The sequence below is a fragment of the Pempheris klunzingeri genome, chromosome 14 (assembly GCF_042242105.1).
Source record: "Pempheris klunzingeri isolate RE-2024b chromosome 14, fPemKlu1.hap1, whole genome shotgun sequence".
NCBI classification, from domain to species: Eukaryota; Metazoa; Chordata; class Actinopteri; order Acropomatiformes; family Pempheridae; genus Pempheris; species Pempheris klunzingeri.
The window spans coordinates 19,560,963-19,705,141 of NC_092025.1; the positions used below are offsets into that span (position 1 = coordinate 19,560,963).

The following is a 144,179-nucleotide window of genomic DNA, read 5'->3' on the forward strand; positions in this document are numbered from 1 at the left end:
TCATCTTAATGTAGTGTGTTAGCGTGCCAACGTTTCCTAATTGACTTGAAAGACAAAAGGATTGAAAGCTCCTTAGTTTAAATTTAGCCATAAACCAAAGTCGGTCACAAACTGACATTTGCAAGGCTGACTGCTCTTTATTCATGCCATTTCTTGGCTTTAAGTCATAACTTGAGACCTTTCGTGTCATACCACGAGTGTGACGGTGAGAGAGGACAGAAAAACATTTCATCTTCTCAGAGTGGAGCAGCAAACGATGAAGACAACTGACAACATTTGGACTGACGTCATTGGCTTCGGCAAGCTGCGCAGCATTTTGCTTTAACGGGGTTGAGCATCTCTTTAAAAGAGCATGATGTAATGTAATAAATGTAAGACAGTGAAACACGTAGAAAACTGATCTCATAAACGGCCTTAATTGTTCTGAACAGTTTTTTTTTTTTCAATCCTTGTTGTTGTAGCTGTAGTTTCTCCAGCACTTTTACTGTTCTTCTGTCACAGTTTCTTATTTTCTTCCTCCGTTTGAGCCCCTTTCTGTCTGTCTCCCATAAGAACAAGCATCGTTATTAGCCCTGCTGCTCCCACATGCCATGAATCTGCTGTAATTGAGACCTTGATCGTCCCACACAAGACGATGCATGGATGAAAGACAGAGAGAAAAAGACAAGGTCCAATTAGCGTCTCTGCAGCAGCCTGACTCCCAGGAGTTCCAAGTGGTCCCAGGGATCTAATCTGAAGAGGACTTTGAGAACTCAAAAGTTCTCTCAGTCGTTTTATGGCAGAAGAATGATCTCGCAGAAGAATATTATTCATGCGCTGAGTACCTGCACCTGTCAATCACTGTGGTTATTATAAATCCTGTGCAGTCCCAAATTACCAGAAGAAAACTAGAATTTATTACAGATATTCTCTTTTTTTAACTATTGCATGAATTTTTTCTGGAGTTTCTCTTTTTCTCCTTGTTTAGAAAATGGCGTCTTGTCACTACGAACTCCAACTGTTTGACTGAGGAGTGTGCACACAGCCACATTTTTTTTTTTTATCTAGCTGAGTTGACTCTATATGAATATGCAGGCATCCAAAAGGCCTGCAGGGCCAGAAGATGAACCTCTCCATTTGAGATGACTGTGACCTTTCCTTCAGTGTTGCCAAAAAAACCATTTATCAAAAACAGCAGATCATAAAATTATATCCTGCAAAAAGATGATTATTATATAAACCACTTACACTTATATATATAGTTAATATAAATATAGATAGATATAGTTAATTAAATCCCTCGCAGATTGAAATCAAATGAATCCATTCATACTCTGTCTATTCTTGCACCACAATCAGGCCGTAACTTCGTGTTCAAGCTGTGTTTCCTGCTGCAAGAAGACACTGATAACTGCAGTTGTTGAGCACAATCACGTTCCCAGGGAGACAAACTCTTCTGGTTTTCATGGTCTCATAAAATGCCGACCTAAGTGAAAACATACTTTTGCGATGCCACTCAGATTCCTCAGGGGCCACAATGTCAATGTCCCATATACCACTAAGTATGCAACTAATGAAACAACGATTGCGCCAAAGCTTGTAGGTGTTTGCAAACCCAACACAGAGTAGCACAGTGCAGAAACCCCATTCATTCTTTTAGTGGAAAAATTTGAAAAACTCTCAGTATGATATTTACAGTACATCTCAAAACAATAAATGACAAGACATATAGTTCGTCATGCCTTTCATCAATCAATCAACCAATGTATGTGGTTTTGGCCAGGCCCCCTATCAGCAGGACATCATTTGCGGGTGCTTTAAAATGCCTAAGACAGTTTGCTTCAATAATTCATGTGACAGTTTTCTGATCTGCTGTCAACAGCTGCAGCCGCCATGTCTGTTGGAGAAAAATAACTGTGTTTGTGTTTTTTGATCATTAAACTATCTAAACCTGTTCTGGTAGGACCTCCAAATACCAGCATGAATTCTAAAATGTGCAGAATGTGGTACCTTTTTAAGGTCTGGTTAGGTTTAAAAAACATTCATAAGCCAAATGATCCTGAAAATCAACAAGAAAATGTTAATGACTGCATATTTCCATCCAGTGCCATTATGCAGCCATTCAGCTGCAGTAATAAAAAGCTCAGTATAGCTGTCCTGTTTCACCAAATAAACTACAAAGGATTCACCATTTTCCCATTTGAAATGTGTATGAGTCACTCAGTGCGCTGTTTTGCAGGAAATGCAGGGCAGACTGAAAGATCATTTCACTCTGTAGCTTTGATGTGCAAGTTTAACAAGTGGTGTCTCACTGAAGATCAAAGCCCACAGTCGTGCCTCGCCCTTAAGTTGTGCCCAGATCTCTTCTTTCCTGTTCTTATTATTTCTCCGAATGCATTCTCTGTGACAGCAACTGACATTACTCCCACAGACTTAAAGGTGCCTGAAGTACATTTTATTTTTTCCAGCAGCACAAATGGTTCACCACTATTTTGGTCTCAGGCCTTTATTCACCTTGAGTGAAAAGTTCCAAAGAGAAGGAAACAGCCGCTGCATTTTTATATTTGATTTAACTTTGATTTCTCCCTTGTTCATCATGTGTTGAGTGGGCTCTCTACTAGCTTTTGTCTTCAATCAGATTTCTCCTCCAGTGAATACATGTCTTTCATTAACAACCACTCTTTCCACCTCTCAGCATCCACGACCGTCCTCTCTCCATCTCTGACCAAAGCACTTCTCTGTTGCCACACAGAATGTATGAGCTCTGCTTCCTCTTTCACTGAAAGCGTTTCCCTCGTCCTTTCCTCCTTGTCTGTCCTTTCATTGCATTGGATGAGGATACACAAAAATAGGAGAAACATTGTTCTAGCAATCTCCTATAAACCATAAAGACCCTGACCTACTAAAATAGATCTCTCTGAACCAAGCCTTTAATCTATACTTTATAAAAGGAAATGTAACCTAAGCTAAATCTCTCTCCTCTTTTAGTTCCCCTTTTCTCTGTGGTGAGTTACATGAGAAGCTTCTGGGTCCCCAGTGGGAGACTGGCACTCCTTCAGTCACACACACAACATGCAGAAAAGCTCAGCGCTGCATGATGGGCCTGTAGCCTTCTTCAACATCCTCATCATCATCTTCTGCTGCTGGACATGGTTGACAGGATCAGGGGGGAGCTCCTCTCTGGGTCTCGTCACAGAAAACACAAACTGTGCCGCTGTTCAGTGTTTGCTGGGCCAGTTGTTTGACACAGAAGCCCCTTGTTTCTACGTAGATGATTACACTGATACTCCACCGTTAACTGTGTACTACCTGGTGCTAACAGGAACAGCGTTTATGACCATGATGTAATTTATGTGGGAAATTCTGAAGTACTTTAATGTTGCAAAAGTCACCATATTCCTGTGAGATGTTAGTGATTCATCATCACTTAAAGGATTACTTCGTCGATTAAACAGCCCTGCAGCTGTAGTCACGATTACAACTGATTCCCATGATGATCCAAACTTGCAGCAGGAAATAAGTGTCATAATGTCTATCTTCAATGTCCGTGTGTCCATCTGTTCCAAACACTCATGTTTTTGCTAAAATGTGCCAACATATGAGTAAATACTCGGCCTCTATTTGTTCATAGATGCTTGATGACTTTGTATAAGTCCCCCTCCACAGTTTAAACTATAGTCCTTTTCCCCAAACATAAAGTGTCCTCCCGAAGCAACAAAATCAGATGGCTCCATGGGACAAAACATGATTTCCCTCAGGCTAAGCTAAGGTAGCCCAATCAATTAACTCTATACACAGGTATTCACTTTGTCCCCTATCAATAGCTGAGTTCACCCATGGCTGCTATTGACTATTGGGTGACATGCTGAAACGTTCTTTCTTCTCTCAAATGCTAAGTGTACTCCTGACTCAGGGGAAGCAGTCACAGCGTGTCCCTGCCGACTCGTCTTTCCCGCTGGCACTGCCAGCTGCCAGAACTTAACAAGCAGACTGTGACAAGTTTGGATGTGGTTAGGGAGCATTTACCCTCCTGGTGCTTTACGCAACTAGGTCACTGAGCTAAAGCCTGCTCGAGCTCCTTCAGTGAATACTCTCTGGCCGCTGTACAGGAACAAAGGTCTGACTGAATCCATCCCAATGCATGAAAACAGGTCACACGTCACATGTCATGCCAAAATCCTGATTAAATTCTAAAGGTGGAGCTGCAGCTCTCTTTGCTGCACTGTGTTTGTATTCAGAGATGGAAATTAAACAAGTGACAAAACTTCTTCTTATGGCCACTGTTTAAGATGTCCAAAAGACCAAACCTCTCCCTGGAAATGCAATGTGCATATTTTTCCTCAAGAAGTCATGGCCTCATTTGTTTTGCCTCTCATTTTGAAGCACCATAGTGGTGATTTTGAAAGTCACTGTACCATTAAGAAGATATTAAGACTTGAAAAGTGTTTTGGCTTTTATTCCAGATTGACACGGTCAGTCATGACATTTAGCAAGAAAGAAAAAAAGTGGCTTCCAAAAAATTTAGGTCTAGAATATTCATACAAAAATAATAGAATAACCTAATGTAAATTTCTTAACATGTTATATGTAATAAAATGCATGGAAAGTTGTCAAGGGTTTTAATACTAAAATTTAAGCAAGTTTTGAGATGAAATGATTCCGTTCATTCTGTCTGCAGGAACTTATTACTTTTCAATCAAAATTCAGTTTAATTCAGTCATTTTAGTTTAAAAAGACAATGTCCCATTTCTGCACTCATTGTCCCATTTTTTATTGTTGCATTTTGGGGGAGTGAGAGTGGTGGCGAGTCCTTGAGTAAAACTGTAAACACTTCTCCAGGAGGAGTGGGGAGCCTAATGCATTTTAAACTAAGGACAGCTGAGAAGGCCAACAGTGTTCAGGTGCAACGTGTGTGACACTTCATCTGAAGTGCACATTATGGTTTTAAAAAAGCCTTGAGCAGCAAGTAAACATGCGTGCAAGTTCAAAACATTGATATTTTCAAATTCTGTTTCTAAGACTGTAGCATTTTAATAACACATAATATTTCATGTTAAATTGCTACGATTATAATTACTGCAGTTATTACACTGCATACGAGCACTGCAATCGGTTTCATGTTCATTTCGGGTACAAAAAAGGCTCCTAGCACAACTGGAGACTTTGAATATTACTTGTAAAGAATTAAACAGAAGTAAATGATGCATTAGTTGGGGACTATTTTCAGTGATGGACTAATCTCCATTTGGTGCTGCAGCACTCAGCTCATGTTCATTGTGATGAAGGAACATGTCATTAGTGCAACTATGTGGTTTACCATTAGTGGTTAATGGAGTTAGTAGTTAATTGAGAAGTAAGATCAGTCTTTGAATGGCACACTTTTGCATAGGATCTATTCATTCTTGGTTTTGGTCTTTTCATGAGATTTGCTTGACACCAACCAACAATACAAAAAGAACATCTCCTCTCCAGCTTTATCTTTTAACCAGGAAGCTCAGCGAGATTGCAGGAAAAGTTTGACATTTTGGGAAATCTGCTTTTTTGCTTTCTTGCCAAGAGTTTTGTTTTTGTAAATGTTGACCTTCAGTTTGCGAAAACTATTGAAGTATATGATGATGGTGAACCCAATATTAACTACAAACCAAGTATTAAAATGGAATGTTTAACTTCATGGTTTACTCCATTTTTGTCCCTGAATGAGGCTAATGTGACTGTGTCCCCATTATATGATTAATACAAGCACACTGCCCTGCTACACAATTCAATTTAGGTTCATTACACTTTGTACTTAGGAATAAGGCACCATGAAAATGCCATGTCATGTTACTTCCTGCAGAATTATTTCAGTTTGCAGACACTTACTTTCAGTTACAGAGACTGTTTTCCTCTCTGTCTTTGTATTGCTGTTAGTTTTACAGTGACATTGCAGTAACAGTTATGGAACTGATCATAGCCCAACACTGTGTATCTCATCAAATGAGATGTTTTTTGCTGTGTTGAAGGTTTGAAAGTGCTGATCAAAGCAGCCACACTTTTCACTAAATTAAACAAAGGAAAAACTATTTGTGAGCACCCACAGCAGGAGCTTATTGATTTTCATGGCTCAGGTTTCAGCCTCATTACTCATTGAGGTACAGTAAAACCAGGGCAGGGAATTTCAGAGGAGATGCTACTGCCCACATGAATTTGCCAAAATCATCAGAGGAAAGCACCAAATCCCAAACCTAATTGACCAATTACAAAAGGTTTTCCTTTCTGTGTGGTATTGCTGCTGCTGTGAACGGCACTAATGGCAGGAGAGCTGCCCACTCGTGCCCACTCACAATATGTTATTGTGCCATTTTTACACAGAGTGGTGGGGTGAGAAACAAGCCAGGGAGATAAACTGCCAACAGCAATTGTTGAGGACCACTGCCAAGTTAAATGTTCAACCCACCTTCACACAAGCACAGGTTCTCTCTGCCTCTATTGTTCTCTGGCAGATTCTGGTCATCACAGTTTTGGCCCATTTCAGTTTATTTGGCTAATAAAAGTGAAATGAATGATGTTTTATTGGGCAAAGTGGTGAATATGTGAATGAAGATGGGAAGCAACATCAGCAGAGGTTGCCTGATGGCCGGTGAAGTTAGCCACGTTTTATATAGTGTGACACAGTAAAACCTATCAGTTAGTGCCTTCATGAACCACCTGCTGATGTAGTGAGACCACGCTCTCAAGCATCAGTTGTTCCAGCAATTACGACATATGTGTTTATGTTCTAGTGACAAAGACCTCTGGCAGCTGTAGCCTGAGTGACTCCTCGCTATTGGAAGCAAAGGATTGAAGGAGTGAATGGAAAGTTTAACAAAATGTTGGACTAACATGTTTAATTTGGAGGGTTTGTTGGACTCCTGGTCATCTCTAGGGACCCTCCTACAATTACTAAATATAAACCAAGTCACCAAATTCTTTTCTAAATTGCACATTACACTATGAACAAAAATGTCATGTTTCTCCCTCATCTCAGCAGCTGTTACATCTGTCAGTGAAGATGTGTTCAGCAGGTAGTTGCAAGAAACAAATGAACACTGTCCTGTTCTCTATGTTGCTCAAACGCTTAAGCTGCTGTCAGAAACACTTTAGGTTTCTCACCTGAACCTTCCCTGAACTAAAGAGAGGTCTCTCTGTCAGCACGACAGAGACGATCCTCATCAGGAGTCAAATGTAGTCAAAATCATTCAGTCAGAGGCAGCTCAGTGCCTCTCAGTGCAGCGCAGAGTTTAGTTCTTGAATGAATAATGAGTGTGACAGTGAAATTATTTACAAATGAATGAAAAAATAGTGTTAACATGCAATCTCAAATCCTTTTGAGTGTTCGGAATCTTTCAAGGCAAAAATACAAAGTGGAAAAGTAGGTGATGTGATGAAAAGCTAAGCACACATTTTGGTGACAAATATATTCCATTCAGGTGGGCTGAGCTCCAGGGTCCTGGTATCGTGCGTGCTGACTCTCTTGGACACTTGATGGAACTGAGCCATTGTTAACAAAATCTGTTTCTGTGATTTTCCTGCTGCGACAAGTCAAAATGGTTGCGGTGAAAAGGGTTTAGGCTGAATCCACACGTCCACCCTCTGGACTTATGGACTGATTTCGGTCATTGATACTGTGACGTGTTCACCGCCATCAGGTCGAGTCTGCAAGGGGACGAGACTGTAGGATGATATAAACTGCTGCTAGACAACTGTCCAAGTCTGTTTCAACAAGCAGCAGTCTAGCGACATCTACAATAATGCACACGGGTGACTGCTGCAGCACTTGTTTATGTGATCATTGTAATCCTGACTCGATGCCAGAATGATTCCCTAATCATTCAGGTGGTTAACAGATGAATTAAGCAGCGGTTGTGAAAAGTTACTATGATTACTTGTCTTTCCAAAATGGTTGTTGAGGTCTCACAGATGAGCTATTTCATAATTTATAATCTGTGTGTGTAACCTAACCTTCCCTGTCCATTTTTTTGGTAACCTGGACACCCGCATGAGCATGTTATTGCATGTGAGTCAGTGAATGTGAGTGAGCGAGCCTGTAAACCGAGCCGAGAAACTAGTCAGAACTGGCCAGAAGCTACTGAGCACAGTAGCACAAAAGTAAAGACATGCTGTCAGTCAGCGGTTGGCATACAGAATGGATGAGAGACCCGGAATGGGAGAGGTTTGAAGCAAACACTTGTGGTGGTTTGAAATGCTAAGAAATCAAGTTGACTACCTTTATAATCAGCAGCTCATTTTGGTACTTCTGTGCTCTTGTTGCAGGCAAGGAATCGTCACACCACTGTGAGCACAAACACAGCTGTGTTGAAAATATTTATGGCCAAAAATGAGGATTTTAGTCACCACTCTCAACCTGCACTGAGATCATGGCTGAGGATAAAACTTAAAATTCCTGATTTTTCTTTTTACACTGGCTTGTTCGTATGGTCTCAGCTCAAGTATTTGATGTTTCCGAAATCCATTGTACATTGTGTGCGCATAAAATTGCAGCAGACATCAGATAGAATGAATACAAGGTTATCTTGTTTCTGAATCTCAAAGCCATTCTTGAAGTTGGTCAGGATTTTTCAAGACTGACAGGAAAAAAAAAGTCATAGATGGGGATAACATAAGGATCAAGCCTGCATCGATTATCTTAACTGCCAACAATATTACTCAATTACTTAAATGCAAGCAATACATTATTATAACAATTATAACAGTGCATCAGGACTGTTTTTTAGACATTTTTGTTGCATATCACGGTTCAGTATATGACATGCACACTCTAAAACACAGCCCCACTTATGTTGATGCCTTCTATCTTCCACCTGCTTGTTTCCTTTATGTGACGGATGCTATCCACGTCTTGAAAAACCCGTTACAATCAGCCACTAAGGGTCAGAGCCCAAGAGCGTCTCAACAGACACCGTGCTTGGGCTTGTTCTGTGACTGAGCAGGCCTTCGTAGCCATGAAAACAAGGTGGAGGGCAATCTTGATTTGGAGGTGGAAACAGGAGTTCATCCTTGCTGGTGAATTTCTACGCAATATATGTGTCACAGTAGGAGACACCATGGAGAAGGACATTCTGCCAGAAAACCCTGGTCCTCCAGAAACACAAGAGCAGGTGAACTTCTGGGAAACAAGTGGTTTCTCCATTGGGGAAAGACTGTCTGCTTAGTTTTCAGTAGTAGTAGTAGTTGTTCAGCTGCCAATCATGCTGAGACCATGATTATGTAGAGGTGTAATCTGTGTTATTACTTTTTTCTGCATATTTTATGTCTTTGTTTCACACAAACTTTATTTTCATGCCATGGAATTTTTGAATTTCTTATGCATTTCTGCAGGAGAATTGAGGTTGTCCTTTTTTTTCTTTTATAGAAAACAAATGATGCAAAAATGGTGAAGAACAGTGGTGATCAAAATGAAAATCCGAGAAAACAGAACAACACGGCTTACAATAATACCAAACTATTTTTCTACAATTCTACCAAATGAGGAGATTCATTTGTCTAGTTGCTCTTGTCTTTTCTGTTCTCTCCTCTCTTGCCAGTTCTCCAGCTCCCTTTTCTTTTTCATTTGTTGTTCTGTGTATTCCTGAAGAAAATTCAGTGTTTTATGTGTCTGTTTTTTATGGCTTGGCTGGATGAGGCGTTGCTGCATGAGGCAGCTGCAGATGGTGATACCGCTGGTTATGGTGGAGCTCCTGCAGAATGTTCTGCTGTGGAGGGGTCAGGACTGCAATGTCCTTGAACAGAAGTCTGACTCCTCACAGCCTGAGATGGATCCCCTAACACCAGTTATGAGTTTTTATAGTTGTGTGCCATGTTTATTTCTTATGGCACTGTGCATAGCAGGAAAGAATTTCCAGCATGCAGCTGTTGTTCCTCCGCCCTCTGTTCCCATGCCAGCTTTTGGAAGAATGAGATCCTGTTAAAACAAGGCATTAAGTAAAGGAGGTGAAAACAAATTATGAGCAACCCCTTTGAGAGACTACTAATGAAACTCCTTTTTAACACCAGTGACATTCAGCAACCACCCCAATTGACCTTTACGTGTGAAAGGGCCCGAGTCACCAAGTGCACACTGAACAGGATATCAATTAAAAGCTATCTGTTCCCATTTCTTTTTGGCTCTCTGTCAACACATGACCATTTAGCTTAATTTCATTCTGAATTTTCCTGGAAAATAATCCACACTATTCCACAATAGATCAAGAAGTATAATTCTACAGAAATAGCTCTATAATTTTCTTGTTATATGCATAGTAAAGCATGTGCCACTAAGTCATTTTAGCATAAGTCATTATCACCACACTCACATAAAGCCCTTAGCAGAGGAATGTCTGACATGTGTGAAAAGGAAGACGTATCCCACTTCAAATACAGAAATGCTTATAAATAAGTACCAGACTGTGGCTAAATAAACTGGGTATTACTGGAAACTTTTGTTTTTTGCTTTTTGGCCATTTGTTGCCTACATATTTAACATTACACTGCACAGCTGTTTTATGCTATCATCACTTAAAAACTACAGTGATTATGCTGTTGCTTCTACATATTTCCGTATCATGATGTGAATTGAATATGATTTCTGGCCTACATGATTCAAATGTAATTGTTTTACATATTAAATATAAGTTATTTTTGTCTATTTAGTCAGAAATTGGGAAAAAAGTCACGTCCACATTGAGATGAATTTTGAGTAATTAAGTGAATGAATTATACAATAATGACCTGTTTCCTGGCCTGTACAAAGTATTTAAGGTACACTATGTCAAACCTCACAGCACCAGTCAGGCTACATGTTACCACTGAATTCTTTGCATGATATTTGATCTGATTTGGATCACGAACACCTTGGGATAGAAAAACTAGCAAACATAGAAATGAAAGGAGGTCAATGACAAATTGTCTCTTTCAAGCGGCTCAAATTTCAACCATTTTATACTTGGATGGTTAAAATTTCTTTCCTTACCCAATCTGGCCTTTCATTCAACGGAGAAACAAATATTTGACAGACAAATTAAGACTTTCAGCTTTTCCTTTCTCGTCACTCTGAGGCTATTCAAGGTAAACACTGAACGTTTAATGAATGGCTGAACATGCACACCTTGCTGAGTCACAGACATTCTTGTTATCAGGTTGAGAATAAATCACACCAATAGGAATGCCATTTGAGGTGACGGCAGAAGTAAGACTAAAACTTTGCTTTTAAAAACCTCACACCATCTAATCTGATGCACCAACACTCAGCTGCGGACTCTCACCTTCCCTTCCTCTGAGACACAAAGTGACTGAATAAATGGATGAAACAACAAAGGGGAACAGACAGACCACCTTTGGAAAAAAATGTGTTTTGATATTGGTGAAGCTGCTCCTCTGTACTCATAAGCAGAAAGCTCTACAAAACGAGGACATAACTACAAATGTAATCTGGGAGAAGACGAGACTGCTTTTAAGACCCTACACTGCCTCATTGATGCACCAACACACACTCACAATGAAACAGCATCACTGCAAGAGAGCTACAGCTCCTCAGGGAGTATAGGACAGGAAGTAAACAGCAGTGAGCTGTAGCTGTCTGGGAGCTGAAGGTCAGCTGAACTTTGCTTTTATAAGTCCATCAGCCAAAAATGTGCTTTCACACCAATCCAATGTACCCAAAGTGGATACATGTTCACTCCATTATGTCTGTGACATGCACAAATGTTTCATCATTCGTCTCACTGAAGAAGTCTCATAATGTGATACGCTGTGATTCCTGCAGGAGCATAAAACAAGTATGTAGCTGCTTTAACCCCTTGTTGCCTGTTGTTGCGAATTCGCCTCAAACCTCTTCCGGTCTTGATGCAGCTGAGGTGGCCTCTGTATCCCACTAATGCCGGTTGATGCATATTCTATGTATATATTATATATACATAGATGCATACATACATAAATAAATATATATATTCTATGCGTATATACATAAATATTTTATTATACTATTATTATATTGTACTATTCTATGCTATGCTATATTCAAATTAACAATCTCCACTTAATTTAGCATCTACTTGAATGCAAAAACACAAATAATTAATTTTTTTATATAATTGTAAAGAAATTCAGACAGTAAGGGGTTAGAAGATCCACTAGTATCACGTGATTGCAGAATGTAAATACATAAATTTAACTGGAGAGCCTGCAGGACATGTGCACTTCATTTTATTGTCCCTCCAATGGAAATCAGCATTGTATTGTTCATTTATTGAAAATACAGCCGAAGCCATGCAGCGTCCCACATCATAAAGCCCCTTCTTGACTGTGACTGGCTTTCTGTCAACCTCCTGAGGAGGAAGGCTGAGATTCTGAGATGCGCGGTGGCCAAAACATCTCTGCTTCTACAGCAATGAAAGTTATCCAATGAGTAGCACTGATACACACTGGGCTGTGTAAAGGGCCTCAGTAGGAGCTAAAAGGGATATAGCGCTACGCAAATGTTAGCTCACTGACTAACATGTATTTAGCACATGCTGTCAAATGAAAGCTTCACCAAAGATGGTTACTGACGTGTTTGGATGTCTGACAATGTAGCCTTTCATTTGGGCTTCTGCCTTATCTGACATGATGCTGGAGTGTATCTTTAGTTACAGAGCCAATGTTGCATCTACGAATTACATTTTTAGTGGATGATTGCACACCTCAAGATTCACAGCCAGTGCTTACGTTCAGTGCCAAAACATCTTTTGCCTTTTCTTTGTCTGTAACCATATTATTACCTAACTTCACTCACGTGTTAAGCTGCCTAACCATAACCATTTCTTAACCATAGCCTGCCAAAATTACTATATTTTCTTAACCATACAGCATACCAAAGTGTCATGTCATGATATGATTATGATGCCTATATGAGGGAAAATGCATTGTACCCCCAACGTGTTTCTCTGAAACTACAGAAGCACATGATTATGATTGTGAAATGTGTAAAGCCATTTAAACATTAGTGAATCATTACCTCCAAATATTGAAGATTCTACTTTTGGTGAATAAACTCACTGAGGCCACTGGCTGGTTTAGTAAAATTAGAAGCATCTCATGAAAAATGAAAAACTCAGTCATATGATTTCATATTTCTATCTCTTATTGTATATTTTTTATCATAATGGTGATGCCGTTAAGTCTGACAGCTGATGCGGTTAAAACGACTGATGATTTCATGACAGCACAGCTGAACCACACTTTTTCAAATATAATCCAGATTTCCATTCAACTGCTCCAAACACAGCAGGTGTGAAAGCGCCTTCATTCTCCACTGAAAGGGATTAGAACAGTCAGTCACACAAAGAAAACATGTCTGCTCATTGAAAAGGCCTGCGGATTGTTTGGAATTTATCTGTTCTGCCTCCGATCTCATCTTCCCTTATTGATTCAGAGACTGGTGGTGGTAAGTATTGTTATAAAATAATGTTTTTGGCACAGGAAGGCTATAGCTCTGTTTTTGAAAGTAGGACAGTCCTTTTCACAAAAACACTCAACTAGCAGTGCGACGGATACAAAAAAATAAAGGAATACAATTCTGGTAAATCACAAACACCTGCGATTACATGGTTTTACATCAGCAGAGGATTGGGCCGGTCCCGAATGAAAACAAAAACCTAAAAGCCACCTTTTCTTCCCAGTGTTGCTGCTTTCAGTCAGGATTCAGGTCATTCTGAAAATGCAAAACCCACAAATGCACACACAGCCTACAGTTATTCAAACAATTATTCACAGAAGTAGGGGCACAGCTAACCTGACCTTCACCAGGTTCACAAATACACAGACAGACACAGAAATGAAATTTCCACCTTCAATTAAATTTCTTTAATGATCTGGTTATGTGGAGAGGCAAGTTGCAAGACTTTGCTGCAAAAGCTGCATTGTTGGTCAAGTGCTTAGTAAAAACTAATTGTCATCATATTGGGAGGTACACAAAATTCAAGATGAAAGCAAAATTGTACAGTGAGATCAATGAAATGCCATATTTTCAAGGACCGAGCCCTCCCTCAGCCGCCTGCTGAAGAAGGCCCTGTATGATTGAAAACAGCCATCTGTTTATAATTTTGATGAAAGTTCAACCTCCCTTTCAGGACTGGATTGAAAAATATGAACCGAGGGGTGTTAACAGGAACCAGTGAAGTGCCGTCTCCCCACCAAGTGCCCGAGGTGCTGTGGGCCAGTTTACAGACAGCCTGATGTACTGAGTGTCTCGCTGACTGGCTTTCAACTGGCTCACAGTTCATCAGCAATGTGATTTGCAGGGTGGCTGTCTGGCTGAGTGTGTAGACAGCTTACTGAGCCACAGTCTGTCTGGTTTGATGATGTGAGTGAACAAACTGTAGCACACACACTCTGACTTATATCCAGGCAACATTATTATGATTATTAGAATTATTATTTGAATTTGATTGATCTCTTAATTGTTATTGATTTAATTTGATGTTTAACTAATTGGTTCATCAACTAATTTCTCTACTGATGATCAAGGTGGTGAAAATTTGGTGAGTGCAGGAGCACAAGCAACCAGAGTCAGCGAGGAAGAGAGCGACTAGAAACACATAGCACACAGATAGTTGTTTTTCAAAAAGTTAAGGCTATGTTTTATGAACAGGTTGTTGCAGATTTGTTTCATTGCATTAGTGTTATGATGATTCATTGGACCGTGTGAAAGAGTCCTACTATTAAGTCACAAAGCGCAAGCAAGCAGAAATATATGATGACTTGTTTCTTGTTCAAATTACATTTCTAACAAAGTAAAATGGGTTTATAAATGTTTTGCAGCATGCCTTACTGCAAATATTGCCACATTTAGTGTCTAACCATACCCAAAAGTCATAGTACACCATCCTTCAATCGGCTGCTTGTTTGTAATCATACAGTATGTGTTTATTCTGATAAGTTTCTAAGTGAGGCTGCCCAACAAAACATAAGCAGCATAAAAAAGTTATTATAAAGATGCATAAAACACATATTGTTGAGAAAAGTTAGTAAACCTAAGTTAGCAGCATGCATCTGTCCAGGGTGAGGTTCAGCACCACTGACAGCGACAGTGACCCCCCCCCCTCAAGAGCTCAGCAGCGGAAGGTGAAACCCTGGATGAACTTACAAACAGCTTCAGGGCGCCTATCTGTCAACAGTACATGAAAAGAATAGTCAGATGTCTACAAACTCAAAATGAATTCCTGCTGCTAACACTGTCAGAAATTATATCTTCATAAACTTCTTGAAGTGTTTGGATTTCTTGCAGTCTCGTGGCACATCTGTGGGTAGTGCTTTTGCCCCAGTCCCACCCTCTGCCTTTTATACTATGGGTCTGTAGAAAGAGAAATTCATTCATAAGATCCACTCCAAAATACATTTTTACTCAAGATGGGTATACACTGATGATGTCATGGTCATAGAGGAGAGCTGACTGATTTTCTGGGTTATAAAAGTTCATCAACTATCATTAACTAACTATGGAACAGCATGAAACCTTCCAGATGTAACATTTAACAAGGGAAACAACAGCCCTACTGGGACTACCATTGCAAATCCTTAAGAAACACGCTCTACAAGCTGCAGCCTATTCCGATTCTTGAGACTGTGCAGATCAGCTCGTCATGAAGCTGTGCAGAAGCTTGATAATAACTCCGTTTGTTGGAATAATTCAGATGTGTTGGAGCAGAGAAACTATCTAAAACATGCAGGGCTGTGGGCATCCAGGACCAGCTTTGGGAAACACTGTTATAGATGATGCCGAATTTAGTGTGTACGGACAAGAATGTAGATATTTATCAGCCAAAGCATTGTATACTCAGTCATTACCCCCAAGAATCACATTCTTATTAGATTATTCTGCTCTGATGCGAAAAGCAGAGCCCCTTTAATAAAAGTAAGGGTGTGGAGGTCAGGGTGGTGGATTACTGATTTTCAAGAATACTCTAAAGTGCACAAAAAGATTAGTTACAGTAAGCTACACCCCTGTCAGTGGGATGAACAACAACAAGTTACTGTTCATGGGTAACATTGAGTGAGGGTCTTGCACCTTTTTGTTATGCCTCCTTTTTCAGCTTAAAACTGCACTTTTCATTTGGTCTTGGATCGTATTTTTCAAGCTGCATTTCTGCACAGCATTTCACTGAGCTTTTTCCTTAAGCAGAAACCATGCCTCACACTTACTGTACATCACAACACACAGGCTCTATTAATAACGGTAGTGCACCTCAAGACTTTGTTCTGTGGGGGATTATGCGAGCAGAACAATGCAGCTCACACGTGTCTTTCATTACAGTGCTATTTGAAGGTGCCTCTCATTATTCCCACCTCGGCAAAAGCGTGGAAAAAAACCACACAATGCAATACTACACAATCTCACACAAAGAGGGAAACTGATGTGCACTGAAGAGGACAATTACTTGAATCACTCAGTCTTGTCTGCATACAGGTGGGACTGTATTTAATCAATCAGTGTCACATAACAGTGTGCAGGGATCTGCTAAAGTGTCATTTCTCTTCATCTGCACTTGGCAAACCGTGTTTACCATTAAAAGTTTGTTGCAGCATTGTATGCAAAGTTGCTTCTCTGATCACAGATGTGTTGGCAAACCCCAGACTAATACATTTGCCCACAAGTTAGCACCTGTAACAGATGTTTCCTGGTGAGGGTGAGAGAATGGAATTACTGCAATCCCATTTGTTTCAATTAAATGTGATGGTAGCGCATACAACAACGAGTGATGTGGGAAAGGGGGAAAAAAATTGTAAACTGCTCCTGTTGATTGGAAATGTTTGAAAACTCAGTTTTTGTGTAAAATTACTTTTGGGTCTTTAAGGATGCACTTTTTTAACTTTTTATGTTGTCCTCTCATCCAGAAATGTTCTTACACCTCACTATTATTTTTAAATTTAAGTTGTAACCCTTCAGTGCTTGTTAATTCTGCTACACTCGAGGTTACTGGTGGCAAAAGCAACTTTTTTTTTAATTAGACAAGTCCCAGAATTCATGTCAGCATGGATTTAACTAATGGGGCAGAAATCCAACCGAAGAAGAGCGAGTTGTGCCTGTGCTCCATACACGACAGTATTATTTACCTTGATGACAAACCAGTGAGCGTTTTTTGTCTGCAGCTTCTTCATCTGAGCTCTAATTTTTGCTGTTTGTTCTTGTACATTTCCTCCATGCAGTATTATGCAGGATTTATTTTTTTAACAACAGCGGTGTGAACAAAGAGCTGCTCAGTTCTGGTGACAAATACGTTGCATTCCATTCCATGGTTCGTCGACGGAGGTCTTTGAATGTGAAGCAGCAGCAGGATGTATTATAAGAGGTCTTATGGTATATCCATGACACAACCTAACAAACGTAGGTAATACAGGAAAATGAAGTATTGAAGCAGATATGTCATGAATTTCTCTACATCTCTGAAACACTTCGCTGATATTGACTCATATTTGATTGCTCTTCAGTGTACACAGTTGTTGCCGGCACCTTTTTCTCACTGATTCAGGCTTTTACGCAGCATCTGAGGACGTGTATGCATGTGTTTCTTTCATCTTTCATTCTGAAAGGACCTGTGATTGGCCATAGTCTCCCTGTTAGGTCTCATCACGTTTGTTAAAGTTAGTTCATGCGTTTTACGTATTTCCTGCTTTATTTTGGCGTTCAACTTTTCCCTCTTGTTTGAGGCCCCTTGACTTCCTGCCCTTGTGTGTGTCCCGCTCCTGTGATTGTGATTGTTTCCACCTGTGCTCCCTCCCCTGGTGTATATATTGTCTGCGTCATCCTCTGTCCTGTGCCAGATGGTCTTGTGCCCTTGTGAGCGTTAGTAGTCAGTGTTTGTGTCCTGTCGAGAGTATGAGTCAGGCTAGCATTCGTCAACAAGTATATTTTGGAATGTGTCTGTTTTTGGTGCCTCGTCTTAATGTTCAACAATGAACTGCACCTTTTTACCGTCTGTTTTCCTCGCGTCGAGCATTTGAGTCCGTCTTGTGTGAGCTTCTGGTCGTAACACTTCTGTTATGGGCAAGATTTTCTAAAGCCTGAAAACTGAGCCAAGAGCAAATCTAGTCTAGTTTAATTTTCTTTTCACAATATGCTGAAAGGTCAAAGGTTAAGATATTTTTGCAAAATGACACCAAAAGTAAATCTCCAGCTTTAATTCAATGAAATCACAAATACCATTAAATACCATTTTGACTTTTCTCTTTTTAGGGGAGTTTTATTCTCTTTTTCACTGTTCCTCTAAAGTTACACATATCACACCTGGAGGCCCACTATAATACCACAGTCTGATCTGAAGGTCACTGTGTACCTCAGTTGGGGGTTAAGTGCGTTGCTCAAGGGCACCTCAGCAGATGTGTTACAGGAGAGGCAGGCGCTCGTCTTTCACTTCCCCTCCCAGATTTACTTCTTATCCCTAATCTGCAGGAACCTAATATGATGTTTCTAGTACATAAACACGCTTCGTTATTTCATCATTAGTTGCAAAATAATTTGTTACCAGAGGTAATCCACAAATGCCAACAACTGTTGGCGTGTTTAGTTCTATAATCAAAAAATGATGGTTAGATGGATAATTTAGGAGAAAGGAAGGACAGAGACATCAGTGACAATAACCACTGATAGTGTAGAGTAACAGGAGCTGAATGGGGGATAATGGGCAGTCTGGCTCATCCAGCCGGCTGTGTTCAGGCCAGACCAGCAGCTGTGAGGGACAAAGACCAAAAACCACAACGGAGAACACAGAATTCTTAATAAGGATAGTTGTTGTTCTGGACAGCAGCTTGTGCATCAGTTTGGGAAGCGGCTGGCAGGCCGACCCGAGCCACACAGACAGCTTTGACTGTGCGAGGCTTAAATGATGGCGACGTTACAGCTGCTAGGATTAACTGCTCCATCACCTCTGAGGCCAAGCAAGCTGAAAATATGCATTTTTTTACAGTATGAGACTGCAGGAGCAGTGAAATCAAGGGTAGTACGAAACTATTCTTGAGTTTAGATCTTGTATTTCACAGAAATCCATTAATGCCACTTTATTTTATATATTTAAAGTACTCATTAATGTGTTCTTTCCCTAACCTTAACCAAAGCCTGCCAAAGTTTTACCATACACAGAACACAGGATGAATAAACATCCTTTACAGCGACAGATTGGCAAAACTTATTTGTAGTACAGTTGCACTCAAAATTATTCAATCCCACTGCAAATGAGGTGTATAGGCAAAATGTACAAGTTTCATTCAATGATCAACTCAAACAAGAACAATTGAAATAGCTCAACACAACTAATATTACAGGTCACATTACAGTCTCAAAATTATTCAGCCCCTTCTTGCCAAGCATCTTTAGTACTTAGTAAAGCAGCCTTTTGCTGCAAATGTGATGCATAGCCAGACACCAGGTTCTGACAGTGTTCCTGAGGAATCTTTGCCCAATCCTCATGGGCAATAGCCTCCAGCTCTCTCATATTCTTGGGTCTGCGGGCTGCAACTGCTTTCTTCAAATCCCAGCAGAGATTTTCCACAGGATTGGGATTCCATGGGATGGCATGACGTTTTCTCCAAGGTTTCCTGATACCTGATTAAATCCATCTTGCCCTCCAAACGCCCTACACACTTCCAGGTCCAGAAGATGCAAAGCAGCACCAGAGCATCACCAAGCCACCACCATGCTTCACCGTAGCCAGGGTGCTCTTTTCAGCGTATGCCTCATTTTTCCTCCTCCAGACATACTGCTGATCAATAGACCTGATAAGTTCCAGTTTTGTATCATTGCCCCACAGAACAGAATCCCAAAATGTATGCGGCTTGTTTATATGGTTTTGAGCATATTGGATTCAACTTGTCTTGTGCTTTTGGGTCAGTAGTTGTGGACGTCTTGGAGTTCAGGCATGGAGACCTCCAGCGTTTATTATACTCCTTACTGTTGAAACCAAGACCTCAGTGCCTGCTGCCACCAAGTCTTGCTGCAGGTCTTTTGTAGTCACTCGAGGGTTTTTGGCCACCTCAGAAATCTGGTGGGAGCCGTTGATAATTTCCCCTCTCTGCCACATCCAGGTAGTGTAGCCAGTGTTCCTTTTAGATATGAACTTGCAAACTATGTTTCCAGCAGTATCTCTAGGAACATCCAGTGCCTTTGCTATCTTTTTCTATCCCTTTCCTTATTTGTGCAACAAACAGTTCTCTTGACTTACCCATATTTCTAACATGCAGCCATAGATCACTGTTAACAAACCCCCAGCCAGTCTGGGTATTTAATGTGTTCTAGCTCAAGCACACCTTATACAATAAATGAGGCCCTTGATTAGTTGCTTGAGATCTGATTTGCAAATGAGTGCTCTAATATGGGATTCTATTCAGGGGGGTAATAATTTTGAGACTGCAGTTAAATAAGACCAACACTGACTAACATACAGTACCATGACTGCCAGGCACATCTTTTTTAAATCATTGGCACTGAATGTTGTCCAATGCTCTGTCTGGCCAGTGGGTTGTTCGTAGTTGTGGTCAGTGCTAACTTTTCATTTTCCTTTGGTTGGGGTCTATCCACTGGTTTTTGTGGGCTGTTCTGAGTCATTTTTCAATTCCAGTCTGTCCCTGGGGACAAGAGGAAAAAGTCATCTTGTGTAATGCATTCATTTTGACACAAACTTTTGCTAATTTTATGCAACTGCCCAAAATTTAAAATTTCTTCAGGGGCTAACAGTGATGGTGTGATGTTTTGAAACATCTGTCGTTTTTTCCTATTTTAATCTGAGCTTCTTCTCTCTTAGTATGAGGCGGTGACATTTGGAGGCAAAACCCAATATGATATCATTTTGAGACATCTGTTGGTATTCGTCTTTGATTTTCGCTCTCTCTCAGTCACACACTCACACACACACACACACACACACACATGCAGAGGCTGCCATTGTGTATCCAGAGCACAGCATGGCAATTCGTTAATTACACAGCTCCCAAAGTTCAATATTTCTGAGGCCATAACTACAAAGGAAAGAATGAAATGTATAAATAATGAATTCGGCATTCTCTGTGATTAAAGCTGAATATCAAACCAATCAGACAGTCATAGCAGCAGCTATCTGATTATCATTCTCAGAGTTTTTTTCCGGCTGGAGCAATACTCACTCTCCTAAGCTTTCATGCTTAAAACACCAGGGAAAACAGAAGTGGAGAAAAAAAGAATAAGCACGAAATATTTGTTATTCATGAGTTCATTTTATTCAGATTTCCCTCTGTGTGATAGTTCATATCTCAGCCTAATACGGTTTCATGCAGACGAGTGTCTCGAGTGAGGGTCGCTAGTTGGTTTTGTCTGTAAGAGAGAGAGACAGATAGATGACTTTGAACTGTTTGCACAAAAAGTGTAAGAACACAATACTCTGACTCACAGGGTCACACACACACACACACACACACATATAGAGGGGTGTCAGATGTGGGCCTGCATCACTTGACTTAGACGAATAACAGAAGATCAATTCAAAACACTCTCAGTTTGCACTTTCAGCACCTCCTCGCCTCGGTCCTCCCACAGCACATGCCTTCTCTTTTGTTTTGAACAGAATAATATATTTCAATTTAATCAATACAACTTCAGGCGTTCACTTTACCTAATTCTTTTCTTTATTCTCACCGCCTCTCTCTTTCCTCCTCTTTTTTTGTTTTCTTCTCTAGTTCTCTCCCACCTCATCTATAACAATTCTATCCTTCCATCATCCTCCCTGCTCTTTTTCCTCTACCTCCGTTCCTTCCTCTCTCTCTGTGACTCAAAGTGTCAGGTGCAATTACTCAGACTGATGTTTATGTATTTGGATGACTTGGACGCGTGGAACTCATTAAATACAGATCACAGAGACACATAGACCATTTAATAATTTTGTTGATTAAAAAATATGCTGTCAAACATTTGGCAGCTGTCACAGATGCCTCCTTCATGCTTTAATAAAGTCAGTGGTTGAATGCCAGATCAGACTATCTATGTTACAAACCATAGCCCAGACCACCACACATCTGTAGTCCTCAATGCGTAGGAAACAATTCAGTTCGTCGAAGTACTAAAAACATCGATTTTCTATTAAATAAAAAATTTATCCTGTTTGTTAAGCAAAACTATCTGCTGATCCTTATCTGATAATCAGTGCTGCATTGAGACACAATCTTTTAAAGATTAACTTGGTGCAAGACAATCATGGCAGTACAATATTTACTGACTGCTGAGATTTGGCATGGGGAACATCGTTTTAATGGGAGAGCACTACGGTTCACAGGGGGAACAGACCTTGACACAAGACAGGTTCAGGGGCTGAATCTTTCTAAGGGCACAGAACATGAAGCTAGATCTGAACCTGTGGGGGGGCAAGGGCTTTTACTCTGACAGTAGACTAACAAAAGAATTTGAAATGGTTATCAATTGCTGAGTTATTAGTGCACTAGCCAAGTTTGGTGTCTGGTTCTTAGAATAATTGTATAAATAAAGCTTGGTTTTCCCAGTGGTGGTGTTGGATGCACCAGTACACGTTTCATGCAGCTTTCACTCACTGCTGAGGAAACAATGGGGACAGTAGAACCTTCTAGCTCTGAAATTTACTTGAAATTGAGCTCCACAGCCTCAGTCAGACACCAGCCGCAGCATCTGCCAAACCATTAATGCTGTTATTTGTTTAGAGGCTGATGAAGGTATTAAGGCAGCAGTGGGGAGGAAATAAGTTGGTAAATTAGAGGAAGGCCGCCTGTGATGTGCTCGGTTTGAAGCAAACAACGCTGGGAGAGGATGTGCAAGATTGAATTTGCTGGGAATAGAGTACAAGGGTCTTTATTGTCAACATCCCAGATCTGAGGCATTTTCTTATTTATCTCATACCCGCACTCAGATAATCATGTTAAATATAGACTCACAAACATCCTGACCACATTTCCTCTTCACCCTGTTAACAGCATCATGGTCCCCATGTGTCTGAAGCCATCAGCTGAACTGGCGACACTGATTTCTTTTTTTTCACCACAGGTGTCATATTAGATCTACAACCTCATAGCTACAGTGTGTGATCTGATTACCTCCACTGCATCAAAATGTAATTTGAAATAATCAGCTACAGCATTTTCATAACCATAAACATCTGTCTTGTCATATAAGATAATAATGATATTAGCAGGGATAGAAGTTAGACTCACTCACTTGCTAGCAGTGAGTGTTTTTCGTGTGTTCTTTTCATCCTAAAGATTTGAAAAGACAAACAAATATTTAGGAGGAAATAAAAAGCAATTGAGCTGATTTCACAGTGTGAAATCAGTGCTGATTTACCTCTTTTCCACATCACTAGATGAAATCATCAGCGTGCCAGTGAGAAAGTCGCACTGTGGCCATAACAACACAAAAAGCTGCAGTGACAGACAGTAAGACTGAGAATAAAACACACTAATAACTCATTACTGTCCACAAGTTGCTTTACTTGTTACTCAATGGAGAAAGTTAACACTTTACATAAGAGTTTGATGCTCAATTAACTGTGCAAGTTATTTATCAGGTCCAAGAAAACATGGAATTTGACTATCACCTTGGGCTGTGGGAAATTGTAAACTTTACTTTGACTATTTTGTGGCTTTTTAAAAACTGAACATTTAATTGTTAATCAAAATTAATCTACAAAAACGATTCATCAACAATGAAAATAATACTTTAAGCCCCACATTACTTATTTCTTCAGATCTCACTTTCTAATAACCAAACCTGCCTCTAGCAACTTGTTCATAATGCATTTCACAAATCATCTGCAACAGAGCACAAGACAAGATTCTTCTGCCGTTAGGTCCAAGTCAAAATGGCAATGCAATTGCTGAGAATCAAAACAAAGTGTGCATTTCTAAGTTATTGTGTTACTTTGTGGATCCCCAACACTGACATACGTCCTCAGCAGTGATTCCTGGATTCACCCACTTGGGGCTCTAAGAGAAAAAAAAGAGCTGTGGGCTCCTACTGACATCCTGTACCACCACCATCACTTCTCATACATATATGTACTCTCTTTTGATGCAGTTTAATGATATGTTATATCAAAAGATTTATATAGGAATGTGCACAGTGTCAGCACAACATATATCTAAACAATAAAGGTATTATCACTAGTTTTTGACACTTGATGTGCGATTAGCTAAAAATACAGGCACTCATCAATTTCCATTCACGTGGGCATGTGATTGAGTCTATTTCCAAATGAATTAGCAAGTAATCAGCTTATCCACACCACAAATGAAATTTCATTAAGAAAATTCTAACATCGTAGAATGAGATGAGATATTTCACTGTTGCATGTTCAGAAAATGTACAGTATGATGATCCCATGCCAAAAGATACCAAAAGTCTGTTTCTGTCTAAGCAAAGAAGCTGATTGTTGCTGTTTGCCACTCTGATTTTGGCTCCTGGATTTGGATCTCTGGCTTCCTTTTGGCAAAGGCTTCCTTCCAGTTGACACGAGGATTAATTCTTATTGTGTGGCACAGATAGTGGTGGTGGGAAACCGCTCTTCACTGCATCCCCAGCTTGTGATTTGGGAGGATAAGATGGCTGTAATTCTACATAAACATCCAGCCAGCACAGCTTCCAGCCAGACAGTCCAATAAGCAAAGGGTTGTGAGGTCAACAGCCATCTGACAGTTCTTTCATCAGTGCCATTAGAGAGTGAGCAGCCCCACGCTGTGCCTGCAGTCATCTGACAGGATCCATCCAAAGAGCAATCAGATTCAGAGTGATTTCAGTCACAAGACTCAATGTTCTCACTCAGACTTCCCATCTCTCTTCCTCCCTCTCTGTGATCAGACAAGAATCAAACGGAAACTGTAAGTTGAGGTCGATACTTCAGTGTCTTAGGCCACAGTTTCTCTAATGGCCACAGGATGGTGTCTGTCAGACAAATCTGTTTTTGTTAAGGGCAAAAAACACTGAAGGTGCTGCACAGCACGTGTTCACTGTTTTCTATCTAAAACCACCATGCAGGAATCTGTAATGATGTACAGAAGTATCCTCCTCCACGTGTCAGCGGCTCAGAACAGATGAGATGTTTATCACTTTCTCTCCTCACATTGGCTACATCCTGGCCTCCCTACCTTGGCCGCTTTGTCTATCTGTACACTGGCATTAAATAACAGCACAATCAGTGTGACTCACTGCTTACTGTTGTCCAGTAACACAGAGTTAATTTCCAAACCAGCTAAAGTACCTGATTTAAAGTGATTTTGAAACAAGACTATAGGACCATTCACAGCGAGAAGGGAAACTATATAAATGTATTATCGGTCTAATTCAAGTGGATGTCAACACCACAACTATAATGACGATGACGGTGGGATCAACATCATCGTGCTCACTCAGATCCCAAGGCAACAGAGTGATCTGATGAACGTAGAAACAGTCAAAGCCAATCAAAATCCATTTTCCTAAGCTGCCGACACAGCTGAGGCCAGATGATTTAACTATATGTAGCACAACTACCCTGCATACACACATGAACTGATATTTGTAAAAGGGGAATGTGTGCCGCTCACGCTGACTTCAGACCAGTGTAGAGCTGAGATAGCTGTGAGTGAGATGATGAACTATAATGTCATGTGACCTTTTACAGTACAACTTGTTTAGTTGTACAACAACCAGACGGCCGGTAAAAACCTTTACCCACTATTAGAAAGTGACCTTTTGTTGTATCATAAAGGTCACTTTCTAATAGTAGGTAGTTTGCCAGTTTCTTCAATTGTGTTACAATATTGAAACCTTCACTGCAGTCTGTGAAATGTCACTCAAAGACACATTTATAAACTTTATAATTAATAACTTGAGGCATGAATTTCATCATTCTTTTTTATTAACAGTTAAAAGCACTTAGTAAAGTCAGTTTCAATATGAGCTCTATGAATTAGTCACTGATAATCCTGTGACATATCACAGCGATGATACTTTACAGGTACATGGATTTGTAGTATGGTCGCTATAAATTGCCACAGTAGTGTTTAACAATAGCTGTTCTGGTGCTGTTGGAGAGCCAATGTGTGCTAAAATGTGCTTTTTGGTTCCTCTCACTGACGGGTCTAATGTGTATTAAGCGGGCACAGGTATCAATATTCAACAGATATTCAACAATTACTGAAGGGTGTTTCTACTTTCATTTATGATGGACTGTGGGAGTGGAAATGAGGTTTGTGCATGTGTTTTCCACAAAGATTGAGATTTCAAAAACAGAAGCAGGTGTACGTGCAGCTTTACACATTTGGGGAAAAGAATGCATCTGCATGACACAGTTTTAGTTGTGAGTCCACAGACTTTTATGCACCTGGCCCATGGATGACACAGTGCAAACTGTTTACAGAAAACCATCATTTATTCACTACCATTCGGTGTGGACGGCCCACAAGAGTCTACAGCCATGCTTGCTGCTCTTTAAGGATGTTTATTGGCACAGTGGTGCTTTGAACTGAGCACTAACTTCAGTATGATAATGTGTTCACAATAACATGTTTTCCAATGTTAGCATGCTAACATTAGTAGCACTAAATGTAAAGTGCAGCTGAGGCTGATGGGAAAGTCAGCTTTTCAGTTCATAAACCAAAGGACTAACATTTTGACCTGATGGTGGCGCCGGCTGAAAAGTTAGAACACCAAAGTTATTACAATTCATCCTGAGGAGGATGTCAATATCACGACCAAATGTCATCACAATCCATTGAATAGTTGTTGAGACATTTCATTCAATACCACAAAAGTCAACATCATGGTGAAGCTAAAGCAAATGTTCTTATCACCAACTCGGATTGCTTTATTCTCCTGATTTCATTTTCATCATCCTCAGCTATGGTGGTTGACAATTTCTAAGGTATTCCTTTGACTGCCTACATTTGGATTTCTTCTAAGAACTGACATGACTCAACCTTACATAATTTCTCTGTTAGCGCAGCGCCAGGAATAGCAGCTTACAGTAGCTGAGCCAGCACGAACATGAGAGGCAACACTGGAAAGAAACAGGGAGCCGACTTGATTGGTATTCAAGGAGACGCCCCCGATCCACTCACAAACTGGAGGAAGATACCGGAACTGAAATGTGTTTGAGCACAAGTCGGGAGAAGCGAAGGTACAAAAACGGATGTGACATCTTCTGTTATTGTTGCTCTGCCCACACGTGTCGCTGTCAGTTCATATTGGGGCTGGAAACAGGCTGCGTCCTGATGTAGATGTGTAGAGTCATCCACAGAAATTAGATATGAGCAGTAACTCTGAATTGAGCACGAAAGGCTGCAGCGGGAATGAAGCTGTGTGTCTCTTTATTCTTGGAACATTTCTACCGTCTGCTTGCCTTTATCTATTTCATACTTTATGCACCTGAAATCCTCCCATTTCTCTACTTCTCTGTCTGATCTCCACCTGTTGCCAGTGTCTTTTCATTATTTCTTGCTTTTGGTCTCTGCTTCTTCTTCTTGTCACATTCTCATTGGGTCTCCCTGTCTTTAACTGAAAAAGACAAGAACCAGACAGACTCCCATTATCTACTCTCCACACTGAATTCATCAGCTCTACCAAATAAAGACTGCAGTGTTAATGAAACTTTGGGGGAAATTGCGCTTAATCCAAGTCAAACTGAAAACGCAGAGCCTCGTTTTCTTCCGTTCCTTTCTCGCTCCCTGTCTTTGTCTTTCAGCATGATGCTTTCCAAGCATCTGACTATGGTTGGTTCTAGATCGGATGTATCAAAGGGACAGGGAACGGACGCTCTGCTGTGATCGGTTATTACATATCATCAGTTTCTTCACAGTGAAACAACCAATCATAGCAGCGTAGAGATTACAGTACGGAGGATTTCATCTGTATCCGACTACGCTTGTGCAAATTTGATAACTCCGCTGACTGTTTCATTAAAAGGAATGGAGGGCTTTTTCTGTGAATCGGTACTAAAATGACAAATGATCCCGGCTCTGTCCTTAACTAGATAACACCTGGACAGCAGTGTGGGTGGACTGTGGGGGATTGTCATAGTGCAAACCTCCACCTATTCTTCCCCCCTCTCCTCACTCTCTCCCCCTCTGTCCACATCTAATTTTCTCAGCTGTCCATTGCTGTTTCTCTCTTCTACTTTAAGATTATTATCACCTGTATAATTTGACTCATACAGTCCAGGCACATGATAGAATAATCCTTGAACATCGAGTTCACTGGGTGTCCACAAAAGCACAATTTTAAACTAGAAAATCCATTGCATTAAAAGTTTCACAAATAGATATGGGTCAAAGAAGGTTGAGAAAGTTCAGGTAACGGTAAACTTTTATTTTTTAAGGATTCAGACTTGTTGTATGAAAGCTCAGCGATTAGGCGACTGAACCTGGGCTGTTGGAGCTGAAGCTGCTTTAAGAGTAAAATCTCCATCCTCTTACTTTCCAGGCACTATTCAAATGTCAAACTACTTCCTGTTTCCACTCGTGTCTCCTTGTAATCCTTTCATGCCGCGGAAAAGGATTACTCACTTCTCAGGTCGTTAGCATATGCAGACGTCATGCTCATTTCACAACATTTTCACAAGACTGTGCTCAGAGTACACATCCAGATTCAGACACTACAATGCTTTCACAACGCCTCCTAAGACCTTATCTCCTAAAAAAAAACCTGGACGGTGATGAATGTCATGTCTATACATAGCTGCAGTTCTAGCAAAGGGGAGAATCAATGCAAAATCACTAGAGACTCATTCTTGCTCTTTGTATCCCTGCCACAGCACAGACAAAATGACCACAGCAGGAGAATCACAATGGGCCCCATTCATCAATCAGAACCCACTGAAAAAAAAAAATCTTTTCAATGTCAGTATATCAGAGTGTGTAATGATTCTAAAGATAAATGTTCTGGCATTTATTTAATCAATGCAAGGAGATAAAAGTCACTTTTCTTGTCGTTCTCACATTGGAGCTGCATAGTCCTCAACGCCCACGCTGCAGCGTTAGAGGACGTGTGAGGACACTTCAGCCGCATGCTGAACATTTACATCGGTGTGGAGGTTCATTCAGTCATTCAGCTGGACTGTTTGTATGCATATGATTGTAACGTAGGACCGTGGGATCAGGTATTAGAGCGGTTAATGGCCCTCAGTTTGGGAACGCGCTTTAGCGCAATATCAACAGATAAGCTGTTTAATGGAGGATCCTAATGTTACAATGAAGCGCAGCTAAAATTCAACCAGGAAAACAGTCTAGTCGCTCTCACTCACTCTCTTCCTGCTTATAATTAATCAGCTGATTGTGGGCATTTTCTCTCTTGCACTTAAACCAATCAAATTCCTGCTCAAACCCTCATGAGCCAATCATTGAATCTTTGTCAAAGTTTAAATTTGTCCCTCTAGCTGTTGCTGTCAGATGACATTTCAGGCAAACGATGCAACCCTCCTCCGCCCCATGCACCTCCACTCCTCACTACACTCAGCAGTCTTAGGTCCTCCCACTATGCTCGTCAGAAGTCGGCCCCACATCCATCAGCTCTCAGCATTACTCTTCACCCCTCCATCACCATCACCAGGGTTTTTATGTGCACCTAAACACCTGCAAGGTTTAAAACAAAAACACAGAGGCTCTCTCTCCTCAACCTCACTTCCGCACTTTATTGCCTTGACAAATCAAAGAATACACTCTCACATGCATTTCCTTCAAAATAAAAACCTCCAGATCTTTTAAAAAAACTAAAACTCTAAAATATTATAAAAAGTTAGCCAGTGACCTACTGTGCTGTCTGCTACATTGATGTGTTCACAGCCTGTTGCTCTTTCCAGAAGAAAACAAAACAAATGCTCCTATAGAACCCAACACTGGCGTATTGTTACCTTATAAAGTAATTCTAGCAAAAGTGTTAGCTTCCAGCTTCCATTTTATGCATTCAGCAGACATAGACCAACATTAGCATTCATTTGGAGTCGTGCATCTGGTCACCTGGCAGGTCCAAGTCCAATATTCACACTCCTTTTAGCTCAGTTACTCTCCATCACTGCCTGCGGAGGAGTGCACACAGAGAAAGGCCGGTGTTATGAGGCAATCAAAATTCTTGTGCATATGCAAAATATTAACCATTTTAAAAATGTGTCTATATCAGTAAAAGCGTGTGATGAACAAACTTGATGAAAGTTTTATGAGGATGTGGACACGGATGTCAGCGATTCAGAGGAAAGCAGAGCACAACAGAAGGAACCAAAGGCTGACCGCACTGTGGACTTGCATTCTTACTCAGCACCAATTCTCCATTTGCTTTTAATTGGTGTATGAGCTGCAGAGAAGTGGAGCACAGACATTAACACCTTGGCTGAAGTTAAAAGAAATAAACAGCTTCTCCTCTTCCCCCTGAATTGTGATGTTGTGCATGTGTTCGCTCTCCACGGCTGCTCCCACTAACTAATCGGTACGGACGGTGCTGCTTCGACTCGAGCTTGCTGTTGTTTTTTGTCTTTTTGCCTCTCTGTCTGTCCATCTGTCTGTGGGCTTGTTAGTTTGAAGCAAGGCTTAGTCAAACAAGGGTTGTATTAAGCTGCACTGACCAAGTCTAAGATAGCAGGCTGTGGAGCAGAGGGCTGATAGCTAAGAGAGGTGAACAAGGGAAAGGCCATGGAATGAAACTCAGTAAATATAATTTGGTCCATACTCTTCTTTCTTTTATCTGTGTTTATGCTGTTGTCTCGTGGATTATTATTATTATTTAATCTAACTCTGCTGCCTGCATTTTCTAGTTTTGCTGCAGTGGATACAAACATTTAGCCAGTAAGACATCAGTGCTGTCTGGTGAAAGATTTTTATTTTGCAATGAACACGTAGATTTTTTTTGTGGTTCCATTTAAACCAATCTTGTCTTGTGAAGATCACAGGAGCCGGGAGCTGTGCAGCTCTGCAGGCTGATGTTAAAGGTTACCCGCTGAGATATAATGGCAGTGGGCTCACCATCTCTCTGCCATTAAATCTGCTCTTTGATATCTATGTTACCTTTTATGTTGGCACATAAAATGACCCTCCTGTAGTGTTTCATATAGACAACATGCTGATTGAAAAAAAATGCAAGGACTGCTGCAATGACCACTGCATCAGTTAGTTGGTCAAAAGGCAAAAGCTGGGTGCATGTCTGGAGTTAAAAATCTTTCAGATTTTTTGGAATTTCTCGATTTGCACATTTATGTTTGCATGAATTGACTTAGTACTTGTTTCATCCTGAGGAAATAGTTGTACAGCAGTTACAGCACAATCTTTACTTAGGTACAGCCATGGGCAGTGGTGTACTGGCCCCCTCGCTAACTGGGACAAATCCTGCTGGGCCGCTATGTCAGTTTTTACCAGCCGCCTGTCTGTCTCTAATGCACCCCCCCCAATGACGAGCACATAGAGAGGGCCAGTAGAGAGTGTGCTAATCAATCCTTTGTGCTGCAGCACGAGACCTGAAATGTAATTGATAGGTTATCCACACAGGACAAACAGTGACCTGTTCCATGTATGGTTGGATAAAGGCACTGTTGTCGTTGCCTTTGAAAGTGTTTCAGCATGCCATGTCTATCAGACTGCCACTGTTTAAGATTGTTAGATGTTATAAGGTCATGTTTTTGGGGATTTAAATTTAAAAAAACACATTTGTTGCACCCTCATGTGACTATTAGTCTCACAGAGCTGCTAGCATGGCTGTAGACCAGTTTTAGACAGTTTCTTTGGCACAGTGGTGCATTGAGCTAAAAGCTAACATCAGCATACGAACATTCTCACAATGACAATGCTACAACTGTGATGTTAAGCAGGTATAATGCCTGCTACATTCAATATGTTAGCTTAGCATGTTACCAATTGCTAATAAAGACCATAACGTCATAACTAAAGATTTCACTTTACACTGGAGGCTTTTTGGTGCATTTGCCAGTTGTCTGTTTTTTAATCTAGCCAGCTGCTTACATAGGCTACACCCAGACCTACACTCAGTACTGTGCCTGAACACACCCTGAACACACTGTTAGAGGACTGAAGCTTTGCTGTGCTCATAATCTGCTGCTTTCACTATGTGGCCTGTGTAAACGTGATGGTCTGCATCTCCAGATAACTGGGTTAAGTTGATGATTCACCCCCCTAAAAAATAATTGTTGAGTAAAGTCATATGTGATTGGAATGATGAAGGAAATATAAGAGAAATTTTTAAAAAATCTCACCATTTTGTTCAACTGTCCTGTACATCTTCCTCTTCTCCGCCCTGAACTCTCTGCCTTTTTCGAGATTAATTTTGGCATTCCTGCCTTCATGGGAGAAAACTAAATGGAGAGAGAGATTCAACTGCAGGGCTGTGTGAGGAAGCTTACTTTGTCTCTCTGTCAACCCCCCCCAGCCCTCGGAAAATGTGTGCAACCAAAACTGTGACACGCTGTCATTGAAACATCTTTCCATTTTGCTGCGTAATTGGAGGGAGCTGTGGGCCGAGAGACAGGGAGTGGGGGAGGAGGGGGGGTGTGTTGGGGTATTAGTGAATTATGGGAGACAATTGGATTGCTTTTTTCTTTTTATAATGGTGCTGAGCCCATAAAGAAACTTAATGGATATCTTCAGTGGAACACTGTGCTAATGTAATAGCCTGATCTCTGTCCCAGTTACAGCTCATGAGTCTGAGGGAATGCTGATTATTTGCTAATTAACTGGAAATAAATATGAATGGAGAAACCATTATGCAGAAAAATAACCTCTGCTGATAACATCAGTTTAGTTCGTGCACAGTGAATAATGTAAAACCAGGGTTTCAATAATAATACAATGAAAAAAAACCCCTAAAAAAATACAATTTAATTAGCATTTTACTGCTTAGCTGTTCTTACTTCACTGTGGTTGCGTAAGGATGTTAAAGCTTCAATAACATCTAGGCTATAAAGTTTTCTCACAGTGTCCCAAACCAAAATATTCTGCCTCTTTCAGAGCCACTGTGACGAGCTGTGCATTATGTGATGTCCCAGGAGGCTCTGAGAAATGGGCCAACTTGCGAAAGCAATATCACTCCAGCCACAAATAAATCACTGAAACCTGAAAGCTATCAGAGTTAGTGGGATGCCAGGGGAAATGATTATGGGATTAACGTTTGGGGAAAGTGTGTTTTTGCACCATCAGTCACAGAAGCGATTAAAGTCATACAAAACCTACAACAAGAAGTGACAAGGGCAGGAATTAGAAAGCTCTGGGCAGCAGACGTCCACGCTGCAGTTATTTAGAAGAGACGATGGTGGCTGGAATGAGCAGCCTCTCGGTCCACCTGGTGCTCCGTCATCTCTGCCGTGGAGACACAGATTGTAAAAAAGTTAAGATGAGAAACCCCTCATGCATTCGGTACGTCTGTGGTGGTATCAGCTTTTACATTTTAATTTTCGGCACTTTGCAGCGTCTGTATGCCTGAAACAAACCAGGTGGCACAAAGTAAAAGCCTCATATGTTGTCCCAACACATTTGGTGTGATGTATTGCTGTCCCAAAGTTTTAATCATCATGTGCACATGAAAAGTCCTCCATACGGTAATGTGCGTCCTGTTCAGGTGGAGTCTGACTGTCCCACCATCATTTTTGTGAGTCTACGGCAACCAAAGCAGGCATTTTAGTGCTAACATCATGATGCTAACATGCCCACAAGGACAAGGTTGACATGCTAATGTTCAGCAACTAAAGCGGTAACAGTTTATAGTGATCATGTCCGTCTACTTTATCACCAGAAGAGCATCATTTCTTTTCTTTATTCCTCATTAATTGACATTTGTAGATTATTTACATGGATATAAAGTAATTCACTGGTACCATAGCTGTTCATTTCAGTCATAAAATATGCAAGGTAATAATCAGTCCACTTGGTGAGGACGTTTTCTCTGCGTGCACTCATTTTGTCTCCATCAGGAGCAGCCATGACTGTTTCTTGTTGTTTGACGAGGTCGCCTGAGGAACACGAGTCTGGCTCATGCATCTCGTTGGCTCGTTTTTTTGCAATTTGTGCAGTTTGGAACCGTGAGCACCATGAGTGGTTTCTAATGTATGTTTGCCATGTTAGCTGGTTACTTTCTGGTGTGTTAGGTGCTGTTTTTCTTGTGACTTTTTCACTCTGCAATGGATGCAACTTGAGATCTAGTCAATTCTTGAGATAAAAATTCTGTACTTAAGCACAATTACTGATTTTTACACACACAAAAAACACTTTGTTACAGTATAGAAAGTAAATGTAATTAATTACTTCCAGAAATGAAATCTGAAAACCTTGCTTTTGTACATCTTCAATCAGTTTTAGCTGTAATTGGTGCTGCCATCAAGGAAAACAGGCAGCAATAAAACATGAAAGATGACACTGATAGTTTCATTTTTGGCAGCTGTTTCTTTAACAAGACGAAAATGGCAATCACTGATCATGCTTCTGACATTTTATGTGCAAACACGTGAAAATTTTACTCTCACCGGGATGGGAGTTTTTCCTCAGCACTATTGATTTCTGTTTCTTTTTGATCTTGGCTGTCGGGCAGCAGTGACAAGTGCTTAGACTGAAAAACAAACCTGAACTGTAATTTTATTCCTATGAAAAACAGGAATCCGTCAGGGAAGCACTGTGTTCATGGAGCGTTATCACAACAGGCACAAAGAAAGGTTTTCATCCAAATATAGAAACCTTTTTATTTTACAATTTCAGCAAAAATATCATACAATTCCAGTTTAATTGTACAGTTTGTTAAATATCTAAATACACTTTTACAGTTGGAATGTCAGTAGAAAAAAATATTGGATATTTTTTTAACGAGATACAAAATGTACACCCCCCTACACATCAAAATACACACACACACACACTTGTATACCACGTTGTGTGACAGGCCAACACTGGCCGTGGACATAAAAACCTTTGCTCTTATAAAATGAGATTTCTTTACATTGATCAACAGATTTTAGTCTGACAACAAATTATGGAGTGAAAGCAAAAAAAAAGTATTTTCATATCACAGCAGGAAAAAAAGGGAAAAAAAGCAGCACATTTAGAATGGCCTTACTCCATAAACTGTGGAAAAGCATTGTGAATACAAAGTGAAATGTATTTTGTGTACTTGAACTCCATTTTCACGTCTTTATATAGTTATAAAGGAGAGTTTCATGTGGTGGTTATGAAAGGTTTTAACATTTTTCCACAATGGATAAAATCTGGACTGCACTCTGTTAACTGAAGTTTATGTTTTGCTTATCAAACCTTCCGAAGGGAGCAACTAAAGTTCAAATGAGCCTGTCGATGTCTGCTTGGAGGATGGACTTAGTGTAGAAACCCAGTAATGGCACAGAGACTCATAAACACTTTGACATCATCTAGTTTACTTTTAAATCCCCTGGATTTGTCCCACAGAACAGTTCATTATCAAATGAAGAGAGCTGCAGTGACAGTTTGCCACTTTGCAGCAGAAGATTTCCACCACAAAAACACAGACACAGCCGGACATACACTGCTCACAAAAAGTTAGGGATATTCGACTTTCAGGTGAAATTAATGGAAAATGTAATAAGTGAATGCTACAGTGATATTCTATCATTAAAGTAGGGCATTTAAGTAGAAGTATGCAATGGTGATTTCTTCATCTTAAACAATTTATTGAAAGAAAAGCTAACAACAGTGGTAGGTATACCACAACAAAACATTTTCAGTGTCTCAATAAATTGGGATGTGGCCAAAGGACGTCCACTCCTCTCCTTTCTGTGACTCTTCCAGTCTCTCTGTATCACTGTTACAACCTCCTGATGACACTCTGTGACCCTCTAAGCTCAGTGAACACCTCCGTCTGAGGACTTCCTGTTTGAAGCCTCCAGTGTTGAGGTGCTGCTGATCAACTGTTAGGTGTCGTCTTGGTCTCATGATGTCAGAATGTGAACAGCTCGATAAGGAGGACTGTTTAAATACCAATTCTAACTGAAGCAGGAAATGTATTGGTGGATTCATGGATCAAACCTGTTGTGAATGTTGCTGTTAAGCTTCTTGTTAGAGAACAGCAACTTGTGCAAAAAGTACTGAAACACTGAACAGTTGGACATGTGCATTCAAAGGTTTAGAGAAGGTCACATTAAGTTCACCTGGAAAGGTTAGAATGCATTTTAGCTTCATCCTGAAATTTCACCCGAAAGCCGAATATCCCTAACTTTTTGTGAGAAGTGTATTATCACTTTATAGTTATTGTTGTCTTACCATTGCATCATTATATTACATTTAGGATTGTTCTTTGTGCCTGATATTCCCCCTCTTTTAGCTCTGTTTTGCTCTCCACCAACTCCTACGAAAATATCTGGATTTTCAGCTGCTAAATGCTCCACTGTTTTCACCAGCTAGTCACTGATTCTCCATGTCTGCTCTTTGATGCTGGGCAGGTAGCCCACAGTGGGTCTACAGGAGAAACAGCTGCCTGCTGCTGCTGGAGAGGAGACTGATGGTAACGCTGAGACTGAACTTTACAGTTAATGTGTCATGACACCAAAAACCGTGAGCTAAAAGAGGCTAAAACGCTCTGTAGAGTTCAGTTCCAATTTTCTGTGGGTTCATCACTGTGAGCAACCCCTTTGACATCTCATGTAACCTTTTGGTTTATTAGTATAAAATACATTGATTGGTTAGCATGATGGACATTGACATAACTATAACTCCAGATATGACCAAACACTGTCCAAGTGCCCTGCGTCAGGAAAAAGGACTAACAAACTACGTAGCATGTTTTACTTACATCAACTTGTATAAGCAGGTAAAAAGGAGTGATGATGTAAGAATCCAACCTTGTTTTTGTTAGCTGACAGGAATCAGAAGGTTATTGTTGTATGAAACACTGTGGCTGAGCTGTGAGATGGGCTCAGCTGGTTAAGGGCAAACCAGATGTTATCAATCTGTTCTGCAGGACAGTTGGAAAAGAAAAATGGCTGCTATAGCAACAATATAATTCATTTGTGTCTCATTTCAGCCCCAAATGTTGCTGTGTGTATCAAGCTTTCTGCACAACTTTGTCCACAAGCACAGAGCAGTAATTAAACACTCTTTCACAATACAGTCACATAATTGAACACCCAGATTGCACTACTGATCCAAACAGAATTGTGTTCATTTTTAAAAAAAACTTCCATCATGGAGATATGTGAAAGAAAAGAAGAAATGGCAGAAACTTCACTGGGATCAGGGTGTAAAAGGCCCAGACTGAGCGCCCATCTGACCCCGATTGGTCCCGTAGTGGGAACTTGGCAAAAGCAGTGAGTCAGTGGTATGAAGCAGCAATTCCCTCTTCCCTCTTAATAATCTGACAATGTGCAAGTTGTCCAGGCGTGTAGCTAGAAGGTCAGGGGGAGAAAGACACAGAGAAACCCTGAACTAAATTCAATACTCTATCCTCTTCTACAAGGAGTGCAAAGTCAGGAATTTGTAAGTTTTCACAAACTTGTGAAAGTAAGACGGGCGACCATACTGCATGAAATGGAGACTGCAACACAAATAAATGAGAAGAGAGAGTGCCAGTGGTTGGCCAAATCACAGATCGGAGACACACGTGATGCATGGGAAGTTATGCATATACTGTTGAGCGCCTTTTCTATACGCCCTGTGACTTTGGTTTTAAATTAAAACTTCTGATGAAATATCATGACTCTACTAGTCCAGATCGACCCTTTTGAGGTGCGTTTACAGTACGTACTAACTACCGTATGAACCTACTAATCCAACGAGCAGTGAGTCTTGCTTTAGTACAGGAGGGTTTTCCAAATAATTCCTCCTTTGGGGGAAACCAGCAGTGAGAGAAGCTGATATCACAAAGCATTTAATATTTTCAGCTCTCACTTATGTCCTCAAGCTTAGCTGTGAGGAATGAGAATCTGGAATGAAGTTTCTTTTTGGAGAACTTGTTTTTACCTAACAATGGAAATAATACATATATAAACACTGCTGCTGCTCTATTTTCAACTCTGCTTTCCAGGTACGGAGCCGTATTGACTACAACTCTATTATCTGGAAAGGTTTGAATTTGACGTGACTCTTTGTTTTGGTCCACAAGTGATGAAATGTAACAGAGCACAGTACCAGGAATGGATGATGAAAATGGCGCACACTGTACATTGTTCTGCTTCGCAAAACAACAGAGCAGGTGACAGACCAGAACATCACATCGAGCAGCAATTCAAACTAAATCATCATCAGCTAAACCACGGGATCAAACCAAAAGATGAAAGAGCATTTCGTGACGAGCACGATGGAGTCGAAGAGGAAGTAAACAACAACAAAACCCTTTCCCATAAAAAATACTTTGGATTGAACAGGTGGGAAAAACAACACAACAGCATCATTGCATGATTTAAACAGAACAGAGGTGGAGCTATAGTTTCAAGGCAGGAGGAAAATATGGTGGAGGAAAAAAAAAAAAAAGTCTCTTTAGCTCTATTCACAGCCAGCAGTTACACGTGTGTTCGTTTAAAAGCCACAGAGTCACAGAGCTGGTGGTGCCTTTGATGTCCTGCAGAATGGAAGTCAATTCATGTTTAATTCCAAACGAGGTTCAGCAGAACTCATTGGATGATAAGATTCTCAGTTTTCAGGGAAAGTCGCTTCCTGAATGGAGTGAATTGCCCCCTACACTGATATGGACATTTTGCACCACCCACACACTCTTTCTGTAAATACACACACTTACTTCTAGTCCTTTCCCAACAAGGCACTAAGATTTCATTCAAGTTTATCATTACACAAGTGCTTAATGCATTTTAAACCCCCACATTTGTCTCAATCCAAGAGCTACCTCAGAGAGCATATCCAGAGTAATTCCCCCATTCGTCTCTCCTCCTGCTCGCACTGTACGCTAAAGTGATGTGTCAGCTCGGCAGCCGGCCAATCAGGCAGTCCTGCTGTGAATAAGCTGGCCTGCCAGTCACGTAGCTAGTCATCCAGGCGGACGGGCGGGCGCGTGGGCGTCGGTTTTTGCGCTCCTGCCTGCTGCTTTGCGCCGTGATGTGACCCCGTGATGTGACCCCGTGCTCGGCCGTCTGTGACGAGGTCGTTCTGGCGACTGATTGGCGGGTGGGGTGAGTCCGGTGGGAAGCGCAAAGCAGGGGGGAGGACTCTAAGAGGTGTGACAGCAGCTCCTGCCCCCCGCCAGCTCCACCATAACAACAAACAAGCCCTTAGCCGGCAAGAGTAGGCCCACGCGTACCCTGGCGTTACATAGTGCTCGCCTCTGAGGAATAAAAGAAGAGCGCGGCACAGTGACAAACTGTGACGACTCGATAAGTACAGCGAGGAAAAAGGAGCATGGGGCATGAGAAAGGTTGCAGTCTCTTTCTCTTACACTTTCTTTATCAAATTCCACCTGCTACATTCAGAGCAGCTCTGCCCACACTGGTCACAGTAAGACTGGGGGGGGGGGACACAAGGGAGGGAACAGAGGGTGGATGAGGGTTGTAAAGGAGAATCAATTCACCAGGTGATTTTCAGAGTGGTTCTGCCTGGCTTCACCCAGGTGTCAGGATGACTTTGGCTCAGCAGGAGCCCCCCCCCCCAGGGAGGTTGTCAGAGCTGGGGAGACATAAGGGGATTTGAGAGGGAGAATGAAGAAGGTGGGCAAAGATGCAGTCATGCAGGCAGATAGAGACGGACGTGCAGGCAGAGGCGGACCAGGAGAGACAGGAGGGGGAGAGAGATGGAGACAGAGGATAAAGGTGGATAGACAGAGAGAAAAACACTGTACGAGGGAACAGTGAGGGGAGGAACAGCTGCAGATAAAGGCAGAGAGGATCTGAAGAGGACAAAAGGAATGAGTAAAAAGAGGAGAGGAATGTCAGATAACCAATCAACAGCAAAATCAGGGAGTAAGAAAGACCCACCAACACAGCGACAGAACAAATACATCTCACACACTAAGTCACTCTTAAACACAGACCCATCAATCAGTGCTCGACTCAGTCTTTCCTCTAACTGATGTGTTTAGCCAACTTCCCCCGTCGTATCCCAGCCTGCCTCGAAGAGAAGCAGCTGTCACCCTCAGCGCCAGGTACACTGGGACCCAGTGTAAGTGTAAAACCCAATTTCACAGCATCAGCAGCAGATGATCCACGTCTGCGTGCGTCCGGAGTCAGTTTTCTTTTCTTTTTTTTGTTTTTTTTTTTAACGTGTGGAGGCTGCAGGACCTCAGTTGGTGTCCCGGTTGAAGTGCTCCAGCACGGTGCTGTTGGTTCTCTCAAACAGCCACTGCTGGCTGGGGGAGGAGGGGTCGCACGTGTTCATGAACACTCGCCGCTCGGTCGGGCTGCAGTCGATACAGCTGTTGCTCACGGGGTGATACAGACTCTTATCCTGGAGGACGGAGGGAGGCACAAACAGGAGGGATCGTCAGAAGAACAAAATAAAGTTGGTTTTCGTTTCGCGATGAACATTTCCTAATAACCACGCTGTAACTGTGGCTTTAACACCCTGTGGTGACACTGTTCCCTGCTAGGGACCATTTCAGCACGTTTGGTGGTGCATTCAATGACATTCTGACAGCAAGGATTTAAAATCAGCACTTTGATTATAAGCAGTAAAAGAAATGAAGAAATGTTCATAACACACTAATAACACCGATCTATCTATCTTCTGAGCCACAGCATCTCAATGTAATATAACACAGCTGTAAAAATACAACATAAAAAAAGCCTATTAAACATTTGATAAACATATCAAACAAATAACTATACATTATATAATAAAAATAATAAAGTATCTACCTTTACCATGCAGCAAAAAATGTCACGTAAGGACCCCCACTTGTTATATATATATATATATTTTTTTCTGTATTACTATTGTCTTGTCGTTTTACTTCTGTTTGCTGATGCAAACAAGCTTGTTTGTGTCACTAAATTAAATCCTAGAAATGTTACAAATGTGGTCGTCTGTGTGGCATGTGTTAGTAATAACTGGGTTTACATGCATAACAACAGCAAAATGAGGTCCTATGAATATCCATCAGCTTCAGGGTAGATTCTGATTAAATGTGCAAAATGACTATTTATTTATTTTGAAGAAATCATGTTTGGGGGTTTGTGCTTTTGCACACAAATAGGAAGGGAGGGAAACAACTAAATGTTCAGAAAACAGAGACTGACACAGATACGTGTTCAGAGTTTGGGCTCTGACACTGTTGTACAGACTCCTCTGCCGTACCTTCCTGTAGCGCCACAGCTGGTTGCCCTTCATGCCGTGGCAGTCGTACAGGGTGACGGGGCTGTTGTGGGAGATGGCGTCGAAACAGACTTTTTTAGTGTGCATGGGGTCGCCCACCCGGATGTCCTCTCTCCAGCTGAATGTGAACACCTGCAGGAAACAAACCTCAGTTGCAATGTCACGTTGTTTCTGATTTCATGTTAGAACATTTAAATCCTACAGTGATAATAATTAATGGGGAGCTGATCGGTGACATGGTGCACTGACCCTGCAAGTTTAATCAAAACAGACCAATTGGAGACGCAGCAATTATGGTCTTTCAAAGTTTGGAAATTTGACCTTTTATTACAGTGTATTCATCAAGCTATGAAGCTCCTCATATGTTCTGTATGCTTCAGTTAAAGAGGACATGCTACTTTTTAAATGTCTTTTCACCACAAATGTGTCCCCGTTGTGTCGAGACACAATGAGACTCGGAGCAGGAGAGGTTAGAAAGGATGGTCTTTTCTCAGTCTATCATTGAGTGTGAAAACGTTCTATTTAGATTTAGACCTGCTTGTGACGTCACACGCAGAGGTCTGTTGAACATGCGAGAAAAAAACTGGAGTGTAATTGTAGCATCTGAATGTATCTTTATGTAATGGACATTTAATGTGGTCAGATAAAGTGAATATATTTGCTCGAGTACTGAGTCAGTAAAGGGACATTATGTAATGTTATGTTGCACCTAATAAGAGTGTAAGTTCTATAACATGCTGAAGGTGTGCTTACTAACATCTTCAGAGATCATTAAGGACTGAAGCAGCTCCAAATTTACTGATCATCAATATCGTTTTATCTAAAACCTGCAACCAGGTTGTGATGACAGATAGCCCCCTTTTTATTCAATTGTTTGTCGGTGTCCATATCCGTTGGTCTCAAAGTTGCACTAAAAATGATCAAGATGGTCTCAGTAGTCAGGACTGGTAAGTGTGTCTTCACAGAGCCATGTTCTTTTATGCTTTTATTACTTTTGTCAAGTAACAAGATTCCATTTTTGACGACGATAGAGCTCTATTGTAGTGATTATTAAAAAAGAGATTTTAGAGTTTGATCTCTTATCTGAAAAAAAAATTGGAATATCATCCAAGTGGTCGTTGCTCCTTCAGCTCTTAAAGACTTTCTGAATGACTTCCTCCTCTCCCCTTGTACAAAATCAAAAAGCCCCGACAAGGACAGCTGCCAGAGGGCCTCCTGTGATTTGCAGTGAATCCATTTCTCGCTGGCGCTGAATACAGATCGCAACTGTGACACAGATTAAACTACAATGCATCTTCAGATTAAAGCAATTAAACTGTCAGAGCTCTGAGGCGCAGTATTTCAGCTGTGGAAACAAAAGGGAACATTCAGTCCATTAAGGTTGTATTACGAGCTCCGCTTAAAGATTTTCAGAGTGACGTGTGAGAACAAATACACAGTGCAAAGATAATGAACCAGTGTGATGTTTATGTGCCTGTGCAACTTCATTTGACATCAATTTGAGTTTAGCAGAAGAAATACAATTACTAAAGGGACGATCTGTAAACAATGGAGAAATTTCATGATACCTCGAGGAATGGACTGTTTTCTTACACAGTTGGTGATGTTTGCTTGCCTCAAAAAGCCTATTTTTCTCCTGTAATAGTGACACATCACCTGATCGTGATCGGTCTGCTTGGATTCACTCAGGTATCAGACGCATTCCGGTTTGATCCTGTTTGTGATATTAATGGACAGGGTCTCAAGGCACAGCCGAGGTGAGGAGGGGGTCCGGTTTGGAGACCTCAGAATTGCATCTCTGCTTTTTGCAGACAATGTGGTTCTGTTGGCTTCCTAGACCGTGACCTTCAGCATGCACTGAGGCGGTTTGCAGCTGAGTGTGAAGCGGTCGGGATGAGAGTCAGCACCTCTAAGACCGAGGACACGGTTCTCTGCCGGAAAACAGTTGCTGCCCCAAGTGGGGGAGTTTAAGTATGTTGGGGTCTTGATCAAGAGTGAGGGTAAAATGGAGCGTGAGATGGACAGACTGATAGGTGCGGCGTCGGCAGTAATGCGGGCGCTGTACCAGTACCAGCTGAGTTGGAAGGCGAAGCTCTGGATTTACCAGTTGACCTACGTTCCAACCCTCACCTATGGTCAGGAGCTCTGCGTGATGACCAAAAGTACGAGATCACGGATACAAGCGGCTGAAATTAGTTTCCTCCGTAGGGTGTCTGGGCTCAGCCTTAGTGATGGGGTGACGAGCTCAAACATCTGTGAGGGGCTCGGAGTCCCTGCTTCACCTGTTGCCACCACAGCCCGACCCCAGGTAAGCGGAAAATAATGGATGGATGGAAATTTTGGAGCCATGACCAAATCGAGACTCGGGTCCAGTGTCAGTTACTAGGGACCAAGCAGATCCACGAAACACCTGACGTGCATCCTCAATATTCCTCTGGAAGTCAATTCAAGAAAAACTCATTGTACAACAACTTCACATGAACACACTGTGTATCTGCCTGATACAGTGATTCACTAAATACCAGTGCATTTACGTAATATGAGTATTTTTATTATACTGAATTTATTCTAATAGGGCCTCACTGTAAATTCAAGAGTCATCACCAGAATTTAAAATCACGCCTAAAGAGTTTGATGAAGGCTCACCTGTCCATGACTCCAGCTCACCTCGGCCCGTCCCTTCACACAGCTCTCCAGTCGGATGGGGCTCCCGGACACAAAGTGTTTGCTCTCCATACACATGCCACTGCCCACGTTACGAATCTGCAGCAACACACACACAACAGCAAAGTCAGAAACATGGACACAAAGGACATCCAACTGTACAGCATGAGTGATGAGTGTGTATGCTGACTAAGAGTGTTTTATATCCGTTACAGTGGCTGTAAGTCTTCAACCATAATCATGGCGGACATTACACACTAAATAATTAAATTTATGCTTTAGAAATATACACATATTTTGGTTTATTTCAGGAAGCAATAACACACAAACTAATTGCTACATCACATTAAACATTAACTCTCAGAGTGCAATCGGACCAAATTTCCAGACAGCAAATTTCCAGTCTGGTATGACTGACAGATATGATTATTAGAGCCAACGGGCAAAAATCTTCATGACAGCTACTTGAATTATTTTAGAAGAAGCTGTAATGATGCTAATCTTTCGGTCTGATGCTTATATTGAAATTACTGGATGGATCAAAAATGAACAACATAATTATACCTTACATTGACATTAACACTTAAAACCACAACATATCACTCAGTGTTGGAAGTGATTTTCTGTCTGTTCCCTTACATCTCACTGTTCAAGGACACTTTAGTTTTAGTTTTAGATATCAACATTTGGTTTCAAAGCTTTGACATTGAGTTGCTACCATGACCTAAGCGTCTAAATCACTGAATAAAAATGCTGTTATGTAACAACAACTTCACATAGAATCATTAACAACAAATGAGAATTTTTTACAGTAAAAACATATTCCCAGACTGACTTGGGCAGACCAGGCGAGTTCAAGCTGCTCAGATATCAAACGCGTATCGTCTTGTTGTCATGATGTCATGGTTTCAAAAGACAAACCAATTGTTGAAACGTACTTCTCACTATCTCTCCTTTTCACTCTACATGTGCACTGCCTATGGAAGTCATAAATGAAATAATTTTCCATAAGACAATTGATGTGTTTAAGGTAGGGGAGCTGACTGTACCTCTCCCCAAGCAGCAGCAGGAGGCTCCACCGGTGGGTAGTGTTTGGGCAGATCCCAGGCCACCTCATTCATGAACCACTTGAAGTTCTTGCAGTTGAGGCGGTTCCTCAGCTCCTTCTGGGCCGTCATGTCTCCCGCTGACAGGTGGCGGTACTCAGGCCGACGCTGGTAGATATATTCCGCATATTCGTCCATCCACACCTCCGCCACACGCTTCAGATTCTGAAATCAGAGTGAAACACTTTAATCTGCATTCTACATTTCAGCCAATTAGCTGCCACCAATTTACAGAGAGCAGTAAAGAAAGCTTAAGCTCCCATATCAACAAAACAAAACAACAAATTAACACGAAGAATGCAAACAGAGGCACAATAACAATATCATAATATCATAATATTCATGTGACTTTGCATTGTTGTGTAGTGCTTGGGAAAGAAAATGAAAAGTAAGAGCAGGGACTAAAGGGATTTTTAGTTTGCTCATTATAGTCTGGTGGGCTCACTGGGTTAAGACATAGACCAAAATAACTTTGTACTGGTCAGTCTTTTAAGAGGCAGATGATAATAGTTTCTCCCATTGGAGAAGTTTCTCCTGTGAAGATCAACACTTCCTGAATCTCATTAGTCAACCAAATTTACCAGACTGTACACTAGAACAAAAGTCGGATAGCGTAGAAATTCAGCGAAATCTGCCTGAAATATCGACTATACATGGTCAAGAATCTATTTACTTTTCTTCAGGCCAATTGGGTGCCATGGCAGCTGTAAAGCATACAGAATTATATGGATGAACATGGAGAAACATTAGAAACAATTTGGAGTTGTGTCTTTAGCCACTTGATCAATGTAACTAATATATATCAATTCACTTTTTAACTCTGATTTGGTCTCTACCAATCTCTACTAAATGCTCCACTATGTTCACCAGCTACTTGCTAACTTTGCCTGTCTGCCGTGTGGTGCTGAGCAGGTAGTGTTCAGTGGGTTTATGAAACTTTTTTTCCCCAGAAAACAACTGCCTACTGTTGGAAACTAAGCGAATGGGAGTAGTGAAAGTGAATCAAAGCAGTTGCCAAACCAAACCAAACCAAACCAAACCAAACCAAACCAACGTGCTGAATGGTGCTAAAATGTTCTGTAGAGTTGAGGGGAATGGCAGCGCTGGGTGATAATTCTCTGTGGATTTACAAGCAAGCCCTCTCACATTGTACATAGTCATTATATCCGCTGGCAATACAGAAATATTGATTAGTCCAGCTTTAAGTTGCTGTTCAAAGGGATGAGGGGTTTGAAGCTCAGTGCTACTTCAACATATTTAATGCTCCTTAAACCACCACAGATTTACATCGACAGAGTCAAGTGATTCTCAGTGGATGTTCCCCGGATTAATACCTTGCAGGAAAACAGACATCAAGTGTTTTATGTTTGCTTTGTGATGTTAAGCTTTATCTTTAAGATGCAGCGTCTCACTAAAGAGTAGAGGGATGAGGAGGAAGAATGGGATAAGAGTTTGAAGAACAGCAACAACAGGATGTGGAAAAGGCAAATAATCAGGCAGCAGATTAGAGTTTTTTCTATTTCAATAGTATTTTTGTGATGTAAATGCCACTGATTGTTGATGTTAAATGAAGTGTTTGCCACTGTGTCAGTCAGCTGAAAGCACTTTAACTTCAAGTCAACTGGCTTGTTAGCAGAACTTTGTGTTTCCGGAGATCAAATCTTCATTGAAACACAGACTAAACCATCATCAGTACATCCTGCAGACCTTGAGGTTCTGATTGATCTGACATATCCAAATGATCAAAGCCACTCAGTAAAAAGGCGGCCACATCACCACAAGAGACCTGTCATCATGTACCAGAAGGTGAGAGATGAAAAAAAATAGAAGCAAGTTTTCCCTAATAACAAAAGCAGATACAACAAATAATTCAGTTATGTGCCAGTTTACAGGATGGCTTCATAAAAGACAAAAATGTTTCTTTGTTTCAGTCTCTTTTCTCTATGTTCATTGTGATAGGTGCTGCATATTTTCATGAAACGCTAAGCAGACCGAAATGTTAACTTAATTTTGAACAAGACTATTTGAATTCTGAACTAGACAGAAACATTGTTCAAATCTGGAGCTTTATTTTAAAGTTTGAGAGTTTTAAGCCTCCTGCAGGTCTGATGTTAAGCCTTTGACAAAATAATGTGCAAGGTACTGTGTCAACTGTGCAGAACAGGGGAATAAAAGACCATTTTAACTTTAAGATATAGGTAGCAAACTGGGAAGGAGTTTTCAGACTAAAATATCCTGAAACCAGCCTTCTTTATATTGTATAATTTGCCTGTTAGTGTGGCCTACATACAAGCAAACGGAGAACACTTGTCTTAGATCACAGTTGTCCCAAGATGTTCGCTGGCGTGGGAGCTGATTTTGTGCTGTTTTTAGATTAGAAGTACCTTGAGGATTTGCATTTCAACTGCACTTTTTTGGCTCTTCTTTAATCCTTAAATGCCTTTAATGACTGTGTGTATTGTGTCACAACTGTTTTCACGAGTCTACAATGATAGGAAGTGGCCAAAATGTGTACAAAAGGCTTCACCTGATATTCAGAAAGTACAATTGGTTCTACTGGTTATTGTGATCAGTCAGTAATTTCAGAATGAATCTATCAGAGTGGAATGAAAACATAAGCAGGTGACTGAAACTGTGAGCAACGATGACTCCGGGGCAGACAGCTTCTTCAACAGACTCTTTAAGCTCAGACAATTGCAAACATGAAAGATTTACACCTGAGCAATGGAAAATCCATCCACCTGAAGCCTGTGTGGTGTAAAGGAGTAAAGAACACAAAGCCTGTCCGCCTCTGAGGTGTGGATGCCTGCCTGGGAATACAGATGGTAGCAGCCTTGGAGGTATGAATGGTGAAATGAATGAGAATCCAGGTTCAGCGAGCCTCCCAGGGAAGAATAAATACAAATCTTCCAGCCTTTGGAGGTACAGATGAGGAAAAAAGCCTCCAGCCACACACACACACACACACACACACACACACAGAACTCCCTGTAGCAAAGTGCATTGCCTGCAGCGAAACTCAGGCTCTCCAAGTGAAGTAGAGGTTCAGTGGTTCTATCTCCCCCTTTGTTCACTGGGCTCGGGGTATTTGACCCTGTTAAAGGAACTCTCTTGCTTTTGGGGCATTTCTCTATGGTATTAATTAAGTGCCAGAAAAGTTTCACCATGAAAGTCTCACCATGAAACCATAATCAACAGTATTTTTATATCAGTTTTATATAAAACAGCACAGAGGAAAAGAAATACCTGGGTCTGATTCTCACCTCAGGTGAAGAATTTCTAGACAATGACTGAGCCTTGACTCTGTGAACCATGACCAACACCTTACATTTACCAAACTCTTTAATGAATCTGTTATTTTAACTTAACTCTTTATTTTTTGGTCAAACCTTTCCACAGAGCTGTCCTTCCACAGATCTCAAACTACTTTCAATGAAGCTCTTTGTATTCATGGCATTTTATTTTCTACCTTGAGTCTCAAGTCTGTGGTGTTGCAGCTTTTGAATGCCATTCTTCTAAAACATTAACAGTGTTCAGGCCACATTCTGTGTCAGTAACTACAATTATGTCAGTATGTTGAGTCAACTAAACCAAATCAGTTCAAGGGACAGGCGCGTTTAGGTCGTTGATTCTTTTTGAGCTGAGAAGAACGTGGGACAAAAACAGAATTCACCACTGCCTGAGGTACAGTAATTGTTTCTGTATTCTTAACCCTGGTGCCGGTTTGATATCAGCATTCATCACAGCTTCAGTGAAGGCATAATGGTCAGACAGACAAGGCAAAAACAAAGGCCAAGAGGTTTAATTACATATTCAGTGGAGCCAAACAGAGCGAGGTGTCACACTGGGGCTGAGTCACGCATAATGAACAGTGTTCAGCTCCAAGCCAGATTAACTTTTTTCATACAGTATTAATGTGATAAAGCTCAGATGGAAAAACAAAACTTTACGTCATTATTAACTGTAAGTTGTAGATTGTGGATACAGGTGGATGCGTTGCAACTTAAAAGATATGAGAAGTGCTAAAATGCCGAGTCATTAATACGGCGTTGTACAATGCATTTGAATTATTTTTGACACTGGCTGCAACAACACCTGTAGTTTGATACAGAATCTACATTTTTTTGACATCTTATCCTTTTTGCCATTTGAGAGAGTGCTCAGTAGCAATTTAGCATCTTAAGTCGAGAACATTTCCCAGATATCCTGTTTTGTCTTCCATGCACTGATCACAATGAGACTCAGGCATCTAACAGTTCAGTCTGAGATTCATATGTGCTATTAGCAGCTAATGGAGAGTTTAGCATAGATGAGGGGCAGGTTACAGAGACCTGCTGAGACTACTTCCTACTTTGCACCCCTACATTCATCAGAATGGCTAAAATTCACCAAGTCATAAAATATGCTTATTCATCTTATTTTGGTAAATGACACTTTATTATGTAAATGACACATATTTTAGATGGACGTGTTCTCCATATTTTTTAGCATTTGTTTAATTTTTTCACGGTGCAGTCTACAAAAATCACTGAACCTCCACATATATTTGTCATCATAAAACATCTTGACATGAGATGTTTGCACAGAAAGATAAAAGACAACAAACTAGAAATAGAAGTAAAAAGGCTTTTCCCACAAGTGTTTTAGACCTGCAAAGTCCTTTAACATTAACATGCTATAAACCCATCTGAGACTCACCCTGGCCAGACTGACCCCACCGGGAACTTTGTAAGGGACGTATTTCCTGTAGATGTGTCCTACCCGGGAGCAAGGGATGTCCTCCATCCGGCCACCACACATCCATACCTTCAGAGACAGAGAGAGAGATTCAGCAGTGATAAAGACAATATTGGGGGGGGGCGGCGCTGCGGCGCTGGTGTTTGTGTAACTGAACAGTGTGAAAAGCAGATGAGCTGACAAGGTCAACATATCAGCGAGATAAAACAAACAGTGTGAGGAAGAAGGGAAAGTGTGAGGAGGATATGGTGAGGACAATGGAGAGCAAACCAGGTTAGGGTGGAAGGAAAGGGAAAACTGGAAGGAGTGGGAGGAAGACTGTTAAACAGAGAGACATGAAGCAATGTATGCTGTATGCACAGGGTTAGGAAGGTATGTGGTATGTATCAACAATAGGTTAGATAACAGCACAACGTTTTGCAGATATTAATCATGTTTGATGAATAGTGCACCGTTCAAAACAACTACATAAAATGACCCAAAGTTCATGTATTTCTCGGCTGCAGAGCGACCGGAGAGAGTAAATGACTTCAAAGAGAAAAAGACAAGTCAATCATGCTTAGCTGAAGGACAAAGACTGAAATTGGATTTGTTATGCTACTTTTGGAAGACAGAGCCACCTTTCAAGTCTACAGGGTGTGATTATTGAAAATTGTAAAGATAGGATTTGGGTGATAGCTTTAAAGTTACTCTGAAGCCTGAAGAACAGAGAACAAAAGTGTGTGTGAACTATTTCAGATTAAGAGTTGTTTTTTTTTTTTAAACTATATATTTAGAGTTTCCACTTTCAGTATCTAAAGAAACTAACTTTACTTTGTATTGTAAAAATCTTTGAAAGTGTGACATAGCTTAACTTGGCTCTTAGGCAAGTATAACACTTATATCACTGTTTAACTGTTTCACCCATTTAATACATATATTAAAGTTGCATTATCACACAACAGTAATGTAACAAAATGAATGTTGAGTTGATATGGGTTAAAGATTACATTAAAATTCAATCAGTGAACCATGAAACCAGTGAATGTCTGGCATCCCAACATAATACCAGACCTAAATTATCAATTGATTATCAAAACTGTTATCCATGAACTTTTGGCTGATTGTCGGCTAATTGTTTTGACACTTGCTGATCGATCTTACAATGGCAACCAATGGCTGCCCAGAATCATAAAGAAAAATAAATAAACATTGAAGAGCATGTATAGTTGAAAGTTAAAGTTACAAAACTAGGTATGATTAGTACATGATTAGTACATGTACCACTTGTAAACATGCTAGTATGGTCCTTTGTCAGTTGGCTGTGAAGCATGTCAGTCAAATCGATCACATCCAAAGTTTTCAAACAACAAACTGCTGCAGGAGGCTTCTTGTGTCTCTACGCTGTCAACCATGCTGGGTTATTCATACCTTCCTTGACCTCTCTTGCCACCTCACAGCACACCGGCCTCCACAGCTCCCAGATCTTGCAATCTAGTCCTGCTCGTGCCGTGACTAGAATCACTCAGTTCTAGTCTGCAAAACTACTCTGATTGTTCGACTACTGTGATTTTCCAGGTACTTATTTACTGATCTACTTTTTTACCACAGTAATGCTTCATTTAGAATGAATTGCGAAGCCTCAACAGGTTGGAGTTTGGTGTGTTTCTCATCAACAAATGTCTGATGATGGACATACTGTCCACAAGAGAAGCTCAGTATGTCAGCAATACAAGGGAAAATGATGCTATTTCCCTCACTGATGGACTTTTGTTTCTGACTTTCTTAATTTTTAGTTTGTTGATATTCAGCCCAGCTCCCCTCCCTGATCCCTCAGAGTGGACGTCAGCTGGCTGCTATTTCAATTCAATTACTCCTTGTCAGGTTTGTTGCACCACTCCAGCCTGGACAAACATAACTGGGGATATAACACATTGAATCAACCCTCTCTCCATCTCACTGTAGGGAAGCTTTGACCTGCTGTGCCAATCCCTTCCATCGTCTTCATCCCTGACTGAAACACTTGAGCTTAATAACAAGGGTGCCTTGCTGCAGGAGGGATCAAGAGCTCAAGTTCTGCGGCAGTAACATTAAATTGAAAGTCTTATCGCTCACCTCGAACACACAACCTCTAAAACCGCGAAGGCTAAAAACACACCACCATGGTACTAAACGGCCAAAATGGTGGCGGCATCTATGAAACAAAGCAAAGACACAGACAGCAAGTAGTCAAACATAGATGTAACCGATGCAGATTTCAAATGGCTTATGCTTTGCTATTGTTTCACTATGAAAGGAATGTATATAATATCTTTGTTAGGCCTTAGTGAGACACATTGTCTCATAAAGAAGAATATTAAACTTTTTAAAATAAAGATTCGGGACGGGGGAAGTAGTGTTGGCAACCAAGATGACAGAGAGCAGTGTTGTATCCAAAACATTAACAACAACAAGAAAATATTTCTGTTAAAGAAAATATGGTACGAGCGTTTCAGAGATGACAACCGGCATTTGGCCATAAAATAAATCAAATGTCTTCTCCCTTTGTCATCTGTAAACTGAATGCCAAACTAAAGCTCAACTGCTGCCCAGTTTATAATTATAACAATAACGCTGACATGCAAGCAAAATGGTGCACATTGATGTAAAAACCTTTCATGCATGCCAGATATGTTGAATCACTATTATTTCTGTAACAATTAACAAAAAGGGTAGGCATTAATATGGACAGGCTGTCGAAGGTAAAACAATTTTGACTGTGAATTTGATTTGGACGTGAATCTCAGTCTAAGCAACAGCATTTAGTATCGCACTGCAGCATATGTCCAATCAAATCAAACTACACAGCAGTGGTCTTTGTGCTTAATTGAGTGAGACCACAAAAGTCCTTACTCATTCAAACCAGAATTCAATTATTGTGACTGTGCAGAGCTCACTGACAGAGAGGCAGCAGAGAGGAGGGGGACGAGGTCTTAACATGCTGGCCGAGTCGCACGCAGTTAAAGCTACGTTGTAGAATAATTCATGCTGAGGCAGCAGACAAAAGCATAATCTAATATGGTATTCTGAGTGTGATTAATGTGGAGAGTATTCCATCGTACAAAGCATGTTTGGCTCAAATCATTGAAACAATACTTGAAAGCATAATTGTTTTTTACAGCTTACTCATTCAGCTATTTAGCTAAAGCTGTGGATATACAAATAAAACATTAGTAGAAACATATGGAACACACCCTCTCCTCCTTTAAAAGCAATTAAATGTCAAAATATCGATTTTTTTTTTTTTCAAATGGATCTGAGCAACAATCCAGTAACGGCTCGCTCACTAAAAGGAGCTCTGCATGCTATGTGTGAACACAAGTATGAGAGAAAAGCACTCATGATGTGAGTATGCAAATAATGTGGAGGAAATGATTGTACACACAGCTGATGGTGATCAAAATGAAATCAATTAATCATTGTCTTGTAGTTACTTTGCACATTTTGTACATCACAGTGATGTAGCTTACACTGAAGAAAAATTCAGTGACTTGAAGTATCGCTCACATCTCTAGTAAAATAACAGAATTTGTGTTAAAACAGACACATGGTATGGTATGGTATGGTATGTAGTGCTCACTGTGTTATACATTTTTAATAGTATTCAAAAACAGCATCAAATATTCAGTACAGAATGTACACAGTTGGTACACCGGCTGACTGACTCCACTCCTTGTTGGGATTCCCGTCAACACTCTTCGAAATTGACATAGAGGTCAGAGTGACACTATTGATTATTTTCTACACTACACTGTAGCTCTGTGTGTGGTGGCGGCGTGTTTCATTTTTTTTTTTTACCTTGAAGGAGATCTCGTACTGTTCTCCCCCCCAGATCTCCAGACCCGTGTCATATCCTCCCAGCTCCCAAAACCACTTCCTGTCCACAGCAAACAGTCCACCGGCCATCACTGGTGACCTGGATGATACAAAAGATACACAGACACACATGATAAGGAATGAAACGGTTCCCGTGGTAAATCATGACATGTAGTGTGATGCCTTTTAAAAAAGGACAAGATGACTTGAGGGCATTTGGGAGGTTGCAAAGACATCACTACTTATGTGGGTGTAGTATGCTTCATAACTATTATCCCTGGGTAGTCAGTAATGGAGTATATTTACTTGAGAACGTAATAGATTTGAGTATCAATTTGACTTTTATTGCACTACAATTCCACCGTTATTTTTGACTCAACTACATTTCTATGAACGTTCCCGTTACTTCTTACTTATGATAGCATAGCTTTGAAGTCAGCGGATTCATTTTCTTTTCTATTCTAAAATGCAGTAGGCCATACTCAGAGGAAGAAAAACAGAGCAGACTACCCCTCCTAATATGTCAGTCAAGTTCAAAGTGCTTGCAGCCTTTTTTGCACTGGTGAACATGGTGATGGAAATGATAACCACTGCAAATAAAAATATTTCTGACCACAGACTGAATCAAGAGAAATGAGAGAAAAATCTAGTGCTGTCTAGTATTATATTGCCGTTTGCAGTCTGCAGGATGAGGCAGGGTTTATTCCAGTGAGACACTAGATAGAGCAAAACCAATTAACCCATCTGAACCATTGTGAATTCTGACTGGTATGACAAGTTCTGTGGTGCCAAACAACATAATGGTCCTCAGCTCAGAGTGCAGAGGGAGCTCCTCCCTGTAGTGAAGCTGAATGAAATATATTGAACAGCGTCTCATCAGGAAACCAGTGTCAACTAGTAGAAATCAGGAGGAGAAATACACATTATATTTAGTGAGCACTCATGTTACATAAAACTATGAAATAACAAAAGCGGTTAATCATTGTGCTTGTCGTTACTCTTACCATAAGCACATCAGAAAGGACCATAAGGTACAAAAGGTATTCTCACTTTTACTTCCCTTACTTGCACTAAAGGCATTTAGGCCCGGCTAATTTGTGACCATACAGTAAAAGCAGACTTAGAGCAGCACAATTCAAATCCAAGGTGCTGAGGTACCCAGCCAAAAAACTGAGCCGGGCCAATTTTCAAACGCTGTGATTGCATAAAAAGACACACTGAGGCCATGAAACATCTGTGCATTTTCAAAGGTACACGGCTGTGCGGATCTATGAACAGAGGGGCTCATAAAGGCGCTGACATCTTCTAATTCGCATTGTCAACGCATTGTGTGGACCTGAGGATCAATCAACATGATTGGTTGGTCCAGCTGCTGGAGGGAGGTGGGTTCATAATGGAAAAGAAAAAAAACACGTAAGCATCACTCCAAATATGTACAAATACATGAGAAACAGCCACCAGGTCGTCTATGATGCTCGTCTATGTGCAGATGTACACACACACACACACACACACACACACAGACATACACACACACACACGTTAGTACATGTGGACAGTCGCACAATCTTAGTGCTGTATAGTCGGTGGTGAATAAACATGGACTGTAAGACTGAGCGGAGACACAGGAAGCACAAATGCTGCCCTACAGCTCTTTAAATATGTTTGTCACACCGACTGACTTGATTTGCCTGGCTGGGTGACAGTGTGTCTGACCAGTTCATTGTCTTGTCCATGAATGGTAACTGTTGTATGCTGGAGGAAGACAGCTGAAGAAAAGCCCCCACACACACACTTTGCCTCTCTGGAGTGCCAACTGAATAAAATGAAGTGGACAGACTTTCATCACGACACAAAAGATAAACAACGGACTGCACAAAGTGTGGTGATTGCAAACTGTTGTATGGTCACTGGAGTGTGTGAGCTTAGCAAAGAGAGCATAGACACTGTGTGGGCACTGATTTGTGGGGTGGAGACTGTTAGCTCTTGTTCGCCAGAGGGAGAAAACACAAACACACTTCACCTCCCTGGAGTTGTGTGGAATGAAACACATGGGCTTTAGGATAGACAACACTGGAGAGCACTACTCAGAAGAAGCTGGTGGACATGACGATCATTTAAAAACAACACGTCCATGTTCAATTTACCAGTATAACAGCCAGAGGCAGGTTCAACTGCACTGCTGTTCTTTTGAAAGTGCAGTATGTAGGAATTAGTGGTATCTAGCAGTAATCTGCAGACCGAAAACAACTGAACACCCCTTAGTTCACCCCTCTCTTTCCAGGTGTGTAGGAGAACCTATGATGACGGACTAGGATTCACACTCACTTGCTGTCTTCTTGTGCTACAGAATAAGTGTGATCACCAAACTCAAGCTGCCACTTCAACGTAAAAACACAAAAGGCCATGTCAGTCCTTGGATACTGTAGAAACAAGGTGGTTGGTATAAAAGGATCATTCTAAGCCAATAACAACACAATGTTTCTAGTTTCAGGTGATTATTCACTACTGAAAACATAATAATGAAATCTATATTGTCTTCACAATTTAATAATACCTTTTGAAACAATGTTTCCCGCCAAATATTAGATTTGAGGCTTAAGACAAGTACTTTAAATTGAATTTACATAATTAGAATAATAAAAAAAATAATTACATTTTTCCTCATTAAGGAGTTTATAATCCCGACTATGTGGACATGAATCTCTGTCACACTGGGAGCCGAAATGTGTTTTAGAGGGGAAATCAGTCATTGTTAATCTTGGCCAAGTGAATTCCTTTATTGAATGCCAAATCCCACTGGAATAGTTCAATACGTGATATGACAATAATCAATAGCCTCAACCCAAAATTGATTTTGTTCGGTTGATATATTTATCATTTGGTTACAGTGGACCACAGATGGCTTTGGTAGCTATAGTAAGTGTGGTACAGGAATATATATATGTAAATAGAGAAACATTGACATTTTACAATTGGTAACTTGCAGGAAATATTCAAAAAAGAATATCTGAAAAGCAGTTGCAGTAAAAATGAAGATGTCACTCTACAGGCAATACACTCTTTATTTAAACAAATAACAAGTGTTGACTTTAGGACTGTTGTATATTTACTGATGTGGTATCATTTCATAAAATTTGCTCGAGCATATATTTGAACTTTCATATCTTGTTGAAGCCACATTGGATCACAACAGAAACTGTTATCGTTCTCATGCGCTAAACCAGATGAACACACCTGTAGTTGAACAATCGTTAATCTAAAATGGTAATGTGATGACCCAAAGTCACTAGGTACCACTGCAGCTACGTTGCTTAGCAACTATTTCATTGGGTAAACTCTCTGTCTCTATACTTATGTGTTAATTCACATATTAGCTTTTCAACATGCAAAACTAATCTGATGAACATGGTAGATGGTAAACAGTATTACTGCTAAATATTAGCATGTCACAATTGTCATTGTGTGTGTGTGTGTTAGCATGCCGACATTGGCATTTAGCTTAAAGCAGTGCTATTTCAAAGCACAAGCTAGAGGAGCTGCCAACGCGGCTGTAGGCACTTAGTCTGGTTTTGTTGTCAGTCAGTTTTAAAATTCCATTTCTGTTGTACATAAACACAGACGGACACATACACAGTGATTCTGCCACGGCAGGCTGTCTGGGGCCCCATACAGGTTCCTTTGATTACCCGTTCACACACAGTGTGAGGAACTAGCTTAATATCGACCTGTAGGATGGTGGCAACAAATATGTGCATCTATGTCTTTCAAACATTTCTTCTTGCGGTCTTTCAAAGAAAAGTAGAGGGGGAATGGGGTAGCTCTGAATGGCTGTAATTACCTTCACTGCCATATTCAGGTTACATTTGGTTTTTCAAAGAAGGAAATCACTTTGGAAACACATTGGATTTGCACAATGCAACTGCAGACTTCTACTTTCAGCCAGTGAGCAGCTTCACTAAATTAATATTGACCAGCACTGACTGAACTGACCTCAGCAGTTCCAAAACAACTGGAAATAAACAAGGCCAGAGAAGTAAAACGGTGGGCTGTGAATCAACCTCAGTACTTTTTGATTGCTGACCCAAATGTATGCCTGATCAGATTTCCAAAATGTGGGTTATATATTTTACTTGTTAAGTAAAAACAAGAGTTAAAAACATTTTAGATTTCACACTTCTATGCCAACTGATCGATATTGAAAATAATCCGTGCTGAAAGTGGGATTTCATGTCTGGTTAGATTTGTACTCTTCTTCAGTTTTTCTTTCATTAATTGGCATACATTTTCAACTATTTACTTTGCCAAAGTTGTTGTTCATCTGCCTGTGCTTTGAGAACATTTGCCAGGGGCAGGTATCAGTTCCTTCAGCTAGTCTTCTTTAGTCCATGTTCTTTTTCAAGTGTCAGTCCACTGGCGGAAAAAAAAAGAGATTTGACTCAATGGTCCATGAATATTCCAACTCACAATTTAGATTTAATTAGAAAAGCTCAAGTTGATATTCTCCATTTCAGTCTCCATTTGACCTTGAGGAAAGAGAGAATCAAAGCCTGAACTCATCACTAAATGAAACACTGAAGCCCGAGACAGAGGGACAGAAGGAAGGAAAAGAGAAAGAAAGGGAGGTGATGGCACTGACGAAAGAGACAGTGACAGAGGCATGAGAACAGGGATGAAATCATACTCCCACAGACACACACATGCACACAGACACACACACACACACACCTCCAAGATGGATTTTGCCGTCCCATCGTGCCTCATTCTTTGCTGCGGCAATGTCAATCAGAATGAAAATGAAAATCTTTGCGACTCAAATTGAATTTGCACTGATGAAGGTCATTTCACTGGGCAAGAAGAGCAGACTAATTCATGAAATGAGGATTGATTCGGATTGTTCTGCAGCTCATTTCTTCTTCTTCACTCTCGTATCTTCCTGCACCATGGCCGTCCTGATGATACCTACTGTATTTCCCTGGACATCTGGATTTGGCATCCAAACGTAGAAAAAAAGTTGTCAAACTAATCCCTCAAGGTTCATAAATGGAGTGTCTGGCATCACATGCAGAGTTATATGGCCTTACAAATAGCAATGTGTGTCTCTGGGTATATTTTAGCTGTTTCCTATTTGTGGACACTGTGGTTGAAAAACAATCACAAATTTCCAAGGAAGGAAACAACCAACTAGGGTAAAAATAGTACTAATAGTTTTTATGTTTTTGTTGTCATTCATCATTTAGTCTACAGAAATTCAATTAATAATAATATAACACAGAGAAAAGCAGCAAATCCTCCCATATCAGAGGGTGGATCCGGAAAATTGTTTGGTAATTAAACACACTGAATTTGCAATCAAAATGCAGTTAATATTTCCTGTGGCTTTTAACTCTTCTTCAATGGATGAAGTTTAAATGAATCCAAGAATGTCTTGCATCCAAACTAATGTTTTTAGGTCAATTTGTAAAGCTCATGTTAGAAAAGCTACATTTTGTTGCCAGCTCGTGTGGATCCAATGAGGGAAAAGAAATTAATTTTCTGATGGACCAGCTTACTGTGGAAGTAGTCTAATGATATGTAGACTATTAGCCCCAAACTGCACTCCTACAATGACTGTCCTATAATAAATGATGTGTGTACAAATGTGGACAGTGTGCTGACAGCGAGCATGCACACTCAAGGTTGCAAAGTACTGTGGCACCATGGCACCAACACGCCCTGTTGAAGAGTTTCAGCTCACACTGGGGCCATTTGTGTCACGGATGTATGCACTCATGACACAATAAGATCAGGATAAAATCTTGTAAATGTCAAATGTGTCAAAAGTAACTGCACTCACTCAAAGGGTTCACTGGGGTCGTCCTTCTGCAGCTCTGAAGGGATGGGTATCCGTTTGTAGTACATTTCCCAGTCAAACGCCCCTCGCATGGCGTCCCCTGCCTGTGTCTCGTAGCCAAAGTTGTCGTGGTCGATCACGTCTATCATCGGACACACGATGGTCTTCCTGTTATGTGCTATTCGGTCTGAAAGACACAGAGTGAGGCAGGTTGGCAGACAGTTAAGATAAGGTAGATAATGTAGAGAAGTGATTCTCAAGCTTTTTGCCTGTAGAGCTTCTGTAAAGCAATGTTTGCTTATGACCCTCCTCCCCAGATTGCAGGGAGCTGTGAGCAGTTCAACCAAAACATGCTGTTCCCTCCTCTGACCAAATCAAAGATTTGAGAAAAGTTACAAAAACTACTTATAGGTTTGTGTAGGAGAAATGTTTTTTTTCTTCTCTATCATCTTTTCTACTGCCACGTTCTCCAAGATGTGTGTTACTGTAATGTCTATGTGATGTTTATATGTTATGTTGTATGTAATGTCTGTGAAAAATATGAAAAAAGTAAAGGAAAGGTTTCATGTAACTGACGGAACAGTTGGAAGGTCAAAACAATACACAAGCAACGTGTCCCTCACCCAGCAAGGTATAAAAACCATTATTGTATGTGAGATTTGCTTTCTTGTACGTCTGTGTTTTAGCTTTTAGCAAGAAATTTTAGCAAAAAGATGTCAATGCGGCTGCTTCACATGTCCGAGATTAGACTAGGAGGTAGCGTGTAGGCATGTCATGCTGATGAGTCGTGTCTTTGCTCCTCACCCAGCAGTGGAGGCAGCCAGTTGACGTTGGCCTCACAGTGGGAGTCCAGGAAGGTGATGACTTCTCCTTTAGCAGCTGCGGCTCCCAGTAGGCGAGTCCTGATCAGCCCCTCCCTCTTCTTGGTCCTTAGGATGCGAACCTTCGGCAGCCGCACCATGTACTCCTCTAGTGCCACCCTAAGGTGCTCTGCAGAGATGGGAACAGAGACAGCAGGATTTAGAATGCTGAATACATCAGAATAATTGATGTATTGGAAAGCACAATAGGTTCAAACCCTTTATCACTGTGTGCACACATCAGCTAAATTAGGCCACACGGACATGAAAGCACACCGCTTCAGAAAGTTGTCCGCAAATAGCAAAACCTCACGAACATGCTCTCTAACAAAAAGATCAAAAGACGAAACCATTAACAGACACCATCAAACTAGACATCTGTCTTTGCCACATGCTCCAGACTGAAATGTTTCCCTTTAGGCCTTTCCATCGTAACACACTCTCACCCATACTGAGAAAAAACTTTATATTTTCACTCACTTTTCTTTTTTTTTTTTACATCTTTACTGAAGACATTACACAGAATGTTACCCCTAAGAGAAAGAATTCAACTGTGAGGAATGAAAAAGAAATTAAATCAGCCCCTCCTAACATGTGCAATCATAAAACCTTTGGCAAAAGAAAATGATGCTCAGCTTGCCCTATAAGGGAATTACAGATACTGTGTGCTCTTTTCAGTTTATTGTCAGAGAGAAATCACACAATGGAATAGTTGATGCAGAAAGTCAGAGTTGTTAGAGCATTGCATGACAGTCATACAAGAGTTCTGATCGAAACTTTCAGAGAAGCCTTTCAGAGAGAGAGGAGCTGTCAGCGAAATGGCCAGCCTCTTCTGTTAAACAGCTAAGATACAACATAGTTGGAAGGGGAAAAAAAATAAAGATACCGAAAGCAAAGTCAAACCAAAAACTCGTAGAAAGCATTAATCAAAAGGAGGGCAATACATGCAACCTTTTCTCCAATCTTTCCTTAGAGCTGCCTTCGACAGAAATCAATCCTGCCCTAAATGGAGCCTGTAAATCTTTCTGCCCAAACGTCAAGTCAGTTCTGACAGGTCAATAAAAAAAAACTGAAGCCAGACTGAAGGCCATGTTTCACTGTCTGTCTGTCTGTCTGTCTGCTGTCACAGTGTTTCTAAAGCTAAAACACTGTCAACCATCCAAGAGACACCCCATGAAACCGATCATCGACCCTGGTCCAGCTGTTTTTATATAAACCATAACTGGTATGGGTGCTTCAAACTTTTAGGAGTAAATCATTACTTTGATAAGACCATGATTTTAAGAGCCAATATAAATCATGGTTTGAATAAAAGTCAGCAAAACTCAAATGTTCTCTTCTTTCTATTTCAAATCTGCCTCTTTCTCCTTATCTGCCCATGTATCCATCCATTCAGAATATGTGTAGAGGCATCTATTTAATACCATTCATCATTTCCCTATGTCTGTTTCACTCTTCTAAATGTTGCTGAAATTCAATTTCATTAATGCCACCAAAGTTTACTGTCCATGCTTGTGAAGTTTACAGTCATGTCTGTCCAGTGTGAGATTAGTATCAGCCATTCAGTATCCAAATATGACACCAAATACGGAATATGGTCACAATTTCCCCTTCTGTCTCTGAACTGTGGCGTTGAATACTGGACAGAAAAGTGTTGTTGCAGAAAGTTATGTCTCAATGAAGTTGAACTTAGACTTTTGGATAAAACATGTAATCTCTTCATCATTTTATCCTTTTAGACATTTGTGTAAAATGTCATAATTACCAAATGCATTCTTGAGCTACGCCAAAAATGTGTTTTGTAAGGTCACAGTGACCTTGACCTTTGACCACGTTTTTTGCGTCTCGTTCACTTCTTTGTTGATACCGGCTGGTAGCGCAGTGGATAATTGCGCATGCCATCGCCCTGGGGAACCCGGGTTCGACTCCCTCCCAGTCCCGGCTACCAAAAATGGGTGAGGATTGTGTCAGGAAGGGCAGCCGATGTAAAAAACTAACGCCAAAATCTACAAGAGGATCATCCGCTATGGCGACCCCGGAAGGGAGCAGCCAGAAAAAGGACAACAACAACATTCACTTCTTTGTTGGATAAAATCTCTCCTCTCGTTCATAATAATAAAATAACTCCATCCATACCCTTAAATTCAACGGGTTTACACACTTGCTGCTCATCAAAATCATGTCAGACAATGTGAAACTGGTGGCATTTTCCAATCCTGTGTTCATTCCTGGGCTGTGCTTTTAAATGCTGATGTGAAGGTGTGGAGATGATGTAATGCATTAACCTCTCCCTGTCCAACTTCACCATACACAACGGTGATATTTTGATTCTCTTATTTTGGCGACTCAAGCAGGTATACTGTTCTTCTTGACCAAAATATCTTGATTAAACACGTACGTAAGTTCACTAGCAGCAGCCATATTGTGCAATGCAATGGAGGCCACGCTCCTGTAAGTCATGGCCGTCCATCGGTAGAATGGTTTTCATCTTCCCATGAACTGTACTTTGTTTCCTCATCTTCTCTGCATCTGTCTCCACATTGCAACAAAAGTTTGTAAGGACTGACAAAAAGGGCCATTATTTGCAGAGTACAGAAAGACAGGCCAGGCATTAATAAAATATTACCTCTGTCAGTGTTCCTCGGTTCTTACAAATGGGCCACTGTCACTGAGGAACCCCCCTCCAACACAACCACTAATTGGATTCTGAATATCAGAGGAGGAGATGGAGGAAAGGCAGCACTCTTTTCAAACCTTCACAGGATATACCGCAGCAGCTAAAATGACAGACAGGATGTCTTCATCTTTGCACTCTGCTCTTTCCTTCCTGCTTCATTCTTGCTTTTCTTTTTGTCAGTCCTTTTATTCCCTTTCTACATCTTCACTCCCTCACTCAGCTCGCCCTTCTGTTTTCATGCCGGTTGGCAGCAGCTGCCTCACGGGGAGGCACTCCTGACCCCAACGGATAGCTGAGACGTTCAAGACAGCAGGACCAGCCAAAACCAACAAACCTGGAGCCAGCGGGTCCTCAGATCCGTCTCTCTGCCCTCTCACTCTCTCCCTCCATCCTTATTTCCTTGCTTTCTCGAGTGATTTATTTTATTAATGGGCCTGAGTAAATGACAGCTCATCTCCTCAAGTCACCATCAAAACCCACGATTGCTTCCCCAGACAAGCCAGTCCAAACCAGAGTGTTTAGGAAAGACCAGATCTGACCAGACATTATTAAAGCAGAGCAAACTAAATTAGAACAGAGCGGTGCTCAAGACCCGAGTGAGGAGTGCTGTCTATCAAAGTGTCACACAGGGCTCTGCTGGTTCATCCTGAAAGCCCCATTTGGGATGCAGCCTGCCTGAAGTGGTCTGGCTCAAATGAACCCCTGTTACATGTGTTTAGGTTTGCCAAAATTTGGTGCTGATAATTGAATCGGCTTCATACAGTGCAGTCATGAAGAATAAGGCACAATTGGAATAAAACAATGACATGAGGATAATCTCTATAAATGCTAAATAAGCTTAGTGTTACTGCAATATAATTATGATGCACCACAATACATTTAGTAGAAATTCAGTTGAGAAGGTTTATCTAATTTGCTGGAGTAGCCAAAAGCAGAAATTCTCATCTAGCTATTTTATCCATACACATACATTAGCACTTTGATGAAAAAGCACACAAAAATGTATTTGCAACATTGCCAGTAAGGGTCAAAAACCATAGGTGAGAAGTGATGAGTCACCACAGTAGAAAAGTATAATCCCTGATGGTGGACAAACTCATACCGTTATATATTATACATGATAATTATATCATGTCAGACATCCATAATTAAGTGTCAGATCCTTTGCATTAGTGAGTCTCTGTCTCTGACCCACACGTGTCTGCGGACTCTTGGACTCTTTCCTGGTGATGTTCTGCCAGGACTGTAAACAGCGTCACCATCTCCACCTTGGTCTTCAGCAGTGATGTTTTATGTTCACTGACATAAAACTCACGATTGCTTTATCTGTATGTTTAGAGTTACACTCTTAAAGCACTGTAGTGAAAATGGTGGACATGGATGTGAAAACCCTGAAACACCTTTAAAGATGAAAGATGAAAGTCAACTCTTCAACCTCAGACGGTGCTTTATTTTACATTCAATGTGCTGGAGAACACAGACAAGGTGAAACAAGGTAAGACAGAAGTATTAGGACATACATACTTTATACTTCACTGAACAATAAAATATTCTGTTTGAAGTAGGCCTGCTATACGTGAACTGTTTTATGCTTTGTTTTGTGTACTTTATGTGTGCCTCCTTTACATATTTGTGTTATGTGCTTCTTTATTTGGTTTTAATGATGTATTCTGTTGTCCATTAAATGCTTATTGCTGAAGTGATCGCACTTATTATTCAATTCAATTAATCATTCTTATACGATTGCTTTACAGTACACTTTCTATTATTAATTTCATATGAATGATAATTATTTCATAATCGTATTCTAAACTTACGTTAATAATAAAGTTTATACTATATTACATTGCACTATATTATATATAATACTGTATTATCCAGTTTCAATGTTTTAGCTTCCAGCATCAACCTGCGACTGAAAAATATTGCATATTTGCATCATGATGTCATTTGTTATGCATCACCCCTGATAAATAAAGTCAAGTCAAAATAAGTCACCTATAAACAACTAATTTCTAATTATTCTATGTACTAATCACAGGATTAATATGCATTGTAGGGTTTTGACACTGAAAGAGAGGCGGAGGGGCTCCATAGGGTCGATGCCACCCTTAGAGGAAAGGTCGTGCTTTCACCTTCATAATATGGCAATACATCAGCCCATGAGCTATTAACCGCTGGGAGATTGATTCAGGCTAAGCGTTTGCCCTGCATGGGATAATTCTTACATAACTTTCCTAATGACAGGCAGTGAGATTAAACAATGTACATTTGCATTGCATGTACAGCACATTCAGCAGAGGAGAGGGAAGAGGGAAAGGTTACCCTGTCTAATTATGAATGGTTAATTTGACCTGAGTAAATTGGAATACGGCTGCTCTGGTTTACTGAAAATTGGCGAGGCAATAAATCACACTAACGAGAGCAGGCCGATGTCTGCAAACACATTAGTCATTATTAGAATGTGAAGTCCTGGACACGATGAGGGCTCAGACATCATCGATGCCTGGGTCATTTCCGTAGACCCCATTTACCCAACAGTCTAGCATTCACTGCCCTCCATCTGTTTCTGCTGCTGGAATGCATTGCATCTTCCTCTGAGCCATTAATTAGAATTCAATCACAAACACTAAAACTAAGCAAAGAAGAAGACAGAGCAGTGTGGCCAGCAGAGCTCCATAAGCATTCATCAAGGGAACTACACGCATTTGCGGACAATTCATCATTATCAAACTGTTTACTTTGGTTTGGAAACCAGCTTCACAAGACATCCAGTGCATGCTATATTTCTATATTTCCTGTTATACATACTTAGTCATTCCCTAGTGCAGACTGTGTGTGTGTGTGTGTGTCATTTTTTTTTTGTTTTTGGTGAGGTGGTGGTGGTGGTGTGTGTGGGGGGGGGGTGTTTCAATTCAATTAACCTCAAATTACAGAGGATCCAATATGGCATCCAAATCTTTGTCTTTCCATGGTGCTGGATTACTTCCCAGAAGTCTTGGCACAGCACCAAAGAGCCAAGCTGCTGATTTATTCCTCCAAAATATTCGAATGCTTCTCTGAACTCATCATCACACATCCTCCCTTTTTGCCCAGTGCCAGGCCGGGACCATTTGAAGCTGCTTTTTTTGCGATCGTCATTTAAAAAAAAAAAAGGAGAGTCAGTGAGGAGCGTACTCTCTCCTCCTCCTCCTCCTTTCACACAAAATACACAGCTTAAATAGCTACTGAGGCAATGATAAAAGATGTATTACAGATGTGCACATTGCCTCCACGTTGTGAAATGATGAAAGCATTTTGATAAGCAAGAAGAGACGGCGGACAATTTCATGTCTCTGCCTTCAAGCACTGTCACACATTTGGAGCACCAGCACACATGCTGCTGCTTCGCAATACAACCGCAACACTGACATCTCTATCAGGGCTGCTGGGGTTCTGCTGCATATTTGAGTTTGAGGGTCTTACATTTTTCAAAATATCACTGTATGCACAACAATTATAAATATGAATCTGTGAATCAGCTTTGTCAGAAATTCTCTGCTTCATCTCAACCACTCAGTTTCAAAAGGCTGTAAAAGTTAAATCAGTGCTCTTCAGTCTTCTCTCCTTTCTCACTGTAGTTTGGCCCATGAAGGTATTAAAACATGTACGATAGAGCCGCATTCTAAAGCAAACTAACTTGACGTTATCAAGTGGCATCAGTTCACTATTCCGTGTTATATTCAGGAGGCTGGTTCTTCCATTCAAACCACAAGGAAGATATTGCTTCTGGACAATGTGTCAAATTTCTGTTTAAAATCCTTTGACTGGCCTCAAAATACTGATTCAGAGCTTCTTTCAATTTCATTCATCAAGACTGTCTGGACGAACAGTTGACTCAGTCCTTGGCAAATTGTTCACCACCAACCAAACAAGTCATGAAAAGCGGCAACATGCAGTCTAACATGTCTCTCAGTCAAGTTAGGTCCAGATTCATAACCTTATGATCATCTCATCTGACACAATGGCCGTCTTGGAAGACAAAAATACCAGAAAAGTCAAATTATCTATAGTTATACACAACAGAGAGGTAAAGTACAGAGAGTCAAATGTAAAGTATATCCAAGAATTTGCTCCTTGCCTGCAAACAATAGAGGGTAGCATTACAAAGTATAGCAGAGTAGAAGCAGTTATACTACAGAGGAAAGTAGAGGAAAAGCTGACTTCATAAAGAGAGAGCAGTAAGGGCAACAGAGATGTAGTCACTGTTAGTCACTGTTAACACGGCAGCACTGATGTTGTGTTCACTCTAAATCTCCAAACCTCATCCTGTTGAGCGGCTCTCGTACCGCTGCTGTCGACTGCTGTAAAAATATCCCCGTGGGGATTGTTAGTCCTTGAGAGAGTCATTGTCAGAGTCTGAACGGCGGCCTGCCTGCTCAGACCTGCAAGTTCAAGTTCTCACAGACGCTGTCGTCTAGCTTCTATTACAGGAGGACGAGGAAAAAGAGCTTTTAACAACCTTCCTGACTTGTGATCCCAATTTCTTTCCTTTTAAAATCTGCGTGAATGAATACTATAAACTGAATCTGAACCCTTACAAAGAAGAGTGCTCACGCTGATGTCTGAGTATTATGTTCTTCAGTACTCATGATGACATATTTCAAACCTGTATCATGAAACAAGTGTTAGTTTTAGGAAACCATCCACAACCTTGCCGGCCAATGCTAAGGAACTCGGAAGCAAACAAATATTCATGCAGGTCTGAATTGTGAATCACTTGTTCATTACATGGATTGTTTTTTATATATCCGTGACAGTTTTAATGCTAACAAGTGATCTGAAACTTTAAAACTTTGCTTCAGCTGTACATCAGTGTTTTGAGTCTCAGTAGGAGCCTATCAAACTACCCAATTTTCTGAAAATAAGGAATATAAAATGAATCACTTCTGTGATGTGATGTTTGCATCGACAAGTGTTTCCTTAATTTGATTTTTTTGTTTAAATTAAGTTCGTTGAGAGAGAAAAAGAAAACAGAATCAAATTCCTTGTACGTGTCCTCATGCTTGCTAATAAAGCTGATGCTGATACAAAGTTGCAGCCATCACAGTGGACAATGCTTCACGTAAGGATGTTGCTGCGGAGAAGCTTCACACACACATCGTCAACACAGCAGCACAGAACATCTACACACCCAAGATCACCCATTCAGTATTCAAACAAACGGTCACTCGCTTCTACGCTGTATGAATTATGGCGTAGAATAGCCAGAAAAATGCTTCTGCAGAACATTGTGTCACTGTGAAGATGATCTTTTGGATATGGAATTACTGTGTTTAGCATAAATGTGGCATAAAGAAAGTCAATACAACAACCAAAGACCAGAAAGGCCATAGAGAGGAGGGTTAAGAGGTTTGGTGTGCGGCTCATTTTCATTGTGGCGGTCTTCTTTCTGGAGTTGTGCAGGATCTGCTTCCTGATAAATACACCAGTCACCAGTCCATTTACTTCAAATCTGTACAGTCAGATGATGTACAGATACTTTCTTGTGTTTCCTGATCCACTATTCATCCGTCCTTTAGAGCTGTTTCTTTCAACTTGCTGGACAGCTAAAAATGGCATCTCTGCTCTCGAGGGAAGTCTATTAAAACATAATTACAAGTCTTTTGCTCGAACACCACCCTGTCTCTTGTTGGCCATATCTCTTAACATTGCTCATTTCCTTCCTTTCATTTCTCTGCCTTTTCCAACCCTTCTCTTTTGTGCTTAATGGTTAACTTGCATTTATGATTGTTTTGGTACTAAGATTGGCCCCATTAAGCTGGCAGGATGCCAGTTACTTCAACTATTACAGATGCTAATGATGCTCCTCGGGGAGCAGCTCCACTTCTCAATTTAAACTTCAATGAAACAGAAATAATAATAACCGCTTTATGGAAACAAGACAAAACAAAGAGCATGTCTCGTTCTGTGGAGTCGTGTTTGTCCTTTGTGGAAAAAGAGGGAGAAAATGACTTTAGAGGACTACATTCATTGAAGCACACTGAACTAAAGTTCCGTCTGGGAAGAGGAGGTGGAACATTAAACAACTTTAGACTCTTTAGTCTGTGATATCACATCCAAATATTGTGTGACAAGCATTTATTAAAGACAACTCTCTCAATATGCCTTTCCCTCTCGATCTCTTCCTTTTAGCTAATATGCCTGGACGCTTACAGGTGCTAATGAAGTCAACCTCCCTGGAGAATGGCTCTCATCTCCAAAGTACACTCCAATTAAAAGGGAGGGAAAAAAATAAACACTTGCTAAAACATGATAACGTGCTCCACTGCTTCGCGTTGCCGCTCATGTAAAAACACTGACTTTTACCCCCTGGCCCTAAAAAATACAGCTTTATTAGGAGGAAACTAAATTAACTAAGGAAATTAAACAAGAGCATGGCTAGAGAGGCAGAGAAAGAGTGAAAAGAGAATTGTTCCTGCACCAGTGTTGAAATGTGTCTCTCTGCTGCTTTGAACTCACTCAGTGAGCAGGAAAATAGAAACAGAATGAGTGGGGCAACCTTTTCCAATAGGACATACTGCATGCGTCCATACATAACTATAGCAAGGGCATAAAAAGTCAGTTTCATCACTGAACAAACAACTCTTAAAATGTTATTTATGCTCCGACAACATGCTTGCAAAGAGGGAGAATTTATACAAAAACATATAGAAAGACACAGTTTTAAAAGGATACAATGAACAGAGACACACAACACATCATCTATTGATTATCTTTTGGTTAATTAAGTAATCACATTTCTCCTGAGTCCAGAGTGACATCTTGAAATTCTGACAAACACTGCCTGACCCAAACAGGTTTATATCATTCTGTTACAATTATATAAAACGGAGTGACCCACATTTGAGAAGCTGGGGAAGGTTTTGCATTTATATTTGAAGAATGTGTTCTACAGTTAATCTATTCAGTCCAACAATTAATGAAATAGTAATATCAGCAGTAAAGATGATCAAAAACTGATTACAAGGAGGAAAAAGTTTAAAAGAAGAGCTAATAAAACAAACATGACAGAGAGGTGTCAAGATTAGACAAGCAAGCCACAACCAGTATTTGAGCGTTTACATTTTTAAAGTTGGTGTTGAGGAACACAACAGCCACTTTTTGAATGAATGATCATGTCGTTTACCTGCAGATCAACAACTTAAAAGCAGAGCTGTAAGCTGACATCGTAATGAAGAAGGTTCAACCATTTGTGGCAATCATGCATACCAAAGTAAATGACTGGAACTTGCAACTACAAGACAAACCTTTTGTCTTTGTCAGTGCCACATTAATCCGGTAACAGTTCAAGAAAGGTGAAATCATGTCAAAGATGCCATGAAACAGGAACTTTCCACAAAATAGTGAATCTGTCAGAGAAACCTCATCTTGGAAAAGACATAAATGTATAATCCATCCAATAGAGCCATTACATTAGTAATGAATTTGATCCTCTCTGGGATCAATCTGAATGCATCCTTCATGGCATCCACGCATCACTTTTGAGCAGACGTATGAATCAAATGTGAAAATGAAAACATGAAGCTTTCCTTTCAGAATATTCCATCCATTACATCAAAAACAACCAATAAGATGAATTCAACTCTGGTAAAATCAGGGGTTGGATAAGGTTTCATGATTTTACCAAACATTTATAATTACACATGAGTCAGTGCATTGGGTTCCTGCACAGGTCTGCTGCTGTGATACTTTATGATATTCACCTATAAACTTTTTTGGGAGACAAGGCTGGATGTCCTTCCAAGTCTGTGTGCTCAGCTTTAACACTGCAGGTCCTTTGTTGAGTCGCTGCCACAACGTGTCAGCTGCTATTCAGGACCAGAGGTGGTCTGCTGCAGTGCTGACCAAGATCTCTAATATTCTGCACTACTCTACTTTAGCAGCATCACGTACCTGAGCGCCCACATGTTCAGACATGTAGATGACAGATGGCGAGCTCAAAAATCCGTGGAGAAAGTAGCCCATTAGCTGAGCTAACCTTGAAAGTATCGGGGAGGTTGGGAGGCCGAAGCGAGCCAACACTCCCCTGCAGGGAGAGCGAGGGCTGAACATCCTTCCTGCACAGGCTGCGGAAATTCAATTACAGCCTAATGAAGAGTGAGCTGACCTCCCCTCACCATCACCACTCTCCTCACGCCCCCCGCTCCCACTATACCCTCCCTCCTCTCACCCAGCTGAAGCTCATCATGATCTGTAACTGAGCAAGTTAGCAGGTAGAACTGGTTTCATTGAGACTGGTTGTGTCTCTGTCCTTAGGGGTACCCATCTCTCTGGCTTACTTCTTGTCATAATTACACTGCATTTCTAACATATTGTTCCCTTCCCGTCTTTTCCACTTTCAGTTCTCTCCTTCACCCATCTCTTTTGATTGTTACCGAGGCCTGTGACCTGACTGTTGATGCATGTTATATGTATAGAGTAGGGCTTGGATACGGCTTTAGAATATATCACAACATGGCACATGAGAAATCAAAATGGTCAAATTATATTGAATACAATTGCTATGATTATTATTATTATGACATCTAATAGCAAATGCCTAGTCACACCAGGAAATGACAAAGCAAAAGTCACCCACGTATACTCAGAAAATGGGCGGTGCTAGAAGCTTGGTGATGTAGGGACTACTCCCACAGCTAGTTGGGAAACTACAGTTCACCCTAAAAATGGATTTGTAACATGTGTCCCATGACTGTCTATAAGCCATGCCTCTTTTGTGGAGCCGTTCATATTCAAACACAGAAGAATTACAAGAAGTTAATGGTGCAGCACAGCAAACAAGTGTCCTCTATTTTCTGTTCCCTCAAAAGTCAACACTGTCAAGACAGCTTGCGACTGGTCAACGGCATAATTTCACACATCAAAGTTGAACTGATTTGAACGTGTTATTTAAGCAGATTTACTTCACCTGCGGCTAACTCCACAAGTGAAGTGATCTAATTTATAATATGCCAACTTTCAAACCTACTCGCGGTCAGCATATGATATTCTCAACATTGGTTTTCAGTGGAGTTCTCATATGACCACCCTGTAACAGAAATACGATTATGAATTCCTAGGATTTTATTACCAACGATGACTCAAGGTACATTTACAGGGGCAGTGGATTGATGGATGTATTCAAATGATTGGCAGTATAAGTATATCAAGAGAAAAGGTAATCATCATGACAGCCATTTCGCCAAATTTTAATTTTTCACCCGTCCTGCTGCCAAGAGGCTGGCAAACTATCGCTAACTCAGACTGCAGCGTGTGGAAGATAATCTGGTTAAGGTGCTTTTTGTCTGCCAAGAACTGACGTGCTCCCTTTTAGGCTCCAGACTCTGTACTGGAAACAATATCACCATCACTGCTTTGACATTTGCTCTTGTACTGCTCTTATTATTTATTCTATTCCATCCTTAAGATATCTTTTACATTTCTGTCTATTGCAGGTCACCATCAGAGGTGCCAGAGATCTGTCTTTGTCGACCTTATTCACTCATGTGGGTTGATAAAAGTAATAAATTACTTAATTCCCCTTCAAAGCATCCACTTCGCCTCCCTGTCTTTCCCATTATCCCACGCCCCTCCTCCCCTCTCTGAATGTTGTTTCATGCATCTTGATTGCTCCATTTCTCACTCGACGACTGCATTTATTACTTATGCACATTTATCACCTGCCTCCACACTGAACTGTGCTTTTAATTTTCCTGCCAAAACACGATAACCACCATTAAAAAACATGTCATATCGTCTCACATTGCTAGCTACAAATTGGCAACCAAGTATACAGAACTAATTACATGTTGAAAAAAAAGCTCCAAAAAACAAAAAAAATAATTTAATCCACTCACTAAACACAAAGAGACTCAGTATCTTGTTTAATACCTTATTTCTCCTACGCTAATATTTCTCTCATATTAAAATTTCATGTTCCTGAATGAAATTTTTCCATATCGGTTGTTTTGCAGACAGTTGTCTGATTGATCTAATCAGGCACTGGACAGTGACCGAATAATTGGACAATCAATCTGGAGTCAGTGACAGATTTCCATCGCAGGAGGTGATGTTGCAGTGTGGCTCAGTGGTCCTGCTGAGAGGGATTGTTTCTGTCACAGACACAGTTAACCATGATGGATACATCTGGGCTCACACTGTCCCTGGTTTAATGAAACTCTGCTGAGAATGTCTAAGCCCAATAACATGCCAGAGATGAGATATGAACGGAAAATATGAAGCTGTCCTTTGTCTGAAATTTTTTTTTTTAACCAATCAATTTCTTGATATTTTAGGAATGTTTCACAACACAGCAAAAGCATTAATGATATTCATTTCTAATCCAGCCATATTTTGCCCTGTGTGATAAAAAACAATGAGAGCAATAACCAGTACCTGATGTCTGTGAAGATTCTCAGTCATCCAGGTCATAGTTATTCCTTAGGAGTTGAGCAAAAGTCACCTGGAGTTGTGGACTTTTGCTCAACAAGGAAAACCGATACCTGAGCTGACCGAGCTATCAGTCCAAACACATGTGCAACTGTCCAGAAAATGCAGCAATGTCATTCAGAAAGTCAAACATGGACAAAAACACAGAACGTAGCTCTTTCAGATGCTGTGACAGAATATACAGCTGATCGCTTTACATAATTGACAGAATGGCGGCTTACCAACACGGACTGGACGAACAAACCAACAAAGTAATTAAACTAATAATAAGAGTCAGTAACCAGTCAGTTTAATTTCCTGGAAAACTGTCACATCCTGAAAAAACAATAAGTTTCTAAAGGTGACAACATCCTACAGTAGTATAGACTAAAAATCAGACTGATTTACTAAAACATGAGAGAATTAGCTGCTTATTCACTAATGTTGCCTGTCAGTTGTCTGGTGCTGGACCAGTTGTGTTCATTTGGAGACTTTTGGCTCAAAAGAGCCGTCGCTGCAACTAGAAACAGTCGATTAGAGCAGTAAGAGTGAACCGAAACAGTAAAGTTGTGAGATGTGAAACCAAACCAATGAGCTGAAACATGCTAAACCATTCTACAGATATTAGGGGAACTACAACACTCTGCACGTTGGGTTACATGTAGCAATCTGAATACAAAATGCTGATCAGCTTAGTGTTAAGGAAGTGAAGAGGCTGTTTCATGGTGTATGTAATAATTGAACACACTTACAAATGGTGGATAAGAGAAACTATTCTATAGAACTATGTATTGTTCTCAGTGCTTCTTTCCCAGCTCCCTCCCTCATCAACCAGGTGTACATGGTGTAAGGTACTCCATTTAGTCAATCTCACACTTCCCTGACAGCTCATCTGATGAGATTTTCTTTTATCCAGAAAAGAAGAGTTTCATTCTTGGCCAGAAGTGACATATCTCAGCAATTGAAATCTGCCCTTGTCCTTATTGAAAACCTGATAGGTGCTGCAGCTGCATCCTATTATGTTCTATTGAGGCTTCTGTGGGAGGAAACATTGGTCCCTCTGATTTTTCTGTGATGGATTTCTGCCTTTATGACTGTTGAATGTCAGTGGGAGTAGAAAGACTAAAAGAAACAACACTTGCTCTTTGATTGAGGGGGTGACACTGAAACCTGACATTTACTGTTGCAGTCTTCCATAGAGGAAAGTCAAGGGCAGCAGAGATTAGCAGGTAGAGCAGAACTTAGGTCAGTAACACGACAGCCAACAATCCCTGCAGTCACCGAAGCTGACGGATCAACCAGAGTCAGATTTAGGAGCTTTGTTGACCTGATCCCTGGAAAGGTGGATCTCACACCCATAAATTACACATACCACTGTCCAAGTGAGCCAGGACAGAAAAAGGAGGGAAGTTAAATAGAAAAGAACTTGGGCAGCAACTAATGTCTATTTTCAGAGCCCAACCAATATGGCCAATATCATCAGGCAATTTTAGCTTATCATATATTACATATTGGTATCAGTGTATAAGTTTGGGCGACAAATAAGCAAAACAGAGGTGTGAAAATGACAAACATATGTTTTAGGTATGTTAGGTAAGCAGTGTCCCCATTAAACAGATTGGGTATAGACATGGAATGAGTTTCACTTTAATTCATCGGCATTAAATCCTCGCTTTTGCATTCCTAGCGGCGTGTCGACAGTGGACGGACAAGCACCTGCTAAAGGCTGGCACCCGCCTGAGGTGCTTTTACAGAAGAACCATGTTGTTGTTTATTAGGGTTATTTTAAGTTCGTGAGGAAAAAAAGATGGTGCCATGCACAGGTGAAAATCTTTGAGAGGGGTAGGAAGGTGGATTAGTGTATGTATACGTTTATTTGTAAAATATCACGCTCACAATTCTTTAAAAAGCAACTGTAAGGGATAATCACAAATGTTTGGCCAAGACCATATATATAAGACAGAAGAAAAGACAGGTCAAGAAGAGGAAAAATAGGAGGAAAATATGGGAGTAAGATACAGAGAAATGCCAAAGAAAAACTAAAAGGATCATGAACACAATTCAAACACTAACACGCTTAAAAAGTGAGAAAAGAGAAGCACAAACAAGAAGATACATCAAGAAATGAAACAAGGTAGATGTCAGGATATAGACAGAGGCACTGAAGATAGAAGGTGCCAGGAAAAGACAAAAAGGAAACAGGAAAAGTCAAAGAAGAGATTAGAGACATGAAAAAAAAGAAAGAATGGCAGCAAAATGAGGGAAGGAAAGAGAACAGACATTAAGGAAGAGAGGAAATAATAACAGCAGGTTCCAGTGTTTGCATGTTATCTGTGAGTCAGTGTTCTGCCTGAACGAGCGACAACACAGAGGTGAGCGTGGGCGAGAGGGTGAGGAAGGGCATGAGCATGGAGAGGAAGGAGGGACTGAGATCATTTTACATTAACAAGGTGATATGTATTGGAGAAAAAAAAAAAGATGAATATGGATGAAAATATTGCGAGATGTAATTTCAGTTTTTTGGCACACTCGTGGGTGGAACAGGAAATTATAATAATCACAGGTGAGATTTCCTCCAAACAGTTTGCAAAAGAACAGCTTGTGCAGAAAAGTGTGTGAAGCAACTTCCCTCTAACAGATTAGATGAATTATCAATTACAAATATTGTGCTATTCAGCATTGTAACTTTTAAGGAGCCCTTTGACTTGCTGTCCTGCTATGAGGACATCTGCCAACAACCCTCAACAGTACTTTTTTCCTCTTTTGCCAACGAATCTACATGCACTTAAGTAATCACATTACAGTTGGCTAAGCAGATTTATAAAATCTCATGTAAACAAGGAACCTGATTTTGATAACAGGATTTGGGGATAAGAAAGGTATGATGTCTGCTGGAGAAAGTGGGTTTCTTGGTCATGTACACGCATGACAGAATTTCATATTGCCGTTTTACGTGTCCACATGTGAATGACAAAGACTTGAGAAGGGGAAATATAACTGACACAGCAGTGCAGTGGGAAGCGATCGATGCGAGCATTCAAAACAATTTGATTCAAAGGCTAAACCTGACACTGGATGGCCATTTTAAGTTTGAATGAGTTAGTTTACACTACTGAAGAGTTCATCTCTTTCTAGAACCTGACACATTCACATTGTAAGGACCAATTGTGTATTCTGTCACTAGTGCCAGTCCAAATGCTTATTTTGAAATGCAAAATACATAAAATCAGGCCAGGATCAGACAGAAACCTAATTACAGCGGGAGCATCTGTTGAACAGATGACGATTTAGACGAGACGACCGGAATCTGTAGCTCCTCGGTGGAGTTTCCCCTCATCTCTCCATCCACCATCTCATGGACTGCTATAGCCTATACATTAGCACCAGCGTGCTGTCTCTCTATTTACTCACCATTCGGGTGAGCTTTAGGAACAAACTTTAGATTATGAAAAACCTACAGCTTTGCTGACCTGCTGCCTGTATATTCAGATTATACACAACCAAGTTACCACAGCATGTTAAGCTCTTGTCTGATTCCCAGCACCAGATTTCTCTAAGTAAAGTTGTCTCTGAAGTGTGGGTATATATATTCTAACCACACAACCTTCACTGCTCATCTATTTAATAACTGGGAACAGGGGAAATATTCCACCACTTCCACTGCCAAATAGCAAATAGTGGATAATTAACATTAGCACTATCCATTTTCATTCAATTTATTTTTGACTGCAATGTCACATAGTAGCACAGTTCCTAACTGCCTCTGTGTTCAAGAACATATGGCTCTCGGTAATGTGAAGCTCACACTAACTTTAAATTATAGTTTATACATATATAGGAGTTCAGTTAATGGAATAACGCAACCCACACAAAGCAAATGAGCTCAAACACTTTTCAGCTAAAGACTGAGGAGAGAAGCAGGGTGTGTTTGGAGAGAGCACACAGATGACAGATGAAAGTAGTGCTGCACAGTTAGTCATGTGTAAACAAGTAGGCAGATAAAGATAATAAGAAGGGAAAGGCTGATTAGTTCATATGTATGTAATACAAGCACTGAAACATTATCACGTTTTATCCATTTCATGCTGCTCGAGCTGGAGAGCACCGTCTCAGCTGGTGTGAGGGAGAGGAGGCCAATTTAGTTCAAAGCCTTACGTGAGATATGTATAATAAGCATATGTGCAAGAGTAGCATTACTGCATATTCCTTGCAGAAATAGATTCAGTAACAAATCTGTGGAGATATTAAGATTATCACTGAGTTATATGTCAATTATATTGGGCTGTAAGGAAATATAACCATTACACGTTGCTATTATTGATTTCAAGTGTATGATTTGGGCATGCTGTGACTCCAGCTGAGTTCTGTCAGTGTTAAATTTTACAAGTTCAATGAAAAAGTCTTGTTTCCAAAAAGGGATGCATAACGTCAGTGTTATAAATAATGCAGTCCTCACAGTGGAACACAATTATTATCATTTTATCTAAAATTGTGACGCTCTACCAGGCAGAAAACAAGGCAATCAGAAGGCACAATCAGCTAAAGGCAGATGGACAATTTATGTAGAGTGACCACTGTTCTGCACTGATAACACAACACTGCAATACACCCATGTGGAAGTTTCTTCAGTCCATTCTTACAGTCAAACTACTTCTTCGGAAAACTGAAAAGAGACCAGACTCCTCCTACGGTTGGAACAGGCAGCACGTACTGTAGTCTGCAGAGGGAAAAGCAATAGAGGAGCAGGGCACAGTGGGGAATAAACAAATATCGAGACTCCCAATGAAAGCTATCTGTCCCCCGCTTTGAATCTGATGGTCCTCGACGCACAACGATCCCTAACTGGCAACTTCAGTGCTCCTCACAGCTTACACTCTGCTCCTTTGTTCTTTGTGATTATAGACAAAATGTTTACCTGCAACCACCGCCAACCATGTTGAGCACACTTATAGCGTTATCATGAGAAGGTGAAATAGTGCACAATCCACCAGAGACTTCCGTGAACACAGGTTAGGTCATTAAGGTGTCCTTTGAGTCTAATATGAATAGTTGTATTAATTATAATTTGAAAAGGAGAGAAGAGGTTGTTCCTGAGACACAGCTCTGCAGCGAGGCTATAATTACACGACTCAGAAAACGGGTACTAATTAGCACCTCAGAAAATATAACTACACTGAAAACGCATCTAATCAACTGTTGATCTTCATCATCTAAGCTATGAGGTACTGAAACAAAACAGCATAAATTAATGTAGCAGGCACCCGTGTTACTGCGGGCTAGAAGCTGCCAAGCAGCAGAGGGACTGTTCATCAGCGTCGAGAAAAGTCACTGGGAGGGTTTCTATGGAATGTGAGCGTGTGCCTCACACTTAAACAGCACGAGCTTCATCTTCGTGGTGATGCAACAACCAGTGCTAGAAGCTTCAAGACAGTTTCCCAACCTTGAAATCTGCCTTGTGCCTCCACGCGCTGCTGCGGTGCTCAGCACACGGGTGCAAAGATGAGGAGCATTTTGGTGGAAAAAAATTTGACTTGGCGCTGAGAATCAAATGTGCAAAAATGAAGCAATAACATGCTTAAAATGTAAACTTTTTCAGTTAAACACTCTCTAGTAGATGTGTTTACATTAGCTTAAAAAAAAAGGTTTAATGTGGATAAAGCAGGAGCATCTGTAAGACAGTCGGCATGAATACAGTGATTCTTACAGTATCTGTTATCCATAGCTGATTTAGACTGTTTGTTCATTAGATCAGATATGTAGCCATAACAGGACAGGCATGCTGATAAATCTGCAGGTTCTGATTTGAGAAGTGCCACAGCAGAGTGCAGTAGTGCCGTCACGCACAGCTGACCTGTGTTCTTTATGAAATCATGCTGCTACCAAGTTACCACAAACACCTCTAGGCACATCACACTGTTGGGCTATAACTCAGAGTCTGTTTATATGGGGGACGTCAGATTAGACGAGGATCAGTCATTCTGTGCACAACGGCTTCTTTTCCAACTTTAAAAATTCAGCAGTTCATGTTTTATTCCTCAAAATGTATTTTGAAGCAAACGCTGCTGTGTCACATGGTATCAGAAGATGTGATGCGACTACTTACTATGTGACGGTGGAACAGATACATGTGTCACCAAACTATTCTATTATTTGCTCCTATCAGCAGCGTACTAATCCACATGCATGATCTACCTCAGGCTACAGACCACTGGTGCTGATTCTTCACCTACTGAGTTGCTGTGATTGGCTCGGCTGTGGCACAGTGATGAGACCAATGATGTGACTGCCTGAGAGCGTATATGTTAATCACCACACCCTCCGATCTACATTCCACCGCACCCAGCCTGTATGCACTTACAGGCCGCCCCCCCCAATGTAAAATAGGGCTCCATGTGTCCCTTTGAAGCTGTGACATTGTGCAAACACCAAAACACTCAACAGCTGACAATCACCTGCATATACACCAGCAGAAATGTACCTCCGAATGTCCAACAAATACTTCATAGCCTGTCTGATTTTCTGATTTAATATCTAAAGAATTGGAAAAGTGGACAGGAAATGATGGTTCACACAGTGGCTATGAACCAGGCTTAATGATGAATATCTTGTTCTCTCCTCCACTCAGACCCCGGCGATATTGAACTAGTCCCCCCGATTTATTATGCAAGAGTTCAAAGCTGTACATTGACTCCAGAGTTCAAACTGATTAAGCCGCCTGTGTGAGAACACCAACACACACCAGAAAGAGGATTTTCCCCGCCAACACTCGCAGGGTCACACAGTGCCCTCATCGCCAGCGTCTGTTCAGAAGTTACCGCAGTCTTTAGCTTCAAACACAGTAATATGATTTCCATGTAGCCTGGGAGGAACTTTCAGGCTTTGCATTGAAAGAGAATCCACGGTCTCAGTTCTGTAATCAAAATATTTAAAAAATACAAAAAAAAAAAAAAAAGTCAGAATGTCAGTGAGGAAACACGATGGAGTCTCGTCTTTGGACCAAGACACGGCAACCTGCTAATCACAACGCTCTACAGCTCACTGACAGTGTGTCAGACTCGGTAAACTGTATGAGGAAGAAGCGCCACACTGACCAGCTTCAAACCATCAGCAAGTACACTGACAAAACGTTGCCAGCTTAACTTAACTTGCTCCTGCAACGCGCTGCCTCAGAATAGTGAGACAAGCCTGGACATTCCCGTGTCGGATGCGACATCGCAGGGCTCATCGTGTCATCATGTTAACTTACTGATGATTAACATGTAACATATGACTCTATAATCGCTCTGAAGCATGGCGATGTGAGCACAGTTACCTTGCCAACCACGCCTTGTACGTACTGGTTATTTAGCACTCGAGTCAGCATGGCTACATGCTAATATTTGGCAAGCAATGTTGAATGTTTTAGCATGTTAATACTAAAGTTAGTATGGTGACACACACACACACACACAGACAGACACACACTTAAGAGTAGAGCGGTGAGCTCAGCAATGGTAGTTGCTTTAGGGTCTTGTCAATAAATAACAGTGGGCTGATGGGAAACATTCCTGAAACACAGTGTGTGTGTGTGTGTGTGTGTGTGTGTGTTGGATATTTCTCCCTCTGTCTTCTTATGATGTACAAAAGCAAAAGCATCTTGAGATCACATCTGGGCCTCTGTAGAAGCTGGCTGGTGCTTCTGTTTCTGAACAGCTCATTATTTGTGTAACAGTCACCAACATTTGCAAACAAATGACTCAGTGGTTTGTGTGCGTGTTTGTGTGTGTGTGTGTGTGTGTGCGCGTGTGGGCATGAAAGAAAGAGAGAGACAGAGGAAAATGCCACAGTCGAATGAAAGTCTGTTATCACTAGCAGGCTGGTACTGACTGCCACTGTGCTCGTGTGTCTGTGCGAATGTGTGTGTGTGCGTGCACCGCGGCCCTGCTGAGTTTTCTGATCAGCGCTGCGTATGTGTCCTCGGTACCTTTGTCGCTGAAGTCGTCGACCAGGATGACCTCTGCTATGAGCTGTGGGGGAGAGCGGTTGAGCACGCTGTGAACGGTCCTCAGCAGCGACGACCAGCCCTCGTTATGGAACGGGATGATGATGCTGGTGTTGGGCAGCTTCTCTGCGTACAGCTTCTGTTTACAGCTGCACAAACACGTGGACGCAAATAAAGAAATGGGAGAAAGAGTCAGACCAGAGTGTGTCATCCTGAATAATAACCATATTTTTAGCCACACTAGCGGTGTGACAAATACACATACCGGCTTAGATGGTAAACGCTGCATGCTTAAGATTAGTGCCTTTACGTGGTAAAAGTTAAGCACCATGTCCACAGAAACATGAACGCAGTGTGAACCATTCAAGTGTGTCAATTATGTGTGCTAGAATACTAAACATTCAGAAGCTGTTTACGTGTTCTTACCACGTCTGTTTTACATTCACCAATGTGTGTATCACAGAGTTTCTTCAGTCATGAACTAGTTTAGATTACTTTTTTTATGAGGGCTCTTTATTGGTCTGGTTTTGGCTGTAGGCTACAGTCGTCTCCATAATAATGGTGAGTGAGGCTCATGGGTAGTGCAGTATTTAGCTCCCTTCAAAACATCAAAAAGATGTCTTAGAAAATAAGTTCAAACACTGCCAACATACACATACTGTTTCAGATCATTTAGTGTGTTTCATTGAAAAAAATGCTAACTAACAGTGGGGAATAAAACCAGTGTGCTTTTCTTCAGTGTGCAGTGGTCTCAACCAGCCCGACCTGAACACCGTGTTGCTCTTTTAATAAAATGTAATGAAGCATACCACCTGCCGACTTGCCCTTCCATCCCTGTCTCTTCTCTCTCTCTATCTCTCTCTGAAAAGCCGTGGAGGAATCTGTAGAGACAGTAATTATCTCGGAGTCTCTCAGGCCCATCTAGCTGCCTGAAACTCCCTCTCTCTGTCTCTCTATCATGTCAGGCAGCCGGCGAGCGAGAGCGAGATGAATGAATGAATGCTGTTGGGAGGTCTGGGTCCACTGAGGACTGATGTGGCACCCGACTGTCAGACACACGTCACTCTGCTGTCACTCTGACCGATCAATCGGGCACACCTGCCCCCCCCCCCACCATCCACTGCACCACTAACGCCCCCGTCTGTCCTGTGGGAAGTGTGCGGGTCCTACTGTGGTGGCTTGTTGTCGGCTCCTTGGAGGTCCACAGCGGACCTTACAAGTAATTTCTGTGGTTCCGGTGGGAGGAATTCAGTGTTGGACATAACGACCCTTTTGCCTGTCGAGACTGGTTGGTCTGTTCATGTATGAGTCAAGCGCTGGCGTTAGACTCATAAACAACACATAAAAACTCGGTAATAAGCTGCAAACGTCTGCTGCCCGTGAACCCGAGAATTTAATTCTAAAAGACTATTATTAAAGAGAATAGCAATCCTTGCATGAGACCCATCCAACATTGTCACATCACGAAATTCACAAAGATTATGATTGAAAAAAAGTACAGCTACCATTACCTTAATTACAAGCAGACAGTAGATACAGAGGTTACAATAAGGGTAGTTTTCCTTATAACATCATTTGCGGATGTTAAATCATGCTTATTGACTCACTCATTTTCAGGACATGAGGTATTATCTGCTGCAACAGTGGAACGCTTTGTTGTTGAAATCACGACGACCATCAAATAGTGATGCGCTTGATCCAACATCAAACATAAACTGATCCATATTTCTTTGCAAAGCTCCACATACATCACCTCAAGCGCTAAAATGACCCCATCATTAGTGGCTTGTGGTGGTTTGTGACTAGATATTTCTCGCTTCTGTGCTCCTCCGGATTCTGTTAACATTAACAGTGCTATGCTGAGAGCAAGGACGACAAATGTACAAATAATGTTCAATCACCCTCAAAAGCTTTACGAGAAAACGCTGGTGTCCAGGAGGCAGGGAAATCACTATTCTATTCCGCTTTGGCTCCACAGCTGCATTGCTGCTCCACCACGGAGCTCAAAGCTCTCTGCTCTGCTCCCTTGACAGTTTCGAGAAGGCACAAATTATTTTTGGTCATGTATTCATTTGAAACAATGTGCTGCAGCGAGTGGTTGAGGACGGCTGAATGACTGTATGGAAAATGTGTTTGGTGTCTAATGATTCATAAGGTCACAGGAAGAACAGGGATTTAGAGATATAAGATGGAAAAAAAATGTGTGAGAACATGCAGTGTTGTCCCGAATAGACCTTGAAACATTTAAAACTGCTTTCTACATGAAAGTGACGGTGAGGTCAAAAAAGGGGTCTTGTCAGGTAGAGGGAAAGCGCTGAAGGCTGATCTGTGATGAATCGGGTCAGCAGGTCTGAAGCGGTTTAGCAGACGATATTTATAGTGTTGCGGGTGTGTTTATTTTCAGTATTTCCTCTTTTACTGAGTCAGAGGAGAGCTGGAAGAAACCCAGCAGTCTGTACTGTAAGCAGAGGTCCATATGGCTCATCGTGTCTCAACAGTGACTAACACTTCCATAATGTTGAGCTTAATGTATACCTCCTCCACGCCTCAAGGCAATGCAGTAGTGACTTTGTTTGTCTTTGTCTGTGAGCTAACTCGCTAACATTTGGCATATTACAGTAGCACACTGGGGTGCCGGCATGCTAAAGTTCAGCATCATACCAAGTGCACAATTAGCATGCTGATAATGTTTCATCTATCTATGGTTTATCTATGGTGCTGTGACTTGACCATTTTAGCTTGGATCCAAACTAACTCTTAAAAACACTACAATGACATAATAAGCAAATTAACCAAACAAGGTAGACCAGCAGCTCCAGTTTTCTGTGAATGTATATCTATTTTTAATATGGAATAGTGTCTTGGAACCTGGTCATATAACTAGCTAGCTATTTCTGGTCCATCAATAACAATCTGAGCCTGTCTGTGGCAAAAACAAACAATTTCCGCAGACGTTCTTTGACTGGCGCTGTCGCCCTAAAGTATTACATTAAGCCCTTGAGGCTCGCTCGCCCCCCAAATCCTTTTGTAGCTATTAGTTATTTTCAAGACAAAATATGATAAAAACATGGCCCAGGTTTAAAAATGCTGGAGTTATCCTTTAAGCAAGGCAGCTGAGTCACATCCTTCAATGTGTCCAGGACAGATGGGGTAAAAAAAAAATCCCTACAGCGTGTTGTAGATCTGCCCTGGGGTCTCCTACCTGTTAGACATTCCCTCAAAAGGGAGACACTGAGGAGCTATCCTGTTCAGATGCCCCAACCACTCCAACTAACTCACCTCAACAAGAACAAGCAGTGCCTAAGGCTGACTCCTCAAGCTCATAATCATAGGTGAGGACTGAACTTAAACATCTAGTCTTTACATCTGGTAAATAGAGATCTGAGCCTGAATGTGAAGCTCCCTCCACATTGCAACAAGTACAATCCAGTACAATGTTATTGCCACTGGAACACCGATACAATTATTGGCATTAATCTAAGAAGAAGGCTTACGCTGACGGGAATTTAGCAGTCCCACTGCAGTCAGGATAAAAGCTGCTCCAGTGCAACACAGCACATCTATCATCAGTTCTTCACACCTTGTGCACAGAGGGGATCATCAATGACACTGATAATTGCTGTCAAAAACACAGTTTATAAGTACATAGGTGTGTAATCAGCTTCTGTCAGTGCAAAGCTACATCTCTCCTGTGAATAGACTGGGCAGGTTGATAATTGGAACAATTGTTCCAAACAGTGCTTGCTGTAATGAGTTGGGGCAGATCCAGCATGGAAATATAAAGGTATACACAAAGCTCTAAATAGGATCTGGTTTTAGGGCAGAATTGTCTTATTGGCCGCCGACATCCCTTCACAAACCGGCACAGGAGGAGAGAGGGGGTTCCAATGCAGCTACAGATGGCACACAATTTGGGCTTTACAGATTCATTCATTATTTGCTTTACATCTATCATATCTGATGGTGTTAATGCCAGGAACATAAATGGAAGAGGTGTTAATGCCAGGAACATAAATGGAAGAAGTATAAATGCAGAGTGTTTTAAGGAAAGTCTATCGGCACAGATATAAAAGCACTAACCATTACAAAGGACAGTATGTGGTTTGCCAAATAAGGTGCAATCAGTACCTGTGAAGGATGGTCATGATTATTTAGGCATGAAACACAGCAACGTTGGGTGATTTTTGCCATATACATCTTTTCTTATATCTATACTGTATCTATAATTATATCTACTTTCATTATTTACTGTTCAAGAAGTGTCCTTATTGTTGAGACATAGTTCTTCCAGTGCAAAGGTTTGCCAGCTGTAACATAAAATGCATACAGGCAAGTCATGCCCAAATATCTGCATAACAATCCAAATTCAGAAAACGAAAAAAAAAAAATCACCTCCTTCCCTTAAAAACAGATCTCCCAGGTCAGTGCTGCACTCAAGCTGGTCTCTCGTCCAATAGTCGACCTTATTTTTGGAGAAAAATGACCATCTGCCACAGAGAGCTGGGAGTCTGCAGGCTTTCAATCATACCAAGGAGTGCACCAGGTGATTCATTTTTCCACTCTGGTTGATGAGCTCAGCGCCAATCTGTGAAATAACCTGCTGCAGTCTTTGGCTTGAATGAAAACCTGCAGACTCTTGGCCCTCTGCGGCCCAACCCTGCCCCTATCCAGAGGAAACTGCTTACATCAACACACATGATTTATTTTTTTGTAGAAAAATGGCAGTTTTGCCCGAGGTTACTGGGCATTTTACTGGAAATTTTAAAAGGAAGTATTTTTCATCTGCTCACAGTTGCACAGGCCATAAAAATGACTGATGGGACAGACTGGGATGGAATGAAAATCCCCAACATTTTCCAAATCTGTGTTGTTATTTATAGAGTCATAAAATCTGATGATCTGAAATTTTAATTACAACTCAACTACAGTGATAGAGTCACGGTGGTGAATGAGGTAAAAAAAAAAAATTATCGAGACAGATGTTTTTGTAGATAAACTATTGGCAGTCTATCAATACTTTTATAAATTATTGTCAATCATCACAGCGCATCATGAAATTTGTATTACTAGTTATAACACACTATTGTCAGTATAAAGCAATTATTAGGTCAAGGGTTTCAAGATTTCAAGTTTACCTCACACTAACAAGTAGTCAAGTGTGGTGCAGTGTGGTACAAGTTAGAGCTGTTCGAGCCGTTCGAGCCTTCTTGGTCCAGGTTCAAACATCGACACTTTCACGTATGACTTATCTATAATATGTGCACACATCTTTACAAAGGTTTTATTATTTTTCCTGATATATAATAGACTAGTTTATCTTATTCTCCAGCCACCGTCTCCCTCCCTAGGCAAACACACACACACACACACGTGCCAAAACACACACTGAGGACTCACTTTGGATGGCGGATGTCGGGGAGCGAGCGGTTGAGGGAGATCCGGTCGCTGACGTAAATGTTGAAGCCGTTCTCCCTGTAGGCCTGGTCGACACGGTCAGCATCCGTCAGGGGGAACGGCTTCCCCTGCTCACCGTTACCTGCATCAAGACATGTACCACACCTCAGTGTACAAGTTCCACCACAATGCATTTCCTCTGCAGACACTGGAATTGTACAGCAGGTATGAAAAGTCGGCAAACCTTTCAAACGTTAGCCTACTTTACTTGCATGGAGGCATAAAAAGGGAAGAAAATCAAGCTTCCAACTTTGATTTGGATTATTGGATCAAAATTAAAGCTTAAGCAATCAATTCAGGATAAGTACTAAAAGTAGAGCACCTCAAGGGTGGGAGTGTCCTCAGACAAAACCCGGTTAGGAGCTTTATACTCTTGAGATCCCAGATGGAACAAAACTCCAATCATTTCCTGAATGGACCATCAACACTATAAGCCCTGTCAAAGCTTTCTCATTGTTTGTCTCAAGACTTTTTAATGGAATATAGAGCAAAAAAGAAAATGAGAGCAAACGTTGACATGTAAGCCTGGATTCATTATTAGAACTGTTAAAAGTATTTTAAAATCTACAGAAGGTCAGATTATTTATTTATTCATTTTCAAATATCAAAAACATAACAGAGATATGAAGACAGAACTTAAACATGATTTTTTTTTTTGCCAGTGGAATAGTGACAACATGCATAGCAAGCTAGAAAAACTAAAATGGGAAAAACAAGATATGAATAAATATAAATAACGGAAAAAGAACTAAACACAGTGTCCAGTTGTGGGTTAAGGTTTAAATAGTTGAAAATAGCTAAATAAAACATGTGTTTACTGTCTTCGTCTGTGTAAATCAAAGTTTCTATCAAAATTCAGAGCAAGAAACCCACTGATGAAACATGATGAAATAAAACATGAACTCCAGTGGCTGAACTGCTTGAGACAATAAAGACAGAATCAGGGACCTGTGAGCGCATGGAGAGCAAAAACAACCCTCGTCATTCACAGACACACTGTGCATGTTCCAGAGAGGCACAAATGAAAAGTAGTGAAAAGCAACTTTTAGACTTTAACAGCTCAATTCAGGGATACATCCCATTTCAACTCATTTATGTTTGTATAGATGCAAATTTCCCTGAACAGAAAATAAAACTGTAGCAGATATAAACTATATTTACTGCATTCAAAGCAAATAATTACACCACTGCAGAGCTGGAACACAACAGGACCCCGAGAAGGACCCGGCCACTGTGTGTGAGTGTGAATCTTTTTCCCCACATGTGATTTTTGCATAACTGAACATTATGTACACGATGAATATGTCATGCAACAGAATACTTAAGGAGGAGGGACTATGAGGAGGATTGGACTTACCAGATCGAGAGGAATCTCTTTTGATCGCTTCATAGTCGTGCCAGTCTTTCCTCCGTACGCCATCACGTCCCACCTGAGCCTCCTTCCCCACCCGGTTAACCCCCTGCAGACACACACAAGCGTGGAGGAGGTCATGAATGCTGTCATATACATGGTATCAATCCTTTAAAACAGCCATTGATGCAGGCAAAATAAAGGACCATACGAGTGGTTTGTTGCAGTCAGTCAACTACAAACACAGTTCATCCCAATTCTTTCATTGTACAAAAACACCGTAGATTTTTAGACCGACTCCATGGAGCAATGTGGGTTTAGATTATTTGAGTGTCCTGAGAAATTTAAGTTGCGGATTTTTGAAACATCACCGTCACATTCACCAACTCGTTGCATTTCCCTTCACATTTTATAGTCTTGGATGATCGCATTTCTGTTCACAGTACAAGCAGGGATCATTTTTCTCCAGCATCTGAGAATTTACAGTCAGCTGCGTGGAGAATAACATGTAGTGTATGAAATTAATCTGCAGATGCTCCGGTTCAGAACATAACTGAACTTTTTCTATGGATGTCAGTTTTTGAGACATGGCGAAGGCCAAAATGTGGCCTGCAACAGACCAGGTGTGGCTTTTTTTTTTTAGTCCAGCTGATGGTGGGAAATGCTTTTTGCTCTGTGATGTCAAACTGAAGCAGTTGTTGATGACGCAGCCTCAACCGACTGGTAAATAGCAGTGAGGAGTCACTGACTGTAGAAAACTGTTTTTTATCATTTGTGAGAAACCATAACCCTGAAAGGTCGCTCAGCATACAGGCAGAAATGTGCTAAAAAATATTACTACTGATGCCAGTAGTGTGCCAGATTAGCTGCAGTCAGATAGATAGATACACACACGGCCAAACGCATTATCCCCTCCCTGCTATTGCATCATCACATGACAATAGCCGGATAAAATGTGACCCACTTGTAATTCAGATTTATTATCGCTAGAAAAATTTCAACATTCGGCAAGTTCATTTTCATAGTTTCATCTGTTTCTTATTACCATGATTTCTTTGGATGCCCATCCGAATAATATTCTGGTGAGATCTGTCTGGAAGTGAAATTAAAACAGCAGATTGATTTAAGAGCCAGGATGGTGTATTTCAGCAAGTATGTCCAATGGAGTAAAAAATTTACTTTTTTAGTTTTTGAAAGTGCTGGATGTCATCAACACACGACCTCCCAACGCCAAGTCGTAAAAAAAAAAAGTTTGGCCACCTCATGTGGATCCTCAACTTTTAGGAAACACAGAGAAATGATGAGCAGTGATGTAAAAAAAATAAATAAATACACACTTTGTTATTAATGAGCTCAAATTTGTAAAACCACCGTTGTGCACCATTAAAAACTGTTACACAGTTATACAACAGTAAGTTTTTTTTCTGGCACTCTGTCAGTATCAGTGTCAGAGAAGAGATTTCTCCAGAGCATCAGACTCACACTATCCAACAGCGTTCTGCTGAGAGTTTATCCACAGGAAGCGTGCTCTTCTATTTCATGCTTGACAACCCTGTGAGGAGAATATCAATGCCATGACGCACAACTCCGCGGAGGCCTTATATACACAACCACACACATACAGACAGATACTCTGCAGCTCAGCATACAAAGGCAGAGGCTGTTTCTTTTTCCACTTAGTCATTCTACACACTCAGTGACTTTCAGTGACTCTGCATCGCGCATTGCAGGATCACAGCACAATGGAGAAATAATTAGCTCGATGGGAGGAGGCAATTAGTGAAACGCTTTAAATACAAATGGCACGACTGACTGTGTGAAATACTGTGAATTATTAATCAGACTGCTGGCTTAGAGGAATATGACACTGAATAACAAATTACTATACAGTATATATACACAGAGACTCCTGTTAGGTGTGTGGGTGTCTTGGTGCTCTCGTGCTTCAGTTATAGGCCCCAACGGCGAAGACATGTGTCTGGTTCTCACTTCTTCAAAGGTTGAGACTTGGTTTAAGGGTTAAGGGTTACGTTAGGTTTAGGTAAAGGTCAGGTTCAAGTGTGACACCTACCTGTTCACACAGTAACAAGCACATTTTCATGGAAACCTAAACATTCAGTAGGTGATGCCACACAACACAAGTAACAAATGTCTCCCAGCAGATCATCAGTACACTAACAGAATGATGAAGGCTTAGAAGCTGGAGACCTCTGTGGATTATGTTTTTATGTTTGGTTTTGAACAGATGTAAAGTCTGTTTTAAACCAAAGGCATTGCAGCTAATAGAACTGATTAGAAAATGAGCCTTTAATTACAGATACAATATTACAGAAGATATTCAATCACTAAAATTCATATAACTAAAGAAAAACTAAAGTGATTTCCATGTCTCTTCCTTTATGAGACAGTATCAGACCTGAATACACTCGAGTCTGTTTAAATATGCTAAATTAAATAAGAGCCCATCAATGTGCAGCTGCTGTGGTAGAAATAACAGGAAAAACAGGAGACATTTGAGTCACTGAGTGACAAAATATACATATTAACTCATTCTGATAGCATCCCTTGACCGAAGTAGGCGGCACCGTGATCAATCACATCAGTTTTGAATGATGACATGAATGTGTGCACCAAAGTCTTTTATGTGAACACGCACAGGCCAAAGCAGAAAGCCCGACTTAACAAAGACTGCTGATGACCGACTTCTTGGTTCTGTTATCTCATGTCGCGAGTTTAGGGTTCAGCTTTGTAGTACACCCCTCTGGCTGGCTGTTAATCATCAGGTTCGTGGTTCAATCATTGATCTGCTCCTGATGTGCGTGTGTGAGGAAAAGTTACTTACTGTGAGATGTAAGTTGCTTTAGGGGAAAATGTGCCAAATGAAAGTAATACTTAAAAACTTTCATTTTAGCGCCACCTCGCCACCACACATACATGGCAGAAGACTGCGCTGGTTTAAATATTTTAACAATGATCTGAATATGATCACACTAATGAAAAAATGTCTTGATTCGCTTGATACATCAGTTTCATCATCCCCCAGTTTAGGGGCAGATTTAATTATTCAAAACGCGATGTTGTCATTCTCTTCATATGAAAGCTTTTATATGGACCTCTGCACCGTTTCTGTATGCTCCATCCAGCTGTCTAGGTCAACCTGACACACAGAAATTCTTGAATTTGTTTGAGCCAGCTTGTGCAATGAATGTATAACCTATTATTCCACTCCCTGACTGACCTCTGCTTAGGCACAGAGATGCTGTATATGAGCTTAATATGAAAATCCATTCAGCTCTCCCCACTTCCTCTTCCTTTCTTCTTTTCTCCTTCTCCCCCTTCTCTTCACTTCTCTTCTTCAGCCCCTCTATTACCCCTCTCTTCCTCTTTCTGTCACAGGCAGACACCTTCGGTGTGTCACACAAGGACTTGACAAGCAGCAAGAGTCCATCTGTGCAAAGTTATACTAAAAAGAAGCGAGATTGTGCCGCCCCATTTCCTCCTGATTAAAATTTCAGTGCACGTCGCCATGATATTCCTCTGGGGCTTTTCTTGCTGCTCAACAAGACCTTGAAAAACAAGACAAGGAGAGAGGGAAACTTTTCAGCTAATGTGTGCACATGTTTAGTTTTGTGGAAGCAGAATGTGGGCGGGTGAAAGTAATTGAGACAGACAGAAGAAGAGGATGAGTATGAAAAAGATGGAATAATCTTGAGGAACAGATGGTGGATGTGATCACATGTGATGTGTAATGAAAGTGGGGTAAGACAAGTAAAAGGACTCTGTAGTGGAAAGCCTTAAGTGCACAACACGCTCTCCCTTAACCCTCAACATATTCAACATACAGGGACTACAGAGTCCCTGGGGAGTCCACCAATTAACTACTTTAAGAAACAACCATCATAGCAAAATGTTTACTTATTTCTTCTCAAAGGATTATTAGTTGTGTAAATAACAAATTCTATTTTTGGAAAGCCACGGTTAATTTGCATTTTGTGTAAAATGAAAATTGACTTTAGGACAGGAAATCTGTCTGCTGCATCTGTGTCTGTGTTGAGATAACCTCTGTCCCCTGCTAGTGTGTGATGCGTTACATTAGGACCCATGGCAGATATGAACTCACTGAATACTGTCATCTATTAAAACACAGGTGGAATTGTGCTTTTGACTGGGGTCCCCCAGAACCCCAATACATTGGTGTTTAAATTTTAAAAAAATTAAGTAATCGTGAAGAAACTGAAACTGATAAAGAAAGAAAGAAAAGCACCTGTGAGATAAAAAGTATTCCTCTGGGGTCTTCGGGTGCCCCAGTCGGTAGGATGAGGGCTAATAGCCATTTGGTTTTGCACAATCTTTTGATGTTCTCTGGGTGAAAGACTGTACCAAGAGCTCAAAATAAAACCATCGAGTTCTGCGGTTTGGTTCTTCATTCAACAGGTTGATGGAAATGTCATTAGTCTTGCTAAACTTTTTGCCCTGTAGATGGCACTAAGTGGAAAAAAATCAGGAGGTGAAATAAAGCAGCTCAGAGACGACATCTATGTCTGCGAGGAGGCAAAAAAGTACCCACAGTAGCTATAATATAATATAATCAGCAAACAGAATCAGGAGACGGGATTCTTAGGAAGTGCGAACCTCCGTCAACATTGATCGAGTCAATAATTAACTTGCTGATTCTAGGATACTGACCAGGACCTCGACTGTATCTACATCCTGGTTAGTATCAATATACAAATTGCAATAAACACTCATGGGATACATGTGCCGGATTTTTCTTAATTAACGAAAGTGCAATGGGAAAATATCCAAAAATGCCTACAGTGAGGAATCCTGGTCCAACACACCCAACATGAACTCCTTGTTGCACACACACTCCTCTCGTTCAGCTATATTTTAGTCTTTGCAAGCATATAGATGGACAGTGGACGGGTTGACTGTGCTTTAAGCGTTTCTATGGGATTTTTGTCCATTTTTCAATTAACCCAATCAAGTACGGACAGAAACTAAAAAGGAGGTGAGCGTTTGATTCTTAGAGGATGACGTGCCGGTGTAATCTATCATAAGAATTCCACAAATAACATTTTAATGCGCACGGCGGAATGAAGTAATTGTAATGCAAGACGAACCCACTTCCATCTCAGCCAGCTTAGAAGAACACACACAATCATACCCGACTCACACGTGGCAGCCCAGATGAGGCATTGAAACTGAGCTGAAAATAAGGCCGTACCAAACACAGTCATCTGTTTCTCTGCTGTACGACACAGTAGAGTAACTCCCTTCCTCTACTCTGCTAATCACCATCATCAGAAAGCTGAGGCTCCATGCTGCCACAGACTCATTCCACTCTCGGCACTTTTCCACTATATTAATATTCAAGACGCATCACAAGCACACTGATAGGACATTGGAGTGACATCATGATCCACGCAGGCTGTGTTGTCTTCATCCAACACGCTCTCATTAACTGACAAGCCCCGACAACCCAAGTCTTTTAAGTGGCACAACAAAGCAGAAATGCATCTCGCATCTCATGTTCTGCTAAAACTATAGCAAGAGAAAGCTGTGAGGAGAGGACGGGCATGTAACTGGTGTCACCTGACATTGTGGCCCCTCATTAAATTTAATGTAGCCTTTTAGTGGTCTATTTAACTGATGACAAAGGGCCACATGTCAGTCAGTGTTTGCGCACGGATCCACAGAAGACAGACTGAGAGTGTCAGTTAACAAGTGTGCGTGTTCGTTTGCATAAGGCGTGGAGACAGACGCATGGACGTCGCCTAAAATGAGATATAAGCTGTGTCCAAATTCAGTAGCGGCCTCCTTCAAAGGACACTTCCTGTTACGGTGAACCTGCACCTCCTCCCATAATCAGTGACAGCTCACAGAGAATTCACCGTACCTGCGCAGCAACTTCCCACTGCGAGGGCCGCGGTATCGTCGATCAGAACTACTAAATGTGCTTGCAGATTCTCAAAATGGCTACAATCACAGCCAGGAGAGCTATATGGGAGGACAGATGTGAGGTAAAAGTGACAGGTGCATCAAAACGCTCATCCCTCAGAGTCACAACTCACAAATCTGGGCGAGCAGACATGACACACATGCTTGTAGATTCAGTGTGGCTCAAACCTCCAGGGGATATCATGAGCTCTCTGTCCTTTGCGAATAAACTGGGGTACGTCTGGGGAACATCGCAAACAGACTAATCCCCAATTAGTGATAATTTAAGAGTGCCAATTTGCCCAAATGTGGGATGGAGCTATATGGGGGTGTTGTGGGGTTGTGTGAGTTGCCTATTCTGTCTGAGGGGGGCCCTCCCATGTGTTTGGAGTAAGCAGGACTGTTAAAATACAGACACTGTAGTATTGTTATCCGCAGCTAAAAATACTGTGAATTACAAACTGATTTAGAACAGTGGTTAACTGTCTGACTTGCAGCCCAAGACCAAAGACGACCTCATACTTAAAATGTGTTAGAATATTTCTTGGCTTAAGTAAGAGTAACCAGTGCACAAGGAGGTTTGAGGTCAGGGCCTCAAAGGATAAACGGATTTAATCTTCTAAATTTGGGGAAAAGAAGGCACTGCTATCCCATCCCATCCTCCTCACGATTACTGAGAACTGTCGCTCAGTCATTACGACACGTTCAGTCTCAAAATGTGGACAACACCTAAATAGGTACGTTATGGGAGGCACTGAAATCGCAGTCAGTCATAGTCCCATCACTTTTTCTCCTGGTGACCTCGATGGAGGGATTTGCAGATTATGAAGAGCCTCTCAGAAACGCTGGCTGCCTAACCTCATTTCCATGCTGCTGTGGTCTTCTGTTAATCTGCCCAACAGCAGATTATGTTTGCTGTTCGGTCATACAGGGTGGGATTGGTGCTGCTGCTGTGGGTTTAGGCTCTCAGCAGCTGTTGTGGGACATTACGCAGTAATACAGCATCAACATGCCGGACAGACGTGATAGAAGTTGTTTTCTTCAACAGGCAATACTTACTTTGACTCTGAGTCACAGAGTATCTTTCAGGTTTGTGTATTTGGCCTTTCACAGGGACAGATGTAAAGTTGATTTAGATTTTCGTTCCCACTCCTTCTCCTCTTTGTTGTTATTCTTTTTTTGCTTGTTCTTTCACTATCCTTTGTCAGCTGCAGAGTCTGTCTGTGCATCGAGGGCAGGTTACTGATTTCTCTCTTCATGGAGAAATGAATTTGTTCATTTTGTGCCTCAAACTGAACCTTTACAACGAAGCGGGAAGCCATTACATAAACAGTCGCACCTCGCCCCCAATCATTTCCTGTAACTGTAATCTGTTACGACCCGGACTCTGCCCCTGAGCAGGAAGGTCAAAGCTCCTGCTATCTTTTGAATAAATATTTTGGTATGGTAATTCTGTCAGTCATTAATTTAATTATCAATTAATTCCAATTTGACAGTTTAGTTTATTTGATGAGGCTAAATTAATTAATTTGCTGTGGATTTTCCCTTTTCGATGGGTGGTGAATTTAAAGCAAGTTAAATGCTGTTCTGAGTGTAAATCTACACTTAATACATTTACTGCAATATTTCAATGCCTTTAAGCTGTTGCACCGACAGAATCCTGTTGTTAATTTTCTTCCATCATTATCCTAATTATTCGGTCTTTCTACAAGAACAAAATACAGTCCTTGGCTCTGCTTATGCATTCAGGCCCACTGTACTAAGGTCATAATGCCACCTCAGGCTGCAATCTGGTACAAATACTTGCTGGCTGTCAGAATGCTTTCAGAGTGGTCTTTTTTTTTTAGAGGTACATCACCTAGGTAATATCACTGTCACCCATGAATGATCACTTTAAGGGTGCTGATGAAAGAAAGTAGAACAATAAGAGCTCTGCAGACTAATAAAAGGGATTTTTTTTTTTTCTCTTCCTCACATTTACGATTTCATTTTCTTACCAGCTGCCTGGCATCTTCAGCATTTAGGCTTGAATGAAGCCCTTAGGTGTGAAGTGGACACCTGCATCACACAGGTGCCAACTGTGGTTTCCTTCTTCCATCTATTCTACAGATATTCTCTCTCTCTAGCTTTCCTGTCGTGGAACCAGAAAACATGCATATTCATTTTCTTAATATTCAGTCATTCCATAGACCTTTCGTGGGCTCTTGAGAGATTTTTACGGCAGTGCTAGTCCATCTATGACTGAAAATTAAATGCCACAGAAATTGTATGCAGCCAAAGAGGATGTTCTGCCTCAGAGGCCCAAAAAGTCTCCTGCAAAACTGTGTTCACAACAATGATGTTCCACTGCATTTACGCCATACAAGTAGGAAAAAGACAAGATTGGGAAATAATAATGATTTTAAAAGTTTTAGAAATGTGTAACCATTTCCAAGAACCAATTGCAAGAACTTCAAGGATAGCTTTACATTTTTCCTGAAAACACAGGTGTCTTGATTTATCCGATGCGGACGACTGGAGCCTTGTGTTAGTTTTGGTTAAACTTTTTTGCACATATTAAGGATTGTGAATTTTGTTTCCCCCCCAAAAACCCCATCCCAAGTCCTTTTATTGATACTAGTGACAACCAGTGTTCACTAAGCCTTAATGAATGTTGCACACAAGGTGATGCAGTCTTGAAGCTCATGTTTGACCAGTTAGAACAGGTACCTCAGGAGGACATTTTTAGGAGAGAACTACAACTCAGGACCCCAAACTGGAACTATATAGGGCAGGGAAATTTCTAGAGTGCACGTCTTTCTGTGAGAATGTTGGACTGCCTTTGGCATTGTGAAAGGGCCGGTATTAGGGGCAAAGCTGTTTGTCTGATGAGAACAGAGCACCCCTAATTCTCTGAGGGGGATGAATCAGACCACCTTAGGTCAATACTTCCCTTTTCTGTTTCCTCTCCTCCTGCCGAGAGTCGACAGTAGCTCGGAGTGAGAAGAGGAAGCTTTGCTGTTCTTCTTTTCTTCCTCTTCCTGTTCTGTCAGATCGCAGACAGATCCACCTCCACCCCTAGAGACACAATTACCTGTCTTTCCTGTTCCACCTCACCCTCTGCTCCTCCTCCACCTCTTCATCTCCTCAGCCACTTCACAGACAAGTCAGTTTGCTCTGGCTGTCCTGGCTCATCACACAAAAACCTAAGCTACCAAACCTCGCTTTCTAAGAATAGTTCACCGTACAATGGTACCAACCATCAGCCTACACCTCCAGCACCGCCCCAGTTACAGATCCAACAAGCTGTTGATGCAACTGGAAAACTTAGGAGAATCATATCAAGTGCTGCAAAGTAGTTTGCTGGCATATGGGCATCTTTGATGTCATAAGTTACTGTAGCGTGAATCATTCTCCAAAGTTTTGACTTCTCTATGACACAGTCCCAGTCCCTCTGGCAAAGAAGTCCAACTGAAAGCAGGCAAAGGGAATAAAATGTTTTCAGACAAACATCATTCCAAAGGTGTAATCATTCAGTCGAACAAGTATAAGTATAGACAAGTAAAGAGACTCAGGCAAAAGGCACAAAAAGGAAACAACATCTCCTGGAGGAAAAAAAAAGAAAGCCACTGGCAGCAACTGCTTTGTTGAATTCATTCTGTTGCTAGGGAGTGAGGTTTTCTAAACTCTAAGAGAAATGTTGAGTTACAGAAAAGTAATTTAAGAGTTTTGACTGTAGAGCTATTCCAAATCTCTGCTCATCCCCTGGGCTCCAGCTCCACTGATCTTTGCTGCTGAAGTTGAGGATCTCTAGGCAGCGAATGAGGCACTGAGACCTCCCTGTAAGTGAAGCCCAGCAGGGCTTCCACACAGCGTCTCATCTACCAACAGGAGTCATTATCCACAGCTCTGCTGCGACCAGAGATACCAGGCAGAGGACTGGACCAAGGCCATGACAGATGGCTGCTACTCTGCCTTCTGCAGGCGCAGAATTGGGCTTAATTCTTGGATGCATGGCATACAGAGACAAAAAAATGGAAATGAGACTTTCATGTTGTGTGAGCAGTTTCACCCCTTGCAGGATGTTTATTCTGCAGCGAGTCAGAGTTTATCTCAACTGCCATTAATGCCAATAACAAGCCCTTGCTATACCTACCAGTCTGCTACAAAGCAAAAGGCAAACACTCTATTAAATGTTTTGCAGGATTTATGAGACTTTGTCATTCAGTACTTAAACAGTGCCTGTGTGGTGAGGAATTGGAATAAGATACATTTTGTGCTCCTAAACAAACATGGATAAAGCTGTGTACCTATCTCAAGAGGACAAACAACAATCCTCTATTGGATATCCCACCAGACAAGACAAATACAGTAGTACCATAACTGGAACGTGGACAGGTGTGTGTGACAGACCACATGTTAACCTGCTGAAGACTTCCCAGGTAACATACTATGGAAGTTAAAGTTCAATTTTAACAGGAGATATAGTGTGATGATGTGTAAGGGTGGGGCTTCGCTGGTAAGCTACAGCTGTGTTGCCACTGCCATGGTCACAGCTTCCACTGGCTCCCATCCAAAGCCATCTGAGCAAAGTGCTGTTCAAATAAGCTCCTTATTATCATGTCTGAGGAGAGGAAGCAGGGAAATATCGTCCGGTGGCCATTAAGTGCTGAGCTGTAGTACTGCCAGCTTTAAGAGCAGCTTCGGTCCCGCCCAAGCTAGATGCCAATCCAATCCTATCGTCCCGCCTTGGATCTAATGTAAAACAGGGGACAGTCCTTCAGATCTCTGTAGGGTCAAGAACCAGCGACAGAAACAATCTGCTCTGTTGATTTATTTATTTACTCTGATGTGGTACTATTAAAAAAAACCCATTACAAATAAATGACTTTGAAGGACTGCTGGCACAAAAAGAACAGCATATACACATAATAACTACCACAACCAATAAATTAAAAAGAAGGCTCAAAAATGCTCAAATGCTATGACGCAGAGTAAAAAAAAAAAACTCATTATATTCCTTTAGGCCTTTGTAGGGTCAAGGCACAGCGACAGAATCAATCTGCCCTGCTGCAGCATCCTTGAGCATATTAAGTAATTTCTCCTGGGACGCTGTTCTGTAACACCGCATATCACCGCCCTTGTAGAGAGGTCAAGAGAGACAAGAGACACATTTCTGAGAGAGAGAGATAATTGGAAGTAAAACACTTCCATTCACCTGTTCATGTGTATGTGTATTTTGAATTTCCATGTCATGTCAAGTGAAGGGAAGAAGCCCCTCGAGGAGCAGCAGAGAGGGATCCCTCTTCCAGGACGGACAGGTACGCAACAGAAGTCTTATATATACAGAGCAGGGTGGGAGTGGCAAAATGAAACCGCTGAATATTGCAAAAAAATTGATTTGTTTTTTTGCAAGAAACAATTGAAAGCACAGTGCAACACTGTACACCATGGAGAGTTACAGCTCTTGACAGACTATTAATGGCTTAAGCAATTTATCAAGCTGAATTGCCAAACGTTTCGGAATTTGCTGTTTCACTAGGTTTTATTTCATTGTAAATGTCGGCATTCAACTGTTGGCATCACATTGGAGTCGTGAAAAGTGTGACAGGCATTTTTGACTAATTTATGACAATTTAAAAGCAAAGCGATTCACTAAAAAAAACAGACCGGTGAATGCAGAAAATCATTGTCTTAAAGCTTATAGTTGAGGGAAAATGTGATTCACTGTATCTGTCTGTAGGCTTTTGTGCTGGAATTGAAAACACTTGGCCGGTCACCCATTCTGTCATTCCATGAACACCATTTTCCCAGCTACCCCCATCATCTGCTCAGTGTTTCTGTGACTTGCAGCCAGGAGTGTGTTCACCTCCCTCTGCCTCACCCCTGTCTCACCCCCCACCCTCCACCCCTTCCCCTGGCTTCCTCTCTGTAAGCACAACTCACAGCCTTGTCTTTTTGTGTTGCTGCTGGGTTTGGCCGCATTCAGCGCGGGAGGCCGGGTGCCACTGAGGGGACAGAGGACAGATGTGGCTTACATAATGATCAGCAAATCAGTTGTCTGAGCGTCCCTAATCCTAGCATCCCTCCATACATCTCCCCACGGCTGCCTCGTCCTGCCGCGCCAAGCTTTACTGTGTCGTTGCAAGCCAGAGAGCCGAAGGCGCATCGCTCCTTCCCACCACTGGTTAGCAAGAGTGAATCAATGAGCTCAGCAGGGAGGGTTTTTTAAAGCTCCACTGGAAGGCAATTATCAGCATTTGTCAGTGAGGGGACATCCAGGCCACAGCCCGGGGTTCACCAGACAACAGGCCAAAATGAGAGCATAATGTGAAACAAAATGGGCCGAGGCAACCCTTTGAGAACTGTTAGAAAGGCCGCTATTCAATGGCTGGTTCATAATCAAATAACATGCTGTAAATCTACTAACTTGTTTCAGTCTACTGCCTCACATCAGGGCCGGGCACAGAGACTAGTGGCAAGCACCAGATCACCTGAGCGGCGAAGAGACAAACAATAGAGGCAGAAATGACTCATCAGATGCACTATTAGAACACAAAAAGAAGCCGTCCGTTGAAAGGTCCATTGATTTGCTCATGTGGTATCTAGTCATATTTTATAGAATCAATGCTTAATCAGAAATATTTTTGCTTGTTTAATCAACACATCAATCAAACACATCACTGTGGACATAAAGTAGTTTGTGTCTCTATAAAAACCCAGCCTACAGTTCTTGGAAATTCAGACAACTCTCCAAGGTTTTTGTTTTTTTTAAGTAATTCTTTTAATGTTTTGAGCAGCGCAAATGAAATCCCATCCACCTTTATTGTACTGGGGTGGATCGGTTGCCTCAGAGGCAGATACGTCAAACTGTAGACAACGCCGCTAAATCTAAAGCTCTCTCTCATGGCTACATACCACTAGGAGTAAGTAAGAAAATATGATTTGGTTTTTGCAATTTAGATTAACTAACACTTTAAGAAAAGAGATAAGACATTTATTGCCGTCAGTCAGTAAGCCTATTACAACTAGAAAGCAGTCCTTGTACGACACAGCCTTGAAGAACAATTAACATTTTCAAGAGGTTAAACAAGACCCAGTGCCATCAATTCCAAAACATTTGGTTTGTCCAAGAAGGGCACGACAATTTTACAGACAAGGGGACACAAAAAGTGCTCAGTTTCTAAGTAACAGTGCAATACAGCAGCTCAAAAAGTAAGCAATTGATAAAGCTTTGAGCACAATTTCAAAACTCACTGAAAGCTCCTCATCACCCTCCCAAACATCCAACAGGCCCTCATCGAGTGCAAAGGTCTGAAAATACTGAATGACCCTTTTTGACCCTCTTACCGCAAGGAAAATACTCGATGTGAATGGGCTCCTTTCACTCCACTGAAATGTAATCTTTTGTTGAATTTTTTTCTTTGGCTATTTCAGAAGTTTGAGCTGCCATGAATACAATTAGAAACTTGTTGACTTGTTGACCACAGACTGGAGGTATGCCCGTCTTTGGTACTCAATTCTTAAATGCTGTAAAACTCTGTCTCTCTCAGTATCACATGTTCGTCATGAGCCCCGAGCACACGTGTCAGTCACACATGGGTGGTTGAAAGGAACTACTGCAAATCACACATCCACAAGAAGCTACACAAGTGAGTCACTACTAAACAGTGTGTCACGTTTGCTAGAAGGATGACATCCACCATTTCTATATGACTTAGTTCTTGAGGTAAAATATGATATTATGTGGCTGTATAAAGATCCCACATCAGCACCACTCCCAAGCATGACAAACACTTCCTGAAGGTGAGGATGTATTTGATTAATATTTCAACGTACAACAGCTTAAAAAATGGACACTGAATCGACTGAATGGAAACGGACAGACTCAACAGAACTTTACTGCAGGTTGGCTCAGTTATTTATTTATTTATTTATTCATCTGTACTTGTCTGCATTTATCGCATAACACTCGTGCTATTCAAGTTACACGAGGCAGTCCTCTTCCTGTTTTGACATTGTATCTGTCCTCCAAATTGAATGCCAAAACTGACTCAGGAAAAGCAATCAAGGAACAACTCGATCTCATAATGTCACAGAGCAAAGCTGAGGCTTTACTGATAGTATTGATAGCATCTCAGATTTAAGGTCTGGAACTGGCGGCAGGCAATTACTAGTTTGGGATGAGTTCTGTTCAACTGAGGAGAAAGGAATACGCAAAATGAGCAAAGGTTGAAAACTGTACTTTTACATACGTCATACTGTTCTGTATTACTGTCTTGAGACCTGACTTATTGTTGAAATTGTAAAAATCCATCCGATTCATTCAGCACAGCAGCAGTTGAGTGCCAGCAGCACTGATGTTGACACTAAACTGGTCTGTTCCTGCATTGCATCAGCTACCACCTTAGCCATCCCCTGAGCTTGGAAAAAATCCCAGCATTTATAGCTCGTTTCATTTACTTTCTCCTCACCCACACACAGCTTGTCTTTTCACGCATCGTTTTACAACCCTAATCAATGCCAATGAAAATATTTTACAAGACGGGGAGAAAAGAAAAAAAAAAAACAAGGAAATTTCCACTGATTATGATCCAAGATGGAGACAGATGGGGGGCGGGGAGGGTGCGCATGTGTGTGTGTGTATCTGAAATGATCAAAGCTTCATAAATGCTAACAGTGACATCACCTGCTGTTCCTGCGAGTAGCTCAGTAAAGAAGGCCACGGTCTAGCGGAGCAAAAAATGCGGCAATTTCTTCCGGAGACAGCATGTCAATCTTAAAACAGCTGTTCAGAAGTGCTGGTGTGGCTGATTACTGAAAAGTGCTTCAAGACTAGAAAACGAGACCGACTGCCTCAGTTCAAACCTTTCCTCTGAAGCTCTCTGAACTACAGGAAACATCTTTTGCACCCTGATCTGTCAAAATGAAACGAAGTTGTCATACTTCAGAGAAGCGAGGTGGCAATGGCCTAATGGTGAGAGAAGAAAGGGTTCCTTCTGAAAGCTCTGTAGTTTGAATCACAACTGTGGGAATGTGGGTGAGGGAAGTTGAACAAAGCTCACACTACGCCAGAAACAGCAACTGAGGTGCTGCTGAGCAAAGAGCTGAACCCTCCATTGCCACGTTTTCATTCATACATGCACAAAGAAGGAGAACAGATTATTCTGGGTAATCAGGCTATGGCAGGAAATCAGACAGCACTGGAAACATTTATAGCACAGCACCTGCTGCAGCACCCAGCTTTAAATTAGCAGGTTTATTAGCAGGATTTTCTCAGCTGTTGTTGACAGCAGATGGAAAAAAAATCTATATTTTCAATACTGCTTCATTAATAGTTTGATTGCTACCAATCTAGTACTGTTACATCTAAAATCCGTCCTTAAATAAATGCGATAGTTTGATATGGACACATCAGATCCCAGACCTGGTTCTGGAGCCGACTGTCCCGCATGTCTTTGATGTTTCCCTTCTCCGACACACCTGATTCAAATGCAAGGTTGGTTATCAGGCTTCTGCAGAGCTTGATGATGAGCTGATCGTTTGTATCTGGTGTTTGGAAGCAGGGAAACCTCTAAAACGTGCAGGGCAGTGGGCCCACAGGACCAGATTTGGGAAACACTGGACTAACAGGCTTACTGCTGAAACTACTACTACTTACTACTGGGCGTCATATAATTTCCTTGATTGATAAACCTGGTTCAGGCTCTGCCACAACTTCATCCTGTGAGATGCATGGAGAAGGGAGGCAGTCCTGAAGTAACAAAGCTCTATAAACAGGGTTATTTTCTCCTATTATTACTGCACACTGTGTTTCCATGCATCTTGTCATAGTTGCTAATTAAAAGGTAAATGGCAGAGATTTAGCTAGCTGATGACTGTAATGATCAACTTATCCTCCTTTGAGGTTGCTGAATTGTTATTGAGAAGAACTGGGTTTTCATACGGGCATCCAAACTACGCTCTACATCAACATTTAACTCAATATTCTGTGTCAAATTATTGATTTCTTTAGGTGTGATTTTCTTTAGTTGCTTATTCTGTCTAACAAACAGGAAAAAAGTCTGCACCTTAGTGGTATTTTCACCAGATAAACAACTAAAAACATCATCAAAAACAGTTATTGTCACAGGAGAATGATAGGAGGGCACATTTGGATACAAGTTTGAAAAAGAGAAAGGAAAATGTGTGAACACACCACAATGTTCAAAGGTTGTTAATAGACACAGCTGAGCAAGAGGAACATACAGTGGCAGAAACCTGCCTCAGGTTAAATGGTTCATTTGCTATGGACACTCATACTGTGCTTCCTTTCCCATGATGCTTGGCTGATTTTAACTACCATGTCTATGCCTTGTCTTTAGTGCTGTGCAGCCAGGCTGGCGGTGTGGAAAAGGTACTGCTTTGTCTTCTCTACACAAACACACACACACACACAGAGCTTTTATCTCATATGCACAAAGCCCACAGCAGACTGCCTTTAAATGTTGCGGACTCCAAGAGTACAAGCCACAGAAAGACATTGACTCCATGCATCAAAGCGCACTGCTGGAAGAAGAAAAACAGAATAATCTGTGTTGAAAAACTATACTGATGCATTTCCTGTCAGCAAGATTAACTCATCACAGGTCAGGTGCTGGTGTTTTTAGGAAAAGGGAATTAATACAAATACAACTGAACCCAAAGTAGAAGAGGTATGGTCCAGTTAACAACGTGCTCTCAATGGAAAGTGTTAATCAGGAACATTTTACAGTTGAGATATTCAACTGAGGAGAAACAGTAATGATAATAGCAGTTACCAGTGGGTGACCTTTAATTCCTACTTCATCAAGATTAACAGCAGCCGATAATAAGGAGTACAGGGGTCAGAGTCAGTGTTCAGACAGCGAACCTAACCAACTCAGATAGTGAAGAGATCCATAGGAGACACTTTATAACCTGTGTGAAATGTTTCAGCTGAATTCTGATTTGCTCTGTCTTCACATTGAACAAAGCGCATGCTGTTCAGGTTCAGATTGGACAGAATTATCCTGGTTGTTATTGTTTAAGTGCAATCAAATGTGGCTACCATCCGCACAGATGGAGAAAAAAAAAAGAACTGTTGCAAAAACAGTTGAATGGATTAAAAGAGCCGAGTAAAGCACAGACTATTGGATGGATTGCCAAGAAACTTTGTGCTAGTAGGTCAAACTTTTCATCTATTCAGTGAAATATCTTGACATTTACTTTGTGGATAAGCGCATTCTTTTGTACAAATACTTCCTCCTCTACTCATGCCAACTTTTCATCTAGTGCCACCAGCAGGCTGGTATGATTCACATCCCCGATCAGCGGGAGGAGCAATCCGACATGCACACATTTTATGCCGTAGCTCAACTGGCAAAGTGCGTACCACATGGCTGAGGGGGGCACAGGGGCCGGGGTTTGAATCCAGTCCAGCCCCTTTACTGCATGTCATCCCCTCTCTCCTGTTTATCTTTACTCTCGCCTATCAAATAAAGGGTAGGAAAAATGTAGAAAAAGTCGACGGTCATAACGTAGACCTACGGGTACTTTAAATTATCCAAGGGGCTCTTGTGTTGCTGAACATTATATAAAAATACACTGTCAAATGGGAATTCACAGTGGGGTAACTGCTCTCTTAAGCTTCTGCTCCTGCACACAGTTCCACATTGACTGCATGTACAGTGCTGAACAATGCATATGCAAGGCTTTACAAAACAACTGCAAAGACTGCATGTTTCACATTTTGCACTGACGCAGATTTGGCTCGGAGCCCAGAAATGTCCATATCTGACCCCTGGTTAGTGCGACCGGAGCGAAAACCAGCCTATTCAAAACACTAAATATACTCAAAATAAAACATTAGTGTGCACCTTATTCTCTGTTAGGCTCAGCGCTGCGAAGCACAGAGCTGGCCTTAAATTGGCATCCAGGGATTAGCTTAATCATCTGAACATAAAAAAAGCAGCTCCATAACCCACGTGGCTGTAATTAAAAGCCCGATTCCTTGCTCTGTATCCACAGGCTGTCTGCTGCACCTGTCCCTCATTTGGCTCCTTGCACTGATCTGGGGCAGCAGATCCCTGACAGGCATACAGAGCAGCTTCTGCACGCACTCGGTCTGTACCGCAGCCAGCAGCGAGTCAACGTCTGCCTTGTGTGAGGAACCTGGGGAGGAAACGCTCTCCAACAAAGTCAGCCTGTGAACAAACACCTCTTTTACCCGCTCACTCTGCCTTTTTCTCCTGAGGTGTTTCATCCCCTCCCTTCCTCCCTTTCTCTCTCAGTGATAAAGTGCAGCGACTTAAGTCTGCAGCGAGTAACTCCACTTGTCTTTGCAAATGACTTTCATCGCTCAGTCTCCCTCCTTTCCAGAGGCTTAACACACTAAAGGTAGAATCTCATTCCCCAGTCTAGCAGCACCGCTAGCCCTCAGCTCAGTGAGACAACAGCAGGTACTGACGTTAACAGCTTGTCTCCTCATCTCAAAGGCCTGCAGCTGTGCGACTTATTGTCCCTCTAAATATTCTCACTGTACCAAACTCTTATAGGTAAGTTAATTTCTGCTTTACCTTTGACCATTTATTTGAATGTTATTCCATAATAAAGTCATGAAAAAAGTTTCTCTGTAAGATGGTGTGGTCACATCACATGACTACGTTAAATTTGAAGAGGGCCGCAGACACGTAGACAGAACATGCTATGATATTTACCACAACATGAAATTCTTCCATATAGGGCTGCAACTAAAGATCATTAGCAATTCTTTTTCTGATTGTTTTCGAGTATTTGGTTCATTGTTTTGCTAATAAAGGGTCAAAAAAAGAGAAAATACTAATCCGACATTCCCCACAGCACAAGGTGACATCTTTAAATGTCACACAACCAAAATATGACAAACAGCCACAAAAATTGAGGAATGTTTGGCCTGTTTGCCTGAAAACTGACTGAAATTGTGTATTAACTAACATGTTGCCAATTCATTTTATGATCGCCTAATTGATTAATTAACTAATCGTTTCAGTTCCAGTTATGGCGAACCACAGGAGGGAACGGGCTCCTTCTCTTGTCTTTGTGTTAAGTCTCTTACCGTCCTTTAGGTTGCTACCAGCCAGGAGGAAGTGTATACTGATCTCATTTTTTTTTTTCTTTGGCAACAATCCATTTCATAGACAGATGTTTCGTGCTCTGTCTTTCTTAGCGTGTGTTCTAGTTCTAGTTCTAGTTCCAGTTCTGCTAAAGGATATCTCTCTATCTTCTCACCTTTTACAACTTGTAGCTTAGACCATCGTTTCTATCAATTATGACAACACTGTGCCGACCAAAGAGGAGTTGGTTTCCTCTCTGGCCTCAGTCAGAAAGTGGACAGTGACCTCCTTTAATGTTTAACAAAAATAAAGAGGTCATCCTGGCAGTGACAAAAGTCTATTTCTATAAAAACCTAACATGCATTACTGTGCAGTGTAATCAACTCTAATGAACTCTCACAACTGTTATCACAAACCATGTTAAATTGTCTTAATCCTCTCACAGCCTCTCTAATTGCTCTTAACCTCACAGGATTCATAGAGTTGATGTGATTTCCTTAATTGCAGAGAGCCCTGTTTCCCTCACTTGTTTGCAGAAAATTCACTGCAGCCTGAAATTAGCCCCAATTCCAAAACGTGCCTTGAGGAGGCTGTTTTTTTTTTTTTTTCTTCTTTCTATGTGCATGTGTGGTGCAATCCGCAAGAGCTGTTATGCGAGGGCAGCCTAAATCCATTCAATTTCAATTTTGTTTCTGTGCACTTTGGATTCACGCTTCCTGTAGGTGCAGCCTCGAGGTGCCCGAGTGCTCAGAAATCACCGCCTGCTATTGGCATGAAACATCATTCCCTCTCTCCCACATGATGTCAATAGAGCAGAAAGGAGAGATTTTTCACAGAACCGCGGGCTAAACTCTTATTCAACTTTAATGTTTATCAGAATAGCAGCAGAGAGGAAAGCAGGGAGCAAGCCTTACAGACGCTCGCACCGAAGCATCACAATCGGGGACATTTAGATGACTTTATGTGTCTAGTTTGGCTCGATTCCTGGAATTTAGTTTTAGTGATGAGAGACATGTCAGCTCCTTTTCATTGCAGAGTAAACTGTTTAAGGAGAAACACTTTGTAATAATGTAATGTTACAGTTCATTATTTGTCATCTATACAGGAAGAGTTGCAGGTTTTTCCTCCCAATATGTTTCCATGACAATATTAGCTTTGCTTATTATAACAACGAAGGCTACAAAGCAAATTATTCCATTAAAGGATTTCAGTGGGTTCAATGGTGCCTCTGCAGCCTAATTAAAGTCAACATAGGTTCTTCAAAACGGCTTTGAACAGTTTAAATAAATGAATAAAGCATGAAGGGTTTGTTTATTTTTCCTAAAAAGGACAAATGTCAGACTTTCAATGTTTTTTAAGGCCTGTGGGAGTCATGGAGGACAGTGGGGTCAAACAAATATCTGATTTGCATTGTGACTGTGGGGTGGGAATACATCACACGCAGACAGCCGGGGAATTCTAAATCACACTGATGCACTGGGGGTATTTTTTTCAGAAAACCAGTTTGCTCTTGAGCAATAATTTGCCTATAAACTGTGCTTCAACAATTTGTGACTTCTGGAGCAGAAATGAAGAACTAAAAGATGCTTTTACAATATTTTTCAGCTGGGATTTCTCCTTGTCCTGGCGTGTTCTACATAGATGTCCTTGTTTACTTTGAGCTCTGCTCATTAATAAGACCAGACTGTTGCTGACTGACCTTCGACTAGCTCTAAAAGCAGTGTATATATACAAGTGTGTGTGTGTGTCTCAATGTGTGCGAGGCAGGGAATGTACTATACGCGTGTCAGAGGCGAAACGCACAAGGTCCTGCAGTGATGAATGAACAGTAATCCAGCCTACAGTGTGTGGCTCATAAATGTAGCCTCCAGTGTACAGAAGCCTGTATGATGCTCATTTCTCTGTGACAGGGCCGTGAATCTCAGCCAACTTTCCTTTCAAGAGCACACTTTATCTTCTGGACTTTTATCAGAGCTGATTACATCCAGTTAGCAAAGGGAAAATCCACCAGCAAGTTGCCCCAAAAAAATGGAATCTGACCTGGAAATACGTACATACTGTCTAGATTTTCTACATGGCTCTGATTGGGCCCAATTCACCTCCAACAGGTCTGGCTAGGTTGGGCTCTACTATTTATCTCACTTTCCTCTGGAATTAAAATTAGAATTAAAAATGAACCTACTGATTACTTTTCAATTCATCTGTCAGAAATAATAGTCGACACACTAATCCCGTTATTAGAGTCCACTTGTTTCATGTGACTGTAAGTTGAACACTTTGGCATTTCTTTGATTTCCAGCCACTAAATAGCAGCACATCCTCTTATCTGAGATTCTGTCACTTCAAAGATTCATTATTGATTCACTCTCTCTGTCGATTGATCAATCATTAATTCATGCTGCTTCCGTAGGCTGCTGCTGCTTCTTCATAGCAAAGGAGGGCTTTGACAGTGAAGCAGCCCCAGACGGTGTTAACAGTCACTGGAGGAAGCTTAGCTTAGGTTTGGTAAATCTGAAAGTTAGGACAGCCTAAGTACGGCTGGACATTTTTCACATTACATTTATTGGAAAATCACATGTTCAGGAAAAGAGGCTCAGACCTCCATTCAGATAGTCATATCAAGAGTACAGAGGACTGCATAGGATGCTTGTCTGCCATGTTAAAAATTCAGTTTCTAACTGTGTTAGGGCTAATTAAATTCTGGGTGTAGCACAGCGGTTCCCAAAGTGGGTGCCGCATCACCCTGGGGTGGCCTGAGGACAGACGAACCGTGCCACATGATTTATTGCCATACTAATGCAACATGCTTTTTGGCACAAGGGTTTTCCGGATGCAAAGCTGTCAGATATAACCGAAATCCTGATAAATCTCAGCCCTTAACGCTGCTTAAAACTACTTGACCTACAGTTTTTCCATGGAGATGTGGAGCTAGCTGTCATCTCAAGAAAAAAACACCCTATTTTTTTAGCCAACAAAGAATAGTTTAAATGACTGAGTGAAGCAAGCGAAGAACAAGAACAATGACTGATGTCCTGTGTGATTTTGTCCTTGAAAGCTTAAAATGTTAGGTAACTACTCATTTAAATCATTGGAAGAAATGCTTTTAACCAACTATCATACTTTATTTTTATCCAGCATTTGGTTTAAATTCAATATTCAGCTGCAAATCTAGACAGCAACATTAGGCTGCATCCATCACAATGACACAATATGAGGGGAACTCTAACACTTGGCCACAGAGCTATGGCAATAACCACATTACTGGTCATGTGCTGCCTACCATCATCTGCACAATTTGTTCCTTTTTTTGTATTTTTTTGCCGGTGAAAGTTACAGAAGTGCGTACTGTGAGTGATATGAAATACAAACGCAATAATCATTAAGTCACCATCATTAACCGTCTCCCATCCTACGTTCAAGGGCTTCAGGAGGAACAAAACTTTTCTCTGCCGGAGAACTTTTGCATTCCTACGCATAAACCTCAAACAGTTGATCTGTAGCATAATACAGTTGAGAAAATGTAGTGCCAAAGGAAAGGGCTGCCCGACGGCATGGTAAAGCGATGAAAGGATGGTAAACAGGTATTGGTACTGATGCCTGCATGTAAAACCTGCAGCAGTCAATTAAACATATGGAGGATTGGTTCACAGTTCGTCCTATGTTGTTTGACCACATTTTTAAATAGCATAAATAGATTGTACAGTCGAATAAAAATGAATTCTGTAATTATTCTTTTCTTTTTTGGGGGGAGGGGCGTTGGCAGTAAACCGCCAAACAGCATGGTTATTCTGCTTTTTCACTGCAGTAAGAAAAAAATCCATACCATCACTGCCCTACTGTCAGGACGTGCATCCCAGCCAATGCAGACACTTTGTCCAGTCAGTCAGCAGTTAGCTGGGGAGCACAGCAGGCAGCAGCTCTGACTATGCTGCATCTTTTTTAGTTCTACCCACTGCTCTCATTTCCCCTAACCTCCACTTAACCTGAGCTGCTGGAGCAGGCAGGGGGAAGCTGAGCTACCTCTGCTCCAACAGGCGTCCTTAATAAGAGACGGGAAAACTGCAAATTACCGTTCTGTCACCGTCACAGTGGGGAAGCTCTGAGGCAGCTCATGTTAGAGCAGTAAGGAATACGCGCTCAGGCACCATATGCATGTGCACAGGATTAGAGTTTACACTCGTTGCAGCTGCTGCATTAGATCCAGTTGTGTTGGCACAGTGCAGTGCAGAGGGTCATCCCCTCAGAGAAAGACACGCTCATGTTGTGCTTAGGTCAGGGCTGTATCTGCATATCTGCATCTGACAGCCTGGCGGTTTTGTTTGAGCAGCAAGTTGTGAAAACTAAAGCCCTTATGACGAGTCACTGAGGGACATCAGCTGACAGAAAGCAGGTGCCTGTGATGTTGGTAAGCTAAAATGTGCCGTGTTTCTCAAGGCAGAAGAACTGTCACATGGTGCAGAAACCCTATGTCACACAGCAAATGCCAGATATTTCATGAATGAGGCCATTATAGCTACATAGAAGACGAAACATGTCAGAATGTGTCAGATGATAGGCACTTTTTTAAATTTCAGATTTGGCCACTTGGACAGGTGAGTGGTCATTGCCAACTTAAGTGTTTGAAACTAGTGTAAGGTGGAGCATTAAAGTTCTTTAAGCAAAAACACAGACAGTTGTTTTTCTGTTTTTGGTTGAAATCTTCCTTTAAAAAGGCTCCTCCAGTGTTGGACAAAGTTTGCTTCCTTTTTTTTTTTTTTTTTTAAAGCAGCCCATCTATCTCTTATCTAACTGTTCTGGAGGTTGACAGCTGTTATCACACAGTTTGCTAATATGTAACAGGCTTTTCCCGGCCTCGTAGATGTCCTTAAATCCCATTCACACAATCTGTTGTCATTTAAAGATATCAAATCCAAACTTGAGCTGAGAAAAGTAATCTGTGCAAAACAAGCTGGCGGGTAAATTAGCTGCAGCTGCTGATAACAACACCACACAGAATATATCGCTGTGGACTTTTGACAGGTTTTGGCAACATTTACAGACTAAATGATGAACGGCTTATGACAACAAGTGTTGACGGAGCTGTTTGACTGATGCTTTATTCTGAGGAGACACAGAACTGACCTCTGCCTTCACTTGGTCCTTCTCACTACATTTCTACAATCGCTCCAGTCATGCAAGTTCGCAGGATTGGGACAAACACCATTGCCGTACAAAACTCACTCACACACACACACTCACACACACTAGCCAGCAGTGAAAGCCTCCATTCAGTAGATTTGCCTCATTTGAATTAGAGGGGCTACTATTGTCTGTCACATATGGTCCGTTTTGGTGAGTTTTCTGGATTCTTATGTGCACCAACAAAACAACACATCCAGCTCCAGCTTGTGCTTCTCTTTCATGCATTTTTTTTTTTACTTTGAGACTTGTGCACTGATGACTCAATTCAGGCCACTGAGACAACCTCCTGTTTACCTCAAGAAATAAGTAGAAATGTAACCTTGAAAACCCCTGCCGTAAGAAGTTACTCCATAATCCTTTAAGACTCCTCTAGCCCGCTGATGCGAAGATGTTCTGTCTTCTGTTCAACACTAATTGATTTTGAACCCATTTTACAACTTGATGCAACTTAATTACTCAAAAGATGGCAACCCGGAAGTGGTGGATCTGCTTCCTTGTCTGGGATGACACAAATATAAAGACTATATAGATCTATATGGATAAATGACCCTTAAACTACAACTTTGTAGTATCACATGTGGCCTACAGGAGCAGCAAAGAGAGGAAACTATTTGGCTGCCAATTCACTTTAGTTGAAGGAATAAAATCACAACTTGTGAGACAATTTAAAGAACATCGTACTGTATGCGGTGCAGCATTCTTTGTTCAAGCTTTTAATCATTTCTGATATTTACTCTAAATGTCACTAAATAAATGGACTTGTATTAATATGTAAGTAAAACAGCGCCTTGCTGGACTCTTTTGCCCATTTTTTTTTTTTATTGTATCATCAAAATAATTGAAAAAAAAACAACTACTTATTTAATCAATTTACCGAGCAACAGCCCATTTTATAAAGTTTCTGTCATTTAACAAGGAAAAATGCTGAACCTTTGCTGATTCCAGCATCTTCAATGTGTCTATTTGTTGCTGTTTCATAGTTTATATCATTGTAGTTTGAATCTTTGGGTTTTGTGTTGCTGGCTGATGGGAAGTTGCCCTTTGCTGACATTTTATTAACTCAACAATCAACCATAAAAGTGACAAACACATGAAGTGATGAAGAAAACAGGCATCAGTGGCAACCCTGCATGTTTATGATAACAAAGCCGAGCTGCTCCACACACAGGGGCTGTAAACCTGCATGTATTATAAAGGTGATGACACAGGGGGTGGGGGGGGGCACAGTCTGCAAAACACTGTGACATGAACGCACCCCGAAGCCAGTGAACACGTGAATGCATCACCATGAAAAGTGACCCTGTGTTGCAACCAGGAGCCTGCGAACCTGTGAACGCAGCACAGCCTGCTGCTGCACAATTTTTTGACAACTTCCTGAACTCCGCGTTATTGTAACTTCACTGCGACGCCCAGCTGCGTGTTCGCTACGTGGCCAACTGTTCGCCCCTCGGTGTCTGCAACTAATGACCCACCGCGCTGCTGACACGGAGCTGCAGGAAGGTCCGCTTTGTAAATCACACCCCGCACACTCACAGTGTGGGAATGTAAAGGTCGGTGGTATGGAAGAGGGGTGGGGGGGGCAGGCAGCACAGAAGCCCTGGGGAAGCACGCAGCGTCTCTCTGCCTCCACTGCAGCGCCCAAAAACTAACACTTGAAGGATTTTTACCGGGGGCTGCGAGCGTCGTTACACGGCGAGGAAAGCGACAAGCAGCAGGGGGGGGAGAGACCTCACCGTGAGCTGAGCTTCCCTTACCTGTATCGGGGGGATGCCGCCCGGTCCGTCCGCTGTGTCGGGCGAGTTGTCGAACACTCGGTCCCGGTACAAAGACCAGAGTCCGACGTTGGGGAGGAAAAGAAGAGCCGCGATGAGCAGCCCGGCGAACTGCAGCAGCCGCTTCTCTTTCCGCCTCATCTCTCCGGGAGGAAGCGTGAGGAGCAGCGGCGGTGGAAACTAGCGAGTCCAGAAGCCCCGCTTTCCCAAGCGGAGACAACTTTCACTGTGACTGGGGGGACGGACACCGGCGCTCTGACGCTCCGCGGCTGCGCGCTCCGCCGCTAGGGGGAGCGAGCCGCTGCGCTTCCGCCGGAGCGGGGGCGAAGAGGAGGTGGGGGTTCAGCCAACAGAGGACTTTTTATGTGTTTTGAATGGGATCTAACGACTCTTTAAGCTCTGTTGAGCTTCCCTTGTGTAATCACAGCCTGTAGATCACACAGTAAAATGAGGAGAGAGGAAAAAAAACAACCAGAGCAAAGTGAAGTGAAATCATCATGAAAAGTTTATGACCGGCTGAAGACTTGTGCTGCCTTCAATGCACCTCGGAAATGCGGAAATGTTTTCTAGGGGAAAAACCACCTGTATGCCCATAAATCCACCGTGGAGCAACTGCTAATAAAAGTAGTTAAGCGTGATAAAACGTGAAAACCACGAGATTTGAACTGTTTAAAATCACCTGAAGACATTGTTTCATGAATATAAATGAACCAGAATTCCTCCTTCAGGGGACTGAGATTATCATAAATGTATGAGGTTAAGACCTTTAACTCCCGCTGTCAGATCTGATCGGTTGGACTTTATTGTTACTGCTCAAGTAAATCTGCCAATATGACAATTTTAAATCTTAATTTACATTTAGGGTCAGAAAAGGGCACATCCCAGTCATGGCACTGCGGGGCATATACATAAGTGTCACTTTCTATGTCAGACAGTCCTCCTCAACAACACTGAGGCCTGAAAAACCCAACAGGCGGCTTCTCCAAACAGCTAGACACATTATCATTAGTCACATGGGTGACAAAAATAAAGGAAAAAACAGGCATATTAAGATCACAAATGCAGATACTTCCAAAGATCTCACTCAATAGTTTAATTAGTGTGAAAATGATGTGAGTCATCAGGGGAGAACAACCTTATAAAGACACTTGATAATGGGCTTTCATTTCATTTGTCATCTATTTATATATATGTACAAGTAACAATAGACTGAAAAAAACCTGTGGGCACATTGATGGCTGCTTTAATCCAGGATTTGTCAGTCTGATCAAAATCTCAGGGGCTTCAAAGCAAATAGTTGGTTTCCTGTGAAGAAATATGTAAAACATTTAGGTTTTATTACATGTTTCATTCATAAAAGCATAAATGAGGTTACTGAATGAACTCGGACATGTCTTCCTCTCTTTAGACCTCAGCTGTCTTTAAAATCTTCTGCCTGTGTTTTGTTTTCTGAATCTGTTTGTGCAGATTGTGACTGTTATCACTGCGGCGACCTTTGCATTCAGCGATGTCACATGAAAACACCTCACACAGCTTTGCCGTAGAAAATCTGCTAAACGGCATAGCAGGGACGTTGAGCTGATATCTCCTGCTTGTCCTGTCATCACATCTGGTTGGTTTGTAAAGCACCTAAAGCTTCTGGATGGCACAGGGAAACCAGTTAGCTGAATGTTACAATAAGCTGAACAGACCCATAATTGTTTTTATACACATTAAATATTCATTTGTTTAACTTCCTAAAACACATATGACATTTTAGTGGACAAGAGCCGATTCTCTGGTGACGGGGCACAACTAAAATATTTAACTCATCCAAAATAAGATCTCAGTGCAATCAAGACATGCTGGAAATGTCACCGGAAGAAAGCTGAAGAAAGTATTTACTGATCCAGTGGGGCCCAAAACAACAACCATCTGTTCCATCAGGTTTCTCCTGCAGCCTTTCCAACACAGCCAAGCCGGAGTCAGTGCTGGAGGAAGTGAAGCTTAATTATGTCTCTGATGGAAATCCAATCAACCACCAAATCCATTGCTGTGTGAATGCACTTACCTATTCGATTGAAAGGGTGTGATTTTTAAACGGCAAAGCTGTGGCTTCAGTTAAAATCAGCATAATTAACAGCATATTAAAAAGCTGTACAAGGTGAAATTGTTTGGTGACCGCTGATTGCGTCACCCATGATGACAACTGTTGCTGGCAGATTCACTTAGTTGCAGCAAATTTATGTTGATTCTATAAGTTGGCCAAACAATGCAACAGAAACTCTTTGCTGTTCTTTGCTTCATACGCTCTCTGCATGTCTGTACTGTTCTTCCTTACTGCTCATGGTCTGGGAATACACTTACACTGTGAGAGATAGTCAATAGTCTTTTGTGTTTTCACACACCATAGGTATCACTGAATGGAGGAGAAGGTTCACTGGATGCACAATCAATACAATACAGTAATGATCTTTACTTCCACAAACACGTGTCCACAGCAGGTAAAGACCTCCTAGCTCAACACTGGGGTGGTGACGTTGAGCATGACGTATGTGATGGAGTTCACAGTTCAGCAGGCTGAGATGCCGCCAGAACCTTAAATTATCTCAGGAAAAACTTTGAGTATGAGTAGAATGATATAAAGCACCTCATCAAGCATGGAGAAAAGGTATCAAATACTCTTTTTGTATCGTTGAATTGTACTGGTACTGGTATCATGATTTTCTAAATGATACCAGGCCAGTGGAGAGAGAACGATGTGGTAATTCATTTGAAGTGAAAGGACAATAAAACAGGAAGCAACACATCCATTGGTAATGAAGCAGAAAAGTGTATGGTGTATGGCGACCAGTGAGCTTTTGGAATGTGCTTCAACACAAAACTACAAGCAATTTTCAAAAAGTTGCACATGCCATACATCATCTCTTAATATTTGCACTGTTTTTGGACTCCGAGGAAACAAATGAGAAATGTGTCAACGTCGGTTTACTGAGGAAAAACAGAGAAGAACGTCCTTTCATTTTTTATTCTGATGCCCTGGTCTATGCCCGCTGACTTTCCTTTCTTCAGCGCTTGTTGCGTCAGTGTTTTACCTGCTGCCTGCTAGTACCACATCACCGCTGGTTCTATGTCTCGGCACGCAGCACACAGAGTTATGGATTTAAAAAGTGCTTGGCAAAAATCAATGCGAGTCCAGACAGGGGAGTGTGACTGACACAAAAAAAAAGAAAAGCAGAAGTGAAAATGTGAAAACCTGATCTGAGAGCAGCCAAAGATCACGACGACAGAAGTCCAAAATCTGAAACACACATTACTGACCTTTACTGTGTGTACTTATGTGAAGATTATAGTCCTCTATGGGACTGGTTTATGTGAAAATGGGGGTCACAAATTTAGGATTCATGTGTGAACAGCAAGCTGATGTGGCGGTAAGTAGGTGAATATTGTACATCACACTGACAGTCAACAGGTAGTAGGAGTACTCTTAAAACTGCAGCTTAAGCAAAGAAATAGTGTGTGGGGGAATAAAAAAAACAGGAAATTTGCACCAAATAGACTAATTTTGGAAGCTACCCATTTAACCCGTCTAAGTCAGGCTGCTGAATCCTCACAGGAGCTTCAGATGAAATGTGCATTTTTGCACAGAACACGTGGTGTGGATTTTATCCCTTATCATGTACACTGGACGTGTACAATTACAGTACCAAGAATAATATAGGTAAATAAAAACAAATGTTGCAATGTACTCATGGGCGTATGAGTGTTGGTTTGTAAGACAGAACTGAAAAAATGTGAAGATACCATTCAAACAATCCATCAGCTCCAGCTTTTCTCTTAACATAAAGTTAAGTTCAGGGCCGACGTGCAGTCATCACCTTTGAGCTATTCGCCATCTCCGCCCCTGCAGTGTCTACCTGTTATATTTGGCGCATGCGTGCACATTTTATGCTGCTGTTCCAGTGAGTTCAAAAGCAGCGGATGTTGCAGGTGTGTGACTGTGTGGTTTCTTGGATGCAGTGCTAAGCTGTTGCTGTGTCCGGTAAGCTTGTTGATTTGTTTAACAGTTTGTGTTTTGCTGCCGCTCTGGTTTGCAGTTGGGTAAACCAGCTGTCTAGTTTTTGGGAAGTGCCAGTCTATGACCACATGATGTGTTTTTTTCTTTCTTTCTTTGTCTGTAATGATCCTAAATTAAACATCAGTAATTATAATAACAGTTGCCTATGCTTTGCAGAACTGCTCTTCTTACTCCCATATAACAGTTTTTAAAGGTAGGCCCGCCTACTTCTCTCTGTGCCCATCCACAATGTGACATTTGGCTCTGCTACTGTGATAAACTGCAGTTGCTGTCTTTACACAACAGTTAGGAAATATTCTGTAAACGTTGCTGTTTTTCACTTTCCACTCATTCAAACTGTAGTAAAAATGATGGCGCATCTTGAGAGTAATTAATGAAAAGATTTCACTTTGTTGTTCTTGGTCTGCAGGGAAATTTTCATCGACTGAGTGGATGATGAACACGAACGTGATGTCATTATTTCCTAAAGTGATTAAGTTTGCAGTCTGACAGCTTTGAGGCTGTAGACATGGTGGTGCATTGAAGTAAACGCTAACACATTTTATTTCCATGTGTTAACATGCTAATGAGCACAAAACACAAAATACAGCTGACGGGAATGTCATTGGTTTTACTTGCATAAACAATTACTGGAAAAAAATTCTCCAGAGTGGGATGTGGACGTCACACGCCAAATTTCATGCCAATGCATCCAATGGTTGTTGACTTTCTTCTCACCCACAAATTTAAACCTCATGGTGGTGCTAGAGGGAAGTTATGGAATCACTAAAGTCATTAAGATACAATATAAAATTTTGTGCTGATCCGTCCAGTAGATGTGAATGTATTTTACTTTGACCTGCTGGTTGCGCTACAGTTACAGCACACTGACAAGTCAGTAAGCATCAAATGAATAGTGGATGTTAATCCATCCAATAGTCGATGAGATATTTTAGTGTTGGACCAACTGATCAACCAACAAATGGGAACTGTTGTCCCTTTGATGTCATAGCAAGCTAGAAAAACCAAGAAAATCAAGTAAATGGAAAATCAGGTAATGGAAAAACAACATCAGTAGTTACCATTTTTATGTTTTTATATCTTCTAGTGGCACCATGACACTCCACTCTCGCTATGTTCTCTAATTGCACTCTAGTAGATAAAAATATCTTACAACAAATCAATGGCTTTTATTTACCTGACCTGACTGGCAGTGGGCTGATGCATACTAATTGTAGTCAGAAATGATTCGATGCCACAATGAACACAGCTAATAGGTTTAAGCACACGACAGTCAATCATTAGTCTGTCACTGGGGAATAAAGGCATGCAAACAGGATGCTTTGCTTTGACGCTCAGCAAATTACCTTGATTTTTTTTCCAGCCTCTTTCAAGTCCACACTGAGCCTGTGACACGAGCAGGAGCAGCTATAAAGCGAAGGGCTGCTTGATCAACGTAAATCCCCACCACATGCAGAGGTTGAAGGGTTCATCCATAATTCATGCTTGAAGACGATGAACAGATTGGATTGTCACAACTCAGGCTGGTACAGACGAGGAGAACGAGAGAGGCATGAGCTGTTCTTGTTCTCTGTGAGCACTGAGAAGGAATGGAGAGGGCAGGATTAGTAAAGAGAGTAACTCCAACACATCATAAGTTCACGCTCACACTGGTAATGTGGCTAATCTTTGCCCTCAGTGACCCAGCACATGTCAAATGTCAAACATGAGTATTAATGTAGGCCAAAAGCTACAACTGGCTGGGTTATGATACCAAGATTAGGGAGGGAGTCCTTTAGAATTTAGTGACAGGATGAATTTAGCAGTTTTAGATAAAGACAACACTAGAACGTTCGTATTATTTGGCCAGGCAAGAAAATAAATTGCTTGGAGATTACTTGGACGATCGGGGTTACTTAAATAACAGGACACTAATTTATTCCAAGAACAAAATCCCTCAAAACTCTAAATACCAGGGGTCCACACGTTCTGTATGAGCAGCAAATATTCATTCAACAAGCATGCACCAATCTCTGCAAACACACTTGATTTACAGTTGTTTCTTTGTTTCTTTTATTGATTCATTCTCCGTTTTGGGGCTCTCCAGAACAAGGTCGAGGCCAGTCCTGTTGTTTTGGAGATGGTTGCTCTTAGTTAATTGGCCGGATGTCAGGTTTATAGTTTATATCGTTTATAGCCAAGGTCAGGTGACAATGGCCATTAATGTTAATTTGTTGTGTAATATTGTATTCCTGCAGTTAAAGGACACTGTTCACTGCGGTTCAGGCTCCTTGGCGGAGACAGTTCAGAATTTATTTCTACGAGAAGCATGGGGAGAAAATGCAAATGATAATGAGCCCTGAACATGAAATTGTAAAAAGAAATAGCAATTTTCTGATTTAAACAAATTCTTGACATTCATACAGCTTTCAAGTTACAGAATAGACGAATGCTCAGACATGGCCACAGAGTCGCATGATCGTATGGCCACAGCTGTTGCTGGAGACCTTTGTTGTATGCCGTACACCTCTCCATGTTTGCCTTCTGCCTCATCACTGTCCAAGAAAGCCAAGAAAAAACTACTGAAGCTGAGTTAACTCCCTCCAAATATGGTCATCAAGTAACTGTAAGTTATCAAGATGATTAATGGAGTGGGAAAGAAATAAAAGCAAGGTTCTGCTTGTATTAATTTTTGTTCATTTTTTTTCTAATTGTAGGTTTTTGTGCAATACAAAAGTATTTAACCACTTTGGGTTTGATACAGTTGTATAAATAAAACAACCTGCAAAATGAGAAATCAAATTAAATCAAATCAAATCAAAATCACTCTTTGCTAGAACTTAAGTAGAACTTTGGTAGAACAAGTTTAATCTTTACCAATGCATTGTATTCCATTCATTTGAAATATGTTTTTTTATGCTCGATCTGAAAAGTAACTTGTAGCTATAGCTGTCAAAAATGTAGTTGAGCAAAAGGTCCAGTCTTCCCCCTGAAATGTAGAGTATTATCTGTATAGTAAAGTAATGTAAAGTGAGCATTTTCAAGTAAAGTACAAGTACCTCAAAAAGTGCAGTTCTCAAGTAAATAAATGTACTTAATTTACGTCCAACCACTGTTAGTTTGAGTTCATGTCAGTGTGCTTTGGGCAGTTAACTGAGATATGATGACATGTTCTGGGATGATATGTAATGTCCGACAGCTGAGAGTATTTACTGGAAACCCAAATATGAATATTGTAGAAAAGGTCATAGGGCATTTGGCCATTTCTTGCTTAAAAAGGTTAAAATGAAAGATGTTGGACTGGCCTTGAATGCATCAGCATGGACTCACAGCAGTCACAGTCTGAGGTGTTCTCTTTTGATACGTATCAAAACCGAGTTTCATGTCCGTACATTTTGCTTTTCATAACAAACTGAAACAAACTGGATCCACAGACTGCCTGAAGGGAAAGAGATCAATCTGAAGTCAGTGTAAATTGTGAATCTGTTGAACCATGTAAAACCAGCAGTCTTTATCTTCCGCATCAGGGCACACAAAATATCAGCAAAATACATAGAAATATATCAGTTATATAAGTTGAAGACTTGACAATGAATGAAATCATAGCAGACTCTGGCCTACAGTTTGTTCCTCCTTCACATGCAGTTAGAAGTACAAACTGTCGCCTTCAGTCTGTGTTTTAAACCTCCCACATGCTCTACCATGTGGCCACCTGTCCATTAAGCCCATATAATCTGTTCGATATTGATGCAATAAAAAGGCCACAGTAGAAGTGCCTGATTAGATTGGAACATCTGCTCCATATGGCCGGTTTGGCATGTAAACTGTCCTCGGCCTCCACAGTCACAATGTAACACAGCAGTCGCCACTGAAGACAGCAGCTCAGATTTACCGGTGACATCTGGACTACCTGTTATTTGATGGCTTGATTCAGTGTCATCTGAGCTGGGGTTCAACAAAAATGAATCCATTCAAATCTCATCATATTACACTCTGTTGATTTATTGTCCAAAGGCAACAGCTCGTTCAAACAGGAATTCTGACATCTAAGGAAACAGTCCAGCATTTGTTTGCCATCTTGGGAGTGGGTTGTTGGTCAAACATGTATCAGTGTACTGAACACACAGATTCATTGATACTGATCTTCTCATTGATTACTGTGTGGTGCCCAACAGGCATATACATTTTTTTGGGGGAAAAAAGGGACAACCTTAGCAAACAGGGTGTTGCTTAAAACAAGCCAGATGGATACAATGTTTAAAATGCTCCACAAGTACACCTCTGTTGACTTCTAGCATGGATCAGTTGTTGACTCTTTTACCAAATTTGTGTTAACAAAATGTATATTTAATGTCTCACTTATAGCTGAAAAGGCCTCACCTTAAGATGTGATGTTTAAAGAGAACCTTAAAGATGCATATTCGTCTCTTTAGGCTGCAGCTCTCATCCCATCAAAAAGTGGTTATGGCTAACACGTTCGCAAACATTTGCGTCTCCACACATCTGATCTTCGCTTAGCAGATTACTCAGGTTTGGTTTCCAACTGTTGAGACAAACATCTGGCTCTTTAGCAGCTGGATGTTCCAATTTCTGCACCAGCTAGTCACTAACACGTCTGGCTCACAGAGCTACTGTATTGGCAGACTGTTACAAAGTGAAACAACAACTTTTCACTGATAAAAAAGACAAAAAGAACTCAAAAACATTATTAAACTAATATCACAACAGGCACAGATCAGTACTCTGGTCAGGTCAATGTCAGTGGCGTATTCTGCCGTCAGAGTTAAAAGATCCGACATCAACTTCAGCTCACAAAGACTGTATCAGAAAACGGATCAACACTGTGCATGAGAGTCTCGTGAGACAGCGTTTGGGTTTTTCCAAAGTGTGTGCTCACCAGTTATTGTTGCCCATTGCACCACACACACCTTCTCTGATATTGGTGTAATAACGTTCTGCAGAGCTACAGACGGCTGTTAAACCGTCTCTGGTCAAATGAGTCCAGTGAGCTCATCCAGAGCTAAAGTACAGACAGGCTTCACGGCCGGGGCCCTGAGGATTAAGGTACGTGATGGTCGCTGTCGCTATCAACAGTATTGGTTTTCAGTGACCCGCTGCCTTTAAAACAGAAAGCATTATTCCCCCTTGAGCCAGACTGAGAAACATTATGGCATCAGTGATTTTATATAAATAGGACGAGCAAGCACTTGAACAAATGCTTCAACATAAAAATGATCTTAAATGAAATGCAAATACATCGCCGTTTCCTGTCGGTGTCTGAGCCGTTTGATTTAACAGCCTGCACGCTCGCTGCACTTTGGCTCCCCACTGACATTTTAATGTACAGCAGTTTGTGCTGCGAAGGCCCACCGGCGTTCAGGCAGTTTTCACATGTGACATTGATCCTTGCCGTTCTGTGTTTCATATATAAATCAATGCAGCACCGATGTTCGTCCTTCAGTGATGAAGATGATGATGGAGGTGGCGCTGAGGGCACGGTCACTACTTGTTGAATGCAGGGGATCACAGGATAGTGATGTTAGAGGTCAGTAACAATAATTATCTTACTTTCAGCATCATCAGACTCTTTTGTTTAAGGAATGTAATGATTTATATTTACATCATTTGTATTTCCAGTGTTCCTTATATGTTACCCAACCCTGATTCATGTGCACGATGCTCGATATGCTGCTTGTAAAGGGTGCAGTATTGTGTGTGCAGGTGGAAGTTTGACTATGTTTCTCTGCTGAGTACAGACCAAACAAAGCCGTCAAGGACGCCAGGCTTGTCGGTGGAGACTGAAAAGGTGAGCCTGAGATGCTGGAGTAGCGGATATTTATCTTCAGTGAAGTTTTCATGGTGATCGATTGAATCCTGCCAGAGTCGGACCTCTGAGAGCCAATTAGCTGTGGCCTCTCTTTTTCCTCTGTCCCTCCATGTTTTAAGTAAAGATCAAACTGCAGAATTCATGGGTAATGTATTTACTATCTTGTTCCTGCGACAGACAGAGAGAGAGAGAGAGATTTGTGTTTGTGTCTGCGTATCTAATAGTGGTAAAGGGCAATGAGTGTATTGTATTTCCAGTCAGTACATTAACAGCAATGAAATGATCCTACTGGTGGGTGCAGTCGGCCCCATCCGAAGCATTCTAATGGTAGCCATAACAAATGATAATGGGGCATTTTATGTGCTGATGACATCCGGAGCAGATGGTCTTCCAACACAATGGCAGTTTTTAATGCTGAGTTTGGTTAAGGATGCATCAAAGTTTTTCACGTAGATTGAAAAAAGTTTGCAGACATTGAGCCTCATGCAAGAACTTTTTTGCACTCTTATCCTAAACCTCTTTCCCCTTTTTCTTCTTTGCAGTTTGCTCGTGAACATGTTCCAAGTCAAATACACAAAACCTGCACAAACTTATCATAAACCGCTTGTCTCAGTTTGGCGTATGACTTGTAGAACTCTTGAAATGCGACCACTCACAGAATACATTCGTACCTAAGAGAAACCTGTTACCTTGTAACTCCTGATTTATTTAATTCCCAAAAAGTCACAACATTTTCAGAATATCCTCAGAATATCCAGTCCAATAGTTGTTATTACTGGATTCAAACAAAACTATGTGTTTAAGGAAAAGTAGATTTCCAGATAATTTCTAGATAAAGATGAATTGAAAACCTTAAGTTCCTATATTTCATGTTATAATATATATTATATTTCGACTCCTCATAAGAACCTGTTCCTCTAGGATTTTTTCCTGTAAGCATCCTTGATACGTATCACTCCCATTAACACTATGATTTATGGACCTGTTGATGTATTTGCAAAATTTATAGCACAGAAGCCGACATTGTCTTTACCTGTGTAAATGTTTTCTCCGGCAGTTTTTCTGATCCAAATTTAGAGTTTGAGGAAAGAGTGGGTCCTTAAGCTCTTAGAGACAAATTTTGGGATATATGAATATATATATAAGTGCCTCGATCAATACTGATAACTTACTGTACCACTATGCGTTACAGCACCAATTGTCTGTAAATTCAAGTGGGTTCACATTTTCACCTTTACCTGAGTATGCTGGTTTTTCTTTTTCTTTCTTTCTTTTTTTTTTTCATTTTATGAGGCCTCCTAAAGTGAAATGCTGAAAAGGTCACAAGAGGTTATCTTCTACTTTCAGCTCTATCTAAGCCATCACTGTTTGCTTCTTTTAAACCTGAGAGTACAAACGTTAGAACTGTACTGTGCTTGAAGCTTTGAATTTACCTCAACATACCACCTCCACTTTATCTTTTGTTATTATGTTTTGATATCTGAAAAATGTCCAAACTAGTGTGATTTTTATCTAATACTACACATTGTAGCTCGTGTGTTGGAAATTGAAAAAAACAGGCTGCAGTTCCGGAGCAGCTCCTGGGAATTAATGTTTAATAATTTAAATGATCTTAGTTGTTTCAATTCTTTTAATCAAAAACTACTTTAGTATGTAGTTCAATTGTTTTGATTTCCACCATGGATTGTTCTCAGTTTCTGGGATATGCTGTATCTGTGGAGCCTCCGATTTATTTGGTCCATGGAGGCTACAAGTGTGAACTGCATTTCCCATGTGTACTTGTGTACTGCACAGAAAAGCACAGATGTGCACTGACATGCCCTTTCGTGGAACATTGCCCCAGTCAAGGTGTAAAAACAAAAGTGTGGCTTTTCATTGAAACACCTGCAGAAGACCTTTTGATATTTCAAGAACAAAAGGTCAAAGCAACATATACAGTAAGTTTTATCATTTCTGTACACATAATGACAAACAAATAAATACATGGCATTTTTATGAATGGGAATATTACAACAGAAATGTAATCTGTCAAGCCAATGTCTTATTTTCCTTCTGTAGTTGTGTTGCCCCTGTAGTCACAGGCAAATACAGTATTCCTTCTCTTTCTTTCCTCGTCCCGCTCCCTTCACTTCGATTGTTCCAGACATGATTGTCATCTTTAAATTAAGTTCTCTGTGAATGTTTGCTGCCCACAGCTTTCTAATTTCCTTCCCTTGTCACTCCTTGTTGTAGGTTTTATATTACTTTAATCGTCTCCCTCACTGATGCTGCTAAAACACACTTTCCCTAAATGTTAATCCCATAATCATTTCCCTCGGCATCCTCCAAGCTCTGATAGTCCGCAGCTATCACTGATGTGTTCGTAGCTGGAGTGATATTGCTTTTGCAGCGTGGCCCATTTCCCTGAGTCTCGTGGGATGTCATATAACGCTCAACTTGTCACACCAGCTCTGAAAGGGGGAGAGGGGCCATGGATATATTAAGGGACCGCATTATTTTCAAGATGATTTTGGAGCCTGGACGTGTCCTGGAGGATATAAACTCTGAAGTGCAAAAGGGATTTAGATTTTTCTTCCCTTTCAAGCTAGACAGTAAGAAAACCAAAGACTCATTTATCTCCTCTGCTGTTAGAATATCTCATTCTCTAGTGAAATATAATATATGGCCTGATAAGAACTTAGCATTTGTGCTGATGATGGAAATTTTGCTCCTGCAGTCCAAATCTTTGGTCCACAATATATCTGGACATCTCCTGGTCAGTATGTAAGGAAATCTTATAATCACCAGAGGATGATTCCCCATAATTTTGGTGAGCCCTGACTTTTTCTGTAATGCCACCAGCAGGTCAAACTTCTCCCCAAATTATCATAAATGGCCAAAATTGGCAATGGACATTTTTTGTCCCCAGAGAATGATTCTAATAATTAATAATAATTCTGTGTGTGCTGGTGGTGCTGATGAATACACAGTACACTGTAGTACAGCACATAGATGTGGTCACAAGTACACGAGGCTGCTCCTGACCACACATGCCTATGATTAGGCAAGACACTACGGGTGAATGAGATAAAAAAAAAAAATAAGAAACTGATCCATAATCACAGCAAATATTTTTTGTATACAGACTTTGCAAAAAGTCTTTTGGCATATTCAAGCCAAAGGTTTTTACAGAGGAAATCTTTTTCATAACTCTAGAAATCAGGAAATACTTTCAAAAGTCATTTAAAAAAAAACTGTTTTCATAGCCATGTATGAAACATGGCTAAATCTGTCCCTAAAAACCTTCAGAATAAAGATGGGTATAAAAATGCAAAGTTTGGTGGATGTAAGTGCCACTGAAGTGGAGATTTCTGGCTTCCTGGTACGAGAAAAAAATGATTTTGAGGAAACGGCTTTTACAAATAGTAATTTAGGAGAAATCTACAGATGCTGACAGATAATGTGTAGTAAAATAAACACCTAAATGTGTGTCTTGGACATTTTCTTTCCGCTAGTCTGAAAGAGGACATGTTATGGAGGTAAAATCTCAAAATTGACCTTTGAATGAAAAAACAAGGTTTTTGCTTGTAGAGAAAACGTGGTCCAACCTATAGAGACCATCACAGCAATGCTTCTCCTTGTGAGAGGACATTCACCAATAAAACCATTTTTGTACATCTTTGTGTAAACATCATTCTAGGCTCAGCTTGTCCTGAACAACTCCCAGTGTGACATTTTACTGACAACTGACAGTCGATGCTGCTACGAGACATACTGTCTATTTCCGAGGTGTGATACTGAGTGGAAAAAGTGAGCCAACGAACATTAGTGCAAGCTGTTTTTCCCTCTCCATATTCATTATCAGGGGGGTGCTATGATGCTGTTATTCCACCAGGAAAGTGGAACCTAGAAAGCACAGCAAGACTTCCCACCAGGTTTTACCTTTCGTGCATGTTATTTCAGCACCTGCTGAGTGCCATTAGCAAGCTCCTTCCTCCCTCAGTGTCGTGCTCATCCTGCAGAGATGTGATTGTCTAGCTAGCATTAGCTGTCTTTCCTTTATGTATACAGTTATACTCTTTGGAAATGCCCATCTTAAACTCTGAGTGGTTGACCTTAAGATAGTTCATCACTAGCGTGTTCAGAACTGTCTTTCTTTGCTCAAACATTTTTGTATTTTGGCTGAAATGTAATTAACTCTGCTCCAAGCTAGTCTTGTGCATGTGGAAACTCTGCATTAGAAAAGGTTCACAGAGAGCACATTTTTATCCGGCATAAGTGCAGGCTTCAACTAATGATTCATCCATTATTGCTCTGACACAGATATTGCAGGCTAGTTCAGGACATCCCCACTCAAGAGTTTAACAACTTAGGTATCAAGCAGTTGACTTAAAACATGCAAGTTACATTTTAAATCGGCATTGGCTGTGATGTTTGGCATGAACCCTTCTCTACCCAGCAAAATCTAAAATGCCTCCCAATCAGTAGCAAGTGGGCCCCCTGCTAAGGGAGAGCTGCTCTAAACAGCACGACATCTTTTCCCTCCCTCGTTTCTTTGGTAGAAGGTTGCCGGGATAGTAAACATGAACATGCTGTGAGTAGTTTACTGATGGACCGTGCAAGTTTTCTGGGCATTATAGTCCAAGATTTTCTAGCAAAAATATCAAAGTGCCATTTGGAACTACCACCATGTAAAACAACTTTAAAGAGAAGTCTCCAGCTGGAGTGTGTTCTCTATTTCTGCTGTTTTCTCCACTTTATGTGTGTGTGTGTGTGTGTGTCCGGCCTCCAGGTGACTCCTCAGACCCATGGGTATGGTTATCTAAGTCTTTGATCAGTGAAGGATGATACAGGCTCAGTCAGAGAAAGAATAGGCGGCCCACAAACCCTCACTACTAAACAAACAGGCTGCACCGCCAGATGTCAATAAATCCAGACCACACATAGCTCACAGTGTGCAAAAATAACAACAGCAGCAGCAATACAGGAGAATCATCTTTAATGAGACCAGAGGTGAGAACTAAACTGCAGGTTTCACATATTGAAGAACATTACTGTTTAGATGAAAGAGAAATCACCTGTTGCTGTCAGCCACATTAAGCTCAGGGTATCAGGAAAGTTGTTTTCTTTTATTCATCAGAGGAGCCAGCAGTTTGCGCCAATCAGTATTATATCATTAAATGGCAGGAAGTCTGAATTCAAAACACACAGTGTGGGAGACACTGGAGAAGGAGATCCTCTGATATGACAGACGAGAGACTTTTGAATTAAAAAAAAAAGAGTAGAATCCTACATTTAGACAGACAATTGTGAGCCTTCACAGTGTGCAGACTTTCAGGTCGCCCTCAGAGGAAGACCTGCTAGAAGTTCATACCTGCTTGCTGCGGTCTGTCAATGTCGAAAGACCCTACACACACCTGTGCACCTGGACTGTGGGTGAATAGTCCCTGATCAAAGCCACGCTCAGGACTGTGTGGGCGGGTACAAGCAGTGATTGGTTCGCATTACTTCCACATCGGTGCACGCTTGTCGTACGCCATGTTGGCGGGATCTGCATTCCATTTCACGGTTATTGTAGCCAACAGATACACCTGATCTTCAACGGGCCATACAGACACAAGTCAAAGGAGACTGACAAGACAGAGAACTGAGGAAGGATGTTCAGGCTGGCAATGATTTGTCAAATTAGGAAAGCTACTGCGACTTTTGCCCCATAGGCCGATGTTTTTTTATTTTTCTCAGCTGACAATTAAGTTTCTGCCACTGGCGGACTGATTACACTCCATTTAAATAGTTTTATAGTGTATCTGACAGATTTCTGGGAAATACATTGACTGGCTTTTTTTACTGGCCGATAATTAGTTGAGACGATCCATACCTCCATCATGTCAGTAGGCTGAATATGAAGCTACAGCCAGCAGACAATTTACTCACAAATTGTGGCTTTTACATTTGGATTTTGAAACCAAATGAGATGTGCACGTGTCATTGGGCATATTTCCTTTAAAAAACTTTGGACAGAGCCAAAATAGTTCTTTGCCATTGTTCCCAGTCTCAGATAGGCTAAATTGATCGCCTGCTGGCTTTAGCGTCAAATTTAGCACTATTCTAAAGGAGTGCACAGAAAGAGAGAGAAAATATTCTAAATATCACATAAATTTAAAGCAGTATATTTTTTTTATCTGAGCCTTTTGTTGGAGGCCAAAATACATTTTCTTGCTAACCCAGTCCACAGCAGTGCATTGCTAAGTGTCTGTGCTGGGACTCCTGCCTGGATTATCGATAAGAACCTATAACCCCACTTCAAACCCCACTTAATCCAAACTATCCTACTAAAAGAACAAAAAAAAAAAAACAGAAGATTTGCTGTGTCATACATTTGATTAATGTTTTAGCTCTCTTGGACGCTGCCTGTCCAAACAGATTAACTTCTTTAGGACAGCAAGGTTTAATAATCCTTCTTCAGCATTTTTCTGGATTGTTCTTAATGTTCTAAATTGAGGTGCTAGACATCAGTATCCAGATGTCATCTAGTGTGGCATCGGAGGGGAGTTTAGCAGGCAGAAGTAGTGTTAACCATTTCTGAAAACCAGGACCCAGTTTAAGACTTTCTTTGAAGAACACAGTACGGTCCTTTTACTAGCTGAAGTTCAGGTAGCCCGCAGGAACCCGACTCGTTCCTCCGTAAATCAAGGTGAAAAAAGTACTTTTCTCTCAGCTTCTTTCAAAGTCTTTACACAGTCAGAGTGAATGATGAATGAGGTGTCTTCAGGATTCTCATGCTGTGGTCATTGTGTGCGTGCTGTGGCAGGGATATAAAGAGCAGGATGGGTCTCTGGGGGTTTCGCATTGATTCTCCTCCTGCCAGAACTGCAGCACTGTGGAGAAATGACAACAGCATTCATCATCTCGCTGGTCATTTGTATAGACAGAGCAGGACTACAATACAAGGTGGCAGTGTAAGAGTACGATGCTTCTGTGAATGGGATGGAGGGCAGTGTACATGCATTGTGAAGGGTGGTCTAACATATTTAGAAGGTAAGTGGACAAAGTGGAAGAGTGAATTATGCTGCAAGAAGTTTCAGTGGACCTTGTTTTCTCAGCATCAGTTGATGTGACAGAGTCAGGGCAGTGACGCTAACAGGAGATTTCTGAGATTCTCACACTCAGCCTGTTTGGTTTGTTCGCGCTGCTGTGAGAGCTGCCAATCAGATTGTGGCGGGGACTGAACGAAAGGACCAGGACAGACTCAAAATGTAGATCTCGGTCTGCTTAGTAGCAGACCAAACACAGGAGTGTGTGATAGTAGATACAAGACGTGATTTCAGCATAAATTCAAAAACTACATTTCTATTAAATCCATCTGCTGATGGGCAATGTGACCTCCTTATCAGCATAAGAGATGTATGGCCACTTGACTCAACATTAACATAACAATTTGAATTTCCTTAACTTTCCCCCTGTACGATAATTCAGGAATGCAGTTGCCAAAACTGTCAATTCAGTGGCTTACCTGTCAGTTCCTATGACTTCATGTTTACTTTTCTTTGTACGTTTGCAAAAAGTCAGTGTTTTTCAGAATCAGACCAAAACTAAAAGACAACACTGCATCTTTTTTCCTTTAGTCTGGACTAAATGGATTGAACTACGGGTGTGAAAGATACCATACTGTGAATGATGCCATACTATAACCGATCTCATAATTTTCCCAAAGCACATTTTAGTGCTGCACCATGAAGGTCCCAGAAGAGAAAGTGATTCCACTGCTAAAAATCAGCCCAGAGATCAATACTACAATGACAACGCTGAGTTGAGTAGATCAACCAAAGCAACGTTGTCTGATGTGGAATCGATGACTTTTATGTCGATGGGATCAATCCTTGACTTAGATTTAAACCCAAGGCTTTTTCTGGCGTCACAAAGCTGCTGAGATAGAAAAAAAACCTGACAGCACACAGGATATCAATAATCCAAATGTTAAACCCTTCAGCATCCTCCTCCTCCTCCTCCTACTCCTCCTCCTCCTCTTCATCATCACAAGCTGCTGGTCCTGCAACCTTTATATGTTCTTTAGCTCATAATTTGATGACTTTATTTATACAGCTGTACACTGTTTTGGCTGAAGATGTTCAACAACTGGCCTCATCTCTCATCACTAACGGGTGAATTTAGGATTTAGATGTGCCGTGTTAAACGTGTCAGGCAAGTTAGATCTGACCTGACACACCAGATGGTTTGCTGCACACAATCCTCTGGGAAGTCACACGTAGAAACTGCTTGTAAAGGGGCAGGCACGTTAGAAAAATATGTGGCAGGTGATTGGATAACCAATCGGATCAACGAACTATAGAATATAGTTAAAACTCCTGCCAAAACCAGGCAGTGCACCTCTTTCAATGAATAACTTCTCTCCAGTTTCCATAGAACTGATGCTTCAGCAGCATCTGTGCTGTAGTTTTTATTAGCTGCCACTGTAGTTTTGGAACAAGCAGTTGCTCCTCGCTATTGTCACGTCACCTAAATCCCCGCCCATCGCTCATGCTGATTGACAAACGCATAGCTTTGCGCCTTGCAAGATGGATACTTGCATTATGGTGATCTTGTGAATCCAGCGACCTCAAAAAGGTTATGTTATATCCATCATGATGCTAAACAATTTTCATTTGAAGCATTTGTTCTATTTCATCCTCGAGGCTGGACAGATCTAAATGTCATCCTGTGTTTGGAGCTGGTTGACGACAAGACTTTGAGGGAAATGCGCTCATTTTTCTGTTATAGTTTAAGGTGCTGCAGTTTTTGTTTGAGTCGATGAGGACGACCGTCGCTCCCAGACCAAACCCCTGTGTGTGCCCCAGAACTCCCTGTCTTGGCTGGTCCTGCCTGTTCTCCGTCACTGGTCCCAGCCTCCAATGTCAGTGTTAACTCATTTCGTTGTTAACAAGGAGTTTGTTGGCTTGACGGATTTTCTGTACATAGCTCGACTAAATCAGCTTCATGTTGACGCAGAGTTGTAACAGTTTGTGTGATGCAGTTAGTTAAAAATGTTAAACTTCTACTCTTTCAGCTTTTAAGACACAAGCAAAAGTAAAAGAACAAACCAAAAAATGGAAAGGATGTTTTTCTTTTGTCATTCTCTCCTCCAGCACAGACGTATTTCCTTAGTCGCCATCTGTTTCATCATCTTTGAGGTCACTTCCCAGCAGTAATCTGGTTGATTTGATAACTTAACAGATTTGGTTAACAACGAAAAAAACTGCTCTGTTTTGTGTTCACATTGACACAACACACTGACATGAAGTCGAGGCCCGCTGTCATTCCCCTCTCCTCATTCCTATCTGCCTCTTGACTATACATGTCACATCTATTAATAAGGCAAACATACCAGGTGGGGTTGACAGGTAGGTCCTGCATCGTCAGCGACACATGAACCCAGTGGGGGCGAATCAAGTGCTCTTCTTTTTCTTCTCTTGGTGTTAAGAAAGTGCTCACGAAGAAATAACCGATGAGAATTTAACAAGAATGTAGCAGGACCTCGTAGAACATAAATAGTAAGCTTGGCAAAATAAATCTCACTTCTGTGTAGTTGTTTACAAAATACTCAGAAGAGGAGAGAAGGTCACTCCTTTTGGGCTATGTGGAGTAGTTTTTTCTATTTCAAGGATATTCCTTCCTCCTCTCGCTGTAAGATGTTTTGCAAGAGCAACACACAGGGGAGCTCCTCCTTTCATAAGCTGCACAAACAGCAGTTGTGATGCAACAGTTACTGTATAACAGTAGGAAGGAGTCACAGAAACTGGTATCTGATTAATAATTCTTTCTCATGCTGCCAGATTACAAGACCTAGTCGGCTAGAGAGCATAAACATGTAAACAGTTTGTATATTAATGCCATGCTTGGGACTGAGTATGCGAACTGCATGAAAGAAATTATACATTAATAATTGCTGCATTGCAGAGGAAAAACCACAAACACAGATTTAAGTTAGTGTTTGAATTGTTGTTAAAATGTCTTAAAACTTTTTTAAAAAAAACATCTGAAAGACAACATCCGTGGACAAGAAATGTATGTAACCAGGAGACAGTTCTATATATACACACACATCCCAGAGGTCTAATAAATCGAATATTTACTGATTATTATTTTTCATTTATAATTGAAGGGATAGTTCGGATTTTTCCAGTGAGGATGTTTGAGGTCCTTATCCATAGTCAGTGAATTACCAACAGTGGATGAGGGTCAGCACGCCCTGATAAGGAGTCCCGATAAGCAATGTACTGCTGTGGAGGGGCCACCTCAATAAAAATGAATATCAGAGTGCACTATACAGTGGACCCTCGTTTATTGCGGGGGTTATGTTCTAAAACCCGCAATAGGCGAAATCCGCGAAGTAGTCAGCTTTATTTTTTATAATAATATATATTTTAAGGCTGTAAAACCCCTCACCATACAGTTTATACACTTTTCTCAGACAGGCATTAACATTTTCTCACATTTATCTCTTGTTTGACTTGTTTGTTTTCTTGCAAACAGGCAGCACTTAAAAGTCACACTGCTAGCGATTGAACATTTATGTAAATTTGGCAAGCCGAACGCATTCTGTACTGTACAGAGACACGGCACGGAGGAGATTGATTTACATTGGTCTACAGTCCCTTAGCCAATCAGGACGCAGAACACAATGCGCGTTCATACACTGTAAAAAAAAAAGCATGCAAAATTGCATGAAAAAAATCCACGAAACAGCGAGGCCGCGATAGGTGAACCGCGTTATAGCGAGGGACTAATATATTTACAATTTGACCTTGAAGAACATGGGACTCGCTCATCTACCGCTGCCAAACTATCCAAACTATTCCAATAAGTGTCTGTCAGCTACCACTGAGGACAATGAGTCATGTCCTTGGTATTTTTTTTAAATAGGCATTTGAGTTCAACATGTTTTTATTATTATTATTATTATTATTACTGTTAAATATCTCTGACATCCATTTCTTTACTTTTTTTTTTCTTTAATTCATGGCTCTGTGGAGAGCACTTTGAAATGGCACTTAGACCTTCTTGTCGGGCAATGAAATGTACAGAAAACATAACACAAACTTTTGTATGCCTTTGATAGCCGTCTGATAAAAATGGATCAGTGCAGTAGGAAGAAACTGGATTCTAGCTCTCAAATTATTTACGTTGAGCTTCAGTAGAGTAGTAGTCCCTACTAGAAGTACAACATACACTTAAAGTCCGATTTTAGTCAATGGAAAGTTATAACTGGAAGTTCTTGCAAGCTGAAAATGTTTCACTTTGAGAAAAAATGCTCACCTAGCCTGGGGCTTTATGAACACACAGACATTGGAAGGAAAAGAGAAGAGACTGGAGGGAAATAACATAAAGAAGTGGAGTTCTGAGCTCTGAGTGGAGTCAGAGGCTGACCTGAAGACAAATACTGAGCCACACTCCCACAGGCTGCCATACAGCTGGCTGTGCAGATGCTTCATTGGCTGTTTGTGGCAGATAAACACAGACTGCACAAACAGTCTAGTGGTGAAATTTGCGTGAATGAAGCGAGGTGAAAATGGATGAAAAAATATGGCAGCCATCTTACCTGTGTCCAATTTCAAACTTGCTGGATTCTCACGGTGAAAGAGGCTTATGTTTTCTTTATAATCCATGTATTTTTCTACCAATACATGAATATTGTTTTTCTTTTTGTACAAATATTAGTGTAGGGCAACTGTGTCTGTCTGAATGAACTAGTTTGTGGTTACTGAGCTTCTAAGACAGAGCTGGGCAATTCATTTCTACAGGGGGCCACGTGAAAAATCTGAACTGTGTTGGAGGGCCGAAACTTGACTGCATGGCTGCCAGCTCCTCCGTGATTTTGAAGTCTGCAGTGATTCCACGTAAGAAGATGAGTAGCTGGGCAGTGTCACGTACATCGCAGCTCTCATCCAGAGCCAGGGAAAAGTTAACCGCTCTGTACTTCAGCTGAAGCTCCATGCAGACAGATGCAGATGCGTGCGTCCTTACGTAAATAATTATAATGCCAGGCTTTTAAAAATAAAAGCAACACAGTTGTATTGCATACACAGCATAAATACTTGTTCATTTGTGTTTATGACATACTGCGGGCCGGACAGGGATGCCCAAAGGGCTGTATGTGACCCGCATGCCGTAAGATGCCCAGGTCTGCTCTATGGGAAATTCCACTGGTAAGCTAACAGGCTAGCGGCCAAGAAAGCAGGTCGACCACAGTGGGAACAAGCACTTAAATTGTCCTTGTAAATCTAACACAGTCAGATGTCCAGCAGCTGGGTAGCATATTTCTTGCCTGAAATTCCCTCACTAACAGCTTTAGGTGGACTGCTCAGGAGAAATAAGTCAAACCTTACATGGCTTTCTGAAACGTCTCTGTTCATACAACGGTAAGCGCCTTGCATTGTGGGACACAGTAGGTGAAGTAGACTGGTCCCATGCATGCTGCAGATTTTGCTTTTGTTTGCAAACTGTATAAGACAAACTACATTTTGTCCTATTCAGTACAAACTGCCAGTCTAGTAGGCCATTTCCAGTACAGCCCTAGTCTTTTGTTGTGTTAAGGCTTTAGCCTCTTATGTTACTTCACAGGTGATTTTTTTTTTGTGTGTTTGAAGTTTATTCTTATTCTTTTGGAGCTGTGTGGAACAAAAAGCAATTTCCCCCTGGGGATTATTAACGGAATTCTGATTGTGATTCTGATTCTAATTCTGATTCTAATGACAGTTGGAATAGTGACCTCACAGTTGGTTGGAATAGTGAGGTCACATATGATGTCACAGATGATGTCACCAGTTGTCATACGGAAGTTTGTATATAGACCTTGAAAAGATCAAACCCACTGAGTTGGAGTCGACCCGCTCCCTTAGATGGGATGATGCAGCGGGTGTCCCTCGACAAACAGAGGCCTCGAGTTGAGCCGCCGAGTTTCTGCAGGGTGTTCCCCCCGCTGTCAGATTCACTCGGCGTGCAAGATCGGGTATAGGGGAAGCCAAGCTTGACTCGTTTCCGTAGCGCTTCTTCTGTTTGTGTGCCGCCTGCATCATTCCATCTTCGTATTTACTTTTCAACTATGAATTTCTATCTGGACTCAGGGCTTGGTTTGTGGACCGCCACTTTGAGGCCTTGAGTCCTGCTGTACAGGCGACGCCATATTGTTTTCATGGCCCTCGCCATCTTGGTTTTTAAGCACCAGGATAGACAAACTGCAGCTAGTTTGTTTAAGGAAACAGGACAGGCAGCTGAATCCACGCACAATGTGATCCAGAATTTCACTACTGTACTGCTGGTAGTTTGACGCCATTCATGGCCAGATATCATCTAAGGAACAGCTGAGCAGTCAGACAAAATGAAAAGAGCCTGTCAATCAGACCCACTATCATTACCATCAACTTTCTAAGAAACCAGTGGAGCCTACAGGAAGTCACTGTACCTTTAGAAAGAGCCAGGCTAGCTGTTTCCCCCTGTTTCCAGTCTTTGTGCTAAGCTAAGCTAAGCAGCTGCTGGAACCAGCACAAGTGTAGTCTGATCAGCAACTGTAGCTGCTTTGTGTCTGTCCATCACCCACAAGGTGGTCCCCTGTCACTGTCATGCATTGTTTAAGCGTGTCGGTGGGGTTGACACTCAGATTGGATTATCAGGTCATGTGTAATACCTTATACAAGTGGTCTTTTTTAAAACAATTATTCATGCAGAAAAACAAATCAGCATGTTTTCATATCATTCATATATTAATGAACTTTAGTGACTTTTCAATGATCACAAACTACAGGGGAGAAGTCTGAGCTCTGAAGCTCCACAAACTTCCATCACAATTGTCACTCCAGTTTTGTGAAATGTGGCACATTAAAAAATGACAAATTCCAGTGTAACTTCCACATCGTACGTTCAGTCCAGCCACCGGCTGTATGCAGTAAACTGCAAGCTAATGTTTCCTGACTCTCTAACCTCTATGAGAACAAATCCTGCTTTCCATCATGATGATTATGCATTTATATTCCAGACAAAATGTATGGCATGATATCAGCTGCTTAGCATCAAATGTAAGGGTATATTTATTGCTTTTGTTTTAATGTTAACAAAAACAGAAGTTTGAGCTCTTGCTTAGCATAATTAACATTAAGCCAGTGTTTGCTGTTAACTGCTGAGAGCTAGCAATCAGCATAACTTTAACTTAGAACTCAACTTGTTTGTAACTGAAGCTTCCTCATTCACTAACTTTTTGTAGTGTTAGTTGACCACTCTATAAAAATAGATCTTTATACTGACGCATGGAAAGAGATGGAAGCCTCCCTTCCATTTATCAAAATGAAGGCTACTAAATAAAGCCTGTTTGTCACTTAGTGGTGACTAAAGTTATCAAATAAATGTAGTGGAGTAAAAAGTGTTGGTTCTGAAATGTAGTGGAGTGTAATGTACTGTATAAAGTAGAAAATGGTAAATGCTCAAGTAAACTACAAGTATTTGTAAATTGTCCTCAAGTACACAACTTGAGTTAATGTATACTACTTAGTTACTTTACAGTCACATAATTCCCTTCCTTTGTTATTTTTCTCCCCATGTCCTCTGGCTATTCGATGGTCAATTCTTCTCAAAACATGAAAACAAACAAATTAACCACAGTCAGATGTCCAGCAGCTGGGTAGCATATTTCTTGCCTGAAATTCCCTCACTAACAGCTTTAGGTGGACTGCTCAGGAGAAATAAGTCAAACCTTACATGGCTTTCTGAAACGTCTCTGTTCATACAACGGTAAGCGCCTTGCATTGAGGGACACAGTAGGTGAAGTAGACTGGTCCCATGCATGCTGCAGATATTGCTTTTGTTTGCAAACTGTATAAGACAAACTACATTTTGTCCTATTCAATACAAACTGCCAGTCTAGTAGGCCATTTCCAGTACAGCCCTAGTCTTTTGTTGTGTTAAGGCTTTAGCCTCTTATGTTACTTCACAGGTGATTTTTTTTTTTTGTGTTTGAAGTTTATTCTTATTCTTTTGGAGCTGTGTGGAACAAAAAGCAATTTCCCCCTGGGGATTATTAACGGAATTCTAATTATAATTCTGATTCTAATTCTGATTCTAATGACAGTTGGAATAGTGACCTCACAGTTGGTTGGAATAGTGAGGTCACATATGATGTCACAGATGATGTCACCAGTTGTCATACGGAAGTTTGTATATAGACCTTGAAAAGATCAAACCCACTGAGTTGGAGTCGACCCGCTCCCTTAGATGGGATGATGCAGCGGGTGTCCCTCGACAAACAGAGGCCTCGAGTTGAGCCGCCGAGTTTCTGCAGGGTGTTCCCCCCGCTGTCAGATTCACTCGGCGTGCAAGATCGGGTATAGGGGAAGCCAAGCTTGACTCGTTTCCGTAGCGCCGCTTCTGTTTGTGTGCCGCCTGCATCATTCCATCTTCGTATTTACTTTTCAACTATGAATTTTTATCTGGACTCAGGGCTTGGTTTGTGGACCGCCACTTTGAGGCCTTGAGTCCTGCTGTACAGGCGCCGCCATATTGTTTTCATGGCCCTCGCCATCTTGGTTTTTAAGCACCAGGATAGACAAACTGCAGCTAGTTTGTTTAAGGAAACAGGACAGGCAGCTGAATCCACGCACAATGTGATCCAGAATTTCACTACTGTACTGCTGGTAGTTTGACGCCATTCATGGCCAGATATCATCTAAGGAACAGCTGAGCAGTCAGACAAAATGAAAAGAGCCTGTCAATCAGACCCACTATCATTACCATCACCTTTCTAAGAAACCAGTGGAGCCTACAGGAAGTCACTGTACCTTTATATAGAGCCAGGCTAGCTGTTTCCCCCTGTTTCCAGTCTTTGTGCTAAGCTAAGCTAAGCAGCTGCTGGAACCAGCACAAGTGTAGTCTGATCAGCAACTGCAGCTGGTTTGTGTCTGTCCATCACCCACAAGGTGGTCCCCTGTCACTGTCATGCATTGTTTAAGCGTGTCGGTGGGGTTGACACTCAGATTGGATTATCAGGTCATGTGTAATACCTTAAACAAGTGGTCTTTTTTAAAACAATTATTCATGCAGAAAAAACAAATCAGCATGTTTTCATATCATTCATATATTAATGAACTTTAGTGACTTTTCAATGATCACAAACTACAGGGGAGAAGTCTGAGCTCTGAAGCTCCACAAACTTCCATCACAATTGTCACTCCAGTTTTGTGAAATGTGGCTCATTAAAAAATGACAAATTCCAGTGTAACTTCCACATCGTACGTTCAGTCCAGCCACCGGCTGTATGCAGTAAACTGCAAGCTAATGTTTCCTGACTCTCTAACCTCTATGAGAACAAATCCTGCTTTCCATCATGATGATTATGCATTTATATTCCAGACAAAATGTATGTCATAAATTGTACCTGAGGCAAGACATGTTTGTCTTTCTCTCTGTGTCTCTCACTCTTTCTATCTTTCTCACACACACACGCACTCGCACACACACATATATCTTTACTCTACACTTGATTGGCATGATATCAGCTGCTTAGCATCAAATGTAAGGGTATATTTATTGCTTTTGTTTTAATGTTAACAAAAACAGAAGTTTGAGCTCTTGCTTAGCATAATTAACATTAAGCCAGTGTTTGCTGTTAACTGCTGAGAGCTAGCAATCAGCATGACTTTAACTTAGAACTCAACTTGTTTGTAACTGAAGCTTCCTCATTCACTAACTTTTTGTAGTGTTAGTTGACCACTCTATAAAAATAAATCTTTATACTGACGCATGGAAAGAGATGGAAGCCTCCCTTCCATTTATCAAAATGAAGGCTACTAAATAAAGCCTGTTTGTCACTTAGTGGTGACTAAAGTTATCAAATAAATGTAGTGGAGTAAAAAGTGTTGGTTCTGAAATGTAGTGGAGTGTAATGTACTGTATAAAGTAGAAAATGGTAAATGCTCAAGTAAACTACAAGTATGTGTAAATTGTCCTCAAGTACACAACTTGAGTTAATGTATACTACTTAGTTACTTTACAGTCACATAATTCCCTTCCTTTGTTATTTTTCTCCCCATGTCCTCTGGCTATTCGATGGTCAATTCTTCTCAAAACATGAAAACAAACAAATTAACCACAGTCAGATGTCCAGCAGCTGGGTAGCATATTTCTTGCCTGAAATTCCCTCACTAACAGCTTTAGGTAGACTGCTCAGGAGAAATAAATCAAACCTTACATGGCTTTCTGAAACGTCTCTGTTCATACAACGGTAAGCGCCTTGCATTGTGGGACACAGTAGGTGAAGTAGACTGGTCCCATGCATGCTGCAGATTTGGCTTTTGTTTGCAAACTGTATAAGACAAACTACATTTTGTCCTATTCAATACAAACTGCCAGTCTAGTAGGTCATTTCCAGTACAGCCCTAGTCTTTTGTTGTGTTAAGGCTTTAGCCTCTTATGTTACTTCACAGGTGATTTTTTTTTTGTGTGTTTGAAGTTTATTCTTATTCTTTTGGAGCTGTGTGGAACAAAAAGCAATTTCCCCCTGGGGATTCTTAACGGAATTCTGATTGTGATTCTAATGACAGTTGGAATAGTGACCTCACAGTTGGTTGGAATGGTGACCTCACAGATGATGTCACAGATGATGTCACCAGTTGTCATACGGAAGTTTGGATATAGACCTTGAAAAAATCAAACCCACTGAGTTGGAGTCGACCCGACTCCCTTAGATGGGATGATGCAGCGGGTGTCCCTCGACAAACAGAGGCCTCGAGTTGAGCCGTCGAGTTTCTGCAGGGTGTTCCCCCCGCTGTCAGATTCACTCGGCGTGCAAGATCGGGTATAGGGGAAGCCAAGCTTGACTCGTTTCCGTAGCGCTGCCTCTGTTTGTGTGCCGCCTGCATCATTCCATCTTCGTATTTTCTTTTCAACTATGAATTTTTATCTGGACTCAGGGCTTGGTTTGTGGACCGCCACTTTGAGGCCTTGAGTCCTGCTGTACAGGCGTCGCCATATTGTTTTCATGGCCCTCGCCATCTTGGTTTTTAAGCACCAGAATAGACAAACTGCAGCTAGTTTGTTTAAGGAAACAGGACAGGCAGCTGAATCCACGCACAATGTGATCCAGAGTTTCACTACTGTACTGCTGGTAGTTTGACGCCATTCATGGCCAGATATCATCTAAGGAACAGCTGAGCAGTCAGACAAAATGAAAAGAGCCTGTCAATCAGACCCACTATCATTACCATCAACTTTCTAAGAAACCAGTGGAGCCTACAGGAAGTCACTGTACCTTTATATAGAGCCAGGCTAGCTGTTTCCCCCTGTTTCCAGTCTTTGTGCTAAGCTAAGCTAAGCAGCTGCTGGAACCAGCACAAGTGTAGTCTGATCAGCAACTGCAGCTGGTTTGTGTCTGTCCATCACCCACAAGGTGGTCCCCTGTCACTGTCATGCATTGTTTAAGCGTGTCGGTGGGGTTGACGCTCAGATTGGATTATCAGGTCATGTGTAATACCTTAAACAAATGGTCTTTTTTAAAACAATTATTCATGCAGAAAAACAAATCAGCATGTTTTCATATCATTCATATATTAATGAACTTTAGTGACTTTTCAATGATCACAAACTACAGGGGAGAAGTCTGAGCTCTGAAGCTCCACAAACTTCCATCACAATTGTCACTCCAGTTTTGTTAAAATGTGGCACATTCTATCTTTCTCACACACACACGCACTCGCACACACACATATATCTTTACTCTACACTTGATTGGCATGATATCAGCTGCTTAGCATCAAATGTAAGGGTATATTTATTGCTTTTGTTTTAATATTAACAAAAACAGAAGTTTGAGCTCTTGCTTAGCATAATTAACATTAAGCCAGTGTTTGCTGTTAACTGCTAAGAGCTAGCAACCAGCATGACTTTAACTTAGAACTCAACTTGTTTGTAACTGAAGCTTCCTCATTCACTAACTTTTTGTAGTGTTAGTTGACCACTCTATAAAAATAAATCTTTATACTGACGCATGGAAAGAGATGGAAGCCTCCCTTCCATTTATCAAAATGAAGGCTACTAAATAAAGCCTGTTTGTCACTTAGTGGTGACTAAAGTTATCAAATAAATGTAGTGGAGTAAAAAGTGTTGGTTCTGAAATGTAGTGGAGTGTAATGTACTGTATAAAGTAGAAAATGGTAAATGCTCAAGTAAACTACAAGTATTTGTAAATTGTCCTCAAGTACACAACTTGAGATAATGTATACTACTTAGTTACTTTACAGTCACATAATTCCCTTCCTTTGTTGTTTTTCTCCCCATGTCCTCTGGCTATTCGATGGTCAATTCTTCTCAAAACATGAAAACAAACAAATTAGCCACAGTCAGATTGTGAAAAAACACGTTGAAAATCTGCACAAAATTTTAGAAAGTGGAACTGAAGCCCCCCCATCTCCCCCTCCGGGACTCACCAGGAGTTAAATTCTTCCCTCTCATCTCTTCTTATCGGAGCCTTTTCTGTTTCTGCTGAAGCAGGGAGTTTGAGTTTTGCCTCAGAGACACTTCCTTCTGTTCAAACCATCAGACTGTGTAAACAGCCGTCTGTGGGCGATTAATCATGCCTGGTGCAGAGACACAGAGAGAACGAGGCGATGAGATGAGAAAAAAGGGGTGAAGATGGCGATCACAGTGTGTCTGGGTAAGAAAGAAAGATATGTGTATATGTATTTGGCGCTGGAAGAGTGAGGACAAGGTTACACCTGAACACACCTTTACCCTCTCAGCTGCACCCACTCCTCTCAACCAGTTAAAAAAGACAAATTGTCTACATTTTTCAAAGTCAAATTGTTAGTGTTTAGATAGTGCCTCAATTTCCTCAGTTTCAAAAGTAATGCAAGCGAAAAACAAAAACAAATTCAACATAAGTATTTATGACACTGAAACTACATCTCGCACAAGTCCTGGATCATTTGTGTTTGGGGATTGAGCAGGAGCAGGAAATGAACAATGCAGGAGTGCGTGAACTATGAGCATGTGCAGTAGCTGTAACTGTCCATCATGTATTCAAGACGTAATAAGAATTTTGTGACACATGAGCAGCATGTTTTAATCTCCCGGAGCCCTGTCTCCCAGAAATTATGTTTATATACAACTAATTTATAACATCAAATGTGTTTTGAAGGAAACGTAACACTGATGGAATTCAAATGAAGTTTTCTATTAACATAACAAGGAAATGTTGTTAAT

At 41.1% G+C, this 144,179-nt stretch overlaps 1 protein-coding gene across 1 annotated transcript; it reads right to left on the reverse strand.

Moving 5' to 3' along the window:
- Positions 1-40,023: 40,023 nt before the first annotated feature.
- On the reverse strand, positions 40,024-114,240 carry LOC139212825 (polypeptide N-acetylgalactosaminyltransferase 10-like). The gene is made up of 12 exons (XM_070843367.1): positions 114,082-114,240; positions 88,143-88,245; positions 86,729-86,867; positions 81,314-81,480; positions 60,169-60,354; positions 59,368-59,551; positions 53,514-53,631; positions 49,659-49,766; positions 44,904-45,125; positions 43,837-43,953; positions 41,173-41,322; positions 40,024-40,323 (listed from the first exon to the last, which is right to left on the reverse strand). The coding sequence occupies exons 1-12, from the start codon at positions 114,238-114,240 to the stop codon at positions 40,159-40,161; spliced, it is 1,818 nt and encodes a 605-aa protein (XP_070699468.1). The 3' UTR covers positions 40,024-40,158.
- Positions 114,241-144,179: the final 29,939 nt, after the last annotated feature.

Excerpts from the sequence above, each read along its gene's own strand:
- LOC139212825 (XM_070843367.1), bottom strand. The coding sequence starts at position 114,240 with ATGAGGCGGAAAGAGAAGCGGCTGCTGCAGTTCGCCGGGCTGCTCATC. Across the intron at positions 88,246-114,081 it reads GCGGCATCCCCCCGATACAG|GGGGTTAACCGGGTGGGGAA; the intron begins GTAAGGGAAGCT and ends GTGTGTCTGCAG. Across the intron at positions 40,324-41,172 it reads AGCTGTGGCGCTACAGGAAG|GATAAGAGTCTGTATCACCC; the intron begins GTACGGCAGAGG and ends TCCGTCCTCCAG.